Source organism: Aulonocara stuartgranti, assembly GCF_965226115.1.
Source record: "Aulonocara stuartgranti genome assembly, chromosome: 11".
NCBI lineage: Eukaryota > Metazoa > Chordata > Actinopteri > Cichliformes > Cichlidae > Aulonocara > Aulonocara stuartgranti.
This window is the reverse complement of record NC_138947.1, coordinates 31338909-31475927: the sequence shown is the minus strand read 5'-3', so window position 1 is coordinate 31475927 and position 137019 is coordinate 31338909. Positions and strand designations below refer to the sequence as shown.

Below are 137019 nucleotides of genomic sequence, written 5' to 3'. Positions count from 1 at the left end.
GATATCCTGTTCTCACAAACTACATCAGGTAAAACGATAATTCTTTGTTTTTAAATTTATCAGGTCCCAATCAGCCCAAATAGCAAAGAAAAAATAAAAATGCATGCCATGAAAGAGTTCAGGTCTTAGGAGGTTAAAGTGTTATTGAACTGTGCACACTATTTATTTATTTGTTCGTCTCCTATATTTCTCCAGAATTTTAGATTCAGTTGGATGATAGATGACACGCTCTCTTTCCGTGGTCTTCCAAATCCCTGTGAATATGTTTTTGGTCTTCTCCAGCTGGGTAGTCATAAGAGCATGGGATGACCACACATGAGCCACGGAGACCTTTAACTGAGGATGGCACATCAGCGGTCCTAGATGAGGCTTTTGTTTGAGTAACTGTAACAAATTATGCAACAAACAATGATTAAATGAAGTACAGAAACAGGACAATCAAGCAGAGAAGGAAAGTGTAAATGCATAAAACAAAATACAAATTCCTCACAAAAATTGCTTGAAAAATAAACAACATCGTAAGATTTAAAAAAGTAGACTTTTAGATTGAAGAGTTTTTGTGTTGTACAGCTTATCACTAAATATATACATTGTACAAACAGCATCATACCTTTGAAGCAAACGCATATGAAAAACAAAATCTACTCTAAAGGATTAATCTCTTCTTCTCTTTGCCGCATCTAAAAGAAAGTGACACAGATATGTTAGGGTGCTATTATTTCTTTGGGATGAGAAGTGACTTGTTAGTTTGCATTCAGCTTTATTATGTCTCAATATTGTTTCATATATGGTACAATGGGGAAGTCAATATGTATCAAAATGCATATATTTTCACCCATACCATTGTTTTATAAAAGGGGAGTTATCAGATTAACAGAAGAACAGATTAGAGGTCTGAAACAAGATAAAAATATAAATAAATACATAATTATTTTTGGTTCAATTCCACCATCAGGCCGGGGTCTTTCTGTGTGGAGTTTGCATGTTCTCCCTGTGTTTGCGTGGGTTCCCTCCAGGTACTCTGGCTTCATCCCACCATCCAAAGACATGCAACCTGTGGGGATAGGTTAATTTGATAATCCAAATTGCCACTAAGTGTGAATGTGCGAATGGTTGTCTGTACCTGTGTGTTGGCCATGCGACAGAAGGGCGACCTGTCCAGTGGGTACCCCGCCTCTCGCCCTATGACAGCTGGGATAGGCTCAGTGCTTTAAGTGGCCCAAAAGAGGTGCCGGTACTCTATTTTTTTTCTGCCTCCCCTGAGGTAACAACAACTATATTGAATGGGTTTTATATACAACAGTCAACAGACAACTTTATACAAAATAATAAATCATTTTATTAGTTTGTGGATTTGCTTGAGCTAGAAAGAGCTACTGAACATAAATAAAATGTGCAAAAAGGTATTGAAATTTTTTTTTAACAAAATGTACATAAAATAAATTATAAACTAATTTGTATTTTGCTCTCTCTTGAGTCCCTGCTGGTATCAGCAGCAGCACTTGTAAAGTGTACCTGCAGAGCTTGGTAGTTCTCCCATACATGCTTTCACTGTTCTCTCACTTGAAGCAACCCAACGCACTGATAAAACACGGCCTATCACAAGGAGACGTTGTCCAACATTGTGAGCACTCTCTGTTAACTCCCTTTGGTTTTTTGGTGATGCATGGTAGAGGGAGTAAAGCTGATCTAAGAATATTTTAAAGTGGTTGATTCCTCCTACCTCCTTCAAAACATCACAAACTGCCAGTTCCAGTCTGTGATTGGAACAATGCCAGACAAACAGGTAAGGGAATTTGGAACAAAGCTGCACAGCAACTCCTGTCTGTGAAGGTTCTCACAAACTTAACAATGTGGTGTATGCTGTACAGTGCAGCGAGGAATGCTCAGACCTCTACATTGGAGAGACCAAACAGCCACTTCACAAGCGCATGGCACAACACAGAAGAGCCACCTCCACAGGACAAGACTCAGCAGTCCATCTGCATCTTAAGGATAAAGGACACTCTTTCGAGGATGCCAATGTTCACATTTTGGACAGAGAGGACAGATGGTTTGAAAGAGGAGTGAAAGAAGCCATCTATGTCCACTGTGAGCGACCATCTTTGAACAGAGGCGGGGGTTTACGACACCAACTCTCTGCCATCTATAATCCAGTTTTGAGATCCCTTCCCAGACGCCTTAACGTCCACTCACATCCTGGGCCATCTGACCTCAGGAATTCGCATGATAAGGTGGGGCCAGGTTTCACAATGAACACACCCGAAACTCTGGCTGATTGGGACCCACACCCAGTCTCACACCTTGGCTCAGGCGATTAGAGGATCATCAGGGGGTCCTTTTGTCCCTCTGTGGGGGGTTTCTCCCACTAGGTTTATATCTGGGACTCTCCACCATTTGACCTTAGAACTGAAGAAGCTTCTCGGATGAGAGGTGAAACGTCTTCAAGCAACTTAAAGAAGTCCAGACGCTTTTCTTTGCAACCTCCTTTGGCAGCAACTCCTGCTTTCCTCCCAAGCATCACTGAGGCTCCATCACAAGCAAATGCCAACAAATGTTCCTGTAGGTAGTGAGGGTCAAAGCCATTATTATGAAGACATCCTAACAGTGCTTCAGTGATGTCCTTTGCTGTGGTCCCCTGCAGCTCAATCAGTTCAAAAAATATTGTGTCTGGATTTTCACTGGAAATAGCTGACCGCAGGCACACGACAAGCACAGACTTTCCACTTATTGTAGTGGATTCATCAATGAGCACACACAATTTTCTTTCATTCATCACTATGTCATTGACTACCTTCTTTTTCATTTCAGCTGCAATGTGATCCAGTATATTTGCACATGAGTTATTAGAGTGCAAAACTCTGCCCATCTTGACACCATTTAAGACTTGCAACTGGACATCTATTGGCATGTCTGTAAAGGGACGCCCATGCTTGCCAATCTTATAAGCTGTTCTAAACACATTGCAAGTTGAAGCGTAGTCAGCCTTTCTCATATCTTCAATGTATTTTTGCATTGTATTTTGTGTTGCCTTCTCTTTTATTTCAACTGCTTTCTTGTGATAAATTGAGTCTCTGTGCTCTTTTATTTTCTTTCGTAGTGAGTTTTGTTGTGCAGCCTTGTCCCTTCCAAAAGACGAGATTAAGCACCCACTCCACTCCTGCGACACTCTCTGCCCTTGCTGCATGTCCACGCGAGCACAAACTTGACTACACACACTACAACCCAACTTTTGATTTCTGCTGATCAGCCACTTGTAATTTGTGGAGAAATACCGGACTTGTGCTTGGGACCAACATTCTGGCCACTCATGCTCGCAACGCGGCTGTTGTCATCGGTAGAAATGGTGTCATTCTCGTCCTCGTCGTCGCAAAAAGTGCCGTCGTCCGCGGCTGCGGCACTAGTGCAGCTTTCATTAGCTTGCGTGTGACCTGCAGCGATATCATTCTGGCTTGGTGGGGGGTCAGCCAGCGAGTCCTCTGATTCTGACCATGTTCTTTTACTACTCAGAGTCTGAAGCCAGGAGAGCATATTAAGTGTTCATTGTTTTTGTATTTTAGCCGAGCAGCTGTTTGCGCGTTTTACACACCCTCTCCGGACCACGTTGAGTTGTTGACATGACAACGGCAAAAGCGACGCATGCGCTTTTCACTTGTAAAACACATTGGTGTATGGGTAATGTAGGCTCTGCTCTCGGTGGGACGAATTAGGAAGCGTGCTTGTGAAGGGCGCTCTGAAAAGCGGCAGCGCAGCCAAACGATTATAACAGATGTGCAAATGAGAGTACCGGTACGCTAAAAGCACGTTCTGGGCGCATGGAGAGGTGGCGGTACTCTCAAGAGCTATATTTAGAAGTGGCGGTACTGAGTACCGGCGCGTACCGGCCCACTTAAAGCACTGATCCGAGGTGTTCCCTAACATCAGCTGTTAGGGAGCATTTTGACACAGTATCTCACAATGACAACATACATCTTTAATCAATCACAGATAGGCTTATTCAGGACATCATATGGGTATTCTGCAATTTGGTACATCTTTATGTTTATATATCGACTGGCATGTAGCCCATATGTAATATCACAGCAGGGCTGCTGTACATTGAATAACCAGCAGGTGTCAGTACTTCCAAATGAGCTGTTGAATGGGTCTTCATGTGATCTGGATTTTGGCAAAGCACAAAGGCAGATAACACGGCAAAAAAGGCAAAATGTCATGAGAATTGGACATATTCTTGGAAATGCTAACTAAAGAAATACACAGGAAACCACCAAACAGACAGGACAGACACCTATAGGGAGGTTGCAAAAAAGAAAGAAGGAAACTAAGGACTTAAATAATCATTAGTTAATCGGGAAGATAGAACACACCAGGCAACACAGTTGAATTAGATCATAATAACAAGACTAGGGCAACAGAATTGAAACACAATGCACGCAGGACAAGAGACTACCGAAAGAAGACAGGACACAAACAGAGATAGACCCAGATTCCAGATACATAAACTTAAACACAGAGGGAAGGAGTAAACACAGACATGTGAATAACAGGAAGACCAGACAACCATAGAGACAGGGCACAGAGTAGATACGGAGACATGACCAGGGCCAATGATGAAGATAACTAAATATTGCAAACTAAGGAGAGATCAGGATATAAAAAGATTATAGTTTCATGTTTAGTTTGTAGTCTGTAAACTAGACACAAACCAAAGGTAAGTCAACACCGAAACAAAGACTGACACTTCACAGACCCAGAGAAACCATACAGGGGATATGACAGACTGGAGAAACTGAAGGTAAACAAGCACAAAGATGCTGAAAACAGGACATGGAGAGAAGGACAGACTGGTCACAAAAAGAAGAACCAACATATAACAAGAAATCAAGAGCTATAACTATCAAACTCAGAGGCACTCAAACATAATATACTCATGAACAAGAACATAAATACTTTCTGAATTTCAAGACAATTTATGATAAGTCCATAAAACACTCAAAATATTGAGTCAAAGGCAGCAGCTGAGTATAAACAATGAAATACAATCAATTACAAAGAAGGGACAATGGCAGCAAATAAACTGAGGGGAATAAGATATGACCAGAGATTACAGAATAAATCAAGAATTGAAGTTAACCTTTACCTGGATTACTTAAGAACTTTATAAGTCACAGAATCAACAGTTTCCAAGAAGTTTGGTTTCTTAATTGCAGTTTGAGTGTGATTTAGAGAGTGGCTAGTAAAGATAAAAAAAACAAACAGAATGCAAAAAGTCATAGTTTGCTCATAATAATCATTAATAAATAGAACGCATCAAAAAACAGGCGCAGATTTTTACAGTCTTAGTTTCTGTTCTGGCAGGGGCTGTCTCTGGTGGTGCCCACATGGATGGCAACAACAGCATCTGATACATGTTGGTGAAACATCACAATACACTGGTGTAGCCATATCAGCTATTTGACACACTGGATGGGAAAACCTGTTACACCACGCTGCTATGACACCCAGCCTAACGGAGGGTGGAGGCTGCTGGATATCATTGGAGCATTTTGTGGAGGGGCTTCCGGGAGGATTGGCAGACTGGGTCAGATGTCACTGGCCAGCGAATCCAAGGGCCAGATAGAATTGTAATCAGCCAGTGGGCACTATGTCTGCCACCCCTGCTCTACGCCTTTGACCAGTTGATAAAAAATGATGGTCAAGCGGCCTGCCCTTCTGTATTTTGTAAAGATTATAAGTAAGTTGATACATTTTTATAAGTTAACAGTTATATTGTAACTGATTATTGTCACCGTCCCTCTGTCCTTGCTGGCTGAACCTGCCATTTCTGTTTGTTTCCCTACATCCTAGAGCTCCCTGTCTCTCTCTCCCTTTTATGTGTGTTTCTGTGTTTGCCTGTGTCCTAGGTTTTGTACAGCGCTGGGGTCTGAGAGGTTCCCTCTCTGGAGACAGCCACACCTGCTGATGATCATACTCACCTGTTGCTGATGAACCGATCACAAGCGGTTGTTGATCAATGGTCATGACAATTTGCATATTAATGTTTGTGTTATTGAGTTATTGTGCAAACGTACTATTTATAACAGGAGTCTCAAACTGCAGTCCTCGAGGGCCGGTAGGGCTGCTCAATTAATCGAATTTTAATCACGATTACGATCTGGGCTTTCAACGATCATTAAAAATGACTGAGCCGATTATTAGCACCTCCCTCATGCTTTACTCTCGCGCTGCTCCGTGTGGCAAATCGAGCGCACCTCTCTGCATTTCGAACACGCTTCACAACAATTAAGAGAACCCGAGGGAAGCTCGGAAAGCTAAGCAGAAGTTATTTGGAGAGGAGAGTGCCGTTGATTGAAAAGAGAGGTAAAAAAAAAAAAAACTTCGGTGGTGTGGAAACATTATGGGTTCGCGGAGTCAGACGTGGATCAAGTAGACACAGTGTGTAAACTTTGCTACAGTGTCGTAGCTGCACCACAGAGTAACACTGCAAAGTTCACTAAACATAGATGTTTACATTTTTCATTTATTTCTTATATTCCAAACATTTGCACTGTTATCAGTATTTGCACACTATTTTATATTATTTTTTATCAATCAATCAAAGCTTTATTCGTCACATGCAGGTTGCCCTGCAGTGAAATGGGACTCCCCCCCCCCCCCCCGACCTTACACATATGTGCTATATGTGTAAGGTCGGGGGGGGGGGGGAGTCCCATTTCACATTACATGGGGATACAGGTCGGAGATCGGTAGAATCAGAGAAAAAAAACATTGAAATGTACACTACAGTGGGGAAAGTGCAAGAGGAAAAAAGAGACCCCTACTCATGCTGTGCTTCCATGGTAGGACAGCATGAGAACAGGAAACAAAAAAACTCCTTTGCACAAAAAGCACATAAATGTCCACAGCATCACATTGTGAAGACATGACAAGCCACAGGGGTGGGTGGGGGGTGAGGAGTAATCCGAAGTGAACGCAGCAGCCACCCTGCACAGCGCTACCATTCCAGCGCGGCACACAGCCCGCCGCGTTCCCTCGCAGGAAACAAGCATCGAAGGCGTTGGAAGGGGAGGGGGGATGAGTGAGTGCCTATCAGTGTAAGTGTGTGTGTGTGCGTGTCCATAGTTCAGCTGAGACAGTGTCCTTCGGCCTATCAGGCTAAGTAAACAGTCCTCCAGCCAATCCAGGTGTAAAGTCATTATTCAATACATTGTTATTGTTAACCCTTTAAAGCTGGTCAGAGCACACTGTAAAAAAAAAAATTGTTGCGAAAACTTAAAAACTCAAGGCAACCCACTGCATTTACATTTTTAGGTTCTGATGGATAACATATAATTTCAAGTTTAGGAGAAAAGTTGCTTCAACTAATGTTTTTGTGTTTACAAGATTAATAACTGTGCTTTTTCTTAACTCATATTTTATTGTTTTTTATTGTGTATTTCCTTAAGTTTACACAAGGTATTAGTTTTAATTTTGGCAACATATTTCCTAAAGTTTACAAAATATATTTTTTATTGTTTTAACAATGTAATTCCTAAAGTTTACACAACATACTTTTTTTGTTTTGCCAATCAATTTCCTAAAGTCTAGAAAAAGTATCCTTTATAGTTTTCATAAGGTGCTCCCTGTTGTATTAATGAATGAATGTTGATTTTCAAATAACTTTATTGTGTTCAAACACAACTGCACCACTGACAATGTTTTGAGATGAGCCATTTGTAACATACCGACAACATTCAGCCACAAATAAAGTCCTTTTCCAAAAACAAAAAAAAAAAGGCAAATTTTTGTAATAAATGTTACTCATCCCATTTTAAAGGTGTGGTATAGTCAGTCAGAATATCAAACCTATCTTGATTGATAGTCACTAACAAACAGATCAAAACATAAGATGGCAGGATGTGAACTCTTCTATCTGGTTTCCATACAGCAAACAAATGTGTACTTGAGTTCTTTTGGAAACTCCATGTTGAGCCCATAAAGTAGGCCAAACAGGTAGGCAAAGGCAGTGGGAAGGTCTGTCAGATCATCAAGAATAATGTCCTCTTCCAAAACAATGGCAGTGTTGACCCCTGTGGACTGCGAGTTGGGTCCCACGCAGTCCTCCAGAACAGTGAGGATGCCCACCGTAACACCGCGGGTTGCCCTCTCAACTGGATCTGTATCCTATGCAAAATTAACAACAGTACATATAAGTGCCTTGTAACACAGTAAGGGGAATTGTTGAAAAGAATATATCAATGGACCAATAGGCTCGACTATAGGAGCACAGGGGTGTGTTCAAATGAGACACAGAGACAAGAATGTAACTCAAAAGAACCGGCCAACTTTAGTGACATAAACCATAAGGTTGACAAGCACAGGTTAAAGACACTTTACAATGGTAGAAAGGAAACTTACAAAAATTAAAAGAAAAGTAAAACACAAACTACTAAAGCAATGACTTGGCCAAGTGTTATTTTTGGTTTTCAATGTTCGGGTTTCAATGCTCGGGTGCACCCTAGTAACCTGACTCCTTAACTCTTATAGAACAGATTACACAAATCCAATGTACATTCAAATGAAAATCTCACACTCTTTTCACATGTGGAGAATGTTCTACACAACAGCTCATTATTTAAAGTCCCAAATAAAAAATGTCCAAGGGGTAAAGTCCAAAAAAATTCCCAGGGTGTGAAAGAAAATAGGGATGAGAGAATGTCAGTCAGTGGTCTTATGTATAACCAGCTGTGCGTGAAAGTGTGAGTGATACAGTCCTACCACACCGCAACGTGCAGCAGATCATCAAGTGGAAAAGAAGCGAATCTCAGTCTCTCTAAGTCCAGGTGGGAAGGCTCGCCATCTATTTCACCGGAGGAATCCACCTCAGGAACAATTCAGCATACAAAAAAAACCTGACCTGTCAACAGACAGGGTCAGAAGAGCAATTCAAATATTAATTATGCTGTTCTAGCTATAATTCACAACTTAGGATTTTGTTTAAATCACATTCAACATAAATTTGCAATTAAAATACTCAATTTTGCAAAAATAAAACATCTCTCTTACACAAACTATGCATTAAACCAAGTAAAGTCAGTGCATATGCATATATGTCGCATATGCGACAATTATTAATCAAACAATTGAGATTAATTCAGTTTCTCAACAATAAAATGTGAAACAGACGTGAACTAACTGAGACATACAACATGTGCTCACCGATCTCAGCGCATCACGGCTGAAGACAATGGCATAGTGTCTCTCGGTCGGAAAATGCAGGGCTCTAAATAACGTAACAGGACATGTTTTCTCTTTAATAACCGTAATACGACATGAAGGAAAAATAAACATAAGTTGCGCTTCAAGTGTTACCTTACTTCTGGAAGCAGATTGAGATGAACTTCCAGGCAGTTGATAGCAACCAGAGCTAACAAAGGCTAACAGTTTAGCTCCACGCGGTACTTTTTAAAGTCACCAGAAAAATGCAGCATTTGCCTGCTTACTCACTGTGGCTACTTTTAACATGAAAGGTAGCTGATAACCAGTGAACTTATGTGCAACACAGTTGGTTGCAACTTATATCTAATACTTTTTTCCAGCTCAAAAGCTTCAGTCTCTCTTTTCTCCTGCCAGCGCGCGACTACCTCCACACATAGCAGCAAACACAGAGCACGTAGGTGGGACATACAGCGGCAGACTGCTCTCCCATTGGTCAAAACATACTGGGACCTGTGCATTTCGATTGTTTGGGCAGGCTGTCCATCTCTCCTCATATCAGTCCTTAAAGTGGTACCCTCATTGTATGTGGGTTACACCGTAAACCAAAACTGAAGATTGAGAAGATTTGCATACTCACCAGACATGTTAAGAAGAGTTTGGTCTCGTCGTCGCGAACAAATATCGGTAACCCTTCCAAACTGATGGTTCGTCAATGCTGGACTATGTTTGAGACCTAAAACACAGAAATCAAATAAGACTCAGTCTCATTTATAAACCTACCATTTTGTTTTAAAAACACATTAAGTGTTGTTGCTAAAAATACAGCCTTAAGAAATAAGATGTTAAAATTAGTTATTCCAGATAATTGCTCATGGTTTTGTCAGGGTTTTTTTTTAAGTAATTTTGATGCAAAACCAATGTAAATCAAATCAAATCAAATCACTTTTTATTGTCACATCACATGTGCAGGCACACTGGCACAGCACATGCAAGTGAAATTCTTGTGTGCGAGCCCCACAAGCAACAGAGATGTGCAAACACAACAACACAAACGAGCAAAATACAAGAATGGCCAACCTGAAACTAATAAATATATGTACAATATATAATAGTATATGCATTTCTGGATGTGTATACTAAATATTTTCCTACGTGTGTGTGTGTGTGTGTGTGTGTGTGTGTGTGTGTGTGTGTGTGTGTATACACATTTTTACAAATTAAATAGTAAAAAAATAAAATAAAATAATAATAATAATAATAATAAAATATATAAAATATACAGAGTTGAATATGTGCAAAACAAGTGGCATTTATATACAGTGTGGAGTGCATAATGTTGAAGTTCCAGTAGTGAAGCTGAGGTGTCTATGACGTGTTCAGCAGTCTGATGGCCTGATGGAAAAAGCTGTCTCTCAGTCTGCTGGTACGGGACCGGATGCTGCAGAACCTCCTTCCTGATGGAAGCAGTCTGAACAGTTTATGGCTGGGGTGACTGGAGTCCTTGATGATCCTCCCCGCTTTCCTCAGGCAGCGCTTCCTGTAGATGTCTTGGAGGGAGGGAAGCTCACCTCCAATTATCCGTTCAGAGCACCGCACTACTCGCTGGAGAGCTTTGCAGTTGTAGGCGGTGCTGTTGCCATACCAGGTGGTGATGCATCCAGTGAGGATGCTCTCAATGGCACAGTGATAGAAGGTCCTGAGGATGCGGGGGCTCATGCCGAATCTTTTCAGTCTCCTGAGAAAGAAGAGGCGCTGCTGGGCCTTCTTCACTGTTTTGTTTGTGTGTACTGACCACGTAAGATCCTCAGCCAGGTGTACGCCAAGGAACCGGAAGCTGCTCACTCTCTCCACAGCAGCGCCGTTGATGGTGATGGGGGTGTGTACTTCTCTGCACCTCCGGAAGTCCACTATCAACTCCTTTGTCTTTGCGACGTTGAGGGTGAGATGGTTGTCTTGACACCAGTGGGTCAGGGCGCTGACCTCCTCCCTGTAAGCCGTCTCATCACCGTTGGTGATAAGACCCACCACTGTAGTGTCGTCCGCAAACTTCACAATGATGTTGGAGCTGTTAGTGGCTGTGCAGTCGTAGGTGTAGAGTGAGTATAGGAGAGGGCTCAGTACACACCCCTGTGGAGCACCAGTGTTCAGTGTGATGGGGGATGAGGTGATGCTGCCCAGTCTGACCACCTGGCGTCTGTCAGACAGGAAGCTAAGGATCCAGCTGCAGAGGGAGCTGCTCAGTCCTAGATCCTGCAGTTTCCTGTCCAGCTTCGAGGGAACGATGGTATTGAATGCTGAGCTGTAATCTACAAACAGCATCCTCACATACGTGTCTCTCTTCTCCAGGTGTGACAGGGCAGTGTGTAGTGTCAGGGCTATGGCATCATCAGTGGACCTGTTGTGGCGGTATGCAAACTGTAGAGGGTCCAGTGAGTCGGGTAGTGCAGAGCAGATGAAGTCCCTGACCAGCTTCTCGAAGCATTTGCTTACGATGGGGGTCAGGGCTACAGGTCGCCAGTCGTTCAATGAGGAGATGGTGGAGGATTTGGGTACAGGGACGATGGTGGCCATTTTGAAGCAGGCTGGGACTACAGACAGAGAGAGGGAAAGGTTGAAGATGTGCGTGAACACTCCAGCCAGCTGAGCCGCGCATGACCTGAGGACGCGGCCGGGAATCCCGTCCGGACCAGTAGCTTTGCGTGCGTTCACCTTCCTGAAGCACTTCCGTACATCCTCCTCAGACACAGTGTGCGCACTGACGTCATCCGCGGTGCGCACACTGTCCGGTCTCATGGTGTTCGCTGTGTCGAATCTAGCGTAGAATACGTTTAGATCCTCACACAGAGAGGCCGTGGTCTGCGGTGTGCTGGTTTTCCCTCTAAAGTCTGTGATCGTGTTTAGTCCCTGCCACATACTCCGAGGGTTGTCAAACTGTTGTTCCACCCTGTCCCTGTACTCACGTTTGGCTGCTTTGATCGTCTTCCGGAGTTGGTAATGTGCGTGTTTGTAGTCCGATGTGTTCGCGGAGGCAAAGGCGGTGTTCCGTGCCACGCGAACATCTCCGTTAATCCAGGGTTTTTGATTTGGGAAGGATTTGACTGTTCTGGATGGGACGACATCTTCCACGCATTTCCTGATAAATCCACAGACTGAGTCTATGTATTCATCAATGTCTCTGGCGGCCACGTGAAACATTTCCCAGTCCGCGTGATCAAAACAGTCCCGCAGCGCAGACTCCGATTGGTCCGTCCAACAGTGCACCGCCCTCCGGGTTGGAGCTTCCTGTTTCAGCTTCTGCCTGTAGGCGGGCAGGAGCAGGATGGAGCAGTGATCTGATTGGCCGAATGGGGCGCGGGGGAGGGCTTTGTACGCATCCCGGAAAGAGGTGTAACAGTGGTCAAGTTGCCGGTTTCCACGTGTGTTGAAAAGGATGTGTTGATGGAGTTTTGGTGAGACTTTCTTCAGGTTTCCCTTATTAAAGTCTCCGGCTGTGATAAACGCTGCCTCTGGGTGTGCGGTTTCCTCGCTGCTGATCGCGCTGTACAGTTCCCTGAGTGCACGGTCAGTGTCGGCTTGTGGGGGAATGTAAACAGCCGTAATAATCACTGCTGTAAATTCCCTCGGTAGCCAGAATGGCCGGCACTTAATCATCAGGTACTCCAGGTCCGGTGAGCAGAAGGATTTGACCGGGTGCACGTTCGCATAATCACACCAGCTGTTGTTGATCATGAAACACACACCACCGCCTCTGCTTTTCCCAGTAAGATCCTGTGACCTGTCCGCGCGGTGCACAGAGAACCCCGGCAGTTGTATTGCGGAGTCCGGTACTTTGTCCGATAGCCAGGTTTCTGTGAGGCAGATCACGCAGCAGTCCCGCATCTCTCGCTGGAATGAGATCCGTGCCCGAAGCTCGCACAGCTTGTTCTCCAGAGACTGCATATTAGCCAGTAATAAACTGGGTAACGGTGGTCTGTAAGTGCGCTGTCTCAGTCGAACCAGAACGTCAGATCTTCTCCCTCTGCGTCGGCGTTTGCGGCCTCCAGGGCCAGAGAACAAAGGCGTCTCAGGTGAGATGAATGGGGGGTCTGCAAACGGAGCGTCCGTGTTGCAAAACTTGAACTCCGGAAAGTTATAAGAAAGACCGTCTTTTATGTCCAGTAAGGTTTGTCGGTCGTACACAAGGAGACAAGTGCTGCTCGTGAAAAAATAAAGGAAAAGTAAAATTAAACACAGAAGAAAGCCGTTGCTTGGAGGAGCTCGCGACGAGGCTGCCATACTCGGCGCCATCATGTGTAGTAATGTAGCACACTTATGAATACATTTATAACAAAAAGTGGCACGAGAGTTGAACTGTCCGTCATGACCTGCCATCTGCCAAACACACAGCACTGCTTGTTATCTTATAATCCCATTCAGGAGGACACTTTTTTTGAAAACTAACAATTTTTATATCAATTTGGGAACTTCGGGTTCATGCACAAGTTTTGCAAACAAAGTTATATGGTACTATTTACCTAAAAATGCAGGCAAGGCCTCAGGCGTTTTTTATATAACCATTTAAATCTATTTACAGAACAATCAGGTGTTCTGCATCAAATAAGAAGGCACACAAATTATTTGTGCCAGTCCAAAAAAATAGTTTGTGTTCGGTATAAGACAGAAGAGAACAGCACAGGCCTAAACCCTGCAGGTCTGACAACAGGAGGTGTATCAGTCCGGTTTTCCATGTGGGAACAGCGTTTACACTGGAATCTGCTTTTGATGGCTTTTTTGGAGCAAATGTGACATTCAGCAGTATAACTGACACACAATACAAAACAATAACTACACTACACATTAACTCTAGCCTCTAAACACGCTAAACGTCACTAATGTCTCACATATGAAAACGCACGCTCTCTTTCTTTTGCTCGCCCACTTTCCGTCGCAGGTGTCACTCCTAAAACTACCCCTTCTCCCTAAACAACCAAGTGCCGCATGTTGCCATATCATTTTTTTTTGATTGGCTGACATGGTAAATTCTAACACCAATAGGGAAGGGGTGTTTTTTTGTTTTGTTTTTTTTTTACTCACAAGTGAAGAGTGTTTGGTAGCGCGGGCCGCAGAAAACGTCGTTTTTGCCGTTCTTCCCGCTATAAACACCACTGTTTTGTTCAAAAAACCCAAAAAAAACCAAAAAAAAAACCATTGTGTGTATTTTTTATCATAACTCTGGTTTTACGTGGCCTATCGACACAATTCAAAAACTGGTGTATAGTCTTTCAGGATCTTACAAAGCTTCAAACGACACATCGACTTTTAAATTAGTCGTCGATGATTTTGATAGTCGATGTAATCGTGACTAGTCGACTAATCGTGGCAGTCCTACCTGTTTATCCTGCATTACCTGTAGAGTAAATTCAGTATTTTGCAGCAAATTTTACAAGATAAAAAACATAATGTCAATTAATCAATTTATTGATAAGCACATTTAAAACAACACAGGTTGACCAAAGTGCTAGTTAAATTTTTTTTTTAAAAATTACAGGCCCGATATCTGATTTAAAAACATGAGGATTTACATGCAACCTTTAAATTTCCAGTTTATCAAATCCCACGGAGCAGTTCTTACCTTCAGGGAAACAAAGGCTACATTCACACTGCTGGTCTCAATGCTGAATTCCGATTTTTTGATCAAATCCGATTTTTTTTGTCTGCTTGTGACAGCAAACGCGCTCTTGTGTGAACCCTCAAAGCGGCCCACCTTCGCAAAAGAAGACGTCACACACAACGCGTTCTGTTTAGACCCAGTCCAAACAGTATTGTTTGACTGATGGCCCTTAATATAAAGACTTGTTTCGGACTTTACGTTTCCTAATTTAGCTTTAAGTTGTAAAGTAATTTTGTTATTTACATATGGCCTAATAATTATCCTTATTGCTGTTTTAGAGAGGTGCAGTGCTTCAAAGGATAGATTTCTGTCAGAATCTGCAGATTATACAGTAGGGCCTGCAAATAAAATGTTCACGTTTCTCCAATACTGTCTTCCCAAAAGTTTCACTAACATCCACAATGAATGGCCAGGAAGCGGTCACGGTGTCTTCAGCCGGCGCTGATAATTGGTGTCTGTCTTGTGTCAGTGACGTAAAAGACGGATTTAATGCGACATGACCATTCAAACAGCAGTCGCTTTCTAAAACATCAGATTGGACCTCATATAAGATGGCGCCGAGTATGGCAGCCTCGTCGCGAGCTCCCCCAAGCAACGGCTGTTTTCTGTGCTTAATTTTACTTTTCCTTTATTTTTTCACGACTAGCACATGTCTCCTTGTGTACGACCGACAAACCTTACTGGACATAAAAGACGGACTTTCTTATAACTTTCCGGAGTTCAAGTTTTGCAACACGGACCCTCCGTTCGCAGACCCCCCATTCATCTCACCTGAGACGCCTTTGTTCTCTGGCCCTGGAGGCCGCAAACGCCGACGCAGAGGGAGAAGATCTGGCGTTCTGGTTCGACTGAGACGGCGCACTAACAGACCACCGTTACCCAGTTTATTACTGGCTAATGTGCAGTCTCTGGAGAACAAGCTGTGCGAGTTTCGGGCACGGATCTCATTCCAGCGAGAGATGCGGGACTGCTGCGTGATCTGCCTCACAGAAACTTGGCTATCGGACAAGGTACCGGACTCCGCAATACAACTACCGGGGTTCTCTGTGCACCACACGGACAGGTCACAGGATCTTACTGGGAAAAGCAGAGGCGGTGGTGTATGTTTCATGATCAACAACAGCTGGTGTGATTATGCGAACGTGCACCCGGTAAAATCCTTCTGCTCACCGGACCTGGAGTACCTGATGATTAAGTGCCGGCCATTCTGGCTACCGAGGGAATTTACAGCAGTGATTATTACGGCTGTTTACATTCCCCCACAAGCCGACACTGACCGAGCACTCAGGGAACTGTACAGCGCGATCAGCAGTGAGGAAACTGTACACCCAGAGGCAGCGTTTATCACAGCCGGAGACTTTAATAAGGGAAACCTGAAGAAAGTCTCACCCAAACTCCACCAACACATCCATTTTAACACTCGTGGAGACCGGCTACTCGACCACTGCTACACCTCTTTCCGGGATGCGAACAAAGCCCTCCCCCGCGCCCCATTCGGCCAATCAGATCACCGCTCCATCCTGCTCCTGCCCGCCTACAGGCAGAAGATGAAACAGGAAGCTCCAACCCGGAGGGCGGTGCACTGTTGGACGGACCAATCGGAGTCTACGCTGCAGGACTGTTTTGATCACGCGGACTGGGAAATGTTTCACGTGGCTGCTAGGGACATTGATGAGTACACAGACTCAGTCTGCGGATTCATCAGGAAATGCGTGGAAGATGTCGTCCCATCCAGAACAGTTAAATCCTTCCCAAATCAAAAACCCTGGATTAACGGAGATGTTCGCGCGGCACGGAACACCGCCTTTGCCTCCGCGAACACATCGGACTACAAACACGCACATTACCAACTCCGGAAGACGATCAAAGCAGCCAAACGTGAGTACAGGGACAGGGTGGAGCAACAGTTTGACAACCCTCAGAGTACAGTGGGGCAAAAAAGTATTTAGTCAGCCACCGATTGTGCAAGTTCCCCCACTTAAAATGATGACAGAGGTCAGTAATTTGCACCAGAGGTACACTTCAACTGTGAGAGACAGAATGTGAAAAAAAAATCCATGAATTCACATGGTAGGATTTGTAAAGAATTTATTCGTAAATTAGGGTGGAAAATAAGTATTTGGTCACCTCAAACAAGGAAAATCTCTGGCTCTCACAGACCTGTAACGTCTTCTGTAAGAAGCTTTTCTGTCCCCCACTCGTTACCTGTATGAATGGCACTTGTTTGAACTCATCATCTGTATAAAAGACACCTGTCCACAGCCTCAAACAGTCAGACTCCAAACTCCGCCATGGCCAAGACCAAAGAGCTTTTCGAAGGACACCAGGAAAAGTATTGTAGACCTGCACCAGACTGGGAAGAGTGAATCTACAATAGGCAAGCAGCTTGGTGTGAAAAAAATCAACTGTGGGAGCAATCATCAGAAAATGGAAGACATACAAGACCACTGATAATCTCCCTCGATCTGGGGCTCCACGCAAGATCTCATCCCGTGGGGTCAAAATGATCATGAGAACGGTGAGCAAAGATCCCAGAACCACACGGGGGGACCTGGTGAATGACCTGCAGAGAGCTGGGACCAAAGTAACAAAGGTCACCATCAGTAACACACTACAACGGCAGGGAATCAAATCCCGCAGTGCCAGACGTGTTCCGCTGCTGAAGCCAGTGCATGTCCAGGCCCGTCTGAAGTTTGCCAGAGAGCACATGGATGATACAGCAGAGGATTGGGAGAATGTCATGTGGTCAGATGAAACCAAAGTAGAACTTTTTGGTATAAACTCAACTCGTCGTGTTTGGAGGAAGACGAATACTGAGTTGCATCCCAAGAACACCATACCTACTGTGAAGCATGGGGGTGGAAACATCATGCTATGGGGCTGTTTTTCTGCCAAGGGGACAGGACGACTGATCCGTGTTAAGGACAGAATGAATGGGGCCATGTATCGTGAGATTTTGAGCCAAAACCTCCTTCCATCAGTGAGAACTTTGAAGATGAAACGAGGCTGGGTCTTCCAACATGACAATGATCCAAAACACACCGCCCGGGCAACAAAGGAGTGGCTCCGTAAGAAGCATTTGAAAGTCCTGGAGTGGCCTAGCCAGTCTCCAGACCTCAACCCCATAGAAAATCTGTGGCGGGAGTTGAAAGTCCGTGTTGCTCGGTGACAGCCCCAAAACATCACTGCTCTCGAGAAGATCTGCATGGAGGAATGGGCCAAAATACCAGCTACTGTGTGTGCAAACCTGGTAAAGACCTATAGTAAACGTTTGACCTCTGTTATTGCCAACAAAGGTTATGTTACAAAGTATTGAGTTGTATTTTTGTTATTGACCAAATACTTATTTTCCACCCTGATTTATGAATAAATTCTTTACAAATCCTACCATGTGGATTCATGGATTTTTTTTTTCACATTCTGTCTCTCACAGTTGAAGTGTACCTCTGGTGCAAATTACTGACCTCTGTCATCATTTTAGGTGGGGGAACTTGCACAATCGGTGGCTGACTAAATACTTTTTTGCCCCACTGTATGTGGCAGGGACTAAACACGATCGCAGACTTTAGAGGGAAAACCAGCACACCGCAGACCACGGCCTCTCTGTGTGAGGATCTAAACATATCCTACGCTAGATTCGACACAGCGAACACCATGAGACCGGACAGTGTGCGCACCACGGATGACATCAGTGCGCACACTGTGTCTGAGGAGGATGTGCGGAAGTGCTTCAGGAAGGTGAACGCACGCAAAGCTACAGGTCTGGACGGGATTCCCGGCCGCGTCCTCAAGTCATGCGCGGCTCAGCTGGCTGGAGTGTTCACGCACATCTTCAACCTTTCCCTCTCTCTGTCTGTAGTCCCAGCCTGCTTCAAAATGGCCACCATCGTCCCTGTACCCAAATCCTCCACCATCTCCTCATTGAACGACTGGCGACCTGTAGCCCTGACCCCCATCATGAGCAAATGCTTCGAGAAGCTGGTCAGGGACTTCATCTGCTCTGCACTACCCGACTCACTGGACCCTCTACAGTTCGCATACCGCCACAACAGGTCCACTGATGATGCCATAGCCCTGACACTACACACTGCCCTGTCACACCTGGAGAAGAGAGACACGTATGTGAGAATGCTGTTTGTAGATTACAGCTCAGCATTCAATACCATCGTTCCCTCGAAGCTGGACAGGAAACTGCAGGATCTAGGACTGAGCAGCTCCCTCTGCAGCTGGATCCTTAGCTTCCTGTCTGACAGACGCCAAGTGGTCAGAATGGGCAGCATCACCTCATCCCCCATCACACTGAACACTGGTGCTCCACAGGGGTGTGTACTGAGCCCTCTCCTATACTCACTCTACACCAGGGGTGCCCAATCCCGGTCCTCGAGAGCTACCGTCCTGCAGCTTTTAGATGCATCCCTACTCCAACACAGCTGAATCAAATGAATGGCTTGTTATCAGGCCTTTGCCAAACACGATGGCATGCTGAAGAGGTAATCAAACCATTTGATTCAGCTGTGTTGGAGTAGGGATGCATCTAAAAGCTGCAGGACGGTAGCTCTCGAGGACCGGGATTGGGCAGCCCTGCTCTACACCTACGACTGCACAGCCACTAACAACTCCAACATCATTGTGAAGTTTGCGGACGACACTACAGTGGTGGGTCTTATCACCAACGGTGATGAGACGGCTTACAGGGAGGAGGTCAGCGCCCTGACCCACTGGTGTCAAGACAACCATCTCACCCTCAACGTCGCAAAGACAAAGGAGTTGATAGTGGACTTCTGGAGGTGCAGAGAAGTACACACCCCCATCACCATCAACGGCGCTGCTGTGGAGAGAGTGAGCAGCTTCCAGTTCCTTGGGGTACATCTGGCTGAGGATCTTACGTGGTCAGTACACACAAACAAAACAGTGAAGAAGGCCCAGCAGCGCCTCTTCTTTCTCAGGAGACTGAAAAGATTTGGCATGAGCCTTCGCATCCTCAGGACCTTCTATCACTGTGCCATTGAGAGCATCCTCACTGGATGCATCACCACCTGGTATGGCAACAGCACCGCCTACAACCGCAAAGCTCTCCAGAGAGTAGTGCGGTGCTCTGAACGGATAATTGGAGGTGAGCTTCCCTCCCTCCAAGACATCTACAGGAAGCGCTGCCTGAGGAAAGCGGGGAGGATCATCAAGGACTCCAGTCACCCCAGCCATAAACTGTTCAGACTACTTCCATCAGGAAGGAGGTTCTGCAGCATCCGGTCCCGTACCAGCAGACTGAGAGACAGCTTTTTCCATCAGGCCATCAGACTGCTGAACATGTCATAGACACCTCACCTCCACTACTGGAACTTCAACATTATGCACTACATACTGTACAGTAACGCCACTGTTTTGCACATGTCTCACTCTGTATATTTTTATATATTTTATTTATTGTTTACTCTATTTAATTTGTAAAATATGTGTATACACACACACACACGTAGAAAAACATTTAATAGACACATCCAGAATTTTTTTTTTTTTTTTTTTTTTTTTTTTACATATACTATTATATATTGTACATATATTTATTAGTTTCAGATTTAGCCATTCGTATATTTTGACTGTTTATGTTATTGTATTTTGCACAACTCTGTTGCTTGTGAAGCTCGCACACAAGAATTTCACTCGCATGTACTATACCAGTGTACCTGCACATGTGATGTGACAATAAAAAAATAAAAAAATAAAAAAAGTGAAAGTGAAGATATGCATCGGATTCAGTACCACATACGAAGGTACCGGGTCGGATTTGAAAATATCGCATTTGTGCTGTTCACACTGTCATACCATGGTCGGATATCAGTTGCATAGGGTCAAAAAAGTCATATTTGATGTGCTTTCACCGGCAGTGTGATCGTAGCCAGAGACAAAACAAAAAAAAAAAAAAATGAATGGGACCAATTAACCACCAAGACAACTGTTAGAGTTTGTATTGTTGATTGTCATTTATGCTTAGAAATATTTAACCATAGATGCTTAGAAGTATATAATCATTTGTAGATTGAAAGAATGTCTCATCCTACACTCAGAAAAATAAAAGGTGCCAACTGCAACCAAAAGTGGTTCTTTAGACTGATGCCATAGAAGAACCTTTTTTGGTGCCACAAAGAACCTTTCAAACAATGGTTCTTTGAAGAACCATTTCTTTCAGTGGTTCATTGAAGAACCTTTAAAGGTGCCCCAAAGAACCATCAAGAAATGGTTCTTTGGGGCACCTTTAATGGTTTTTCAATGAACCTTTTTAAAAATGGTTCTTTAAAGAACCATTTTTAAAAAGGTCCTTCAAATGGTTCTTTAAAAGAACCATTTTAAAGAACCTTTTTTGAGTGGTTCTTTAAAAAACCATTTTAAATCTTTCAAAATAAAATGCATCATAAATTGAATTTGAGTAGGGTAAAAGTAAATACGAGCACAGCATAGACATATATTAATGGTTTATTGTCATTTTGTAGTTACCAAAAGACAAAAAGGCATTTTAACCCTCAGCACAACATCACTACTAATACATGTCACATATTAGTGTTTTAAACAGTAATAATTTAATATATTTGCTATACTATAAATAAATATATATAAATACTATAGCTACAGATAACACAACAATACATTTATTGTTTAATTAATAAAACATCAGAAAGTGATAAAACACATTAGAAATAGCAATAGCTTCATAACAGACCAATAAATCAACACATTTTCATCAGCAGATGTTTGCATGTTCAGTAAAAATATTTCAACAACAAGTTTATGATTAAAATGATCAATGAACTTTAGCATTACGCTATGTAATGTACGTTTCATGTTGTACTCATGGTCTTTTGTTAGTCCAGTTTAGGATAATGTCTCTGACGTATGTTTCATATCAAATACAGGGAGTGCAGAATTATTAGGCAAATGAGTATTTTGTCCACATCATCCTCTTCATGCATGTTGTCTTACTCCAAGCTGTATAGGCTCGAAAGCCTACCACCAATTAAGCATATTAGGTGATGTGCATCTCTGTAATGAGAAGGGGTGTGGTCTAATGACATCAACACCCTATATCAGGTGTGCATAATTATTAGGCAACGTCCTTTCCTTTGGCAAAATGGGTCAAAAGAAGGACTTGACAGGCTCAGAAAAGTCAAAAATAGTGAGATATCTTGCAGAGGGATGCAGCAGTCTCAAAATTGCAAAGCTTCTGAAGCGTGATCATCGAACAATCAAGCGTTTCATTCAAAATAGTCAACAGGGTCGCAAGAAGTGTGTGGAAAAACCAAGGCGCAAAATAGCTGCCCATGAACTGAGAAAAGTCAAGCGTGCAGCTGCCAAGATGCCACTTGCCACCAGTTTGGCCATATTTCAGAGCTGCAACATCACTGGAATGCCCAAAAGCACAAGGTGTGCAATACTCAGAGACATGGCCAAGGTAAGAAAGGCTGAAAGACGACCACCACTGAACAAGACACACAAGCTGAAACGTCAAGACTGGGCCAAGAAATATCTCAAGACTGATTTTTCTAAGGTTTTATGGACTGATGAAATGAGAGTGAGTCTTGATGGGCCAGATGGATGGGCCCGTGGCTGGATTGGTAAAGGGCAGAGAGCTCCAGTCCGACTCAGACGCCAGCAAGGTGGAGGTGGAGTACTGGTTTGGGCTGGTATCATCAAAGATGAGCTTGTGGGGCCTTTTCGGGTTGAGGATGGAGTCAAGCTCAACTCCCAGTCCTACTGCCAGTTTCTGGAAGACACCTTCTTCAAGCAGTGATACAGGAAGAAGTCTGCATCCTTCAAGAAAAACATGATTTCCATGCAGGACAATGCTCCATCACACGCGTCCAAGTACTCCACAGCGTGGCTGGCAAGAAAGGGTATAAAAGAAGAAAAACTAATGACATGGCCTCCTTGTTCACCTGATCTGAACCCCATTGAGAACCTGTGGTCCATCATCAAATGTGAGATTTACAAGGAGGGAAAACAGTACACCTCTCTGAACAGTGTCTGGGAGGCTGTGGTTGCTGCTGCACGCAATGTTGATGGTGAACAGATCAAAACACTGACAGAATCCATGGATGGCAGGCTTTTGAGTGTCCTTGCAAAGAAAGGTGGCTATATTGGTCGCTGATTTGTTTTTGTTTTGTTTTTGAATGTCAGAAATGTATATTTGTGAATGTGGAGATGTTATATTGGTTTCACTGGTAAAAATAAATAATTGAAATGGGTGTATATTTGTTTTTTGTTAAGTTGCCTAATAATTATGCACAGTAATAGTCACCTGCACACACAGATATCCCCCTAAAATAGCTAAAACTAAAATCAAACTAAAAACTACTTCCAAAAACATTCAGCTTTGATATTAATGAGTTTTTTGGGTTCATTGAGAACATGGTTGTTGTTCAATAATAAAATTATTCCTCAAAAATACAACTTGCCTAATAATTCTGCACTCCCTGTATATGTCATATCAAAACAAGCCCACACCTGCAGTTGTTTCAGTTTTTCACTGGTGTTTCCTGTCAGCTGGTCAACCTCACATCCATATCAGCCAACCAAATGACAAGTTCCTCCCTTTGTGCTTCAAATCCCTCCCACTCTGAGACAAGGAGCTGAAAGAGAGAGAAAAGAGTAAATTATAAAGAAGAGAAAAGTGAAACCCTCCTCAGAAGGTCTGACTCGCATACCTGCAGTTGACCTGTGATGGACTCCAGTTTGGCGTTCACGTCATCCCTCGCCGATGCCAACAGCCGAGTCTGCAGGGTGCCCTGGAAGAGCTCAGTTAATGTTCGACTCCTCCTGGTCAGGCTCTCCAGCTGGATGAGCCGAGGTCTCCCCTCTCGCCGCTGCCTCTGAACACAGAAACACAAATTGCATCTGAAGCAGGAGGTGCAGATTTTTTTTGCTATTCTTTTCTAAATCCAGGCTAGATCACGTGGAGGTATTTGGAAAACTTTTTTGGCCAGCGGACAACTGTTGTCTTGCAGAAAGTCAAATCAAACATATGCGATACACAATCAATTCACAAGAACACATAAAAAAATAAGTCCAGTTCTTGCCTGATTTCAAGTGAAATCTGCATCAAAACAGGGTGACAGAAGTAAAACGAGTGCACAAAGCCTCACTTTTTACAAGCCTGCTATTACAGTTCTCCTCTATGCAGACGACTTTCCTGTTTTCAAGGCACAACTTGGATCTGCTGTACGAATCTTATGGATACACACTAAATGAAACAATAGTGTGCATGACTCCAGATTCTGATCCCTCATCCTAATATGGTCCCAACATAGCAACAGCAAGAAAGCAAATGTTGAGGCTTCAAAATACAAAGTCCATAAACCAATGGCTGACATGGGTTTTATCATAAGGGTGATAAATATACAGATTTCAGTCTGTCTTAGAGATTTGATGTTCATTTACCTGCAGATGCACTATACGTACCTGCTCCATGGTTTTTCACAACATTTTGCACATCACTATTTAATACAGGAAGTAGGTGAACTAAAACAAGTCATCGTTCTTTGTGAGAGGACCATATTAATGAAACCAACCTCAATGACATCATAGGGATCCCTAAAGATGCTCCTGCTGCTTTTCTTCCTCCTCATCCTAAGCTTCCTTCTCTTTGTCCTCGCCTTCCATCCAATTGTAATTCAACCTAATTGTGTTTCTCCCCCTCCTCTTCCTCATTTTGTTGGAGCTGTGAACACAATTAATGTGAATCTGGATTAATTTGTGCAAACAAGAAAAATCTACAGCTTTTTGGTCAGAGGTGCTCTTGTGATTTAAGCCGGGTAGAGTAGATTTATGTGTTGATGCTACCTGCTTCAGCTCTGGCTGCTGAGTGATATTTACACCCTGGCTGGATTACAAACTTTAACCATGTGCTGAACTTTGGCCCGGCGTTGATACCTCTTGTTAGTATAACGACCTCTTCTTAGCTTGTATGTATGATGTATGATGGTGGATAAATGAAATATACAAAAAAATTAACTATATTACAAAAGAACATCTACCTTGGAAACATCAAATGACCGGAGCATAACTTGTCAACTAGTCCGAAACTAAGTTATGCAGGAACAGTCAAAGACACACCTTCTCATGTCACATTTCTATTCATTTCTATATAATTCGATTAGACAATAAAGAGTTATCTAATCTAATTATTCATTCAAAACACTTATGCATAGCTGTATTTTATACAGCTCATACAGAATTCAAAGTACAGGTTCATGTGAGTATTTAATGTACGGCTCAGATCTACAGAATTTCAAGAGTTTCTAGAGCAGACACAGAGCTCACGTCATAACAGGCTTCAGGCGCCATTTTAGTGACTTTAACAATATATTACATTTTAATTTCGGTCTAGCTGACATTAGGTTATGTACGCAGCACGCAATTGAACCACATATTTTAGAAGCCAAAGGTTCAAATTAGCTGGGAGCAGCTTCACTTAATTATAACAGTGGTTTTGTTAGGAAAACCGTTGGATACTAAATTGCGTTGACCTCAACGGCTAACGTATCTAGCTAATCGCTACTGTTAGCACAACATTAACAGCAAGCTACAATGACGAGTAACAAAAACAAAACAGTAATAAGGTTTTAATGAAAATGTTTTACCTTTTCTAACAGTCCCAGAATCCACAGCTTCAAAGTCCAGCAGGTACTGAAGACTGTTATCCGTTTCGCTGTCACCGTCCGTGAGTTTTTTTTCCCGAAGGTCAAGGCCCGCCGCTCGCACACTCTGTCTGCGCATGCGCATGCGCATCCCAACGACTGACCCCCTCCGTCCGCTCCCGGGAGGTTATAGTATGACGTGTTCTGACGTCTCTCTCTCTCTCCCTGTCATTTATTTGTCTCGAAACACATATTAACAAATTGATCAGTGATGAACAACTACTCAGATCATTTACCTAAGCAGTGTGCTTTGTCAAAACGAAGTCTGTGTCCATTACACTGACATTCTGTTCTGCAGTTGTTATTTACTTGTATTTTATAATTTGACTTTACATACTGCTGGGTGGTTTGTAAAGTTTATTATTATCATTATGCTATATTTTCAAAAATATATAATAATCTCAAAAGTAATGCCTTGGAGTAGAAAATAGTAATGCTTTATTAAAATTTAAAACTAAAGTACAATATTTGAATGTGTGTATTGTGTCTATTGTTTGCAATTATTTCTAACTTTTATTTGAATATTCAGTTTCCTACCATCTTCTCTTAAAGGGTAATTGCCAGGTATCCCGCCCTTCCCCTTCGCACACACATGCACACAAAGAAAACACACAGTATAATTCACAGCCTCATTATAGTGAATAAATATTTATGACATTTACACCATCAAACTTAGATTTGATAAAGAACCTTTTGTTCTTTAAAGAACTATTTGTAATAGCTGAAGAACCATCCACAAAATAAAAAGGTTCTTTGACGTATGATGGTTCTTTAAAGAACCATGAAGACATCTGAAGAACCATTTAAGAACCATAATTTTTCTGAGTGTAAGAGGTCTGTAACAACTCTGTGTGGCATGAAGAGGGGGTGAGTTCACTCCCCTACAGAGGAGAGATCGTATCTTCCTTTGCTGATTTATGGTATAGTAAACACACGTATATCTGTTTAAGTATAAGAGCCTTTTGTTTAGATAAATGAACTGCTGGACTTCCTTACTGTGTTATCTAGGATGAGGGGGGTCTACCCTCTTCCTGACCAAGGATGTTTGCTTGTGTGCTTTTATGACCCTTCAGCAGTACCCCCCCCCCCCCCCCCCCCACACACACACACACACACAGGCAAGGTACTCTTTGTGTGAATGTAGACGTCATATGTTAATGAACCTATGCATATTCATGTAACCTCAATAAAAGGACAGTGGTACGGGAGAACGGACGAGAGCAACTGGGGTCAAGCGAAGGAACGGTGCCTGTCCGGTTCTCTCCCGTGCACGAGAAACATGAAGAAGCTTGCCTACTTGTGTCTTGCTTTGCAGTGTAATTATATTGTCTTCAACGTTCCAGCGGATAGATTCAAGCTACAAACCTATCATTAATTGGTCCTTCGAGAGCCGGAGCCCTGGAGTCGACATTCACCGAGGGGAGAAGAGGCACGCTGAAAGACTGACGTCAGCCAGGAAGTTCCTGTGGATTCGCTGTCTGTCTTTTCTCCTCGATGAATGGCGATCGGCGGGATTCGAGGCTATACTACACGCTAAGCAACACCAAGTAAGTTTAAGTCTTTGCCGCTGTGTGCAGCAAAGCACGCATCCACTGTGTGAGGTTGCGTTGAAAGTCTTTATCACTGTGTGCGATAAAGCACGTGCGTCCGGTGAGTGTCCGGTTTTGAAATCGCCCTGGGTGTGTGTCCCGAGCGTCCCTTCATTGGGTTTTGTCGCGCGACTGGGTGAGCGTCCCACAACTGGGTCAGGGTCCCGAGCGGTCCGGTGTGAGTCCGGAGTAGGCCTATTTTGTGTTATTGTCATCTTCGTCCTCGTCTCGTTGTTGTTGTTGTTGTGTGAGTGTGTGCGGAGCAGAACACGTGGTCTGTGACACCGACTGTTGTTGTTATCATGGGTTTCTAAGCAACCAAGAGTGAGTTGGAGGGAGACAGACGTTTGTGCTGGACTTTGCTCCTGGCAGCTGACACAAAATGTTAACTCTTTAGCTTGCCCTGATCGACAACAGCCTGTGTGCCAGACCATAGACGTAATTGAGGTGGATAGTTGTTAAAAGTAATCTACATTAAGCTTGTGGTTGCTTAAATTCAGTACAATGACATATGAGGAGAAGTGATATAGGTAAATATTTAAACTAATGAAGTGCATAGAGGCACTTGACCTGTGAGGAAGACTGTCGTCTTATTATGAGCCATTGTTGAAATATACAGCACGCCTGTGAAAACAACTAATATGCTGCAACTACTGTGTGATGTTGCATTGCAGTTTTCTTTTCCTGAGCTGATGAGCAGGCTACACATTATCAGATCGAGAGCTGTCTGAGAACTACTCAAAGAGAGGAAAACAGAGCTATGACTCGTGTGTGTGTGTGTGTGTAGCATCAGCATCATGTTTTTGTTTATTTGTTTTGTTGGGTTGAAAATAATTAAATAAACGTGTGATCATGCCTATGGATCACCATGGCACATATCTCCAGCCATATGGTTTATTTATGCAGATGAAAAAGTGAGTGTGAATGTGTCTGACATCACAGTGTTTTTGTGGACTGTGCAAAAGTAATTGCCTTTGATTGTGAGTGAGAGCGGTGATTTTGCGGATCACAAGCTATTATAAAGAAAAAAAAAGAGTGAAAAAGAGACAAATTACATTGTAGACGAAGAAAAATAATCACAGGAAAAAGGTTTTTGTGTTGATCAGCCGAAAAACAACTACAATGTCATTTTCTGCTTTTAAGAAAGGATTGTTCACAAAAACACAGAGAGAGAGAGAGAGAGAGAGATGTGTGTTGATTAAGCAGTGATGATGATAATGAACATGTCTTAGTTTGTCACTTTCAGGTCAAAAGCCGACCTGTATCAATTTTCCACAAGCAGCGGTCGGACGAAAATTTAAACAATAGTTGTTAAACAATAGTTTAATAATTGGAAACGTTCAAGCCAAGTTTCTGGCTGACTTATTTATAGCACGATCTGTCTCAAAACTCTCACTCTTACCTGAAGAAAAACCTGATCAGCAGCGGCAGTATCGGAGCAGAGGCTGCAGAAGCAACCTAACAAAGCACAAGAGAAGAAGAAAAGCAAACCCATCTTCCTATCTGATTGGATGAATTCCACGGAGGGGCGAGCAAGATGGCGGCGTGAAGAGGAGTTTTTGTTTGAACTCTTAGAACGAGACATTTATTTGACGTCTTTCTGGCTTTCGGGACCTTTTGGAGATCAGCGCGCTAAGCTTGCTGGATCTGAGGCCAGGTTCGGCGGCGGCAGCATGTCAACATGTTCAGAAAGGACTGAGTGACTCGGCAAGCCACATGCGGCTAGCATGCTGGCTAGCGACCATAGCTACATGAAAGAAATGGACCCTGAATGATGCGCTCAACGTGCCGGCTGTGTCGGAAAAGCTCCATCATAAACACGCCCTGTGCAGAGGTCCAAGCCGAAGAAGGTCGGCCCCAGCGTGAGCGAGCTGATCGTGAAAGCCATGGCCGCTTTCAAGGAGCGCAACGGCGTGTCCGCGGCCGGTCTCAAGCAGGCTCTGGCTGCCGCAGGCTACGATGTGGACAAGAACAAAGCCCGTGTCAAGACCGCCTTCAAGAGCCTGGTGGCGAAGGGCACTCTGGTGCAGACCAAGGGCACCGGGGCCTCCGGATCTTTCAAGATGAACAAGGCTACTGAGACCAAAGCCAAGAAACCGGCAGGACCTGCTAGAAGTCGCCCAAGAAGGCAGCAGCAGCAGAACTTCAGCAACCGCATCAGAGGACAATAGAATGAGAGTGGTGAGAACACAAATTTTGTTATTAAATGTGGGAAATCAAAATTTGGGTTAGCAAACCTGGGGAAAAGAAAACTGACTGCTTAAGTTGGAAAATTGTGAAGGAGTCTGAAACATATACAAACATATACAGAATCACACAGAACAGGCATTAACCCTACTAACACAAACACAAGAGAGCTTATGAAGATTAGACAACATCTTCAGCATGTGAGTCTGTTTATCATCTTGTCCAAGTCACTTAGTGTGATGCAAAGACCAGTGGACTCATAGCACATTGGTTAAGAAATGATCAAATAATAGTAGAGAAATGTGTAGGAAAGGCAGAGAACATGCTCTGCTGGATATGCAGCACCACAGACATGCATTAAACCTGCCTAAAAACACAAACACACATGCAATGAAAATTAGCTTGTTATCTTTCATCAGTGTTAAAATAGTGTCAATTTAGCAGACATCCATCCATCCATCCATCTTCATCCGCTTTGTCCGGGGCCGGGTCGCGGGGGCAGCAGCCTAAGCAAAGAGGCCCAGACCTCCCTCTCCCCAGCCACCTCCTCCAGCTTGTCCGGGGGAATACCAAGGCGTTCCCAGGCCAGCCAAGAGATATAATCTCTCCAGCGTGTCCTGGGTCTGCCCCGGGGCCTCCTCCCGGTGGGACATGCCTGGAACACCTCACCCAGGAGGCGCCCGGGGGGCATCCTTGTCAGATGCCCGAACCACCTCAGCTGGCTCCTTTCGATGTGGAGCAGCAGCTGCTCTACTCTGAGCCCCTCCCGGATGGCCGAACTTCTCACCCTATCTCTAAGGGAGAGGCCAGCCACCCTTCGGAGGAAGCTCATTTCCGCCGCTTGTATCCGCGATCTCGTTCTTTCGGTCACTACCCACAGCTCGTGGCCATAGGTGAGGGTAGGGACGTAGATCGACCGGTAAATTGAGAGCTTCGCTTTTACACTCAGCTCCCTCTTCACCACGACGGACCGGTGCAGCGTCCGCATTACTGCAGCTGCAGCCCCAATCCGTCTGTCGATCTCCGGCTCCCTTCTCCCATCACTCGCGAACAAGACCCCGAGATACTTGAACTCCTCCACTTGTGGCAGGAACTCATCCCCGACCCGGAGTGGGCACTCCACCCTTTTCCGGCTGAGAACCATGGCCTCAGATTTGGAGGTGCTGATCCTCATTCCCGCTGCTTCACACTCGGCTGCGAACCGTTCCAGTGTGAGCTGGAGGCCTTCACCCGATGAAGCCAACAGAACCACATCATCTGCAAAAATCAGAGATGAGATGCTGAGGCCACCAAAGCGAAAGCCCTCCGCCACTTGGCTACGCCTAGAAATCCTGTCCATAAAAATTATGAACAGAACCGGAGACAAAGGGCAGCCCTGGCGAAGCCCATCACCCACCGGGAACGAGTCCGACTTATTGCCGGCAATGCGAACCAAGCTCTTGCAACGGTTGTATAGGGATCGAATGGCCCGTAGCAATGGGCCAGACACCCCATATTCCCGCAACACCTCCCACAGGACACCCCGAGGGACACGGTCGAATGCCTTCTCCAAGTCCACAAAACACATGTAGACTGGTTGGGCAAACTCCCATGCACCCTCAAGTATCCTGGAGAGGATAAAGAGCTGGTCCAGTGTTCCGCGACCAGGACGAAAACCGCATTGTTCCTCCTGTATCCGAGGTTCGACTAACGGACGAACTCTCCTTTCCAGCACCCTGGCATAGACTTTCCCAGGGAGGCTGAGGAGTGTGATCCCCCTGTAGTTGGAACACACCCTCCGGTCCCCTTTCTTAAAGATGGGGACCACCACCCCGGTCTACCAGTCCACAGGTACTGCCCCTGATCTCCACGCAACATTGCAGAGGCGTGTCAACCAGGAGAGCCCTACAACGTCCAGAGCCTTCAGGAACTCGGGGCGGACCTCATCAACACCAGGGGCTCTGCCACCAAGGAGTTGTTTAACTGCCTCAGTGACCTCGCCCCCGGAAATTGGCGGGCCATTCCCCTCATCCCCAGACTCTGCTTCCTCCTCGGAAGACGTATCAGTGGGATTAAGGAGGTCCTCGAAGTATTCCTTCCACCGCCTGACAATTTTCTCAGTCGACGTCAGCAGCGCTCCGCCAGCACTATACACAGAATTTAGCAGACACTTGTTATCAAATACTGAATTTATCCAAGAAAAAAAAATTGACTCTCTAGGTTGCAGGACAACAATTTAAACTTATGTGGAAAAAAGAAAAAAGATCCTGGTTTGACCAACCAGAGATCAGACAATAAATTTAGTTGTTGATATAGTAAATTGGGAGAAGCTTCCTGCTTGATTGAGCAGCATAAGTAATTTACTGTATGAGGGAAATTGTCTTTTGTGATACTATTTTGAACATGCATTTCTGTTGTCCTGTCAACTTAGTGGGTTAATAGCCGATATGCAAATTATTTGATTGGTTTTTAGATTAATGAAAGGTGACTGAATTCTTGCACAGGTGACTGAATTCTAGCACGAGTGAATGGGATGTGTTGGAGTTTGTTAGAGTGGAGACTCTAAAACACTGAGTTTCCTGTTTTGATGTGCGAGTGAATCCTGTATTTAGATACACAACTCTGAATACGTCAGAACAAACGTCTTTTGTGAAGTGCATGACAGCATGTCACATGTTTTATGATGAAGGGAAAAGGAAAATTGAATAAAATAGATCTGTGGCCTAAATGAGTGAAGAGCACAGACCTGGTGATTAAACTCATAGTTATGTGGTGTGGTGTGTTGTGCAGCTGATGGTTGGTTTGGAGTGAATCTAGCTGATGATTCTTCTCCTGTTGTGAAGTTGATGAGGAGTTTGTGTCATGACTTAACAAGGCCTTTTTATTTTGATACTTTCACAGTGCACTGAGAGTTTGGTTTGATAATCTTTGTTATTTTTCATTTTTATCTTTTGAACAGGCACTGATTTTGTTTGTCTATTTCTTTTCTTTAAGCAGATCTGCACGTCAGAAATTAAAAGTGCTATTTTCTCCACATTAAAATGGGTTCTGGAGAAAGCTACTTATTTGGGACAATTATTAAATGAGTGTCCCAGCCTAAAAAAGGATTCAGCTATGTAATCCGACCTAAAGTTCCTCTTTTTCTTTTTGAGATGACGTCATTTTGCTGGAAGTGGAAACTAAATGCGACGACAGGTTCCACTATCAGCAAAGAAAGAAAGAATGAATGCATGAATGAATGGAAATAAAAAAGAAAGCTGACTGACTGGTAAAAGAAGCTGTGAGAAATTGTATACATCTGCGCAGTGCTAACATTTGCATTTTCTTTTCTACAGCATTACAGTTCTTCATGTGGTTTGATCACATGATTTATACCAGGACAACTGGTTGATGTTTTTCCTATTACAGGATTTTTGGGTTTATGTGTGAGGAAAACTGTGTTTACCGGTTATGAGTGGTGATGCTGTTACATTGTGTTTTTGGGAAAATGTGACGGTTACTTTGATGATATGAATAACATATTTTCCACAGCAATGGATGGTTGATTTTATGGTGTTTTTATGGCACCTCTGGAACCCGTTGACCTGTGTCTGACCTCCGTCTGACCACAGTCAATGTGTATTGCTAATGTTTGTTTCTTTGGGAATGCTGTGGAGGATTCAGCTGAAACGGACAAGTGACATGAGTAAAACAAATGAGAGATTACGGTATTTATGGAATAGTTTATTATGGGCTCATTTGCTGGCCACTTTTGGACCCATAATAATATATGAGTGGAGTGACTTTGCTTAAGAGAAGTCTCTGATTACATTAATGTTAACTGAGCACATGGGATGATCCATGTTTGAGGCGAATTATGGTAATGATAGTGATTTAATGATTTGAGAAAACCTGCACATGACACTTGTCTTGCCCGTGCTGAATGCTTATTACTCTTTTGATATAATTGTTTATAAGTGTGAAGGTTGATTTTATTTCCAGATCTTGTGTATGCAGGCTCCTGGTGGAGCCAGTTTTTAAGACGGGGATCCAGGTTTGGTGAGTTGACGCATGATTGTCCATGCGTCAAGAGGTGGGGTCCAGAATTAATATTAAACAATGTTTACTATTATTGTTGCAGTGATTTGTGTGATTAGCTGTTTATTTACAAGTATTAAATCTATGCAAGTGGTGCATCCATGTTCAGATGAGGCTTTGATGGCCTATAAGTGGAGTTCACTGAACTAAAGAATGTGGTTTGATGATTGTTGACATGCTCTCCAAATAGAAGTCTTTCTGAAATACAGGTGCAGCAGTGAGAAGCAGAAACATTCCAGGCATAGCCCAGGCAGTGGTTGAGGTCAAAGGTCAAGCTGGTTGGGGCCCATCATGAAATCAGCTGAACTAGGAGGAAGGCAGAGAAGCTGAGTGTTTTGAGACAGATCAAGCAGGCCCAAAATCAGGACTATGCATGACGAGAAGGAGTGCCTGAGAGGATCGTCCACAAGATGGGAGCTGAGGCCCGGAGAGAGACTTCAGGAGGATCAGAAATCATCTTTAGCACAGCAGACATGACACAGAGAGCTGTGCTACTGAGCTCCAGGAGATTTTAAATAAAATGAAAGATTCAATATTGACGCTGAGGAAGACAACTAAGGTGTACGACGTGCTCTGCCTTAAACCTTCAGCAGCATTGGAACATGAAAACTCGAAGGATGAGGGAGCGTGCCAAGCTCCATCGACAGCGCAGAAGGAGTTCGAGGATGACATCATGATTCTGTGAAAAGCACAGGAACCAGAAGCTATGGTGGTGATGACAGCAGTTTCCTATGAACATCACCTAATGCTGTACCACTGTACTGTGAATACGATGATACCCCGAAGACTGCTGGGATCATAACAGCAGTAAGACAACCCTGCACCCTTTCCACAGAGGGGTTTTTCTGCAGAGCGTGGACAATTAAGGAGTCATAAATATCCCCCTCACAGAACGAAGGCTTGAATGAGGTGATGGGGGTTGGTGGAGGCCATAAAACTAGAGTGCTGAGAGGTCTGCAACTTTGGAAATAGCTGAGACCCATGTTGACAAACAACAAAACTAACTGGTATGTTTGAATGTTTATTCTACATACATTTGGACTCTGGTCCTATGGACAATGAAACAACTGGAAGAGACATGTATGACGCCCTGCAGAACTCAAACCACTCTGCAGAGACATGTGATTTGCACACCTGAAGGAAGCGTCACCAAGCTGAGATGTTTTTGAAAATGTTACTTTCTTGTTTTCACTATTAAATCAACAATTTCTTTGGTTGCTCGTAAGATGCAGTTTGCCATGAGATGAGCTCAATGAATGGGATAACCGCTAATACATTTGTTAAACTGTACTTTTACAGTAATTTAGGGTGATTTGACATATGCTGAGTATAAAAATGTTTGCATTGAAACTAGAGCTGGGCGATAGAACGATAACGATATGTATCGCGATATAACTTTTACTCGATAGAGAAATTAAGCTATCGCGATAGACCTCGCCGCTCTTGTCCTCTTAAAAAAAAAAAAAAAAAAAAAAAGATCAGCCAATCCAAATTAAGTAGCGCAGAGCCGAACCAATCACAGCCGCAGCGTCACGTCGCGTGACTTGTAACGTACAGCACAAGTGCCAAGCCGCATGTGTGTTTGTTTGGGAAGAAGCCAGCGGGTAATGGAGGAAATGAGTGTGCCGACTAGAAAAATCAACCGAGCGTGACCGAAGAGAAAACAGATAATGGTTCCAACGCCGGAGAGATTGTCGAACGGAAGAGCCATAGAAGTTCCGTAGTGTGAAGGTATTTCGGCTATTTCAAGTCTGACAAAAAACAGAGTAGCGTGCACTGTAAATTGTGCCGAAAGCAAGTCTGGAAATACAATGAACTGGTGCATGCGTCACACTGTGCGCCACGTTATTGTTTCGGTGAAATGAATTTCTACAATACTGTTAATTCTACTCTCTGCAGTGTTTAAATGCTTACATATACACACAGTTACTGTCCCTCCACACATACGACTCGGTTCTGCTTCTATGCCCCAGCTTTGTTTACTTTTTCCCACCGAGGCTTCTAGACTTCTGATTGGCCAACATTTCTGCACGGTTAGGAATCTAGCGCCACCTGCTGCTTTGGCATGTTCATAGCAGCGTTTTCCTTCATTTCTGCCTTTATGTGTGGACGGGATTATTTTTTAAAACGGAAACGGAAAATCTCCGTTTTCAAAAATACCCGTGTACGTGTGGACGTAGCCTCAGTCTCTGACTGGAAGCGCTAATTCGTCATTCGGCTTTTGTCAGACTAAAGTAACCGTTAAAACTGTTTGAAAAGCTAAGCTATACAACAAGGAGAGATTGAGAATTTCCTTTTAGTTCTCAGTTTATTTGATATTGACAAAAGTTAGTCAGTTTTGTCTGTTCTTCTGAATAAAAAAGACTCAAAACTATTAACAAAAAACACTGTGTAAACCACCCAGGGACCATAGCGCACACATAGTTTGTGTGCTTTCGGATGTTTGTTGCATTTGAAATTACCTGCAACTTAAACATCCTTTAACTTTAACGTCCCTTTATGCTTGCTACTCTTTTGTAGCTCAAATTCAAATTTTATTTGTGACATTCACAATAATACACACAGTCCGACATGCAGTGAAATGCTTATTGCTGTGCAAGTCCCGAGAAGAAATAACTTCAATGATACTGAAAACAAACAAACAAAAAGCGACTTTAACCCCTGACTATGGTGCACGGTTTTGCCTTTTTGATCTCTTTTTATGCGACATCTCTGGTAATTAATAAACGAACAGGACTGTGTATCATGTGTTATTGTTTAGGCTTAAATCGGCTCACAGGCACGTGAATAATTCCCTAAACCTTTCTCTCCACCTTCTTCCTGTTGAGAATAGATTCTTAATGTACATCAAAGGTAAAGAGAATATAGTTTGTGATTGCTTGCAACATTATAATATTGCGGTTAATGAGTGTAAGAATACAAAATAGCAAAAAAGGCCTGGGATGGGAACAAAGAACTGAGGTACAGGGCAGAAGGACAATCAACCCCCACCCCCAGGACAGTAGCAAGAGTTACTGAGGGTGAGGAGCAGACAAAGGGCAAACGGGCACTACCTTAAAAGGAGATGGGGGTCAGGGTGTCAGCACCCTTGGCCACTGTACTAGTGTATTTCCATTGTGGGGGTGTTTACTGTAGGGGGGAGGAGACCAGAGGTTATAACTGTACTGTTGTGTGGAGTTCTTTAGATCAGCCTTTAGCATAGGACTGCATAGGAATGCAGTGTGCTGATCTCCAGATGCATCTGTAAGAATAATGGGTAATAAAAGGATTGTGTAAAACATGGAAACATCTCAGGGTGATCTCTACCAGGACCAAAAGAATCGCATAGACCGGCGTTGTCTCGACATTCCAAATGAATCTTTTTATCTACAAGCTGTGTGAGAAATTTGATTTGTTCATCATCTCCGACTCTTTCAGGAGGATTTTCAATCCTTCCAGCTGGAACCACCCACTTCACTGGAATACTAGAAAGAAGCACAGCTGTCTTACTAACATACAAAAACATGATCAGGATAAGATGGTGGATGAAAAAAAATCCTTCACTGGAAATGGGACAGGGCCGTTTCTAACTTTTTTGAGGCCCTGTGCAAGATTTTGTTTGGCCGCCCCTATTTTATAACATTATACAGGGAGGTTACAACTCTTAAAGATGATCTGTGGTGATGCATCAGCGAGGTACACTTTAAAAAGAAAAAGAGCTGGATATGTGAATCTAAAATTCAAATAAACATTTTTCATGTTCATCCAGCTATTCAGTCAATTCAGTGTCCTGCTATTTGTAGTTTAATTTTTTAAATGAGATGTTTGTTATCGTATTGCATAAGTATTCCTCACACATCAATCAGATGCTACACAGTATAATTCTACTGACGACAGGACATGGAGACGACAGACTGGAGACAAAAAGAAGAACTAACATATAAAAAGAAATCAAGAGCTATAACTAACAAACTCATGGGTACTTAACCATAATATACTCAGGAACGAGAACATAAATAATTTCTGAATTTAAAGACTATTTATGATAAGTACATAACAAATTCAAAATACTGAGTCAAAGGCAGCAGCCGAGTATAAACAATGAGTTAAAATCAATTAGAAAGGACAATGGGAGCAAATGAATGGACGGAAGTACAGAAAGACCAAAGATTACAGAATAAATCAGGAAATTAAGTCACCCTCTACCTAGAGGATTTAATAAAGTCACAGAATCAAAAATGTCCAAGAAGTTTGGTTTCTTAATTGCAGTTAGAGTGTGAATAAGAGTCTTTGAGTTTCAAGTATAGTTTTCCATTACTCACGACTCTGTTAAGACTACAGATAATCTCTAAATACATCAGATTTTTATAGTAATCTCACTTCCTCTGCACAAGTTGACACACACAGACTTATAGCGAGACAAACAATTGTCTCTGTCTTGTGCTGTAGTGGCATCACAGGGCTTGTTTTCAGTAACCCTTCCCTGTCTTCTATAGAAGAGCCAGTCCAATTGCCATTTACAAATCACAAAATATAAGAGAGATGCATAACAAACAAGTCATTCAAACATTTCATGGTTATTAGTATATTGTGTTTTAAATATCTTTAATGCATTAACCAATGATAAATGAACCTTTGTGACATGTGAAGATGAAATCTTAAAATAAATGGAAACTTTCTTTAAATCATGGTTAAGAGTTACGTTGGGTGAGTGCTGAGTATTTGTATATGTGTGCATGAGGGTGGGAATGCATGTTTGTGTCTGTGTGTGCCTGTTTGTCTGTGTCTATATGTCAGGTCGGGTCTTAGATTCCACCTTTCTGGGAACTCCCAGGCCCTCCAAAGTATGGAGGCCTATCTCCCCTCACCACACTACCTGCCGGTGACTGATGCCCTCGGGGGTCGGTGCGTTGGTGGTTCTTGGTGTCCAGGGCTGGGTGCTCAGGTATGTACCAGCTCACTCCCGGTGGCTACTTCAGCCAAGTAGCCACCGAGAGGGCCTCTTCCAGGGCGTAGAGGCCCCTTGGGCCTCTGGGCCTGCGGCTCGGTTCACTCTAGCACGCCAGTGCAGCCCCCTCTGGCTTCTGCTCTGTGACTACTGGGTGACCACTCGTCTGAGGTTCTCCTCAGCTCTTCCCAGGAGGGTGGCACGGATGCCCCTCTGGTGGTCCTCCTTGGGCTCTCGCACTCTGGGGCCTCTGGATATCTGGAACCTGGATCTCCTCCATACCTGCTTCATGCCCTGGGGGACGGGGCTATGGCCCTCTACACCCTCTAGCAGACCGTTACATGGGGAAACCTTTTGAATACAAGCGCGCTGATCCACACAGGTGTGCACACAGGTGTTCACTGTTCATAGACATAAACTACACCTTTCTTGGCTGCTACTTCAAAGCACATTGTGCACTGTCTGTCCTGCGTGCTGCACAACAACATTCAATATTTAGTATTTACTGCTGTTTACACTTAGCTAGATTAATGCGATGGTGTTGTGTTTAGTATGTTGCTTTGTTTTGGTTTTTTTTGCTTGTTTTCTCTTCTTTTTCTCTCAACAGTTGATCCAGGAGATTGTTTTTTCTTTCTCTTTTTAAGTTTCTCACTGTCCCTCTTCCCTTCTGTTTTTCTTTTCCTTCATCTTTCTTTCTCCTTTTCCTATCCCCCAGTCATATCTGTCCTGTCTGTAACAACTGAAAATAAAATAAAATAAATAATAACAACAAAGGTCGATCAAATGGACCAATACGGCAAGGCCGTGATGATCCATTTGGCAAAGTAAATCCCTTGGGTATCCTTGTTGATCTTCAGACAACAATTCTGACGGCTAAAGAACCAAATGGGACAGGCAAAAAAAAAACAAAAAACAAGAGTTACACACATGCCTATGAGAAGACCAGGGCCCGTATCCCTAAAGCTTCTGAGAATCCTCTCAGAGAGCTCCTAACTTAACCTAAAAATTCCTTGCCAGGAGTTTTAGCTTAGAAGTGATTCCAGAACATTTTCAGTGAACTCTGAGCAAGGAATGGATGGAAAATCCTATCTCAGTGAGGAGGTGTGGTTGACCCCGTTGCTAGGTATGAGTCATCATTTCAAAAGCCGTGATTGGTTGATCCTACAAGTTTGATGGAAATGAGCTTTTGGTGATAACGAGCAAAGGATGTACCCTCAAATCAATAAACATAATTATACACTCTAATCTTATGCTGACTGTAATTGTAAATAATATTTCACATTCAAGAAAATATCTGGAAAATGAATAGTAAGCTGTAGGGGTTATAGCCTAACATTAGAATCTAAAATATGTGAAAACTTAAACTCATTACACCCTGTTCAAATAATGATTCGTGTCTTATTTGCTCATATTAATATCCTAGCTGGCATATTTTGTACTTTCACTCCCATATGGACCCTGTTGAAAACAAGATGGCCTATCTCAAGGGGCTGTCCTTAATGAAGTAGAAATCACAACGTTACAAGTCCAGTGTGGTCTTAACGAGGGTAACACGGCTCAGCTTTTAGCAATGTCTGTGATTGCAGACCCAAGTCATCACTGCTGCATTGTTGCATTTTCCCGGTTGCCAAATACCTCAGGGTTGTGATTACTTTCGTCTCCGGTGTAATAGCGTTGTGGCGTCGAGTTGGTGAAGTAATTGCATCTCTAAGGAGATCCACCACAAACATGATTCCTGCACGATCCAATCTGTAGCGTCTCAATAATTCCCTGTCATCCAGTGTTTGCAGGACATCTCTCCTGCCTCTTCTGTTGGCCATTTTGTGCAGCTGCTTAGGGGAACTCCTAAGCCACTAAAAGTCCTCTTCCCTGCTCTTAGCAGATCTTGCCTTAGGAGCCCTTTTAAGCGTTAGGAATCTTGAGGAATAGCTTTTATATTAACTGGGATTGTTGTGTCACTTTTAGGGGAAATTCTAAGAAAACGTCATGACTCTGAGAATTTTCTTAGAATTTGGCCGCTAGGAGCCACTTTTTGCACAAAGATTCTTTAAGGATACGGGCCCAGGTTTCTTGTTATTCGAGGTCTTCCTCAATTTAACAGTAACATGCAACACACACTGTATTCATATTGTATTTGATCTGAATGAAAAAGGTACTTTACTCACTGTTGAATATTATGTAATTGTAAATTAAATGTAAATTGTACTGAAGGTCTTTATTGTTTAAGCAATAAATTCAGTCTCTGGATAAATGAAGATTTATTGTTCAAAAAGAGTCTTACAGTACTGATACATCTGTTTAGAAAACAGGAAGTGGTGGGCTTACATTACTTAACATTTCTGGCATAAAGCAAAAATGATAGCACATCCTTTCAAGCATGAAAACAAAGAGAAAGCATCACACTAGTTAATGAAAAAGGGTAGAAGCTAATTGTTGAAGAAAAAGCTGTTCCTGTCTTCCTTTTTTCTTATAGCTTTTTATATTATATTTTTGTTTTGTTTTTTAAACATTTTTCTTATTATTCATTTATTTTTACTGAAGCTGATATGCAAATGGGAAGAAGAATGTAACCATTTGACTTTGGTCCCCTTCTTGATTTCATGTCATTGCCTGAAAAGTAAGAAAATACATGTTTGAAGTATATATGTGCGATTTTAAGCAAAGAACAAAATACAGAAACAGAAGGGAACAGGGCTGTTTTGTTTCTGTCCTTTGATCCAGTCGGAGCCTTCAAAGATGTGTGGGAAAACAAACATGAAACACAAGGAACTTTCAAAAAGTGAAAAACAACTAAAAAGAAAAACAAAATGCATAATGTGTCTCTAACTCTACATCAGTTTCTAAGACTTTTCGAAAATATTAAATTTTAAATTTAATATCAAAACAACCAACAAAAATCTGCCCTGTTGCTTGAAATGACTGTGAGACCATTGAGGCATTTGTGCACGGAAAGTTAGCGGTGAAGTCAGTGGAGAGCCAAAAACTCAAAAGCCTTTAATCAGAAGGACTTAGAGTAATTTAATTAGAAATGTAATCTTGAAGATGTGTGTGGATGTAAAATTCCAAATATTTTGCATTTAAAAAATCAAAACATGCATGCGCATTTAATGCTCCAAACTGTAAAAACAAAAGAAAAGAAACATTTTTTTTCTCACCTCCGAGATAACCTGGAAAGCCTGTTCCACATGCTGTGATAAATGAAAACAATCATTATATTGTTATCATATATGATGACAGACTCAGAAACCAACTGCATCTGATCCAAAATATTTTTCTACTTACGTTCCGTATATATATATATTAAAGAGAGTACTGTAGAACTGATGAGAGGAAAAATGTCTCCTCCTTGTTAACAGAAAGCTTGATTCTCTATAAAAAAGACTCACTTGTATTTTTTTTCCATGAAAATCCAGAAGATGCCAAAGAGCAGAGCTGTACCAATCCCCACTACAGCAGGAATGATGATGTGATTACAGTTCTCAATACCTGGAAATAGACAGAGTTGGTATTTGCTTGGGTTTTTGTTTTTGTTTTTTTGCTATTGCTTCTTTAGAATACAGACAACATTCATCTAAACATACTTTTAATAGTGATATTAACATTTTCTTAATCATGCAAAGTTAAGGGTTAAAAAATATATTGGAAGTAAACTACTGAAAGGATCTCACGTTTTACATGGAGTGTGAAAGTTTCAGATGATTTCAGCCCTCCATTAAATTCAGCAGTGCAGGTTATCTCTCTGTTGTCATCCTTCTCCTCAGGAATAACTGTCAGGATGGACTGTGTCTCCCAGTTTCCATGTTTAATATCTTTATGATGCACAATGACCTTTGTACTATCCATATTCCATGTGAGTTTAGGAACATGAGTGGGGCAGGTGTGGATGACTGAACAGGTGACAATGTAGGGCTCTCCTTGAGTGGCTGTCTTTGGTTTGATCAATGTAGGCTTTGGAGGCTCAGCTGAAAATGAAAAAGTCAGACATAAAGTAAGAGGCAAAATGATTTAACAGAAAACTGGTATAGATGTTTGAAGTCATGGAAAGTTGGTGACATACTGATCATGTCCAACTCAACGCAGTCTTCAACAAAGGAGAACTTGTCTTTGGTGGGGTCATTGTTTTCTGTTCGCACTAGTTCAACCCGGAAACAGAAAGGGCCATTGTCATGAATTCTAATTTGAGTTATTTCTAAGGTGCAGTTGTTCTGGCCCAGCTCTCCCAACATCTTTGTTCGGTCCCTAAAGCTGTCCTTAATCAGTGTAGGATCCTCATGATAGATGTTGCTTTTTTTGTCATTTTTTTCATGCCAGATTCCTCTGAGTCTGGAGGAGGGCAGGTTTCCTCCAGTATGGGAGAATGAACATGGTACCACAACACAGGATCCAACCTGTGTATAAATGCTTTTTACAACCGTGGCCTTCCATTCATCACTGGACACGAAGCTACAGATGACTGAAAGATAATTTTTAAAATAACAAGGAAATTATTTAATTATACACATTAAGCATAAAGAGACTGGAAATAAATAGCTGACCAGTGATGTTACCTGCAAAAAGCAGAAAGAATTCCTTCATAATTTTCTGCTTGGCCATTCTTCTCTGATGTTGGGATGTTTGATTGACACTAAAGAAATCAAAACACTACATTTTACTATGATAACCAAAGCAAACCACAGCTGTCGAAGTGGACTTTATTCAAACAGCATTAATGCCAATAGACATTTATTTAGAATTATTCATACAATTTATATCTGACAAATACGAGCCATCATTGTAAAAAGTGATTTTCCTTGTGTGTAATGTCAATAAAGTGCTAAGTATATCTTACAAATAAATAATGGCATTATTTCAGTAAAAGTATCATACATGCTTATATGTATATGTGTCATTTATACAAATGGGTGAGACAGACAATACCAAAAATACAGCCACATAACAAAACCTTCAAGCAACACTAGAGGGCGCACCCTTCATCATCTAGACTCCAATGTTAAATTTTTATTTTATTTTTTGATATACTTTCTGAATGGAAGAAGAGAATATCAGTCTTGTGTAGATTTGAAAATTTGCAGTCTTCAACAAAGGAGAACTTGTCCTTGGTGGGGTCATTGCTTTCTGTTTGCACTAGTTCAACAGAAAGGGCCATTGTCATGATCTTTAACATCGGTTATTTCTAAGGTGCAGTTGTTCTGGCCCAGAAGTCCCACCAGCTTTGTTCGGTCCTTAAAGCTGTCCTTAATCAGTGTAGGATCCTCATGATAGATGTTTTTTTTTTGTGCCATCTTTTTCATGCCAGATTCCTCTGAGTCTGGATGTAGGCAGGTTTCCTTCAGTATGGGAGAATGAGTGTTGTGGTACCACAACATAGGATGTAACCAGAGCGTCAATGCTTTTTACAACATTAGTCTTCCATTCAGCACCTGACACGGAGCTACAGATGACTGAAAGAGAATTAAGGGAATGGCACCGTAATAATGACTTCTCTGCAATTTCTTATAAAGGTATACATTATTTGTAAAGCAATTGTTAACCAAGAGGTGACTCATTATGTTACTTGTAAAAAGCATACAAGTTATCATAAACTTTGTTTTGCATTCCATGTTTCTTGAGGGTCTCGCAAAACACTGCAGGATTTTTCCATGAAAAAACATACAAATAAATAAATGCATCAAAATCACTTCAATACATGGAAATTACAACACAGTTTTAGAAGTTAGACAACTTTAAAATATATTTATAATAAACAGACATAATTAATATTCTCATATGGACTATGATATTGCCATTTATATTTTGTCTGCACTATTTGTCTCTGAAAGCAGCAAATCTCTCACTTGTCAGTAGGGATGGGTATCGTTTAGGTTTTATTTGATACCGGTGCCAAACCGGTACTTTTGAAACGGTGCCGGTGCTTAAACGGTGCTTAAACCGGTGCTTAAACCGGTGCTTAAAGAATGGAGAACACAAAATTGGTCCAAAAACCTCTCATGTTCGGCTGGTTTTTTGTAAAAAGATAACAATGTTAGCCTTTTCTGCAGCTATAGGGGATTTATGGTATCACTCTTGGCTGGAAGCAGTGCTTAAACAATGGAAAAAACACAAACTTTGTCCAAAAACCTCTCATGTTTAACTGTTTTCCACTTTTTCTTTGGTCATTTTAGCCTTTTTGGCCAGGGTGAAGGGAGTATCTGCCATCAAACAAGAAGACAGCCGCATGTAGCTATGATGATGTTTGCTAGTTCACCTTACATGCATTAATTTAATAACGTGGTTAGCCTACTCAACGTAAATTACACACAAACAACATTAAGCTACTCACGCAAAGAAGAACGGCTGCTGCCGTCATCATTTCTGCTACACTTGCAGGGCTAGGGGCCAGGACTCTCCTCTTCGTGTTTTTGGGAGATGTTGCTAACTCCGGGTCCCTACTTGTCAGGTTCCCTGTATATCTACCTTTAATGTCTTTGCCATCATACTGCAAGAAAAGTATCAGGGGTTCCTAAAGTCCCCGATCAATATCTCAGGCTTCATCACAGTGACTTAAAAAAATAGAGAGAAGGTCATGCCAGAGCCAGTGAATTTTCTGGCAAATAGGCTACATGACCATCTTTATTCTCCAACACAGCCTGAACTCTCTTAGGCAAACTTTCTTAAAATCTCTTTAAGTAGTTCTCAGCAATAGTTCTTCAGCATAACTTACAATAATTTATTTTGAGTGCTCCAGTAGATTTTCATAACGTACAGGCTGTGATCAGCTGACCTGCTGCTCTTTGTGGATGTATACACCTGAATTGAACCAGATGTAAGCCAATGTTTCTTTAGTTATCCTGCGTGATTTACATTTTCCACACCAACAGTATACTTTTTATACTAGACTGGCACTGTGCACCAGTCACAGACTGGTTTTTTTTCTTTTTTTTTTCCCCTTTAAATCCATCACAGTGCAGCATACTAACCTGTTTGTCCTGCATTACCTGTAGATCATTTTCATGGAATCTTTAATTGACATAGTTAGTCTAGCTTAGTTTGTTTTGCAGCAGGTTTCACAATATGAAAAACATAATGTCACATGTATACATTTGATTTAAAAACATGAGGACTTACATGTAAGCTTGAAATTTCCAGTTTATCAAATCCCACCGAGGAGTCCTTACCTTTAAGGAAACAGTCAAAACAAAGGCATGAACAGGACCATTTAACAACCAAGACAACCTAAAATACAAACACTGATACATGATATATACAAATAAACTAAAAGCACAAGCAAGCAGAACTAGTAAACATAACACAAACAACATAATAATGAGTAAACAAGACTCAAAACTCTATTAACAACAAACACTGTGGAAACGACCCTGGGACCATAGCACACACTGTCATGGTCCGCGGCCCGGCGTCCGGGGTGCTGCTGGGATGTCCACGCCCACGAGCGTGGCTGCTAACCCCACACCTGCATCCCATCCCAGGCGATCACCAGGTGGACTATTTAATCCTGCCCTACCTGCTGCTCCACGCCAGTCCGTAGTCGCCTCTCAGCGATCACAACTCGGCGTGTTTTTTTTCGAGCCACCTGCCTGTCCACCTGAGATTTGGTTCACATTCAGCTTCGCCGTCTCGACCCCTTTTGGAGCTCCACCCCCTCTGGTTCACTCGGCCCGGCTATCACCGTGAGACGCACACTCCACCTTCCCTCGTATGCTGCCTTTTTTTCCGCACCCCAGTAATCTGTCTCTCTTTTTGTTTTACAGCCTCTCACAGCCCCGCTCTCGGCGTTCCCTGTGCGGTCCCTCGGTTTCGTCTGGTTTCATCCGTTGTTTTTCTGGCTACCCTCACGGGACACCTTTAGTTGCAATAAAAATTACTTTCTTTATTCGCTCCTACCCTAGTGTGTGTGTTCTGCTACTGGGTCCTGCCTGCGCTCGGAACTTCGGTTCATGACACACACACACAGTTTGTGTGTTTGCTAATGTTTGTTGGGTTGATAGAAACGTTGCATTTTAAGTTGCCTGCATTTTTAACATCCTTTAACTTTAACATCCCTTTATGTTCGCTACTCTTTTTTTTTAGCTCAAATACAAATTTTATTTGTCACATACACAATCATACACAGTATGACATGCAGTGAAATGCGTATTGCTGTGCAATTTCCGAAAAGACACGAGAATGAAACTAAAATTAAATATCAAGTATAAATTTAAGTTAAAAACCACAAGTGTGCAAATCAGCAGTGTGCAAACCGAAACCGCAACGAACAAGTTTAACCCCTATTGGACACGATTGTGCCTCTTTAATCTCGTTTTATGCGACATCCCCTGGTGATTAATAAACGAACAGGACTGCGTATCATGTGTTACTGTTTAGGCTTAAATCGGCTCGCAGTGACGTGAAATATTCCCAAATACGCACTAAACCTTTCTCTCCATCGTTTCGCCACTTCTTCCAAACTAAACTTTTTCCTACTTTTTTTTACGTAAGAAATTTGATTGGGCAATCCAGTGTCAGTAATGAAAATGAAGAAACGGGCTGCTGCCTTTGCTTCCTGGTCGGTCCATAAGCCCGAAAGTGTGCCTGTCCACCAGGAAAATGCCCGGTTAACCAGATTACCAGTCCAGCCCTGCCTCGGGCCGAGCATGGTTAAAATGTAGACTGAGAGTGTCGCCTTTCGGCTCAACTCTCGCTCCATCACGACAGACCGCTACTGATCGAGGTGGTTACTTTCAACCTAAGCACAAAACTTAAACACAGTTCATACTGTTATCTATTGTGTTGTCATTACAGTACTGTTTTACCTGCTTCTACTCAGTTGTTTGTCTCTGCAAATTTCTGACACCATCTCCGACTCTTTCGGGAGGATTTTCAAATCTTTCCAGCTGGAACCACCCACTTCACTGGAATCCTAGAAAGAAGTACAGCAGTCTTACTAACATACAAAAACATGATCAGGATAAGATGGCGGATACAAAAAATCCTTCACTGGAAATGGGACAGGGCCGTTTCTAACTTTTTTGAGGCCCTATACAAGATTCTGTTTGGCAGACTCTATAACATTAAACAGGGGGGGGGGGGGGGGGGTTACAACTCTTAAAGACATTGCTGTGGTGGTTGCTGTGGATGTTTTGGGTGAACTTGGCGTGTACATTTCCTGTTTTAAGCTGTCTGCCAAAGGGGGGCTGCATTTCATTTCAGAGTGCCAACAGTCTGCTATAACTTGAATTCAAACCCTATTTTATACTTTCAGAAAAGGCCTGTTATTGACGTTTATAACACACACACACACACACACACACACACACACACACACACACACACACACACACACACACACATATAATTACACCCTGTTGAAACTTTATCTCACCATGACAATGTAACTTCACTAAAACCTTTAAAAGAGGTATAAAAGAGAAAAATGGTGAAACTAATATGTGATATAGACTCATTACATGCAAAGCGAGGTATTTCACGTCTTTATTTGTTACAATTTCGATGATTACAGCTTACAGCTTATAAAAACCCCAAATTCAAAATCGCAGAAAATTAGAATATTACATGAAATCAACACTTCAAAGACCAAGGAACTGGTTGTGAACTTCGGGAGGTCCAGACCATGTCCACTGCCGGTTCAGATAGAGGGAGAGGAGGTGGAGGTGGTCAGCACATACAAGTACCTTGGGCTGTCGGTGGACAACAAATTGGACTGGTCATGCAACACGCAGCACCTGTATAAAAAGGCCAAAGCAAACTGTATTTCCTCAGGAGGCTGGCTCTGCGGTTGGCATGAAGCTGGACACTCTGGTGACAGTGACAGAGAAGAGGACATTAAAGAAGCTGTTGGACATTATGGACAATGCTGGGCATCATCTGCACACGGTCATAAACAACCAGAGGAGTCTGTTTAGTGACAGGTTACTTCTCCCAAAGTCAAGGACCAACAGACTTAAAAACTCCTTTGTCCCACACGCCATTAAACTGTTTAACTCCTCGCTGGAGGGGAGAGGGAGGAGAAACAGGGGGACAGTTGAAGGCGAGAACATCTAATCTGCAGTGCCCTTTTCACTGTGCAGTATTTTTCCATATTAAACGGTGCAATAGACTTAAAATAGTTGAAATGTGCAATTCCCTGTTTATTCCTATTATCCTATTTATCACTATTATATTTATATATGTCTCTGTGTTTATATATGTGTATATCTGTATATATGATATATTTCTATTTCTGCTTACATTCTTTTGCAACTTCTGTCAGTGCTGTGCTACTGGAAACAGAGGAACCCACCCAAGGGATTAATAAAGTTTTATCTAATCTAATCTAATCTAATCTAATCTAATCTCTAAATCAATAAAACAAGGATTTTAAATAGAAAAATGTCAGACCTCTGAAAAGTATAATCATACATATGTACTCAGTACTTAGTTTGGGTCCTCTTTTTAAAAAAAAAAAAGGTAAATGGCCTGTATTTGTATAGCGCTTTACTAGTCCAAGGACCCCAAAGCGCTTTACACATCCAGTCATCCACCCATTGGTGATGGCAAGCTACATTGTAGCCACAGCTGCCCTGGGGCGCACTGACAGAGGCAAGGCTGCCGGACACTGGCGCCACCGGGCCCTCTGACCACCACCAGGTAATGGGTCAAGTGTCTTGCCCAAGGATACAACAACTGAGACTGTCCAAGCCGGGGCTCGAACCGGCAACCTTCCGATTACAAGGCGAACTCCCAACTCTTGAGCCACGATCGTCCACAATTATTGCCTCAGTGCGGCGTGGTATGTATGCTATCAGCCTGTGGCATGGCTGAGGTGTTATGGAAGAAAAGGATGCATCAATAGCAGCCTTCAGCTCTTCTGCATTGTTCCGTCTCATGTCTCATCTTTCTCTTGGCAATGCCCCATAAATTCTATATGGGGTTCAGGTCAGGCAAGTTTGTTGGCCAATTGAGCACACTAATCCCTGTGTGATATCGCCGTATAACTACCTATATGATGACTTAGACTAATAATGCATGTTAGATAATAAAAGTTATGCATGAATTCAGCTAACACAATTATTTATTGCATATTTTCTTTGGATTTTCTACAATAACTTTATAAATAAATGCAAATCTCATATTGTTACAGCTTTGAAATACAGAACTTTAAAACTTTCCCTCATGAAAGGTAATAAATCAGTCATCAAGACATATTTTATATGCAGTAAAAGACTGTCAAGATAATTCTGACTATAAAGTCAATGTATTAACATTAATTTCCTTTGTCAAAACATGCTGCTGACAAAAGCTGAAAACATGACAACTCAATATAGTAAAGCTATGTGAACCCCCCCCCCAAACTTAAAGCAATGTGGTGAGTGACAAAAGGAATGTCATGTGACGCTATGCATGGAAGGCAGAGTTGTGGAGCCAATATTGCAGGACTCAGGTGAGTAACTAGAGTTAAACCACAGCTTTGTTGCTGGAAATCAAAGGAAAGGAAATTCAAGGAACTAGTGATGCTACGTCTGATACTGAAACCCCAAGACCTGTGTTGAGCATAGGGGGCATGTCCAAATGAAGTCCATGTCAAGGCCCTTATCAGGTTACAGAATATGGCATGACCAAACATAAATGAGGCCCCGTTTCACTGAAATGAGGGAACTCTTTATGTGATTCGATCTGTTGAAAATGCAGGAATCGATTTCTTGCTTAAACTGGATCCGAGGTGTTCCCTAACATCAGCTGTTAGGGAGCATTTTGACACAGTATCTCACAATGACAACATACATCTTTAATCAATCACAGATAGGCTTATTCAGGACATCATATGGGTATTCTGCAATTTGGTACATCTTTATGTTTATATATCGACTGGCATGTAGCCCATATGTAATATCACAGCAGGGCTGCTGTACATTGAATAACCAGCAGGTGTCAGTACTTCCAAATGAGCTGTTGAATGGGTCTTCATGTGATCTGGATTTTGGCAAAGCAAAAAGGCAGATAACACGGCAAAAAAGGCAAACTGTCATGAGAATTGGACATATTCTTGGAAATGCTAACTAAAGAAATACACAGGAAACCACCAAACAGACAGGACAGACACCTATAGGGAGGTTGCAAAAAAGAAAGAAGGAAACTAAGGACTTAAATAATCATTAGTTAATCGGGAAGATAGAACACACCAGGCAACAAGACTAGGGCAACAGAATTGAAACACAATGCACGCAGGACAAGAGACTACCAAAAGAAGACAGGACACAAACAGAGATAGACCCAGATTCCAGACACATAAACTTAAACACAGAGGGAAGGAGTAAACACAGACATGTGAATAACAGGAAGACCAGACAACCATAGAGACAGGGCACAGAGTAGATACGGAGACATGACCAGGGCCAATGATGAAGATAACTAAATATTGCAAACTAAGGAGAGATCAGGATATAAAAAGATTATAGTTTCATGTTTAGTTTGTAGTCTGTAAACTAGACACAAACCAAAGGTAAGTCAACACCGAAACAAAGACTGACACTTCACAGACCCAGAGAAACCATACAGGGGATATGACAGACTGGAGAAACTGAAGGTAAACAAGCACAAAGATGCTGAAGACAGGACATGGATAGAAGGACAGACTGGTCACAAAAAGAAGAACCAACATATAACAAGAAATCAAGAGCTATAACTATCAAACTCAGAGGCACTCAAACATAATATACTCAGGAACGAGAACATAAATAATTTCTGAATTTCAAGACAATTTATGATAAGTCCATAAAAAACTCAAAATACTGAGTGAAAGGCAGCAGCTGAGTATAAACAATGAAATACAATCAATTACAAAGAAGGGACAATGGCAGCAAATAAACTGAGGGGAATAAGATATGACCAGAGATTACAGAATAAATCAAGAATTGAAGTTAACCTTTACCTGGATTACTTAAGAACTTTATAAGTCACAGAATCAACAGTTTCCAAGAAGTTTGGTTTCTTAATTGCAGTTTGAGTGTGATTTAGAGAGTGGCTAGTAAAGATAAAAAAAAACAAACAGAATGCAAAAAGTCATAGTTTGCTCATAATAATCATTAATAAATAGAACGCATCAAAAAAACAAGCGCAGATTTCTGCTCTGGCAGGGGCTGTCTCTGGTGGTGCCCACATGGATGGCAACAACAGCATCTGATACATGTTGGTGAAACATCACAATACACTGGTGTAGCCATGTCAGCTATTTGACACACTGGATGGAAAAACCTGTTACACCACGCTGCTATGACATCCACCCTAACGGAGGGTGGAGGCTGCTGGATATCATTGGAGCATTTTGTGGAGGGGCTTCTAGGAGGATTGGCAGACTGGGTCAGACGTCACTGGCCAGCGAATCCAAGGGCCAGATATAATTGTAATCAGCCAGTGGGCACTATGTCTGCCACCCCTGCTCTACGCCTTTGACCAGTTGATAAAAAATCATGGTCAAGCGGCCTGCCCTTCCGTATTTTGTAAAGATTATAAGTAAGTTGATACATTTTTATAAGTTAACAGTTATATTGTGACTGATTATTGTCACCGTCCCTCTGTCCTTGCTGGCTGAACCTGCCATTTCTGTTTGTTTCCCTACATCCTAGAGCTCCCTGTCTCTCTCTCCCTTTTATGTGTGTTTCTGTGTTTGCCTGTGTCCTAGGTTTTGTACAGCGCTGGGGTCTGAGAGGTTCCCTCTCTGGAGACAGCCACACCTGCTGATGATCATACTCACCTGTTGCTGATGAACCGATCACAAGCGGTTGTTGATCAATGGTCATGACAATTTGCATAATTAATGATTGTGTTATTGAGTTATTGTGCAAACGTACTATTTATAACAGGAGTCTCAAACTGCAGTCCTCGAGGGCCGGTGTCCTGAAACCTTTCCATGTGTCCCTGTTGCAACACACCTGAATACAATTAGTAGGTCATTAGCAAGAGTATAGAACTTGACTGCATGGTGAGGTGGCAATTCAGCCATTTGATTCATGTTGAAGCAGCTCATGAATGAATGAACATGGTGCAATAAAAGTACTTTCAGAAGTACTTTTTTCTAAACACCTACATTTACTTAAATTTACTTGAGTAGGGTTAGGGGTTGCCACTTCAGCATGCAGTCAAGTTCTATACTCTTGCTAATGACCTACTAATTGTATTCAGGTCTGTTGCAACAAGGACACATGGAAAAATGTTTCAAGACACCGTCCCTCGAGGATTACAGTTTGAGACATCTGGTTTATAAGGTTGGGGAAACCTGCAGTCCACTGAGACTGAAGAAGTCACTTGGATGAGTGATGAAAAGTTTCTCACACGGAAAACGCTGCATTCAGATGAACAGAATCAACTTTTCATCAAAGTAAATTCAAATTTTTATAAACATAAGTGTTTATAAACTACCATGAGTATCAATTTTTCAGAAAAGTTTTAACAAAACTCAAGTAATGTCATCACTCAGAATATAAAGCATGAGCAGGTTTTATCATGAGCATTCTGCAGAGGGTCTGTATACAGGTAACACCGATCAACCAATAATGAAGTAACTACAGTCTAAACAGTTTAAGGTTTGAGTTTCAAGTAGTTAGTTTTCCATTACTCACGACTCTGTTAAGACCACAGATAATCTTTAAATACATCAGCTTTTTATAGTAATCCCACTTCCTCCACACAAGTTGACACACTCAGACTTATAGACTTATAGTGATTGGCTGCAGACTCCCATCTCTGCAGGACCTGTACACCTCCAGGACACTGGGGCGTGCAGCTCGGATCTCAGCTGACCCTTCTCACCCTGGACACAGTCTGTTTGACCTGCTCCCCTCAGGCAGGAGGCTCCGGTCCATTCGCACCAGAACCTCTCGCCATAAGAACAGTTTCTTCCCCTCTGCTGTCGGACACATGAACAATAAACGTACGACTGTCCCCACCACTAACTCATGACCCTACGCTGTGTTCACTGCATGATTCCATGTTTTGGCACTGATCACCACCTGCACTCATGTATATATCTTTCTACGTAGCACTTTTAATTCTTCTTATTCTCATGTATATATCTCATGTATATCTCATGCATATATCTTTCTACGTAGCACTTTTAATTCTTATTCTTACTTTTATTTTTTCATGTCTATTTAAGCGCAATTTATGACAGCATGTTTGCACTGAAGCACCGCAGCAATTTCCTAATGTTGTAAACCTGCTCAACATTTGGCAAAAAAACCCATTCTGATTCTGATTCTGATTCTGAGACAAACAATTGTCTCTGTCTTGTGCTGTAGTGGCATCACAGGGCCTGTTTTCAGTAACCCTTCCCTCTTCACAACTGAGTATCTTCTTTTCAATCTCATGTGCTGATCAAAATCTCCACATTAAAATTAGTTATTACTGTTCGTCTTAAAATATGACAGATCGCATTTTGATTCTCTTTAAAAGCTTTAAATAGCTCTACAATTAGAATTAAAATCCATCTTTAACTTTAGAGCGTCTTTGTTTCCCAACATTTTCCATAATTTTCCCCTTAATTATATTCAATAACGAAATGGAGTGTGAATGTGTGTGAATGCTAGACAGAAAGCACTTAGAAGAAGGTGCTTGCGCGAATGGGTGTGAATGGGTGTGCAAGTCATGTTGTATAAAGTACTTTGAGTGATCCGGGAGAGTAAATTAAATTAAAATTTTACTGAATCCTGAAGGTCTTTATGGTTCAAACAATGAATTCAGTCTCAAGACAAATGAAGATTTATTCTTGAAAAATAGGCTTACAGTATTGATACATCTGTTTAGAAAACAGGAAGTGGTGGGCTTACATTGCTACATGCTCAGTTAACATTTCTGGCATAAATCATCTATCATATGATAGTGCATCCTTTCAAGCATGAATACAAAGAGAAAGGATCATACTAGTTAATAAAAAAGGGTAGAAGCTATCTGTTGAAGAAAAAGCTTTTTTATATTACATTTTTGTGGGTTTTTTTAAACACTTTTCTAACATATTTTCCTGAAGCTGATATGCAAATATAAAGCAGAATGTAACCATTTGAATTTGGTCCCCTTCTTGATTTCATTTCATTGTCTGAAAAATAAGAAAATACAGGTTTGAAGTATATACGTACGATTTTAAGTTCAAGCAAAGGAACAAGATACAGACACAGAAGGGAACAGGACTATTCTGTTTCTGTCCTTTGATCCAGTAGGCTGGAAGCCTTCAAAGATGTGAGGAATAACAAAGCACGAGACACAAGGAACTTTCAAAAGTGAAAAACAACTAAGAAGAAAAACAAAATGCATAATGTGTCTCTAACTCTACATCAACTTCTTAGACTTTGTAAAATGAAGGGGGAAGTGAAATCAACCAGTGCGAAGAGGACTCCTGCAAACCTAATTCGACTCTTATGATCAGACTATTTTACTTGTATTTAATTTTTATAATTTTAAAAAATATGATGAAATCAGGACTGTAAATAATGCTGAAAGGAGCTTTAAGTTCAAGAGAAATGAAATTCAAGAGTAATAACATAAGTAATTAAGCAATAACATAATAAATCTGTCTTAAAGAAGCATTCATTTTTCATATCTCACCTTCAGCGTCTTCCCCTGATGAAACCACAGACAAACAAGAACAGAAAATGAGATATCATTTTAAATTTAGTATCAAAAAAAACAAAGAAAAACAAATCTGCCCTGTTGCTTGAAATGACTGTGAGACCATTGAGGCATATGTGCACGGAAAGTTAGTGGTGAAATAAGTGGAGAACCAAAAATCCCTTTGGCCTTTAATCAGAATGGCTTGAATGGTTTAATTTAATTAGAAACGTAATCTTGAAGATGTGTGTGGATGTACAATTCCAAAGATTTTGCAATTAAAAAAAACCCATACATGCGTATTTAATGCTCCAAACTGTAAAAACAAAAGAAAAGAAACATTGTTTTCTCACCTACGAGATAACCTGGAAAGCCTGTTCCACATGCTGTGATAAATAAAAACAATCATTATATTGTTATCATATATGATGACAGGCTCAGAAACCAACTGCATCTGATCCAAAATATTTTTCTACTTACGTTCCTTCTTGATTTTGAAGCTCTGCAATGCGGTTCCTTAAACAGAACAAAAAAACGTATATTAAAGAGCGAACTGTAGAACTGATGAGAGGAAAAATGTCTCCTCCTTGTTAACAGAAAGCTTGATTCTCTATAAAATGACTCACTTGTATTTTTTTGCCATGAAAATGCAGAAGATGCCAAAGAGCAGAGCTGTACCAATCCCCACTACAGCAGGAATGATGATGTGATTATAGCTCTCAATACCTGGAAATACACAGAATTTATGACATCATTAAGAATGCATACAGTCATTGAAAGATACTTTTAACAGTGATGTTAACATTTTCTTATTTATTCAAAGTTAAGGTGAACCAACATATTGGAAGTGAAGAACTGAAAGGATCTCACGTTTTACATTCAGTGTGAATTTTGAGGAGGATGTTTGCCCTCCATTAAATCCAGCTGTGCATGTCAGCTCTCTGTTGTCATCCTTCTCCTCAGGAATAAATGTCAGGATGGACTGTGTCTCCCAGTTGCCAGAACGAATTAGTCTATGGTACACAATGAGCCTTTCTGTCTTCCAGTTCCATGTAAGTGTAGGTACATGGGTTGGACAGGTGTGCATGACTGAACAGATGACAGTGTAGGGCTCTCCTTGAGTGGCTGCCATTGGCTGAGTCAATGTAGGCTCTGCAGGGTCAGCTGAAGATGAAAAAGGAAGACATAAAGTAAGAGGCAAAGTGATTTAACAGAAAACTGGTATAGATATTTGGAATTGGAAGGTGGAAAGTTGGTGACATACTGATCATGTTCAACTCGACGCAGTCTTCAACAAAGGAGAACATGTCCTTTGTGGGTTCATTACCTTCTTTTTTTACTAGTTCAACTCTGAAACAGAAAGGGCCATTGTCATGATTTCTAATTTGAGTTATTTCTAAGGTGCAGTTGTTCTGGCCCAGCTCTCCCAACATCTTTGTTCGGCCCTTAAAGTTGTCCTTAATCAGTGTAGGATCACTATGAAAGATGTTGTTTCCTTTAGTATCTGGTGTTTTGCCTTTATAGTGCCACATTGCTCTGAGTCTGGAGGAGGGCAGGTTTCCTCCAGTATGGGAGAATGAACATGGTACCACAACACAGGATCCAACCAGAGCGTCAATGCTTTTTACAACCGTGGCCTTCCATTCATCACTGGACACGGAATTACAGATGACTGAAAGATAATTAAGCGAATGTCACTTATAAAGGTATAGAGCACTTATAAAACAATTGTAAATAAAAAGCTGGCTCATTACCTGCAAAAATCAGACAAGTTATCATAAACTTTGCCTCTTTGTCCATGCTTCTCCTTTGTGTAACACACTGGAAAAATAAATAAACTGAACAAATTAGCAGTCAAAAATGAAGCAACTTGAAAAATATATTCATATGAAATTCAAATAATTAAGATTTTCATATGTATTACTATATATACTCTCTGTATTTTGTCACTGCCTTGCCTCTGTCATTTATATTTTGCCTGTTTTATTTTTACTTGTATGCAGCAAATCGCTCACTACCCTCAGTAGTTCCTTATCTTTGTATATTTAAAGTCTTTGCCATTTGACATCAAACTGTAAGAGGGTATCAGGGGTTCTTAGAACCTTCAGTGACTATAAAATATAAAAAAATAGACATGACCAGGTCAGAGCTTCAAATCTGGCAGTATCTCTATGCTTTGACATCATTCATTACCTTGAAATTCTTAGTAAGTTGCATAAGCTACAGTATTGCACAACAGTCTTGAGCCACTGTTCATTTCTCTATATTTTGCAAGGAAAATGAGAAATAAGTGCAGATATTTACTAAAATATTTACCAACACATGGAAATACAGCACATAAAGAAAAAACAAGTTTTTGCAATTCTAACAAACTTAAAGTTGATATTTGGTTTGAACACCCTTATTCTCCAAGACAGCCTTTACTCTTTTATGCACGCTTTCTTGTTATTTCACTAAGAAGTCTTAAGCAATAGTTCTCAAGGCTTCTTGAAGGACACTGAATGCTTTCTTTTGTTCCTTCCTCTTTCAATGCCCATTTAGCCAATGTCCAAAGAAAAACTTTGCAAGACCTTCAGAGAACTATTTTTCAAGACTTGTTATCTAATAATCATATAATCATGTAAATATCTTACCTGCTGTCTGGCTGATTTATATAAGGCTGATTTATATAAGGCTACAAAACACTTTAGCAATGTGTCTGAGTCTTTCAGATCTTTACTTTCAAATCCCCCTCAAAGGGACCACCCACTTACCTCTGACTGCAGACAGAAGCACAGCCTTCTAATTGGTTTTTTTTTAAATAAAATATGCTTTTCTTTGTGACATGTTAGTTAGTTTCAGTTCTCCATGAACACTTTATCTCACTACAATAATCTGTACCCTTTTTTCTTCCCAGTTGAACTAACAACACGTAAGATAGTGATATCTTAATATGATTCCATATTTTTTTCAAAATATTGTTTATTTGTAAAACACCAAAACATCTGTGGAGAATAGATCAGTGTGCCATGGAGCAAAGGCTCATTTCTGAGAAGTATTACCGGAAATTAATAAGGATACCAACATATTGCACATTACATTTAATATGTAACACATGGATTTTATTTTATATTTACCTTATCTAGGTTTTACTAAACTCTAAATTAATAAATAATAATGGGTGGGACAGTTATTGGTATGCACTATACTACCACACTAGTTTCAAATCCAGTGGCTGGCCAGGGCCTTTGTGTGTACAGTGACATGCGCTCCGTGTTTCCTGTGTGACTTCTGCGCCTTTCTTCCACAATCTAAAGACCTGCATGTTAAGTTAATTGGTGATTTTAAAATTGACTTTAGGCGTGAATGTGAATGTGAGCTCAAATGGCTGTTTGTCTCTCTATGTTAGCCCTTTGATAGATGGGTGAACTGTGCAGTTTTCAGCCCACCTCTATCCCCCAATGGATGGAACAACAACAATAACAATAACAACAACAACAACAACAACAATAATAATAATAATAATAATAATAATAATAATATAGTTAAAACGTTTCCGATAATTCCAACTCTATCCATTTTGAAGAACCTAAACTTAATTGTCAGAGTGCAATTTTTGCTAATTAAATGCAATTAAGCAACTCATCATCATTTTACTTCCAGAAACAATAAACTTGTCAAACAGACACAAACACAATTTACCTTTTCACTTGTTTAGATTCAATTCAATGTCTACTTTAAAGATATATGTTGTATTTAACTTGTCTTTGTGCCATTTTGAAATGGCACATTTGAACCAGTGAGCTACTTTTGATTTTAGCAGCTCATTGTCTTTGCACAGGAAGTGACTGGTTCACTGTGCAAGATCTAATCGTGGAATAAATGCACATGTTCTGTGTGGGTAAATTTGTAAAATCTGACAAAAGCAGGGCAGCCTCTTCCTGTGTTAAAGGAACAGAGTGCATTCAGGTACGTTTGAGGGTGCAATGATATTTTGAAAATATGCATGATGAAAATAAAATAACCTGGAATTAACTCAAAGGCAAAGGAGAAACTTGCCTGTTATCAGCAGATATCCACCACTAAACATATCTAAATACAGTTTGTTGAGTTTCTTCCGCTGATACAAGGCCAACAGTAATTTTTCTATCTGATTTTAAAATAACTTTGACAACATCTGAACTAATAGTAAAACATGTATTAATAACTTACTATGCATTTTTTCTCATTTATTGTGTTAAATGCTTGCTTCTGATAAGGCCATAGAAAAAGCAGAACAGAAAATTAGAAAGCGTGTTATCACAAATAAACACTCTATTTCTGGAAGCATGGGGGGAAATTACTGTGAGCCCAGTGATGCACTGGGGTGTGAAAGCTGAAGTTTAAAGTCTATCAGTTATCAAAAACGGCTGCAGCACCCTAACCAAAAAGAGAATGACGTCAAGGTTGTTATTTTTAGTAAAGACAGATCTGTACGTCCTCACATCAACCCAAAGAAACAGTGGTATTCATCTATGAAAAAGTCCCATATGCTAAATGTAATCTATATATTACTGCATAAGTCACATACTCACAACACTGAAGCAACTGAGTGCACACTCAGAGAAAGACTATAAACTGACACTAAAAAAAATATTTTGTAGCTGGGCCTCTAGAAGAAATCTTCTTTCATTCTTTTAATTTATTTCAGTATTGCCATAGAGTATTTATATTACATAAAAAGAAAAGGAACACATAGAACTAATTCGTCTTGATGCATGCTCAGTCATCCAGGTAAGTAAATCCAAAGGTTGATTCTGTTTATCTGAACGTAACGTTTTCAGTGGGAGAAACGTTTAATCACTCATCCAAGTGACTTCTTCAGTCTCAGCTGACTGCAGGTTTCCCCATTCTTATAAACAGTACATTGCATAATGACTGAAACCAGCCCACTGAAGGAACAATGGGCTGGGAGGTCAGTTCCTTAACCTTAATTACGCACATTCTTATAACCATTGATCAACAACCACTGACCAAAACCCACTGATCAAAGACCACTTATCAAAGACCACTGATCAATGGCCATGAGTACCATTCACAGAGAGTTGGGGAATGGCTGCAATCACAGCATTGTAAGATGGTGAAAGATGTACCCTTAGGCCCCTCCTCGATTCAGAGATGGTCTTTCCCTTTTCACGTAAATGGCCTCATTGACTCTGCTCTCAAACCAGCGTTCCTCCCTGTCCAGGATGTGTACATCCTCATCCTTGAAAGAGTGTCCACTGGCCTGTAGGTGTAAATAGACTGCAGAGTCCTGGCCTGACGAGGTAGCTCTTCTGTGTTGTGCAATCCGCTTCACCAGAGGTTGTTTGGTTTCCCCGATGTATAAATCCTGGCAATCCTCCTGGCACTTAACAGCGTACACTATGTTACTCTGTTTGTGTCGGGGGACCCGATCCTTGGGGTGGACCAATTTTTGGCGCAGCGTGTTTTGGGGTTTAAAAGCCACAGAGACCCGGTGTTTAGAAAAAATGCGTCTCAACTGTTCCGATACTCCTGACACATTGACACATATGGGATCACTACAGGTTTTCGCTTGGGCAGCGGTTGTCCTTCTCTCCTGGATCAGCTTTCTTTAGGTGCCTTTCCAGCTTTGACAAAAGTCCAGCTGGGATAACCACATTTACTCAGGGCCTTCCTGATGTGCTGTTCTTCTGCCTCCCTGGGTGCTGTGTCAGTGGGGATGGTGTTCGCTCTGTGTTGTAGCGTCCTAATGACACCCAGTTTGTGCTCCAGTGGATGATGAGAATCAAACCTTAAATACTGATCCGTATGTGTAGGTTTACTGTACACGTCAGCTTTTAGATGTCCCCCATTACTGATGGAAATCTCAGTCTAAGAAGGCTAACCTACCACTTTCATATCCTCCCTGGTGAATTTGATGTGTCGGTCCACCGAGTTAATGTGATCCTGGTTTGAGCGCGAAGTCAAGGAGGCCATTTACGTGAAAAGGGAAAGACCATCTCTGAATCGAGGAGGGGGCCTAAGGGTACATCTTTCACCATCTTACAATGCTGTGATTGCAGCCATTCCCCAACTCTCTGTGAATGGTACTCATGGCCATTGATCAGTGGTTGTTGATCAATGGTCATGAGAATGTGCATAATTAAGATTAAGGAACTGACCTCCCAGCCCATTGTTCCTTCAGTGGGCTGGTTTCAGTCATTATGCAAATGTACTGTTTATAAGATTGGGGAACCCTGCAGTCAGCTGAGACTGAAGAAGTCACTTGGATGGATTTCTCCCACAAAACGCCACGTCCAGATGAACAGAAACAACTTTTGGAGATAGAACTAATTCATGAGATTAAAATCAATCATTGACTAACAACTTAAAACAAGTAGCTCCTTATATTTGATTTGGCATACTTTTACAGGAATGCCCTTTCTGACACAAACAGAGAGTGGTGTTTGTCCCCTTCGTGATTCCCTATTTTATTGTATGTTTGTCACACAAATATTCCAGATGAACTAATTTAAATATTAGACAAAAATACTACAAAATGCTCTTTCTAAATGACAGCGCTTGTTATTAAGTGAAAAGAAAATTCAAAGCTACATGGCCCTGTGTGAAAAGGGATTGTCAACTAAACCTGATAACTTGTTGGGCCACACATAGCAGGAAGAACTGCAATAAAGTGTTTGTGATAACTGGCATCTGAAATATAAATCTAATACAAAATGTTTCTTGCTGAATTAAAAACACAGTGTGTGTTCTTTAATATTGTAATAATAAAACTACATAATTATAATGATATGTGTATCAGGTAGCTTTTTAAAAAAAATATATATATAAGCCTTTCAGAAAGGCAGAGAAAAGCCCTGTAACTTACTTTAAAACTAAATATGTTTCCCAAAACCGTGAACAGAGCTACAGACCCATGATACCCTTAACCAGGTTGCTAAACCATTCACAAACTTACACCTATGGGCAATTTAGAGTTACCAAATTACATAACCCCTCTAACTGCATGTCTTCAGAATGTGGGAAGGTCAGAGCACCTGAAGAGAACCCATGCAAACACAAAGGGAACATGCAAACTCCACACACTCCACACCCCGTCCCCCAGGGCATGAAGCAGGTATGGAGGAGATCCAGGCCCCAGACAGAGGCCCCAGAGTACAAGGACCCAAGGAGGACCACCAAAGGGGCAACCGTGCCACCCTCCTGGGAGAGGGGGTTGCAGTGACGTGCCCGCGGGCTCTGCCGGCAGCCAGCTGTGCCAGAAAGGACCGAGCCCCAGGCCCAGAGGCCTGAGGGCGCCCCACCCCCCAGAAGGGGCCCAGCTGGGCCACAGACGCCAGGCCCCACCAAGCGGCCACCAGGAGTGAGCAGATACATACATGAGCTCCCAGCCCCAGACACCAAGAACCACCAATGCACCGACGTCTGAGGGCATCAGCCACCGGCAGGGAGTGTGGTGAGGGGAGATAGGTCGCCATACCTTGGAGAGCCGGAGATGTTCCCAGAGAGGTGGAGTCCAAGACCCAACCTGACATATAGACACAGACGAACAGGCGCACACAGACACAAACATGCATTCCCACCCCCATATACACATAAGCAAATATTCGGCACTCACCCGACGTGGAGACAGACAAATAGACATTGTACCCAACAATCACACTTCCAAAAAACTCAGGTCCAGGTACCCCTGCCCCCAGAGGGGCAAACCGTACCTAGACCCAGGAGATGTAACTAGGGCTGGGTATCGGCACTGATTTCTAGAATCGATTGGATTCCGATTCACAAGGTCCTGAATCGATTTGATCCACGATTCAATTCGATTCAATTCTATTTGTATCTGGGAATTTTTTCCTCAGACAGTGAGAAATATTATAATTCAGATCAGTACATTTACATATTTTTGTATCTATAAAAAGGAAGCTGACACTTTCCAGACTTTATCAAAGGTGTAAGCATCACAGCAGATGCCTTTGTGCAGCTGAAGATAAAACACAGAAAAACATGAAGGTGATTTTCCTGGCCTGGGATTTTATAAAAATATTCTGCAGTACATCATAAACGAAAGAAAATCATTAATCAACTTATGAACATTACCTCTGAAGTTACAGCAGTTTTATTAGAGACACGGCTAAGCATTTTGCCTTTTGTATAATTTTAAAAAGTTTAAATTTGTTCAGAAGCCTGTTGAACAGCAGAAATTAGGTTTTCTTTTCAGAAGTAAGTAAAAGGAAAAAAAAACCATCGGCCGACAGCGCTGTAAATAACTGTAGTCTTGTGCGTAACAAGCAAGCGAATAATGCAGAAAACAGATTTCGGGGATAGACGGGAAACTGTTCTTGAAGTACACTGAGAAAGAGAGAGAGAGCTGTGCATGAAGTGTGATTTTATTGTGGTGGAAGCAAAACAGCAAAAGTAAGAGGGAATTCATGACGATGTTTATGTGAAGCTTAGTTTGGATCTTCTTTTGCTGCTGGTTCAGTCCATATTGTTTGGAGAGAGATAAAACTAACAGCTTTAGAATCAGCGCAAAAAGGGCGTAAACACAAAGCGCGGACCCGCCGAAACATCAGAATCAGCGAGCTGTCGGCTTTCAGGCCTGAATTTGTCCGTGCCGTCGGGTGAGAAAGGCGACATCTCACTGATTCTGATCCGCGGGTCCGCGCTTTGTGTTTACGTCTTTGTGCAGAAGCCGTGTACCTGCTCTTATTTACTGTTTTAAATGTTTGGAGGTTGTCAAAATTTTGTGACGTTTCACCTGAGATTCTGGAATTTTGGGCAAAATACATTTATATTAAAAAATCGATCCAGGATTTTAATGAATCGATATCACGTTATCCAAGCCAGAATCGATTTTAATCGATGAATCGATTATTAAAACCCACCCCTAGATGTAACCCTTTTCCCTGGGGTGGAGGCAAGCAAACCGCCACCTTATCTTCAGTAACAGGAAGGCCCCGCATCCCAGACCCCAATCTGACCGCCAACACCTCCTCCCAGCCCCTCAGCCCCGACGGTTAACAGAGAACGGGGCTGAGAGAAGACCCCAAACTTCCCTCCGACCGCTAATATGTAGTGTTCCTGCGTGCTGTTCTAAAGTGCATTTAAAACACAGGAGGGCATGGTGCTTCCTGCCAGAGAGCAGCACGGCTCCTCCCGAAAACCCTCAGTGTCTATATGCATTTAAGATTGAGGGTTGGTCACCAGCCCCAGAGGTGGGTTTGAATACACAGACCATCCTCTGGATGCTGTATAACTTGTCCAACCCCAAGGCCCTGTATGTATGTGTTATGAGAGTATGAATATGAGTATGATAAGACGATTTTTAAAATTTCCCCTTTTGGAGAACAGTTATTAATGTCTGGCATATTTAGGTATATAGAACCAGATATTTTTTGATAAACAAGATAACAACATAGACCACAAGTTCCCAAAAAGATAGCCATCAAAGGTAATGAAAATAGAGGGTCTACATGATTTTGAGCATCCAACAGCTCTCCAAATTGAAAAAATATTAACTTCAATTTTAAAAGCCTGCTGCAAGTGCAAAAAAAAGTGACATATGCTGGAGACATAAGAACTAAAGATGGCTCCAGTCCAGTTCATGCAGTTTATGTAACATCATCCGGGAAATGTCTGTTTTTAATAATTCATTTCTTAATTTAGGTTATAGCAGCTTCATCAGTTTTTAGTTCCCGATTCTGTCTTCTCAGAAATTTAGCACAATACAAGTTAAAGTTTAATTCGATGACTTTTTTTCTGCTTGCCTGTGAAGCCTCCAGAACAGAATTGGGTTGGTAGCAGAATCAGAATCAGAATCAGAATCAGAATCAGAATGGGTTTATTGCCAGATGTTGAGGTTTACAACATTAGGAAATTGCTGCGGTGCTTCAGTGCAGACAATAAGAATTAAAGTGCTATGTAGAAAGAAAGATATGTGCATGAGATATACATGAGATATATACATGAGAATAAGAATTATGAGTGCTACATAGAAAGATATATACATGAGTGCAGGTGGTGATCAGTGCCAAACATATATACATGAGAGTAAGAATTATGAGTGCTACGTAGAAAGATATATACATGAGTGCAGGTGGTGATCAGTGCCAAACATGAAATGATGCAGTGACACAGCGTAGGGTCATGTGTTAGTGGCGGGGACAATCATGTGGTTATTGTTCATGTGTCCAACAGCAGAGGGGAAGAAACTGTTCTTGTGGCGAGAGGTTCTGGTGCGAATAGACCGGAGCCTCCTGCCTGAGGGGAGCAGGTCAAACAGACTGTGTCCAGGGTGAGAAGGGTCAGCTGAGATCCGGGCTGCACGCCGCAGTGTCCTGGAGGTGTACAGGTCCTGCAGAGATGGGAGTCTGCAGCCAATCACCTTCTCAGCAGAGCGCACAACACGCTGCAGTCTCTGTTTGTCCCTGATAGTGGCTCCAGCGTACCACACGGTGATGGAGGAGGTGAGGATGGACTCGATGGTTGCAGTGTAGAATTGCATCATCGTCCGTGTTGGCAGGTTGAATTTCTTCAGCTGCCTCAGGAAGTACATCCTCTGCTGGGCTTTCTTGATGACGGAGGTGATGGTGGGCTCCCACTTCAGGTCCTGGGTGATGGTGGTACCCAGGAAGCGGAATGAGTCCACAGAGGTGATGGGGGTGTCAGTCAGGATGATGGGGGGGAGTGGGGCTGTGTGCTTCCTGAAGTCCACAATAATCTCCACTGTCTTCTGGGCATTCAGCACCAGGTTGTTGTGGCTGCACCAAGACACCAGACGTTCAACCTCCCTCCTGTAGGCAGACTCATCCCCATCAGAGATGAGCCCAATGACGGTGGTGTCATCTGCGAACTTGATTAGCTTGACAGACTGGTGGGTGGAGGTGCAGCAGTTGGTGTACAGGGAGAAGAGCAGAGGAGAAAGAACACAGCCCTGAGGGGAGCCGGTGCTGATGGTCCGGGAGTCCGAGACATTCTTTCCCAGCCTCACGTGCTGCTTCCTGTCCGTCAGGAAGTCAGTGATCCACCGGCAGATGGGATCAGGCACATTCATCTGGGAAAGCTTGCCTCGGAGATGGTCTGGAAGGATGGTGTTGAAGGCAGAGCTGAAGTCCACAAACAGGATCCTGGCGTAGGTTCCTGGGGAGTCCAGATGCTGCAGGATGAAGTGTAGGGCCATGTTGATGGCGTCGTCTACAGACCTGTTGGCTCTATATGCAAACTGCAGGGGGTCCAGGAGGGGGGCCGTGAGGGTCTTGAGATGGGAGAGAACTAGGCGCTCAAATGACTTCATGACCACAGATGTCAGAGCCACGGGTCTGTAGTCATTTAGTCCAGTGATCCTAGGTTTCTTGGGGACAGGGATTATGGTGGAGGACTTGAAGCAGGCAGGCACATGACATGCCTGCAGTGAGGAGTTGAAGATGCCAGAAAACACTGGGGCCAGCTCGTTTGCACAGTGTCTGAGGGTGGCAGGAGACACACCGTCTGGGCCGGGAGCTTTCCGAGCATTCAGACCCAGACGGTGTGTCAATCACACTTCGGAAAATTATGGGATAAGTGACAGTTGACCCTGAATCATCACGTAGTTCTGCTGAAATAAGCTTTTCACTATTTTTCTCTAATAGTGTGTCTTTCACATCCTGTTTCTCTCTGTGTTCGCTTCTATTTTCTGTCACCCCAACAATTGCAGATGACTGCCCCCTCCAAAAGCCTGGTTCTGCTGGAGGTTTCATTTGGTTAAAAGTGTTTTTTCCTTACCACTGAAACAGATCAGATTCATGATAGTCTATATACAGCGGGGAAAATAAGTATTTGACACATCAGCATTTTTATCAGTAAGGGGATTTCCAAGTGGACCATTGACACAACATTTCCACCAGATGTTGCCATCAAGCCAAATATTGACGTCATACAAACAAATCAGAACATATAAGTATACAAGTTAAACCACAATAAATAAAGTGAAATGACACAGGGAATAAGTATTGAATACATGGAGATAACAAGGGGCAAAATGACATAGAAAGCCAGGAGATCACCTGAAATCTGTCAGTATTGATAGAGAAATCCTGTCCCCTATCAGTACTAATTGATATCAGCTGCTTTAGTCCTAATTGATGGCCTATAAAGGCTCCTCATTACCCAGAAGGCACACAGGAAAGACTTCATGATGGGTAAAAGCAAAGAACTCTCTCAAGATCTTCGTAATCTTATCGTTGAAAAGCATTTTGATGGGAATGGTTATAGGTGCATTTCCAGAATGCTGAATGTTCCTGTGAGCACTGTGGGGGCCATTATCCGGAAATGGAAAGTGCATCAGTTCACCATAAACCTGCCACGATCAGGTGCTCCACGCAAGATCCCTGTCCGAGGAGTCCAAAGAATAATCAGGAGGGTTCTCCAAGAGCCAAGAACCACTCGGACAGAACTTCAGGAAGACCTTGCATCAGCAGGTACTGTTGTTTCAAAGAAAACTATAAGCAATGCACTGAACCGCCATGGCATCCATGCACGCTCACCACGCAAGACTCCATTGCTGAACAAAAAGCATGTCAAGGCTCGGTTAAAATTTGCGCAACAGCATTTGGAGAAGCCTGTGGATTATTGGACGACTATAGTATGGTCAGATGAAAGCAAAATTGAACTTTTTGGCAGTCATTCTACACACCATGTTTGGAGAAGAAATGGCACTGCTCACCACCCCAAGAACACCATACCAACAGTCAAGTTTGGGGGTGGAAGCATCATGGTTTGGGGCTGCTTTTCAGCAAGGGGTACTGGCAGACTTCATATTATTGAAGGCAGGATGAATGGAGAGATGTACCGGGACATTCTGGATAAAAATCTGCTGCCATCTACCAGGAAGCTAAAAATGAAAAGAGGGTGGACATTTCAGCAAGACAATGATCCCAAACACAAGGCCAAGGAAACAATGAAGTGGTTTCAAAGAAAGAAAATCAAGTTGCTTGAATGGCCCAGTCAATCACCTGACCTAAATCCCATAGAAAATCTATGGAGAGAACTGAAGATTAAAGTTCATAAAAGAGGCCCAAGGAACCTTCAAGATTTAAAGACCGTTTGTGTGGAAGAATGGGCCAGAATCACTCCTGAGCAATGCAGACGACTGGTCTATCCATACAAGAGGCGTCTAGAAGCTGTAATCACCAACAAAGGCTTTTCTACAAAGTATTGAATAAAGTGTGTTCAATACTTATTCCCTGTGTCATTTCACTTTATTTATTATGGTTTAACTTGTATACTTATATGTTCTGATTTGATTGTATGACTTCAATATTTGGCTTGATGGCAACATCTGGTGGAAATGTTGTGTCAATAGTCCACTTGGAAATCCCCTTACTGATAAAAATGCTGATGTGTCAAATACTTATTTTCCCCGCTGTAAATGACATTGAGAAAAAAGAAGTGAAAATGTTACAAACACAACTAATGGCTAATCACCAGGGGAATGTCCGAGGTTAAATTTACTTAATTTTGTCTGTCTCTAGTAAAACCTTGTCTTGATGCATGTTCAATCATCCAGGTAAATCCGAAAAGGTTGAGTCTGTTCATCTGGACTTAGCGTTTTCAGTGGGAGAAACGTTTTCGTCACTCATCAAAGTGACTTCTTCAGTCTCAGCTGACTGCAGGTTTCTCCAAATTTATAAACAGTACATTTGCACAATGGCTGAAACTAGACCTGAAACAATCGCACAAGTCCTGCTGATTGGCTGAGGAAGAATAAAGTAGTCATGGCCAGTGTTGGGTAAATTACTTTAAATTAGTAACTTAGTTACATTACTAGTTGCTCATATCAAAAGTAACTCAGTTACTTCAAGTTACTCGTTACTTTCAGAGTAACTAGTTACTAGGGAAAGTAACTTTGGTTTTACTCAGAATTCTCTTGTTAATGTGTTGCTTCCGTAACTGGATACCCAGCAAGATTGCCATTCTTCTAGCTAGCTTACTTGCCACAAGTGCACTGTGCCACCTACCAATAGAAAGGAATAAATAATGTGCCCATTTCCACGAGAGAAATCCCACGCCTGATTCTATCCTAGCCTGCTTTTTACATCCAACACAAAAACTGCAGTCGTGGTGCTTTCGATTGCACTCAGAACTTGGAAATTCTGCCTTCTGCACTTTGAATCACCTTGTTGTTGAATTGTGCTATACAAATAAACTTGCCTTGCCTTGCCTTGCCTTCTGAATAGGAAGATGTAGGTAACACCAGACTGCAGATGAGCTGCATACAGGGCTAGACTGGGACAAAAAAATCGTCCCGGGCATTTTGACTAGAGACCAGCCCACCATTATAAGAAAAATCATAAAACCTTTGAATGAAAATAAACACACAGTGATGTACACTGTTCTGATGGTATATATGTATCAATCTATCCATTGTTTGTTGCAAGACTCAGATAATTATTTTTTTAAAAGTGAGACATTTTAAATGAGAATAAGAAAGTATTTCCTTGTGCCCCGCTTTCCCTTTTAATGCCCTACATGGACCCCTGGCAACACTTTGCTAGACCCGCCCCTGCACAGTTACCAGCTGTCAGCTACTTAGAAAAGGATCCTGGTGTTATTTGTCTCTCAGAAACAGTTCATAACTTCCCTTCAACTCATTCATGTCACCTAAAAGGTAAACCTGTTTCTCCATCACAGCTCTGATGATCCAGTAAGGACATCTCCTGGTTTCATCTTCATGTTTCCCTCTCATCACATAACCAAACCATATCATGACCAGCAGGTTTACAGCTGTGGCTCCAGCAAACATCAGCTGATACTAGAAATTAATATTAAATAAATTCTAACAACAGCTGATCAAGCTTAAAAGTGCTGCTGTTGTTTACCGCGACATCCGCTGGTTTCCTCTTTCTGGCGCAAAGTGGGCGATAAATAAACAAGATAGAAAAGCCGATCAGCTGATCATTGATCGGTTTCATGATTGAAGTAGAAACAGGAGAGGGAGGGGGAGAGGATGAGAGAAGAAGAGGCAGCTGTGCAGCGTAAACACAGAATAACTCCAGCTTTGTGTCTTTGTCATTGTAGCTGAAGTCCGGGACAAACTGTTCCTTTTCACCTCAATACGAAACGCGTAATATTTTCTCTGAATACGAGACGATTCCATTTTTTACGGGACGGTTGGCAACTCTAATAATTAACCTTATGAACAAAATAAAGTTCAACATTAGTAACATAGCACCCACCCAGCTGTATAGAAACTCCGTCATGCTAGCTAGCACGCAGTAGGAAAAAGTCAGCATAACGAAAATAAACTCCACCTAAACTTGGTTCATATCTGACCCAGATGGACTGCAGGTTATAACTTCTTACCTGAAGTTCAGTTCACCTGACACTCTCGGACCAGCGGCCGCTTCGGGTCTCTTTTCCTTCTGCCTCCCTTTTCCTTCATCCACCTGCCGGCCTCCACCACTTGCTAATGTTATTGAATCTGTGGAAGCTCCGCGATAGCCACCACACAAAGTAACGAATAACGAGCCTATCTAAATCCCAGTAACGAGTAACGCGTTCCCGGTTTTGGCATAATAACTAGTTACCGTGCTCGTTACCACAATAATAACGTAGTTACTGTAACGCGTTACTTAATAACGCGTTAGTCCCAACACTGGTCATGGCAAACCAATCACATGACCAATTTACAGTTTTTCCCAATTGTTAAACTGCATTTCAAAATCCATTTCCCTTTCCTGTTCGCTCAGGGACGAACTTTTGGATTAGCTGTTGGATTAACAACTTCATTTTAAAAATCTTGCGGCTATTCAAATTAGCCACACCGTGGGATGTAAGGAGCTCTCTGATTGGTTGGACAGACGCAGACTGTCTGCCTGGATTTTTTAGCTCATAGCTTCGCCCTGCTAAGAAGCATGTGTGCTTGTACAAAGGCCGTTCAGCCTCGGGATTTACATTCGGCTCGATACATATATGTGAAGAATGAAGGGACCCTGCAGCGAAACGGAGAGCGCAACCTCTGAGTGCCTGTTTACGCAGTTTGACCACCTGTTGAAGGTAAGGTGCTAACATGGCTAACGCTAGCATCACCGCTTGTAGCCCCGTTATTTTAAGGTCATCTTAGCTTATGAAAATTTTACGTCGCAGCTGTACAAGCTAGCTACGTGTATTGTAAGCTGTTGTGCTCTTCACAATAGTGATGGGATTTCCGGCTCTTGTTGGAGAACCGGCTCTTTCGGCTTGGCTCACTAAAAAGAGCCGGCTCTTTCGGCTCCCAACCGGCTCTTCAGGTTGTTTTGTTGCTTTAATTAATTTATTGTTGATCGATTGATCGATATGATCGATTTTGTAATCGTATCACCAGACCTGCGACCATATGTTCTGGACACTCGGGTAAAGAGAGGGGCTGAGCTGTCAACTGATCACCACCTGGTGGTGAGTTGGATCAGGTGGCAGGGGAGGACGCTGGACAGACCCGGTGCGCCTAAACGTGTAGTGAGGGTGTGCTGGGAACGTCTAGCAGAGGCCCCAGTCCGCGAGATCTTCAACGCACACCTCCGGCAGAGCTTCAATAGCATTCCGAGTGAGACTGTGGACATTGAGTCCGAATGGACCATGTTCAGCGTCTCCATTGCCAAAGCTGCTGCATTGAGCTGCGGCCGCAAGGTGGTTGGTGCCTGCCGTGGTGGTAATCCCCGAACCAAATGGTGGACACCAGGTGAAGGGAGCCACCAGGCTTAAGAAGGAGTGCTATCGGGCTTGGTTAGCCTGTGGGACTCCGGAGGCAGCCGACAGGTATCGACAGGCCAAGCGGAATGCGGCTCGGGCAGTGGCTGAAGCAAAAACTCGGGTGTGGGAGGAGTTCGAAGAGGCCATGGAAAAAGACTTTCGGACTGCCTCGAAGAGATTCTGGCAAACTGTCATGCGTCTCAGGAGGGGAAAGCAGTGCTCTACCTGCACTTTGTATAGTGCTGGCAGAGTGCTGTTGACGTCGACTGAGAAAATTGTCAGGCGTTGGAAGGAATACTTCGAGGCCCTCCTTAATCACACTGACACGTCTTTCGAGGAGGAAACAGAGTCTGGGGATGAGGGGAATGACCCGCCAATTTCCGGGGGCGAGGTCACTGAGGCAGTTTAACAACTCCTTGGTGGCAGAGCCCCTGGTGTTGATGAGGTCCGCCCCGAGTTCCTGAAGGCTCTGGACGTTGTAGGGCTGTCCTGGTTGACACGCCTCTACAATGTTGCGTGGAGATCAGGGGCAGTACCCCTGAACTGGCAGACCGAGGTGGTGGTCCCCATCTTTAAGAAGGGAGACAGGACGGTGTGTTCCAACTACAGGGGATCACACTCCTCAGCCTCCCTGGGAAAGTCTATGCCAGGGTGCTGGAAAGGAGAGTTCGTCCGCTAGTCGAACCTCGGATACAGGAGGAACAATGCGGTTTTCGTCCTGGTCGCGGAACACTGGACCAGCTCTTTATCCTCTCAAGGATACTTGAGGGTGCATGGGAGTTTGCCCAACCAGTCTACATGTATTTTGTGGACTTGGAGAAGGCATTTGACCGTGTCCCTCGGGGTGTCCTGTGGGAGGTGTTGCAGGAGTATGGGGTGTCTGGCCCATTGCTACGGGCCATTCGATCCCTATACAACCGTTGCAGGAGCTTGGTTCGCATTGCCAGCAATAAGTCGGACTCGTTCCCGGTGGGTGATGGGCTCCGCCAGGGCTGCCCTTTGTCTCCGGTTCTGTTCATAATTTTTATGGACAGGATTTATAGGCGCAGCCAAGTGGTGGAGGGCTTTCACTTTGGTGGCCTCAGAATCTCATCTCTGCTTTTTGCGGATGATGTGGTTCTGTTGGCTTCATCGGGTGAGGGCCTCCAGCTCGCACTGGAGCGGTTCGCAGCCGAGTGTGAAGCAGCGGAAATGAGGATCAGCACCTCCAAATCTGAGGCCATGGTTCTCAGCCGGAAAAGGGTGGAGTGCCCACTCCGGGTCGGGGATGAGTTCCTGCCCCAAGTGGAGGAGTTCAAGTATCTCGGGGTCTTGTTTGCGAGTGATGGGAGAAGGGAGCTGGAGATCGACAGACAGATTGGGGCTGCAGCTGCAGTAATGCGGACGCTGCACCGGTCCGTCGTGGTGAAGAGGGAGCTGAGTGTAAAAGCGAAGCTCTCAATTCACCGGTCGATCTACGTCCCTACCCTCACCTATGGCCACGAGCTGTGGGTAGTGACCGAAAGAGCGAGATCGCGGATACAAGCGGCGGAAATGAGCTTCCTCCGAAGGGTGGCTGGCCTCTCCCTTAGAGATAGGGTGAGAAGTTTGGCCATCCGGGAGGGGCTCAGAGTAGAGCCGCTGCTGCTCCACATCGAAAGGAGCCAGCTGAGGTGTTCCAGGCATGTCCCACCAGGAGGAGGCCTCAGGGCAGACCCAGGACACGCTAGAGAGATTATATCTCTCGGCTGGCCTGGGAATGCCTTGGTGTTCCCCCGGATAAGCTGGAGGAGGTGGCTGGGGAGAGCCTCGGATAAAGCGACCCGGCCTCGGATAAAGCGGATGAAGATGGATGGATGGATGGACAACACAAAACACTGCAAACCACAACACAATTAAATATAAATTACAGTTTTTTACAGACGCTAGGACACATTTCCCAATACTTAGGTCACGTTTGCAAAACTCCTCACACAGTGAGCACAACAGAAGTCTATGTGGGCTAAACTGAGGACCAGTTATCATTGTCTTGGCTCAAAATGCATTCAATGACTACATCTCTCAAATTTCATGAATCATCTTCTCACTCAGACACAACAACTGCCAAAAAGCTTTGTACGGACAGGACATTTTGCATGTGCTTACATACTGTTTTCAAAACTGTTAAACTTATGGTCAAAACAATAACACAATGCAAAACTTGAAAAGACAGCAAAATCCAACGGCAATATTTTATTGAAACATATTTTAAATCTAACAATGCAGTTTAACCAGCCACAGCTTGTTCTCATTGTAGATGAACATCTACACAGGTGTTACTCCTTCAATTTTTCAACTCCTTCAATTCTGGCATGCCAGAAGATTCTTTCCTAGGTGTATTACCCTAGATGACATAAGATGTGATGTGGATGAGAACCTGTGGCCAAATGGAGGAGACCGAGTAGATTAGCATTACTATTGTATGTGTATCAGTGGATGGTGTGTATACAAATTCTTGTATTTTGGGATTACTTAGTGCAAAAAAATAAAAATACATAAACATAAATACATGATGTCTGATTCATTCCAGTAACATATATTGAAATTATAAACAGAGATGTGTCCTTGTTTTACACAGGAAAACACTGTGTAATGCTACATGTTGTTAGTGTTTTTTAGGTCATTGTTTTGTGGGTGACAAAGTGTGTTTGTCGGCTGTCAACCTTTGCTAGTGTTCTGGAGGAATGTGTTCATTTGAGACCTGAATGAAGTGTTTTGGTAGTTGTAGTGCATTTTGAATTTGAAATGAACTGCTTTGCCAGGCTGACGGTCAGTTAGGAGAAATGTGTGAAGAGTTTTGCAAAAGTGACTTAAGTATTGAGAAATGTGTCCTAGCGTCTGTAATATGAAAACAAAAAGAAGATGCAGATTCTCTGTTTTATGGGCCTGCTTGAATAAACTTTCTGAATTCTTTAAACTGACACATCACGACTTCACAAATAAAGCTGGAAGCAGCTCAGACTATTGGAACCAGCACTGAGGCCTGTTACATTTATACAGTGTTAGAGCAATGGCTGCAACCTACAGCCTTTAAACTAGCGATTACAATGCTGACAGCAAACTCATCAGTCCAGATGTTACCACATAACTTTGTGATACTTAGAGTTAAAACAACTGAGACAGGCTGATTAAAATAACAGCTGTCAGTTCTCTCATTCCTTATATCAAGACTGGAGATCGCACTACTGATTTCAGTTCATTTAATATGTGAGTGAACAGATTCATTCTCAATTGGACATAAATGATGATCAAAGGTTGTATATATGAATTCATCAAATCCCAGCCTCTAACACAGTGCGCTGCATCTTAGCTTTGAATGTCCAGTATATTCTAATCAGTGCGATTTAAGCATTCACTGAACCTACAGTATCTACACCTGTGTGGCAAATGTGTGGTAAAGATACAGTTAATGTAATGCAATTATTACAGTTTTTTTCAATCGCTAACAAGCGCCTACCCATACTTCAGATACTTTTTCTAAACTCTTAACACAGACTCACACCTACAAAACACAATTGGCCAAATGGATAATTTTCTTCTCAAAAATACATTTTGTTAAATATATACTAACTCTTCATTTCAAAATAGAACACATCTTTCTCTGCACACACTAACTGTACAAAAACACTATAAATCTGACTCAAAATGAAATTAGTCTGTCAAAGAATAACACTTGTTTTCACTTCACAAGGTACATGCAGTCAATCAAAGTACACCAGGTTTCAAAATACTGGCTATTATTGACATTACAAAAACTGCATAGACTTTTATGTTTCAGTTTTACAGGTATTTGCATGCGAAACATGCAATCCACCATTTTGACACCAGAAATGTCTTGGTTGGTAACTGTATGTCCACATGTACAGTAATGTTCACATTCAAAAGCATTCCAGTAAAAAGCAAACAAGTTTATGTTTCTTTACTGTTTACTACAGGAGGTACAGTAGAAACACAGTATGATAGGACAGAGAAAGTTTTACAGTATTGCTTACAGTGAACAAAATATCCATGAAACACACAAGAGCATTCTGAACAAAAAAACAACAGCAAAAAGCCAAGATCAAAAGGGGGGGAGGGGGAGGGGGGCTAAAAAAAAGGCAAAAACTTTGCATCTAATCTCTGCGATCTTCAGGGTTAGGCCACATTTTTTCATCAACATCACATCTGATGTGATCCAAGTCGATGCACCTGGGATAGAACCGCCTGGTATGTCGGATCCACCCTTGGCAATCGTCAACTGTGATGTCCCTGGAGCCAGCATCCATGGCTTCGAGGAGGGACATCTGGTCATGTGGCTGATGGTCATAAACCTTCCACCTCCATGCAGAAAAGAACTCCTCTATGGGGTTGAGGAAAGGTGAATAGGGTGGAAGGAAGAGACTTACCAGTCTTGGGTGGACTTCAAACCATGTTGTTATTGCTTGCGAGTGATGGAAAGCCACATTGTCCCAGGTAATTACAAAGGTCCTCATGTTTTCACCCTCCTGACCTTGCTCTGGAACCAGGCGCTGGTGGAAATCATTGAGAAAGGCAAGCAAGCGCTCTGTATTATAGGGTCCAACCTGACATCTGTGAAGGAGTAATCCTGCATTTGCAATTGCTGCACACATGGTAATGTTTGCCCCTCTCTGTCCTGGCACATCAACTGTGGCCCTTTTTCCAATTACATTTCGTCCACGTCGACGCCTTTTGGCCAGATTGAATCCTGCCTCATCGATGTATATGAATTTATGAGGGGCCTGGTTGGCCTCCAATTCCATAACTCTCTGAAACAAAGTTTATGTAAGTCATGTTATTACTGTATACCATACTGTACTGTAACCTAGTATTGTGTAGGTTACCTACTTGCAAAGTGCAAAGCTTATAGAACTGGACATTGGATTGAATATACACTATACCTGGACATATTGTCGTCGTAGCTCCTTGACCCTCTCACTGTTCCTCTCAAAGGGAACAGCGTAGAGCTGCTTCATCCGCACTCTGTGTTTGGACAATGTCCGCGTAATGGTTGTGAGGCTGATTCTATCGATATTGTCAAATATCTCATGGTCCGCCACAATTCTAGTTTGAATTTCACGCAGTTTTATTGCATTATTTGCAGTAACCATTTCTACAATGGCAAGCTCCTGATCATTACTGAGGAGCTTTCCTCTTCCCCCAGAGGGTGGAAGACATTGCATTCTTTAGAAAGACAAAAAATTCAACATATGCATTACTGTATGACCATATTGACATGTCAAGTGAGAATAGAAACAATCCATGTAAAATGCAATACTTACCTGTTGGTTTGTTGAAAGATGCGTATAATGGAGGCAACCGTTGACCGCCTCAAATTGGGCTGCACTCTTTCACCAGCCTCTCTTAGTGAAAGACCATGGTTGATTACATGGTCAATGATAGTGGCACGAATTTCATCACTGACTACTGTTCTTGCAGCCCTTGGAATGCCACCACCACGCATTCTTACACCTCTACCTTGCCCTCTCCTTGGGCCTGCTCTTCTCCCTGGGCCCCTTGCTCTTACTCTTCCTCGACCAGACATTACAGTGTTTGTCTTTTTTTTGTTTCCAAAAACATCACTCCTCAAGGTCTTGCCTTATAAACCCCACTGAGTCTAAGCCAGAATGGAAGAAGCTGTCGTTGGCCCAATTTACCCAACATAAATCAGCTGTGTGTCAATTATTCAATTGTTTGTTTATTATCAGCTGATATATATTTTTGATATTGATATTGTTTTTGTACTGATATCATTGCAGAAGCAGAGGTTTTTATACTGTATCTACGGTTTGGAATATTGTTTTTGCTATTGTGGGATGTTGTGTGTTAACATTCGTAAATACTACAAAAACAGTCCATAATTTTGTTGGGAGGTATAGCTTGTCTGTTAAGAAAATGTAAGCATTGTGGAAATGTGTTCACTGACTGCATATTGGGTGAACACGACATGAAATGTAAGAATGGTATGGCCACAACAGACCGATGCTGTGCTAATTGTGTTTAGAGTTTTGCAAATGTGACAACTGTTTGGACAAACGCTTGTTAGCGACTGGAAAACACTGTAATACAATATACATCATAAAAAACAAAAGCTGAAATTGATTCAGTTTAGTACTTTTCTCTGTATGCTCTGTGATTTTAAAGGCCTTAAATTCTGTGATATATACTGTAAATGATATTCACAGAGGTCCTAAAGTAGTTAAATCACTGCCGATTGTCTGTTTGTTTATATTTTCACATGTTTTTGTGTCTGTAGGGCTGTTTGATGACGATTTAGACTCCTCTGGGAGATGAGGACACGTCAACATTTACATACTATGATGTCAAAAAACTACCTGTTCTCTTCTCTAAATCTTCAGATTATGGTGGACACGGTGAATCTACTGATGTTTGGTTGTACCCTTAGTCCGGCCTCCTTCATTGTCATACCATGGACAACAACACGGTCAATCCCAGTAGCTCTGATTTCATCTGACATTACTGTTCTTTGTCCTGGCTGACCACCTTGACCTACTTGACCTCCTCTCACGCGAACTCCTCTTCTTGGATTTTTATCCATTGTAGTGCCTCACATACCAGTGCTCTGACTTATATGTACCTTCACATCATTAGCCGCAAGTGTGATAAATTTTGAGTTGTTGTGTTCAACTGGTGACACCTGAGCTTTAATTGTGTTTGACTTTTGCCACCTGTGCTCACCATTATGCAACACAGGTGCATCACAATGACAATGTGTTGACAAGATGTGTCTAAACAGGTGAAAAGTGCTTATGGTTTTTCCAAAAGAGTGACTGATTCAATAAGTGGGTTCAGGCAACTGAGACTACTGACTAAGAAATCCGAGCTTTATAAAAGGGCAACAGGTGAGTTCTTCTGTTTTTGGCGCAATGGATGCCAACATAGAAACAGAGGCAGAGCCAGAGGAGTGAGAGTAAGAGGAGGAGGACGAGGACGACGAAGACCAAGTAATGATGAGATTGCTCTGATGAGATCAAGGCCACTTTGGTTGACTGTGTGGTCAACCATAGTCTAACAATGAGGGAGGCTGGGCAAAGAGTACAGCCAAATTTGAGCAGGCACACGGTAGCATCCATCATCCGAAATGAGAATAGGTAAGAAATCTCACTGTACTCAAGAAGTACATTACTATAGCACAATATTGCCTGTGGACTGTTCTGTACACTTTGAAAATGCTGTCAAGTATGTTTCACGTATTTGGAAAATGTATTCCTACTTTGGATTCCTACATAGTAGGTCCATTCACAGTTTTTTACAGTACTATTTGTATTGCAGAGCTGAAAGCTTACCAACACAAGGTGGTCGGGAACGTCTGTCTGCTGAACAGGAGACTGAAATCATAAAAATGATTCATTATAAATGGTTCTAGAAAATAATGACAAAAACAGTACAGCAAATACAAAGAAAAATAACAGAAGACAACATATTTCAAAATATTGATAGGGTCAGTTTATCAACATTGGACCATTCCTTGAACAGAAATAATCTGAGGATGAACCAGCTCTACGGGGTGCCATTTGAATACAATTCAGAAAGAGTCAAAGAATTGCAATACAACTATGTGCAAGTAAGTCCCATACAATCCCACAATTGATGCATACTCTCAAGACTATAAATTACAGTACTGTACAGTAATCATACTCTGATTATGCTTCACAATAGTGACCACTCCAAGTCTATATTATGTATCATGTGTGTTTCAGAGTCGGTAAATGGTTCATTGTCCACCCACGCTTTTTAGTTGTTTATCTCCCTCCATATTCTACATTCTTCTGTTGTTTGTACATAGTATACCAGGGGTGTCAAACTCAAATACACAGTGGGCCAAAATTCAAAACTGGAACAAAGTCGCGGGCTAACATTAATATTTATTGAAAAAAAATCTTCCTCTAGATATAAGAATGAATCTTTTCTTATGGACTCAAACAAGTTTTGATGAAAAACTGAATATGGAACAAGCAAAGCTTAATACTAAACAATATGTATATTAGCTATATAATACCAGCAGGCCAGCTCTAATAGTAATTTGGTATGGCTTCGCGGGCCAAATTTGGCCCACGGGCCAGAGTTTGACACCTATGTAGTATGCCATAGTACACCATAGTATATGCAACTTTGTGTTGGTTGGGATGAACACTGTGTACATTGCATTTTTGGGAAAAATACAGTGTATACAGTGGGGCAAAAAAAGTATTTAGTCAGCCACCGATTGTGCAAGTTCCCCCACTTAAAATGATGACAGAGGTCAGTAATTTGCACCAGAGGTACACTTCAACTGTGAGAGACAGAATGTGAAAAAAAAATCCATGAATTCATATGGTAGGATTTGTAAAGAATTTATTTGTAAATTAGGGTGGAAAATAAGTATTTGGTCACCTCAAACAAGGAAAATCTCTGGCTCTCACAGACCTGTAACGTCTTCTGTAAGAAGCTTTTCTGTCCCCCACTCGTTACCTGTATGAATGGCACCTGTTTGAACTCATCATCTGTATAAAAGACACCTGTCCACAGCCTCAAACAGTCAGACTCCAAACTCCGCCATGGCCAAGACCAAAGAGCTTTCGAAGGACACCAGGAAAAGTATTGTAGACCTGCACCAGACTGGGAAGAGTGAATCTACAATAGGCAAGCAGCTTGGTGTGAAAAAATCAACTGTGGGAGCAATCATCAGAAAATGGAAGACATACAAGACCACTGATAATCTCCCTCGATCTGGGGCTCCACGCAAGATCTCATCCCGTGGGGTCAAAATGATCATGAGAACGGTGAGCAAAGATCCCAGGACCACACGGGGACCTGGTGAATGACCTGCAGAGAGCTGGGACCAAAGTAACAAAGGTCACCATCAGTAACACACTACAACGGCAGGGAATCAAATCCCGCAGTGCCAGACGTGTTCCGCTGCTGAAGCCAGTGCATGTCCAGGCCCGTCTGAAGTTTGCCAGAGAGCACATGGATGATACAGCAGAGGATTGGGAGAATGTCATGTGGTCAGATGAAACCAAAGTAGAACTTTTTGGTATAAACTCAACTCGTCGTGTTTGGAGGAACAAGAATACTGAGTTGCATCCCAAGAACACCATACCTACTGTGAAGCATGGGGGTGGAAACATCATGCTATGGGGCTGTTTTTCTGCCAAGGAGACAGGACGACTGATCCGTGTTAAGGACAGAATGAATGGGCCCATGTATCGTGAGATTTTGAGCCAAAACCTCCTTCCATCAGTGAGAACTTTGAAGATGAAACGAGGCTGGGTCTTGCAACATGACAATGATCCAAAACACACCGCCCGGGCAACAAAGGAGTGGCTCCGTAAGAAGCATTTGAAAGTCCTGGAGTGGCCTAGCCAGTCTCCAGACCTCAACCCTATAGAAAATCTGTGGCGGGAGTTGAAAGTCCGTGTTGCTCGGCGACAGCCCCAAAACATCACTGCTCTCGAGAAGATCTGCATGGAGGAATGGGCCAAAATACCAGCTACTGTGTGTGCAAACCTGGTAAAGACCTATAGTAAACGTTTGACCTCTGTTATTGCCAACAAAGGTTATGTTACAAAGTATTGAGTTGTATTTTTGTTATTGACCAAATACTTATTTTCCACCCTGATTTACGAATAAATTCTTTACAAATCCTACCATGTGGATTCATGGATTTTTTTTTTCACATTCTGTCTCTCACAGTTGAAGTGTACCTCTGGTGCAAATTACTGACCTCTGTCATCATTTTAGGTGGGGGAACTTGCACAATCGGTGTCTGACTAATTACTTTTTTGCCCCACTGTATATATTTGGTACCATGTATGTGTGTTTTGTATACACATGCACTTATGTAGACCTATGTACTGTCTGTAATAAGTGTAACACTAAAAAAAAAAAAAGGCTTACAGTAAGTTATTTTGATGACTGGAGAAGAAGTGGTCATAGTGTTTTACATTAAGCACATCAGTGTTCAACTATTTCTTATACAGTTTTTTCTGATTGCTTAAGCACATTTTTTTGTAACTTTTGGCTAATTTTGCAAAACTCTTCACACAAATAAGAAAACCTGTCACCCAATAATCAAAACATTGTAGTTCTCTTGCAAAAGCAAACACAGCTAGATTAACTCTTCACACCTTCGTAAAAATGGTGTTTCCGTATCAAACAGTACACACAAGCCATCATCTACTAAGCACACAATGCGCCAACTGCACACTGATGGTATGAATACAAAACACATCTGGCTTTTGCTTTCTCTGTGCACAAGGTAGGCTATGTCAGTTTGAGCTCATACTTCTGTCATAGATCCATAAGCATAGAGGGATCCAAACTTCAAGTACTGGTGTTTATTCAAACACATCAAAACAAACACAAGTGGTTATTTCCAAGTATAGGATTATTTGCAATCGCCATAATGACTATATGGGTTACTTGGTCTGCAGTGAACATGCTTCCTCTGCCCCCAGCATCTGGTCATCTAGCAATTCTGTAAAGTAGCAATTTCAGTATTTTTACATCAATGGTATTGGTGTGTTTCTCATTGGCATATGGCAGTGCTACAAATCTTTGTGCGAAGTGACTGTACTAACCGATTCTCATTTCAAGATGTCCTTATGGTGCTTGCTACAGTGTAGCGGCTCGAGTTAGGCTGGACCCGTTGGCCAGCTACCCTCAGGGTCATTCCACGGTTGATTACATGGTCCACTATTGTAGCTCTGATGTCATCAGCAATTCTATTTCTTACTCTTCCTACCCTTCCTCTCCCCCCTCCTCATCTTCCTCTCCCTCCTCCTCGTCTTCCTCTTGCTCCTCCTTGTCCTTGTCGTCCTCTTCATCCTACTTCTTCACCTCCACGTCCTCTTCCTCGGCCTCCTCTACTTCTCACTCTTTCTGCTCCCTCCATTGTACTCCGCACACACAGCTTACCTGTATTATAGTGCTTAGGCTGATTGCAAAGTGAACTAATTATCTAAAAAAGTTTTCACATGTGAAAGTGTGCCAGACAGTTGGCAAGTTAGTGTTAATGATAGCCATACATGTGTATACTTTTGTTAGGAGTGTGTTGGAAATTTGGTAATTGAGTGTTGTGCAGTGAATTGTGCCTACAGTTTTGCAAAGTGTGTGTTACAAAATTGCAAACTGAGTGCAAAGCAGTTTTTGTGCTTTTAGTTTTGCAAACTCAGTGAGTGGTTTTGCCATAAGTCTGAATAGTTTTTAGAGATTGTGCTACAGGAATCACAGTTAGGGTTTAAGCATTCAGAAAAAACTGTAAATGTCTATTCATGTGATGGTTTGTGTGTCTCATTTGAAAACAAAATGCCATTTTGACAAGAAATTACATTGTTTTGAATGTAGAGTTTCATCTTGCAGAAGAATTGAAGGGTTTTATCCATTGTGTGTGTGTGGTTTTTTTTTATTTGTGTGTAGAGTTCTGAAATATGAGGCATGCTTTCAGAAAATGTGTGTAAACAATTGGGAAAAACTGCAAGATAAAATAGAAACAAGATGCTGTCAACCCAAGACAACCATGATTCTCCATTTTCGTGTTAAAAGTGTGGCCTTCAAATATATATATACCAGTTTTAAATTGTGGTGATAGGCCATGTAAAACCAGAGTCATGATAAAAAAAATATACTCAATGCTTTTTCCTGAATACTATCGTTCACAGTCTAACGACAGTGCTTGCAAACACTCTGCTTGTGAACAAAAGGAAAAGAGAAGAAAAGAAAAAAAAACACCCCTTTCCTATTGGTGGAAAAATGTACCATGTCGACCAATCAACAAATTATGTGGCAACATGGAATTTGGTTGTTTAGGAAGAGGGGGAGGTTTTAGGAGTGATGGCAGTGAGAGAATGAAAGAGACGTCCTTTGAGATGTGAGAGATTTGTGATGTTTAGTGTGTTTGCAGTGTGTATCTACTGTGTAGTGTAGTCAATAGTTTTGTTTTGTGTGTCAGAACAATGAGGTGACTGGTCAATGTCACAGTTCCTGCCAAAAAGCTACTACAGGCAGACTGTAGTGTAAACGCTGTCTCCCGGTGAAAAAAAACAGGAGGAGTGATACACCTCCTGCTGTCAGGCGTGCAGGTATCAGGCTTGTGATGTTCTCCTCTGTCTTATAGTGGACAGAAATTGTTTTTTGGAGTTGCACACATAATTTGTGTGGCTAAGTACTTTTTCAAAGTAACTTGCCCAACACTGATGGTGACAGGAAGTGTGCTTAAATAGTGGAATTTATGATTTATGAGGAGCAGGTGAGTTAACCAGCTGATCATTGAATATGTGAATGGGAATATCAGGCAAACATATGGAGACGCTGGGGAGGAGCACCTGTATGAAGAAACGTTTACCACTGACAGGGAAGAGAAAGAGAGAAAAATAAGACCCAGACTGGGCTAAAGAGTTATTAATGATCACAATCTGTTTATTTTCTCCGTTTTTTTCATTCATTCATCATGTAGTGTGCGTTTCATTCATCTTTTGAAAAAAATTTGTTTGCACAGTGGCTTTTTCTTTTCACAAGGATATTAACAGAAGTAGAGAGACAACGGCATCAATGTTTTTGTTCTTTACAACAAGAGTGAGTGTTGCTGATGTTTGACAATCAGTTGCCAAGCCCTTGGGATTTGTGATCATCGCCTTCTAAACAACATAATGCACAAATGGAGAAAAAACTGTGAGAAATTCTAAGCCTTAAGTCACCAACAGGCAGATCCATAAACTGACTTATTATGAGATTTTGATCCAGTTTTACTCTGCACATCTGTTTTTATTATTACGGTAAGGTTATTTCATTCTGCACAGCTTTGCTGTCTTTACGGTAGTCAATGCAAACACACATCCACATTAAAGCCACAGAACAGTCACGTTTTGTACTTATCACACATGACACTACCCAGCGAATCAAGTCATTCCTTCAGAGTCGAAGTGCCATCGAGGAGACGAGACAAGGAATTCTGAAGTAGTAAGTGATATAGGAGGTTAAATGTTTTTGTGAGATTGTCACATTTGAAGTTTAGTTGAGGAAAAAGAAGTAAAGAGGGAAACTGAAACTACAACTTTTCCTTATGTTTTGTTTATTAAGTGATTTATTTGAAGACAACTTTCTCAAAAGTTCTATATTTTACTTTTGAATGCAAAAGGTACATTATTATTATTATTATTATTATTTTTATTATTATTATTATCATTTTATCAAAGAACCCTCCAGTTCAAATAAATTAAATGATAAATGTTATTTAAATTGTTATTGAATTGTAGTTTCTTTCTTTGACTTGGCAGCCAGATGTTGAATAAATAAAGACATGGATTCCACGATTACTACTATTACTAACACCATTACTACCTCAAAATATATTGCATTGAATCACAATTCACGTGAAACAGTAGAATATTCTGGACCTTTTTTGGGCACATTTTCTCTGACTGGACAACTTTAAATCTTTATTGAATACACCTGTTAGGCACCCTTTCTGAACTCTGTCTGAATTGGTTATTTTCTATAGTGACTGTATGAGTGCATTTTGACCGTGTTTCAATTAGCCTGCAGTTTTTTGTGTTGCCCCCAGAGGTCAGAGTGGGTATCTAGGTCAGAGTATCTAATAGTAAAACAAAATGCACCCAAATATGGAAGACACAGAACAACAGAGACCCCTCCCAGCAATCTGCACAGACAAATCAGTTACTACTACCTCGATATCAGCTTTCATGGTTTTTTTTTCTACATAGAGAAATAAACTGACTTTGTTTTCTATTCTGGTCGTTTGGTTTCTTCTTCTTTTCTTTTCCCCTTTTTTCCATTTGACAGGGAATCCAGTGCTAATCATCATCAGACCAGATTAGCTCACATTATTCTCAAGAAAGAGTACTGAGTGAATGTTGCGTCTCAGATCAGCCAGGCAGCAGCTTTATCAGGTAAGTGAAAAAAAAGTCATCCTTTACAATGTTATACACCTGTATGTGGTGACACTAGTACATAGATCTGATAAAGATTCAGTAGATTTTTGTGTTCATTTTATAGGTTTTATCATACCTTTGAAATCAAAATAATGCACCTTAGCTGTTATGGGGTTTGTTTTTGTTTTGGGGGGTTTTCTTAAAGATTTGGGGTAATTGTAGTGATAACATATACAGTAAAGCAGAGTGTATAAACATTATACAATAAATATGACTACACTACTGTGTCACAAAAATGTTAAAAATTATTTTGAAAGTTAAATATTAGTGTATATTGTGTGTAATCAAAATTGATTAACCTTAACACTATTAAGACCAAAAAAGAAAAACTAATTTAAAATGAACATAAAAAGAAGCCTAATGAACAGCAGAAAATTGCTTGGCTAGAAAGTGAAATATCCACTATGTTTGCTAACACGTTTGTCAGTCACTGCTTGGGGTTTTCAACCTCAGGTGAAAACTCGATAGGAGAGGCATTGTGCGAAGACATGGCATTCATAGTTGTCAGTACTATTGAAATGTTGTATTCCCAAATGCTGAGTGGAACATTAATGTCAGTCTCAAGACGCTTCAGAAAAAAATGTCTAACATGATAGTGATCCAAAAGAAACCGCAGCCATCCTGCAAAAGTTTTTAAGAGAGTTTTAAAAAAAAACTCTGACTTGGATGAGTATGTGCACAAAATTAAAACAGCTAACTGGCACAAAGAGTGATACACAATATCTTTTATTTTTCATATCTACACAAGACTGACATTCTATTCTTCCATTCAGAAATGTATTTAAAAAATGAAATAAAATTTTAACATTGGATTCTAAATAATGAAGGGTACGCCCTCTAGTGGTACTTGAAGGTTTTGTTCCATGGCTGTATTTTTGGTATTGTCCGTTTTACCCATTTGTTTAAATTACACACATACATATAAGCAATATATGATACTTTTACTAAAATAATGCCATTATTTACTTGTGAAATATACTTTATTTACATTACACAGAGGGGAAATCCCTTTTCTACTGTGATGGCTTGTATTTGTCAGATACAAATTGGTATAAATAATTATATATAAATGTCTATTTGCATTAATGCTGTTTGAACATTCACTTTGACAGCTGTGGTTTATTTTGGTTATGATGGTAAAATGTAGTGTTTTGATTTCTTTAGTGTCAATCAAACATCCCAACATCAGAAAAGAATGGCCAAGCAGAAAATTATGATGGGATTCTGTCTGCTTTTTGCAGGTAACATCACTGGTGAGCTATTTATTTCCAGTCTCTTTATGCTTAATATGTATAATTAAATAATTTCCTTGTTATTTTCAAAATTCTCTGTCAGCCATCTGTAGCTCCGTGTCCAGTGATGAATGGAAGGCCACTGTTGTAAAAAGCATTGACGCTCTGGTTGGATCCTGTGTTGTGGTACCATGTTCATTCTCCCATACTGGAGGAAACCTGCCCTCCTCCAGACTCAGAGGAATCTGGCATGAAAAAAATGACAAAAAAAGCAACATCTATCATGAGGATCCTACACTGATTAAGGACAGCTTTAGGGACCAAACAAAGATGTTGGGAGAGCTGGGCCAGAACAACTGCACCTTAGAAATAACTCAAATTAGAAATCATCACAATGGCCCTTTCTGTTTCCGGGTTGAACTAGTGCGAACAGAAAACAATGACCCCACCAAGGACAAGTTCTCCTTTGTTGAAGACTGCGTTGAGTTGAACATGATCAGTATGTCACCAACTTTCCATGACTTCAAACATCTATACCAGTTTTCTGTTAAATCATTTTGCCTCTTACTTTATGTCTGCCTTTTTCATTTTCAGCTGAGCCTCCAAAGCCTACATTGATCCAACCAAAGACAGCCACTCAAGGAGAGCCCTACACTGTCACCTGTTCAGTCATCCACACCTGCCCCACTCATGTTCCTAAACTCACATGGAATATGGATAGTACAAAGGTCATTGTGCATCATAAAGATATTAAACATGGAAACTGGGAGACACAGTCCATCCTGACAGTTATTCCTGAGGAGAAGGATGACAACAGAGAGATAACCTGCACTGCTGAATTTAATGGAGGGCTGAAATCACCTGAAACTTTCACACTCCATGTAAAACGTGAGATATTTTTAATTAGTTGTTGAATTTTGTAATGTTGAATAGAAGTTTTACTCTGCTTTAAAAATAAAACTAGGTTTAGTCTCATTTCTACTGTTGCAGCAAAAAAGAAGGGCACTAACACGACTTCTATTTTTTTCAGGTGTAGAGAACTATAATCACATCATCATTCCCTCTGTAGTGGGGATTGGTACCACTGTGGCCTTTGTACTCGTCTGCATTTTCATGACTAAAAAATACAAGTGAGTAATACAATGTCACCGATCTTAACTGACAGCAAATATCTGATAGGCAAAACACCTTGAGGAAAAATAAGTATTTTATATTTATAAGGCGTGTCTTCAGTTTTAATTTAAAACAATTATGGAATTTAACTTTTTGTGTACAGCATCTTAATTTGCATGCTTCTTAATAAACAACTTTTTTTGTTAAAGGAAACGCATTGAAGAGCTTCAAAGTCGAGATGGCAGGTAAAAAAACAACACAGTGATTTTAAATTATTTCAAATGTATTCTTTCATTATCATAATGTAGTTTTCCCCAATTTTTAGCATGTGGAATCGGCTGTCGAGGATGTCTCGCAGGTGAGAAAATAGTATTTGTTGGAGAGGAAATAGAGGAAAAAACCAGCTGCCCTTACCCTCCAGTGTTGTTGTTTTTTTAAAGGCTTAATGCGTCTTGCATTTTTGTCATATAAAATCACATTTGCTTAGCCCATTAGTACGTTACAAAGAGAAACAAACGCATGCCACATTCTTGAGTAAGTCATCCTCCTAAGACCCAAAGATCCACTTTTGTCATATGTGGAGGACATGAGCCTGAGACCTCTATGTAAAGGACCATTTTTGCAGATATTATGATTCTGTTGCTAAAACAAAGTCAACAAAGTCAAAAGGATTTTACTCAAAATTGTGGAAGGGGAGTCAAACTTGGAGCTTTAATGAAATGAGGCAGAGAAAGGCCAAACATTATAGCAGGAAGGTGAAACCTCAGAGCAAGACATATTAGCTTTTGTTTAGGAACAATATAATTGCACCCAGCATCTATAGTAAAACATGGTTTAATGTAGACCTCTGAATGCAAATTCACACATTACACCCCCGCTAAGGCCACAGATGGTTGATTCCCTTCATAGAGGCAACCTCTGTGGTAGCTGAGAAACAAAATCCCACCACTTCAGAGTAATAATACTTCTTATCAATAATGGACATCAGGTGTCATCATTTTGTCCCTCCTTAGAAGCTGTATGTCGCTATCTGAGCTTTTATCTTTTTGCTCTGTTATTTGTCCTTCCACTACTTCATCTGGATGACTAGGATGACTCTTCTTCTGCCTCACTCAGCCCTCTGTCATACCATCCATGGTCATTGTTAGTGCCATGGGTGACATGACTTAACAACCCAGGTTGAGGTGAGTGTTTGGCATGCAGAATGAACTTTTGTTCTAGTACAGGGGACAAAATAAAAATAAAAATCATAATTTTGAAGAAAGAAAATATGTAAAAATATGTAGCAATATATAACATGTTCCTTTCAACCACAATATTTAAATTATCTAAAAATAATGTAAATATCAAAGATTTTTTCTTCTGGGTGTCAACAGGATAAACACTTAACCATATTTCTTTTTCATGTGGTATTGTAACTGTTAACTGAATTAACGAATAATTTAATTCGTGGAATCTCCAGGATTCGTTCTGGAGCAGGACCATCTCGTTCGGATCAAAGGCAAGAGTAATTCTAATGAACTTTAGTTCTCTGACTGCAGTAGATATTCTTAGTGTGTAGTTCTGTACAACCCCTTCCACAGTTCTGTAAAATGCTGCAGATGTTTGGCCTCACTGTAATTTGCATTTCTGTGCAGAAGTCCGAAGCCTTTTCTCATTTTTGATCAAATCTACACTTCTATTTATGTTTCTTAAAACATATGCCTGTTTCTCTTCCTCTTTTTTGCGTACAAGGTCTATTTGGAGCAGATTTTCAAGGTAGGGTGTAAAAAAAACATTTATAGTGGCCAGCCTTGTCAGCTTCTTTTATAAGCGGTATTTATATATATATATATATATATATATATATATATATATATATATATATATATATATATATATATATATATATATAATTTATTTGTATTTTTCAACAGAAGGCCTAAAGGGGACATAGTAGATTTTGGTCATAGGTAAATATGCTCTAAGTTCTTAAAGAAGAATTTGTCTATTGTATTTGTTTTTCTGACTGTCTAATTGTTGTGCAGTCCAAACAATGTGAATTCGAAATCCTGTGATAACCAGAAAGTCACAAAACCTCGTTTCCCATCTCCCAAAAGGTACTCATCTTCCTCCCCCTGAATTAACCATGTGTTAAACTGCAGGCGTTCATTTGCATTGTTCTAATGTTATTTTCCCTATGTCTCCTTTGTATTGCTGCTGTTGCTAATGGCTCTTAGCCAGCCCAAATCTTACAATTACAAAGAGGTATTGTTAATTTGCCATCCATATGTTCCTTATAATTAAGTTCACTGATGCTATTACTATCTGTGACACTAACAAACTTCATCTCTCACAGGACCCTGATGAAGGTGATGACTACATTAATACCGCAGACCTCAACATCTATGGAAACATCTGAAAAACAAACAAAAAAAGAGGAAGAAAAAAAGCCAGCAATTAATGTTCTAATAAATTTAAATAAGTATAAAACAAATCTATGTGCACTCTTTATGATCACTTGTCCTTGGGATTTCTCATGCATGTTTCTTGTGATGATGTCTTCTGTCCATTAATTACTATAATCCTGTAATTTATGTTGTTTGGTGTAACAAATGCTTGTATCCATAATTCTGAAAATAATATTTGTAAAAATGCTACTCATGTTTTGGCTGAATAAATCAACATGAACCTTTTTTTAACTGACTTGAATGCTGTTTTGTTTGGCCCCAGGGTTTGGCTGAGGGAGTCCCTTTTCAAATCATCACTGCTTTTGTATATATGATGTAATTTCACCATGATTTCATATTAAATTACCTAGATTTTATAATTCTTTTAATGTGCACATAGAAGGGAGCATAGAGAAAATTAATAAACAACAGTTGGCTGAAACAAGAGACACTGAATGCCTTGGTGAAAATGTCAAAGAATGAATCAAACAGTCTAAGAGAGGAGTGAATGTTAAAATTAGAATCAAATCTTAGAGATTAAAATGCAGATTGTATCAACTATCCCCCCCCCAACAATTTCCAAACTAAGTTAAGCTAAACTAAACAGCTGCTGGCTCCAGTACTATATTTGTCTAACAGTTAGGATAGTATTTAATTTTTTTTTTTGTCTTACTCTGGGCAGTGTTATGACAAGATAACTAACAAATGTAAGGTTCACCCCCACCCCACCACACCCCACCCCACCACAACCACAAACACCAGCACCACCATGCATCTGCACAAAGAAAACAAAACTGACTTCTAAAAATTTATGATCTCTCTCAGTTCCTTCAGTGCAAGCATAAAATTAGCCACTTCCTCCAACAATTATGAGAAGTTCCTCAAGTTACTCAAGAAGTTGGACTGACAAGTTTCACAAAGACAAGTCATACTTATCACCCTGAAGAGTTTAAAAGTGTAACTTATAAATTACTTATAAGTTACACTTATCGCATAAATCACACTTATCACACAAAGGGACATTTTGGGTTCTGGTCATATGTATTTATGAGCAAGAAAATTAAAAGACTTAATGTTTTTCTAACTGCACATTTGCACAATTGATTTTAAAAACCTTTTATCACAAGAAGGTCAGTGAGAAAGAGAACAAAGTGATAGTAACTGTAATTATTCAGTTATGCTTTTTTAAATTAAAATTAAACGCTTTTTAAATTATGTTGTTTTGTTAAGAAAATAACTACAACTTTAATAGTTTATTCAACCTGACACACACCATTAGGTTTTAGAGCTTTTCCCCACTTGTGGGTGGAAAATCATAACCTCCGCCCACACTGGGTGCTTAAAAAGCTGCATTTTTAGTGTTACTTGTATCTTCATGACTATTCATCTGTGTTGGTAAGTAAATCACTATTTTTTTTTCTTTTTGCTGAAGTAATATCAACAGATGTTTTTTTATTAGACAAAATTTGTTCAGAAAAAGAATTGTAGTTTTAAAATGTAGCATTCTCCACTTCTCCATTTTACAAATGGGGGGGGCGGGGGGGGGGGGGGGGATTAATGTTATTTAAAGAAAAATTTTTTCCCGTAGGATTGTTTATATATATAATAATTACCTTTTTTCTGGCATGAAAACCTGTTCTGGTTTAATAGTCTTTCAGTCAGTAAGAAAGTGGGTTGGGTGCTGACTATATCCATAATGCTTTCCAAGTATTACCCTCTTAAAACCTATTAAAACTCTTTTTTGTTTAAGTGACCCTAGAAAACAATGCTGTACCTACTACAGTCTGGAAAACCTCTGTAACAGTACCGTTTATATATTACTCGAAGACACCACTGTACCCCGATGCATACAGTAGTAGGGATGGGACCATAATATAATAGAGATCAATCCCTTAATATTATATTATACTTAATTTTGGTGAAAATCAAGTGATGGTCAAGATCAAGGTAACACCAAACGTAAAAACTAGTAAAGACTTTATAATACATGTAATATCTTATGGATTGTCTTCAAATATAACAAGAAATACTAAGCCTAAGGGGTCATGAGTACGTGTATTGGCTAAGCATTTGATCTTGATCTTCATTGTTAGTGCCCAAGGTCAAAGTTGACCTTGAAAGTTTTTTTTTTCAAGAAACCACATTAAGTAATATATCACATGACAGAACGTGGAGAGAGTAGCACAACACACATTTTATTTTTTCAATATGATACCCTATGACTTCACAAAGACAACGTAACTGACTGATGTCATCATATTGTAATAAAAACATCATAAAATGTCAAGGTTTTAGTAAGTTTTAATTTCATATATTTGTTTCAGGAATGCTATACCATTAATAAGATGTCTGGGTCTGGACCATTTTTCCTGTGCATCTATAGCCTAGGTATGGTCATTTCAATATATATATATATATATATATATATATATATATATATATATATATATATATATATATATATATATATATATATATATATATATATATATATATATATATATATACTCGTGTGTTTTTGTGTGTTTTATATTTCAGTTTCTCTCATTGCGTCATGATTCTCTTGCAGGATATATTTTGTGCAGCTCCAGTGCTTGGCAGGTGAAAATGCCAAGAAATATCAAAGGATTGTTGGGTTCCTGTCTTGTTATCCCTTGCAGTTATGATTACTATCAGTATCCACCTAGAAGACCAGATCGTGTAGTGTGGTATCAGTATGTGAAGAGAGGATATCCAATAGTATATGACAACTGGAACTGGAATGATGTGTTGGACATATTTAAAGGAAGAACACGTGTATATACTTCTTCACACCATCGGACATGTAGTCTGTTGATTGACCCAGTGACCTTGGCTGATCACAGTCAGAAGCTTTATCCCTGGGTGGATCCTGAAAATGTTGGATGGAGAACCTACCCTTTCTATGACACAACTGTAACTGTTGAAGTAGTGGGTAGGTAAATAATTTAAGATTTCACTATAAATTGATCACTATGTTGTTATATGATTATGTAAATCTTCACATTTTATGATTTAAGGCACATCTGATCCACCGGTTATCGAGATCTTTGGGAACACAGTGGTTGGGCAGTCTGTAACAGTGCAATGCAGTGTTTACCACACTTGTCCCACTTATCCCCCAAGTCTGAGGCTCAACATCCCCCTGCGAAACGAACGTCTAACTCATAGCCGTCTATCTAATGGAAGATCCAAAACTATGGTGACAACCACTCTGTTCATAGAGAAAGAATATCAAATTGTGGAGTGCTATGTGGAACACCGTGGTGGTCGCTCTGCATCAGCATCTAAAACCTTAACCTCATATTGTAAGTGGTGAAAGTAAATTGCATTTTATCCTACACCATCTTTGATATTTAACCATTTTTAATTGTATCCCAGGCTCCATTTCAGGGCTGACTGTCAGCTCTGCATCATATGAATTTCTGGAGAGAGATCAAAGTACAGTAACTTGCACTGTTTCATACACATGCTATCGAAATATTCCAACTGTGACATGGAATTATGGTAATATGCCAGCCTCCTCTGATACTAGCAAGTTATCAGGGGGGGCTCAGTGGAGGACTGTCTCCACACTGACATTTACTGCATCAGCTAATGACAATGGAAGATCGCTGATATGTTATGCACGTTTCGCTGGAGGTCAGACACGACGAGCAACCATCATTCTGCGGGTAAAGAGTAAGTACAAATATTTATTAAATTAAATTTATTAAATGTAACAGCTAACCATACACCCAAAACTCTTACAGCATTTATAGGATTGTCCTGCATTTGTTTTCTCTCACAAACTACATCTGCAATAAAAGTGATATTACCTAATCATAGTTTACATATGCTTTTGAAATGTATTTCATAATAATGACAATAATAATAGGCAGATGACCAAGTTTTCTAGTGGTGCGTGCAGTCATTATCAGCAATTAAGCATTTTTTAACCATTCATGAATACTCGAATGCATATCTCAGAAACCCCCAAAAGTTGATTCTGTTCATCTGGACGTAGCCTCTTCAGTGGGAGGAAGGCTTTGTGACTTCTTCAGTGGCTCGTCACACAGAAGAGCTACCTCAAGGACTCCACGGTCTGTCATTTTGTAACGTATTCTTTTACGTTACTCAATGAGAGTAGAATATTCTGAATAGTCTAAGGAGCTTGGAAAGAAAAGCATCTGGACTTCTTTGAGTTGCTTGAAGATGTTTCACCTCTCATCCGAGATGCTTCTTCAGTTCTAAGGTCAAATGGTGGAGAGTCCCAGATTTAAACCCAGTGGGAGTTTCCCCCCAAAGAGGGACAAAGGATTAATTAATTAATTGATTAATTAATTGATTATAAAAATCAGTTGGAAACCCGTCTGGACCAGGGGCTTTTCCACTCTGAAGGGACGTTATTGCATTTTTAATTTCTTCCAGCGTCAGACTTTGTTCCAATTGTTCTTTCCAGTCAGAGTCAATTATAGGAATATTGAGATTGGAAAAAAAAGCGATGAACTTATTTTGAGCTGGTGCTGAATCTCAGGAATATAATTTAGCATAAAACTCTCTAAAATAGTTGTTAATAGCTTGATGATCCTCAGTTGATGAGCCATCTGATAAGATGAGTTGTGAAATAACACGAGATTTCAAAATGAGCTTCTCTGCTTGGGTAGTAGTTAATAGATCAATTTCAGTTTGTAAGGCCACTCTCCTCTTAATCAAATCAGGGGTCGGAGAGCCATATATGAGTCCGTCCAGGGTCTTGATTTCTAAGGATAACTCCTCAATATGCAGAATGAGAGATAAATTGTCCCCGGAGATACGCTTTAAGCGTCTCCCAGAGGGTCGAAGCTGAGATGCCATCCGTCCTATTTACCTGTAGAAAAAAATCTATTTGTTCTGTAATGAACTTCACAAAGTCTGAATCAGCCAGTAAGAGTGGATCCAGCTGCCATCAACAGGGATATTATTATTAATGTAGGCCAGCGCCACTGCAGGTTTCGGGAAACCTCAGGCGTTTCCGGTTGTGTGTGAACTGCAGAGTGGCTGGGTAGAAGAGACCTAACTTGACCTTTGCAGTGTGGACCTTCCTTTTGGACTCTGAGAAGGCTGCACGTCGTTTGTTGAGCTGTTCTGAGCTGTAGTCAGGAAATATGTGGAATCTCGATCCGTTGAATAGGAGCGGGCCCTTCTGTCTGGCGAGGCGTAGGATCAGCTCTCTGGTTTGGAAATGGTGGAGTCTGACAATGAACGGACGTGATCTGTTGTCACCATCTGCTGGTTTAGGAGCCAAACTTCTGTGGGCTCTATCCACCGATGGCGGCCTCTCGAAGTTGTTCTCCCCAAGCACATCAAAGAGTAGTTTGGCGATGAATTCCGTTGGTAGTGGACCCTCTGTATTCTCTGGTATCCCCACAATGCATATATACTGCCGTCTGGTTTAGTTTTCCAAGTACGCCACCTTCTCTCTTAAAGCCTCTTTCTCTTTAACTAGCGAGGATTGGCAGGTCTCCATGCTGCTCAGTCTCTTGTCAACCTCATTCGTTCCTTCTTCCATGTCGGTAATTCGTTGGCCGTACCCACTCAGGATTGAATGCAGAGAAGCAATAGATGCCCGGTTCTCCTCCCGAAATGAGTCGATAGAAGGGACTGCTCTCACAGCTAGAGATTGACGAGGTACAACACAAATGCTACGGCAAGGAGGAGTCAGGACGCCAGGTCAGGGGGGAGATATCATCACCCCCACCCGAGATTGGGTACATAGCCCCAAGTGCGATAGGAGAAGGATCGTTGAGTGCGAGAGGAACTGACCTGAAAGATAGGATCATGGCCAAGCTTGAAACCTGGATCCCCCGTAGCCGGTTACCAAGATTACGTGAAGTACCCTCAGAAGGTCTGCTAGATTATGTTAATGCAGCACTGCGGACAATACCTACAACCACGATTACCGACACTAACAAGCTGATCTACAATATGGCAGCAGTGATCAGTGAGATGCTTGGCTACAAGTTGAACAGCCACAAGGGGCAGTACCCTCCATGGAGAAGGAGGCTAGAGGGCAAGATCAAAGTAGCGACAAAGAAGGTGCATAAGAAATACAGCAAGCTGTCCATACCTGAGGCCTTGGAAACTGCCACCAGAGAGATAGAAGGCAGGAGAATAAACCAGCTGTTCTCCACAGAACCAGCAAAGGTGTACTCTCAGTGGCAAGGGAACAATAATAATAATAAGAGAACAGCACCACCCAGGCTGGAGACCGAGCAACACTGGAAGAGCATATGGGAGAAGGACACAACCCATAACGGCAATGCTCAGTGGCTAGTGGATCTGAGGGCAGACCACAGCGACCTCCCCGAACAGTAACCATCACAGTGGCAGATATCCAAGAAAGGGTCTCCAGTATGAAGAATTGGACAGCACCAGGGCCCGACATGGTTCACGCCTACTGGCTAAAGAAGCTGACTGCACTCCACGAGCGTCTGGCAGCACAAATGAACCAGCTGCTAGTTAACGAGAGACACCCGGAATGGCTAACCGAAGGTCGGACGGTCCTGATCCCCAAGGACCCCAAGAAGGGACCGGTCCCCTCCAACTACCGACCAATAACCTGCCTCAGTACTACATGGAAGCTCCTGTCAGGCATCATATCGGCTAAGATGAACAGGCACATGGGTCAATACATGAGCGGGACACAGAAAGGAATTGGCAAGAATACCAGAGGCGCAAAACACCAGCTACTGGTAGACAGAACAGTCAGCCGAGACTGCAAGACCAGACTGACCAACCTGTGCACTGCCTGGATTGATTACAAGAAGGCCTATGACTCAATGCCCCACAGCTGGATACTGGAATGCCTAGAATTGTACAAGATCAATGGGACCCTAAGAGCCTTCATCAGGAACTCAATGGGGATGTGGCGCACAACACTTGAGGCCAACTCCAAGCCCATAGCACAAGTCACCATCAAGTGCGGGATCTACCAAGGAGATGCTCTGTCCCCACTGCTGTTCTGCATAGGCCTGAACCCCCTCAGTGAGATCATTAACAAGGCTGGCTACGGATACCGACTACGGAACGGAGTAGTTGTCAGCCACCTCCTGTACATGGATGACATCAAGCTGTATGCCAAGAGTGAACGAGACATCGATTCACTGATCCACACTACCAGGCTATACAGCAATGACATTGGAATGTCGTTCGGACTGGAGAAGTGTAGTCAGATGGTAACAAAGAGAGGGAAGGTAGTCAGAACTGAGGGGATTGAACTACCAGAAGGCAACATTGCAGACATAGAGGACAGTTACAAGTACCTGGGGATCCCACAGGCGAATGGGAACCATGAAGAGGCCGCTAGAAAAGCTGCAACCACCAAGTACCTGCAGAGGGTCAGGCAAGTCCTGAGGAGTCAGCTGAATGGTAAGAACAAGATCCGGGCCATCAACACGTATGCCCTGCCCGTGATCAGGTACCCTGCTGGGGTAATAGGCTGGCCAAAGGAGGAGATAGAAGCCACTGACATAAAGACAAGAAAGCTCCTTACCATGCATGGAGGGTTTCATCCCAAGTCCAGCACCCTGAGGCTGTACGCTAAGCGGAAGGAAGGGGGCCGGGGACTGGTGAGTGTCAGCACCACAGTCCAGGATGAGACAACGAACATCCAAGAATACATTGGGAAGATGGCCCCAACTGACCGAGTGCTCAGTGAATACCTCAGGCAGCAGAAACCCAAGAAAGAGGAGGGAGACGAGGAACCATCATGGAAGGACAGGCCCCTGCACGGTATGTACCACCGGCAGATAGAGGAGGTGGCTGATATCCAGAAATCCTACCAGTGGTTGGACAAAGCTGGACTGAAAGACAGCACAGAGGCACTAATCATGGCAGCACAAGAACAAGCTCTGAGCACAAGATCCATAGAGGCTGGGGTCTATCACACCAGGCAAGACCCCAGGTGCAGGCTGTGTAAAGATGCCCCAGAGACAATCCCGCACATAACAGCAGGGTGCAAGATGCTAGCAGGCAAGGCATACATGGAACGCCATAACCAAGTGTACATAGTGTACAGGAACATCTGTGCCGAGTATAACCTGGAAGTCCCGAGGTCAAAATGGGAGATGCCCCCAAGGGTGGTGGAGAATGACCGAGCTAAGATCCTGTGGGACTTCCAGATACAGACGGACAAAATGGTGGTGGCTAACCAACTTGACATAGTGGTGGTAGACAAACAGAAGAAGACGGCCGTAGTGATCGATGTAGCGGTTCCGAATGACAGCAATATCAGGAAGAAGGAACACGAGAAGCTGGAGAAATACCAAGGGCTCAGAGAAGAGCTCGAGAGGATGTGGAGGGTGAAGGTAACGGTGGTCCCCGTGGTAATCGGAGCACTAGGTGCGGTGACTCCCAAGCTAGGCGAGTGGCTCCAGCAGATCCCGGGAACAACATCGGAAATCTCTGTCCAGAAGAGCGCAGTCCTGGGAACAGCTAAGATACTGCGCAGGACCCTCAAGCTCCCAGGCCTCTGGTAGAGGACCCGAGCTTGAAGGATAAACCGCCCGCAGGGGCGTGCTGGGTGTTATATGTATATTACTTCACGTCATTATGCGGGCCGCAAGTAGAGATGACATGGGCCACGAGATTGAGACACAGGCATTAGAGCCTCTAAATGCTTGCTTTGTTTTGGTTTCCTCTGGTGTTGAATTACCAAAAATAGAGAGGGTGCAGGCTAATATATGAAACAGGAAAAGACCTCCGTGTAATCCATTTATTTCAACAAAGTAACTGTATTCTGATTACCACCTTTGTAAACGGTAACTGTAACGGAATACAGTTACTCATATTTTGTATTTTAACCCTTTAAAGTGGAGCGGGCACGCTCTGTTTTGCGTAACTATTTTTAAATCCCTGTAGAACCGGAACCACGTAAGCTAGCGCAATAATTTTTTTTTGCATAGGAAACCGGAGGAGTTGTACTTACATCTTATGCCCTCAGCTTGTCCTAGGTCACAGTTTCTTTCCACATAGCTTTGCAAAAATTGCATAAAAAGCACTTGCTGCAACAAAAACATGATATTCCAGAAACACGCTTTGCCGATCCGATCAGCTGTTCGTAACACTTCCTACATTGAAATAGACGTCAACGCGAACTATCGCATGTCCGCCATTACCTGCCCGAAACCGGAAGTGATGATTTTTGCGGGAAATGTAGTTTTTTACTTGCAGGCCTTTTAAAAGTCATGTTTGACTTTATGCTTTTCTGGTCTTAAAGGGTTAAATATATAACGCTGGTACATGTATTCCGTTACTCCCCAACACTGCTCATGGTCATTGATTAATGGTCTTTGACCAATGAGCTTTGATCAGTGGTTGTGGATCAATGGTCAGGGGAATTTACATATTAATGATCAAGGAACTGACCTCCCAGCAGATTGTTCATGCAGTGGTGCTAGTTTCAGTCATTATGCAAATGTTATGTTTATAAGATTGGGGAAACCTGCAGTCATCTGAGACTGAAGAAGTCACTTGGATGAGTGACAAAACGTTTCTCCCACTAAAGATGCTATGTCCAGGTAAACAGAATCAACTTTAGGGGATTTACTTACCTGGATGATTGAGCATGCATCAAGACATATTACAGAAATACAATGACTGACAGAGGACTTGGATCTATTATGATACTAGACCTGATGCAGAGACTGAATTGTAAGATTTTCAGGGTTAGAGGGAGTAATGTGCAAGTCCTGGCAATGTCAGCAGAAGTCCACTGTCATCTCTACAGTCTTAAGAGTGTTCAGCTCCAGATTGAGCTGACTGCACCAGAGTACCAGCCGCTCAACTTCTTGCCGGTATGCAGACTCATCACCATCTTGAATGAGGCCAATGACAGTGGTGTCATCTGCAAACTTTAGGAGTTTGACAGCCGAGTTCTTGGAGGTGCAGTCGTTAGTGTTGAGGGAGAACAGTAGTGGTGAGAGGACACATCCTTGAGTGGCACCAATACTGAGGGACCGGGTTTCAGAGGTGATCTCCCCCAGCCTCACTTGTTGCTTTCTGTCTGTCAGGAAGCTGGTGATCCACTGACAGGTAGCTGGTGACACGCTGAGCTGGGAGAGTTTGGAGGAAAGAAGTTCAGGCACAATGGTGTTAAAAGCCGAACTAAAGTCCACAAACAGGACCCTGGCATAAGTTCCCGGGCGGTCAAGGTGTTGCAGGATGTAATGCAGCCCCATGTTCACTGCATCATCCACCGACCTGTTTGCCCGGTAGGCAAACTGCAGAGGGTCCAGCTGGTGGCCTGTAATGTCTTTCAGATGGGCTAACACCAGTCGTTCGAAGGATTTCATGACCACAGACGTCAAGGCGACAGGTCTGTAGTCATTCAGTCCTGTGATGGTGGGTTTCTTGGGAACAGGGATGATGGTGGAGCGTTTGAAGCAGGAGGGAACTTCACACAGCTCCAGAGATCTGTTGAAGATGCGAGTAAAGATGGGAGCCAGCTGTTCAGCACAGGTTTTGAGGCAGGAGGGTGAGACGCCGTCTGGTCCGGGGGCTTTCCTGGGCTTCTGTTTCTGGAATAGTCGGCTCACATCCTGAGTGTGTATTCTGAGTTTCAGGGAGGAGGAAAGGGGGGTGAGAGGTGTGGTGGAGGTCGTTGAGTCTGGATTGGAGAGGGTGGTGGTGGTCGTTGAGTCTGGATTGGGGAGGGTGGGGGTGGTCGTTGAGTCTTGATTGGGGAGGGGCAGGGTGAAGGGGGGAGAGGTGGAAGGTGTGTTGGGGGTCAATGTCTGAAGCAATGTCCCTGGGGAGGGGAGGGTGGGGCGTGGGAGTCTGTCCGTCACAAACCTGCAATAGAAAGTGTTTAACTCGTTGGCCAGGTCTTTGTTTGCTTCAATAGTGGGTGGGGGGCGTCTGTAGCTGGTGATTTCCTGCAGGCCCCTCCACACTGACGCAGGGTCGTTGGCTGAGAGCCGTTCTTCCAGCTTCTGGGAGTAGATGCTTTTAGCTGCTTTGATCTCCTTGGTCAGTGTGTTCCTGGCTTGCTTGTACAGGACCCTGTCACCACTTCTGTAGGCATCCTCCTTGGCCTTACGAAGATGTTGGAGTTTAGGAGTGAACCATGCTTTATTGTTGTTGTATGTGCAAAAGGTCTTTGTTGGCACACACACGTCTTCACAGAAACTGATGTATGATGTCACAGTGTCCGTGAGCTCATCTAGGTTCTCAGATGCAGCTTCAAAAACAGTCCAATCAGTGGAGTCAAAACAGTCCTGCAGTTCCTGCTTTGCTGCGTTAGTCCACTTCTTCACAGTTTTGACTACAGGCTTGGCACGTTTGAGTTTTTGCCTATAAACTGGAATAAGATGGACCATGCAGTGATCAGAATGTCCCAAAGCTGCCCGGGGCACAGAGCGATAGGCATCTTTTAGAGTGGTGTAGCAGTGATCCAGTATGATGTTGTCCCTGGTGGGGCAGTCTATATGCTGTCTGTTATTATTCCTCAAAGTTGCAAAGAGATGTTTTGTCTCAAGTTCATTTCATTTCAAACAGAGTGTGAGCCCTTTTTAAGTGTTAGGCAGAAAAGGCTGAGGGTATTGTTGTTGCTCCACCATTGAGGGCACTTGAGTTTGAGAATGCAATAACTCAAGAATTAAGTCATCTGGTTTAAGTTCACAGGACAACTTTTGGAAAATCATCTGGGGTTTTCAAATTTATACCATACCTGCAACATCTAGGAGGCAGGGGGTAGCACTGGTGGCTGCCAATATTTATTTATTTTTTGTTAAGATCAAAAGTGCTTCAAAAGCTTCTTCTCTTTTGCAGGAAACATACTGAATCTGGGTTGGTCCTTCACTGCTCCAGCCACCATAACTGGGTTAAAAGGGTCATGTCTCACCATTCCATGCAAATTCTCCTACAAAAACTCTCAGCCTAAAGACCTTCAAGTTATATGGTACTTGTATCAGAGGAACGAATACCCAGCTGTATACAACCAAGAAGGGACAGTTATTAGAAAGTTTAATGGTCGAACAAGCTTGACTGGATCAGTAACTGAGAAGAACTGCAGTCTTAAGATTGAAAGGTTGGAGATGTCAGACAACCATAACCAACTTTATCCATGGATAGATAAGAACACAATTACTTCCTACCACACCAAAGGTCACTCATTTTATGATGGATCTACTGAACTTATTGTTTCAGGTAAGCATTCATTAATTTCTTCAATTCAACTTTAATTCCATTGCTATACATCCAAGTTACTACAGAAAGAAACCCTTACCACGACAAACTGAGTCCTCTCTGATTTATTTTTTATTTATTATTTATCTGTATTTTAGTTTTGTGCATGTATAATTTGCAATGATTTGCCTCAGCATATAAATTGTAGTTAGAATCTTTAGCTTTTTCCTGGCACAGTGTTGTCTAAACCCAATAAATGTATTTCAATAACACTTAAAACTACAATACTTATATCAAACCATTAAGAGAGACACATAAACTAATGTGAAGAAATATTTATTTTCAGCTATCTGTATTTTTTTCTTCCCTATCACTTTTAACTAAGTTTGTTTAATTGCAGTTATTACTTCCTGCAAATGACTCAAAAGTTGCTGTGTTGCTGTAGCTCTCAATTTTTGCTTTGAATTAACAGAACATGCACCAGAACCACAGTTGAGCATTATTGGTATCCTCAGAGTGGGAGAGCAGGGCACTGTGTCCTGCAGTGTGCAGCATACATGTTTCTCTGCTCCCCCAACCTTAACCCTAAAGGGTTTACCTGGAATTGATCAGAACATGGACACTCTGGTATCTGAAGGGATTTGGGAAAGTAAAATAGTTCAAACTTGGACAGTAGAAGAAGAGCACCAGAGTGTAAGTTGTGCTGTTAACTACCCTGCGGGTCAGAGTGCCGAAAGGTCGATTCCACTGAATGCTGAATGTGAGTACCATGTAATATATTCAATGTGCAATATATTTCATGTACTGAATTTAATGTGACATGAAAATGTAACATTTTCCATTTATATCTCAGGCTCCATTTCGCCATTGAATATAAGCTCTACATCAGATGAATTTCTTGAAGGGTATGATAGCAAAGTAACATGCACTGCCTTATACACATGTCACAAGAATACACCAACTCTCACATGGAACTATGGCAGTGTGGCAGCATCCACTAATACAGAAAAGGTACCGGGGGAGACTCAGTGGAAGACCATCTCCATACTGTCATTTAAATCTTCACCCAGCGACAACGGGAGATCTGTTACCTGCTTTGCAAAATTCAAGGGGGGGCAAACACAAGAAGTGAGCATCAGGCTGCGGGTAAAGAGTAAGTGCAAATAGTAATTATCTTCATTTAAAAGCTCAGACAGACAGACAAAAAGTTATTAGAGTAGATATATACCAGAAAAAAATGAATGTTGTTAGTGTGGTAGGAATGACCGTCATTCGGCAATGTGATTGCAAAGTCTTTATTTACAATGTGCTTTTAAGCAGCTTTTCAGTTCCCCATAACTTTACAGCTTATTCATCTTGCTGCTTCTGCTACCTCTTCTCTTTCTTCTCTGGCCATGGCAGCTACGTCCATGTCTGTTTTGTCTGTTAAGATTTATTTTTAAGATTAAATAGTTCTTCAAAAGTTTTTTTTTTCTAATTTTTTTGCAGGAAACATACTCAATCGGGGTTGGTCCTTCACTGCTCCAAGCACCATAACTGGGTTGAAGGGATCGTGTCTCATCATTCCATGTAAATTCTCCTACAAAAACTCACAGCCTAATGACCTTCAAGTGATGTGGTACTTGTACCAAATCAATGGATTTCCAGCTGTATTCAACCAAGGAGGGAATGTTATTAGTAAGTTTGATGGTCGAACTAGTTTAATTGGATCAGTGGTGGAGCAGAACTGTAGTCTTAAGATTGAAAGGCTGGAGATGTCCCACAACCATGACCGACTTTATCCATGGATAGATAAGAACGCAATTACTTCCTACCACACCGTAGGTCACTCATTTTATGATGGATCTACTGAACTTATTGTTTCAGGTAAGTGTCATTGAACTCCCATTTACAGTCACTTCAACTTAAATCCAAAAAATGATTACAGAAAGCTTGAGTCAGGACTTCACTTGTCACTACATTCAGTCATTTAAAATTTACTTTGTTGGTTTGTTGCTTTTCTATAAAAAACAAACAAACTAACAAATGCGCAGTAAAATATTCAGTATAACAGAGTAACCAATGCATTTAATTCCCACAAACTGGCTGTTAAACAAATACTACAATTATGTAAACATTCATATTTCTGGAACATAGAACTCAGAAGTTACTGTATCACTATAGCTCTTGAATATTTCTTATTCACAGAACATGCACCAGAACCAGAGCTAAATATTATTGGTACTCCCAGAGTGGGAGAGCAGGGCACTGTGTCCTGCAGTGTGCGCCACGCATGTATTTTTGCTCCCCCAACCGTAACCCTAAATGGTATACCTGGAAAAGACCGGATCACGGACACACTGGTATCTGATGGGATTTGGGAAAGGAGAGTAGAACAAGTTTGGGAAGTAAAGGAAGAGCACCAGAGTGTGGCTTGTACTGTTAGCTACTCTGGGGGTCAGAAAGCCACCAAGGAAATTCCACTCAATGTTGAATGTAAGTTTAATGGGAGGGTTTACTTGAATTAAACAACAATTGCTATCATTAAGCTTCACTCTAACTTTCTTGCTCAGGTCCATTTCAGGAAATCACTATGAATGAACCACCAGGGGAGTTAACAGAGGGCATGGCGAAGAATGTCACTTGTTCTGTGATCTTTAAGTGCAGGAAAAACACACCAAGTGTCATCTGGAACTACAACAACATGCAAAGTTCATTAAACACCAAACAGACTCCCAACAATACATACACTATAGTGTCAAATCTAACTTTTATTCCCTCCCTAAGTGATGATGGTAAACTTTTGACTTGCACTGCTCAGTTTATTAGTGGGGAGTTCTCAACATCTGCAACTCTTACTGTAAAACGTGAGTTCCTACATGTCGCCCTCCTGATTGTTTGATACTTTACAAAATATACCTATTAGCTTTCTGTTGGAAAACTGATTTTGTTAGATTGGTAAAAAAATAAATAAATAAATAAATAAAGCCAGCCGCCAATTAGCTCAGGTTAGCACATACACAAGCAGAAGAGGAAGCCATTAGCTTGACTAGAATTAAAGCTAGCGTGTTTGATTTGGGCATTATATATGAACATATAGCTGAGTCATAAGCTGGAAGTCACTGAGAAGGGAAAAGAGGGAGAAATACAAAACTTTTAGATAATGTATCCAGAAAGACATTTTACATGTGCATTAAAGTGCCAGACCTGTAATAGATGGGCAACTTGTCCAGGGTGTACCCCACTTTTCACCCTATGAGCGTAAATTGGATCAGCAGAAGAAAATTGAAGGATTGCTAGATGGATGAAAAGTGCCACAAAACATTTGTAAAGAGAAAACTAGAAAGAAAAGTATAAAACCTGCCTCCATCTAGATTTAAAAGATTGTCTCCATTATTGCCCAGGGACCAACAATTTTTATAACACTTTATAAGTCTTATAACTGTTTCTATAAATCTGAACCAATAGGCTTATGGCTTACACCTTACATATGAGACCTACTTTCATCTAACTTTCCAAAAACACAAAAATACTCCTCTAGATGTTGAATTGTTATTAATTGGTTGTTATCATTTTCCCAGAATATGAGAGAGATCCATTTGAAAATTACAGTAAGTGCACTTGTCAGCACTCTCAAACTCTTTTTGTTTTCATCATGTCACATCTCAAGAGGATTAATTTAAACCAGCATCTAACATTTTTCCCATTACAGCAACCTCTGCTTTGCCTGCCGACGTCCCTTTAAGATTTAGTGCCTTGACGCGCTCCTGTGTGGTGATTCCCTGCAGTTTCCAGTACAAAGAGGATGAACCGATGACCCGTGGCATCTGGTCCAAAAAAAGCGGAGACATTGTATTCCATAATGGCCAAAGCTATGTAATTGACCATTTTAAGGGCCGAACCAAAATGTTAGGAAATCTAAATGAGGGAAACTGCTCACTGGAGATTGATGACATCAAGCCCTTTGACAACGGACCCTTCTGTTTCTATGCAGAGAAAGGACATGAGACACATACATTCAACAACAGCTGTGTATTTATTATCATGAAAGGTTTGGAGTCCCACTGTAGATCACTGAAATGTGACAAACACATTGCTTTCTAAGTATCAAGTATAATCTTCTTTGTGTTTGTCATGCTCAGCTTCTCCAGAAAAACCAGTGATGACCCCCGTTCCAAAAGAAGTTGATGCTGGTTCAACTATAACTGTTTCGTGTTCTGTTACACACACATGTTCATCACATCCTCCGGTGTTCTCATGGAGTGTCTCTCACCTCACCATTGAGGTCTCAGAGATCATGATGTCACGAGGCACCTGGCAGACAACTTCCACAATCACTTTTATTGTTACTGAAGGAGATGGAGTCAGAAACCTCACCTGTAACGCTATCTTTTGGCGTAACAGGGAACAAGCCCACACAGTCAGCTTAAATGTGAAGGGTTAGCAGACACACTTTATCTCTACTCTATATGTTATCGAAGTATTTCTTCTGTTGAATTGTGTTTATTAACCTCAAATGTATCTACATCACCAGGATCACTGATGTACCAGTTTAAATGTTCTGCTCCAATGGCCTTTCCAGTCTCATTTGTGGCTCTCATCATAATCACCTTAGCTGCAGTGTTTGCAGTGTTCATCTGGAGGAAAAGGTTGAGGAAATATAACATTAATTTATATCATATCATATTTCTGATAGTGATTGCAGCTGTCTGTGTAACGATGTTACAATGTGTTGACTCTGAAGCTGAAAATGTTTTTTTTCTCCTCCAACCAAATATAGGAAACACACAGATGAATCACTGAAACCACCACCTCGACCAGAAAAAAGGCAAGTTATTTTAACATAAAAAGTGAATAATAATGACATAATTCAGTCATGAGTCAAGACCTCTCATCACAACTGAATACAGGAGTTCGTACTTTAAAGATGTTCTAAAATGATTCAAAAGAATCTAAAAGCATCCAGAGCCTGCTTCAACAACATATCCATATTAATTAAATATAAATAAGTTTTATCAGTCATATCATATCTGACACAGAAAAATGAAGTTGAGATGGTCAAATGAGCTTTATGAGCAACATGATAAAAAAAAAAGTTGATGGTTGCAATGGTTGTTTTATACACCTGATGTCTATAAATGTGATGTTTGAGCTAATATTTGTAAAAGCATGTGTGAAAAATGTCGCTAATTTGTTAATAACTGTTAATTTTTTTCTTTTTTAACGTCTCCACCAAAACAACCCTGTAAATATTTCTCCCTGTAATTTCACAGAAGATCACTTTGGGATAGATTATCCAGGTAACCATTTTGAAGGATTCCTTCTTGACTGTTCTCTTCATTGTATCATGTAATGAAATAAAGTGACTCATGTGATTTATTGTGTATAGACTGTGCCTTGCATTTTAAAAAAACTGACTCCTAATTGTCTCACAAAATATTTAGGAGATACACAGATGACAGAGACAGACCACCAAGGCCAGAAAAAAGGTATATCACCAGTGTTCTGCAAACTGAAGAAATACAGTAAAACAAACCAACTAACAATGCTTTGCTTTCAAAATAGGAGGTCCATTTGGAGTCGATTTTCACGGTAAGGAAAACAAAAAAAGAAAGCCACCATTTGTAACCCTGATATGAATGCTTAACTGGAAATATCCTGTTGATTGTACTCTTAATAGAAAAGAAGAGGATCGCATGGCATGGCAACATGAGAGGAAGCCCAGGTACTGTTGGATTTTGATTGTACAATTTTTTACTGTTAAAGTTGTTTCTCCTTCTTTTTCTTAAGTAAAACTGCAGAAATGTCTTAAAGACCTATATGGCCTCTAGCCACCTGCATTGAAATTCATATAAAACTGAGGTTATTGAACACGGCCCTAAACTATTTAGAAATATTGTATCTAATCATTGTGGGGAAACTTGTGGGGATAGGTTAATTGGATAATCCAAATTGTCACTAGGTGTGAATGTGCGAGTGAATGTGAGTATGAATGGTTGTCTGTCCCTATGTGTTAGCCCTGCGACAGACTGGCGACCTGTCCAGGGTGTACCCTGCCTCTCGCCCTATGACAGCTGGGATAGGCTCCAGCGCCCCCCGCGACCCTGAAAAGGATAAGCGGAAGCGAATGGATGGATGGATGGATGGATGGATGGATGTATCTAATCAGATGCTTAATCTGGATGGCACTACGTTGACATTCAGTAACACTGTGAGGAATCTTGGAGTTGTTTTGACCAGGTTTGACCTTTGACCTTTCAATGTGCATATTAAAAAATTTGTAGGATTGCTTTATTGTATTTACCTAATATCTCTTAAATTAGAAACATTCTGTCTCAGATGCTGAAAAACTAGTTCATACATATTTTACTTTTAGGATGGACTACTGTAATTCATTGCAATTGGGCTCCCTGAAAAGCCTTCACTTGATCCAAAATGTTGCAGCAAGAGTACTGACAGAGACTAGAAAGAGAGGGCATATTTCTCCCCTTTTGGCCTCTCTTCATCACCTCCCTGTTAATTCCAGAATTAAACTTAAACTCCTTCTCATGACATACACGGTCTTGAAGAATTAGGCCCCATCTTATCTGAAAAACTCATAGTACCGTATAAGCTCTCAGACTGTGGGCTTACTTGTGGTACCTAGTATATTTTAAAGTAGAATGAGAGGCAGAGTCTTCAGCTTTCAGGCTCCTCTTATGTGGAATCAGCTCCCAGTTTGGATTAAGAAGACACTCTTCCTACTTTTAAGATTAGTCTTAAAAGTTTCCATTTTAATAAAGCATATTGTTAGAGTGGGATTAGATGACCCTGAATCCTTCCCTAATTAAGCTGCAATAGACCAATAGGACTTCTTTTTCGTTGACCTTTTTTCACTCACTTTATGTTTATATGCCACACTATATTTAATTATTAGCTATTATTAATATCTGGCTCTCTTCCACAATGTGTCTTTTATCCTGTTTTCCTCCCCGCACCCCCAACCTGTTGCAGCAGATGGCTTCCCCTCCCTGAGCCTAGTTCGGCCAGCTGTTTCTTCCTGTTAAAAGAGAGTTTTTCTTTTTCCTGTTGCCAAGTGCTTGCTCTATTGCACAGGAACAGTGCCTAGAAGCAACTGTTCCTGTGATTTTGCACTGTTTAAATAATAACTGAATTGAAGTGACTTGAACTGAATTGAAATCTTTCCTTTGTCTTGTCTTCTTCTTCTTATTATTATTATTATTATTATTGTTTTCATTCTATAGGCAGTCATTTTGGAGCCGATTTTCAAGGTAGTATTTGTAGTCTTCTTGTTTGTTTTTATATAATTTTTAAATTTCCCTATATAAAAGAAATATACATACACACATTAAGTAATATTTAAAAAAATGTTTATACATTCTGCAGACGCCAAGACTGCACTGCGAACATCAGTGTTGCCTATACGTAAGTATTCATAGCAGTACGACAACTGCCATAATGTCATAGTAAAAACAGTCATAAACTAACATGTTATTTTCTTTAACCCCCATAGTAAACACAGCAGCAATGTAACCTGTGGAGCTGTGTCCAAACCACGCTGTCCATCCCCAAAGGAGTGAGTTTTATTCATGCAATTTTTTCTTTAAATGACATACCAATGTGTTTTATTTCTTTATGTTTGAACAACCTGCTTCCATTTCTATGTTGTTTGATACAGTAACAGGAGACGACCATCCCCTTTCAACCCTGAGGTTAGTGGTGTCGCAGTGAATGACAAAATCCAAATCAACCAAACTTAAGACTTTTTTCATTAAATAACATTACAACATCCAAACTGATCGCAGATTATTACTTAATCTATTAAAAATGTTATACTTTCTCTAAAGTAATTTATTTTGTTATGCTTGATAACAATGCCAAGGTTAGTGTAAGGAACTTGAATTATTTATATGGATGAACTTTTTTTGAAACAAATCCCTGCTACGTAGACTTTGATTTATTTAAAGTTAATTTAGTTTGTTTTGTTGTGTTTGGAAAAAAACAAAAAAGCTAATTATTTAAGAATCATTTTAGATTAAAACTGAATAAATTTTTACTCAAAATTCTTGCAGAATCAACTGTACGGCAACCTTTGACTTCTTCAAAGACATCCCACAGACATCTTAATCTTTCAGGCTCATGTCTCCCAAGTCTCCTGTTTCAAAGGTTATCATCTAGCTGAACAGCCATTATCAACTGCAAAGACGCCTGTGGTGGCTTCTGTTATGAATGCATGCTAATGCAAACTGTACTGTTGATGTCGATGCATGATATGTGGGGGAAAGTTCTTAATGATACTGCAAGATCTAATGTTGTTATAGTTTAACTTTCACTTGGCTTTCTTTAAATTTCATTTAACTTGGTCAATTACAAAATGATCTAGTAACTTGCTTTGCTTAATCTTCTCACATGATAAACAGCAATAAACATGTTTTTTCTGACGTTGCCTCAGTTATTTGTACTGTTTAGTATTTTATTTTCAAAATTGCTCAGTTTCCAACTACTGTCTCACAGTCGCTGTGAAAAAGAAAAACCGAGAGTTCACATTTTAAGGCAGGCAAGAATAACAAACGCATTTTCATTCATTGTACGTCGCTCTGTTTGATCCCAAATAGTCTAGGCTACTAAAAGTATTGCATAGTAATCTATCTTTGGGTAAAAATACATTCTGAAAAAAATACATTTAATAAAACATATATTTACAAAGCATGATTCACAATTAGACATAAATGTTTTATGAGAGGTGTGTTATAATTCAAAGATGCTCTACAAAAGCACAAATACATGTGTATTTGTTGGAGGGAAACTTTCCTTTTTATGATATACTGTATGATCTTTGGTACTTTAAAAACTTATGACAACTACTACTAGACCTGGGTATTTTGAAATAAGCTTTGACGTGAAAGAATTCTGAATAGAAGTACCAGTACCAAATCATTTTTAGCAACAAACTAAATCAGTCTGACAAAAAGCTCATCTGTCAGCGTTTCACTAAAGAAACTGACAAGTAACTATTCATACAGTTATATTTAACATTCTTGAAGCAAATGATTTATCAGTACTAAGTTATTCTGTGCAGGGTTGTGACAAAAAACAGACTCGTCTTCTGGGATCAGATTTCATCATTCGTGAAAGTGCCTACAAAATTAGAACATATCAAATCTTCAGAAAATTGTACATCACGGAAAGTGGCCCATTTTTTTTATATAAAATCCATCTGGATGAAGATTGGTGACATCCATCTGGATGTAAATCCATTTGTTAGAACAGCCTTATAATTTTGTTCATGGGTGAATCAAGATGGCGCCGGTGTGTGTGGCTGCTCGTCTGTCACTGCCAAGTTTGTTCCTGTTTATATTATTTCTAACTTTTGTCATCCACGAAACAAAGTCTCTGCTAAAGTATGATCGCCAGACACTACTGGACCTCCAACCTGTGGTCCAAAATATTGTGTCGTTTAGAGCTGGTGGCAGCAACCCCTGCCCCCAGTTGTATCGGCAATCCCGGGTTACCTGTACCGGGTTCCTAGGCTACCTTCTCGGCGAAGGCGTTATCGTTGCCGGGGTAAATGAAGCGGTCGGCTGGTGAAGCTAAAGGTTTAACTAAGGAATTGTTCTGCTGTTTTCCGACCAGCACATGGATTATTTCCAAGATTGTTTGTATCTCGGGATTTCCTAGATCCTGTTGATGCCTGTTTGGTGCCAGTGGTCGGCTTTGATGATGCTCCTTGGCCTCGCTGCCCATGCCCTCCCAGGCTAAACCTCCGCCGTCAACATCATCGAAACCTGAGATTGCTGCGTCGGGTTTCTCGAGTTACTGAAACCGGTGCTCCAGCTCCAGCTCCTGCCAGGATTGCCCTGGTGAACGCCAGATCACTTTTAAACAAAACTTTTATTCTTTGGGACTTCGTCAGTTCCCGTGATCTGATTTTCTGTGACGTGGCTGAGTTTGGTGAGTCCAGTGCTCTATCTGAACTTTTACCAATGGATTGTGCTATTTTAATTCGCCACGGACGTCAGGCAGAGGTGCAGGCACAGCGACTGTTTACAAAAAGGATCACAAATGTAAGCAGTGTTTTCTACAGCCTTCGTTCTCCAGCTTCGAACTTACCTTGTTTTAGGTGAGTCGCTCAAACACGGTTTTCTGCACTGTCATCTATCGTCCCCCGAAATACAATAACAACTTCATAAATGAGATTATGCCCAACTTTAATAGTGTTCTTATTGTTGGAGATTTTAATATGCATGTATGTTGTCCTGATAAGCCACTGGTAAATGACTTTTTTAAGCCTTATTGACTCTTTTAGCCTGGTACAGTCCGTGCCTGGCCCTACACATGAGCATGGACACACACTGGATCTTGTTCTGTCATATGGTCTGCCTGTCACTAACTAGATTTGTGACTGTGCACTCTCAGATCATATGCCTGTGTTATTCAACATTGGTTTTACACATACTGCAGTTAAATCTCGCGCTGCTGCTCGGCGCTGTCGGGTTGTTAACCCCTCCACTGCCGCGCCTTTTTCTGCTGCTTTTAATCAGCTCTGTGGCCCTTCTGACTTTGTTTCCTCTGACACAGAAGAGCTTAATTCCTGGATTTATCTCTCTGCACTGGCTGCCTGTGTCTTTTAAAGATAATTCTCATGTTTGTTTTTAAATGCTTTCACAATCTTGCCCGCCTTACCTCTCTGAACTTCTTCATCTCCGCACACCCTGTCGGTCTCTAAGGTCAGCTGACCAGCTGCTCCTGGAGGTACCGAGATCCAGGAGGAAGCTCAGAGGGGACAGGGCCTTTTCTATCGTGTGTCCTAAATTATGGAATAATTTGCCCTTGCACATTAGAGAGGCCCCTTCACTGTCCACCTTTAAATCGCGTCTTAAAACCCACTTTTATTCTTTGGCTTTAAACCTCAGTGAAACTTAGTTTCTCTTGTAATGAAATTATTAATTTAATTAATTATTTTACTTTTTCTTTTATTTATATCTTATGTACTTTTATTATATAGTTCCTATGTACAGCACTTTGTGTCAGCTGTGGTTGTTTTTAAGGGCTTTATAAATAAAGGATGATGATGATGATGACTACTTTTCTAACAATAAAAAGGCCACTACACTAGCCATTAAAATTGTACTTTGTATACAATATCTACACGCATTTGAATACAATATTTTATGTCATCTATTTTAGACACTAAGAATCTTTAAATCTGAACCTTTGTTTTAAAAGCTTTTGTTTTTTATGAATTCTAATCAGTTGTGAATTAAACAAATATCGATTGTCGATTTTCTTAGTTTCTTATGCGCATGATGCATTTATGCTGCCCCCGCTCAAACACTAACTGTTGTACAACTGGGTACAAATGTATTTGCATCAAAAGCAGGGCTGAACTGGTAATTTGACATTATGGTCATTTTCCCTGTGGGCTGGTGCAATTTTGGGCTGATGGGCCAGCTTGAAGGGATGCTGTGCAACAGACAGACCAGCATTGACAGCACCCCATTTGTTCAATCAAATCTCTTAATGTGATATATATATATATACACATATATATATATATATATATATATATATATATATATATATATATATATATATATATATATACATATACATATACACACACACACACACACACACACACACACACACACACACACACACACATATATATATATATATATATATATATATATATATGTATGTGTGTGTGTGTGTGTGTGTGTGTATATATATATATATGTGTATATATATATGTGTGTGTGTGTGTGTGTATGTGTATAACTCTCTTCACATTAACTCTGTAATTGCCTTCACATTTGCTCATGGCTTATTCCTACTATTTGTTGCCATTTTCAGGTTGTAACTCTGTAAATAAAAGAAAACAAAAAAATACATATTTTAGCGTTTCATCTGAAAGAGAGCTTGTTACAAGCATTATGCTATAATGAGTTTATCAAACATTATTCAGGCCAAATGTATTTCTGTTACATATTTTGAATGTACAATTACTTTCATATGTACATTTTCTAGTCTGCAGCTCTGTATTTTGTATGTTCCATCTTATTTTGTTGTTTCCCTCGTCTCGTCTCGTCTTGTCTTTTATTTAGTTTCTGTCGCCCCGTATTCCCATCCTATTGTCTTAGTTCCCTAATAACCTCCTGAGAACAGAGAGAACGTTTTATGATTTCCTACCTCTTTGAAGCTAAAAGAGCCCATACAAAAACATAAGATATCAATTGAAAGCCCAGAACGTCCTTTATTTGCCACATTAGGACTTAGTAAGGTACCTCAAATAAGTCCAAATATTATAGACAAAAAAACAAATGTCCATTACAGAGAACAAACGTACAGGGTGGTTCTCAGGAGGATACATCATCTTTTCATTTGTATGCTGTCTTTTTACTTAATTGTTTCCTGTCTTATTTCCACTGTCTCTTTCTCATGTTTCACTTTTTGTGTCTCCTTGTGAAGTCAGTCTTGTCTGTTTACTCAGTTGTCTGTCTTAAGTTAGCGTGTTTGGTCTTTGTGTCCTGCTACTTCCTGTTTTTTTGGGGGGGGGTTTTGTTTTTTTTCTTGGTGAGCTCATGCCCCTTGTGTGTTGTCAAACTTTCCAGTGTTTTCTTCAACGTAGGTTTCAGTTCCCATTTTGTGTTTTTTTCCCCCCTTTATTATACTATCTTTGCAATCAGTCTCAATAAAAAGGCCTGTTTGCCGTTAAGCTCAATTCTTGTTTGTCGTGTTTTCCTGGATCTTCACTCACTGAATCTGCACATCTTGCAGACTTTTGACAGAAGTGGATAATTAAATTTTCATATTTCACACATACTGCAACTTGTGGGGACCAAATGAAAGTCCAGAGTTTGTGGATGTTGCAGATTCACCACCACATTTGAACCTGTGCAACTAACCAAAGGAAAGGAAGATTGCCACAGGTCACCTGATAGGATGCAGGCTTTCTGCAAACAGTCACAGTCTGACTTGAACAGCAGTTGCTTTTAGAGAGATTGTCAAACATTTCTAAAGTAATTGCTGTCAACTGATAAAGAAAGACAGATTGCTAATATCTTGCCATCAGTCTGAATGAGTGTTTGAGCACCACTCAACCCAAGTTGCTGCCATTTGGTTGTATTGTGGTTTTATTCCTATAGTAGTGATCACCTAATGAAGCTTTCTGAAGCACTTAAGGGTTTGTTACTCAAAGATTTTCAATACAGTGATCTTTGGTGCCATCTGCTTGCCAAAAGTATGAAGATCAGATTGAGCCTACAAGTTGAAATGAACTACTTCATTATGATTAACCACTCTACAGAGCTGAGTTGAGTGACTTCTTTACACTTGTAAACATAGATTTAAAAAAAAAACCCATATGAAATAATGTAAAAAACACAATCTTATATTAGGTTGGGCATATGCTTGTACTGTGAGCTCCTGCCTCTACAAGCTTTTGTAATTAACCAATGGACAGATACATTCATATATAATATACTATAGCTTATATGTATACTGGATTTCTTATGGTGGCAGCACGGTGGCACGGTGGTTAGCACTGTTGCCGCACAGCAAAAAGGTCCTGAGTTCAATTCCACCATCAGGCCGGGGTCTTTCTGTGTGGAGTTTGCATGTTTTCCCCGTGTTTGCGTGGGTTCCTTCCAGGTACTCTGGCTTCCTCCCACCGTCCAAAGACATGCAGCTTGTGGGGATAGGTTAATTGGCTAATCCAAATTGCCACTGAGTGTGAATGGTTGTCTGTCCCTGTCTGTTAGCCCTGCGACAGACTGGCGACCTGTCCAGGGTGTACCCCGCCTCTCGCCCTATGACAGCTGGGATAGGCTCCAGCGCCCCCCGCAAAAAGGATAAGCGGATGGATGGATTTCTTATGTATGTTGTTCACCTGGGAGAATAATTGCTTGTGAACGAGTAAAAGAAAAATACAACACATATAAAATTCAAATTCAAAATTTTATTTGTCAGCTACACAATCATACACGGAACAACTTGCAGTTAAATGCTTATTGCTGTGCAATTCCCGGCCACTGAAAGTAAAAGAATAAATAAAAAAATAAAAAATCAAGTATAAATGCTCTGGATGGTGCATGAATAGAGGTTCTTAAGCACCTTCAGAAGTAAATGGAAGTCTCTAAGTCTTTTGAGGAAGAAGAGACACCAGAGTGTTTATGTCACGGGACCATGACAGATCCTGTGTGATATGAAGACCCAGGTATCTGAAATTGTCTACTCACTCCATTAGCACACCACTGACGATGCGCTATTTTATTTTATTAAATGCATTTCATTAAAATGCATATTACACACTGTTATGTGGGCCACATTGGTGCACTATTGCTCGTAATTTCGCACCTGCTGTGTGATAAAGTCCACAATCAGCTCCTTGGTTTAGGAGGAGGTTATTCTCCTGGCACCAGTTCTGCAGGTTCCTGATCTCCTCCAGGTAGGCCTTTTCAATGTTATCAGAGATCAGGCCCACCCTCACAGTGTCATCAGCAAACTTGAAATGGAGGCATGACATGGCTAACCAGTCGTAGGTGTACAATGAGTACAGCAAGGGCCTTAAAACACAGTACCGTGCCACTCCAGTGCTGAGTGAGATAGCAGGAGAGACATGATTTCACACCCTCACTGATTGAGGTCTGTCTTTGAGAAAGTTGAGGATCCACTGACACAGTGATGAGCTGAGTCCTAGATCCTTCCACTTGGTGAAACGATTTAAGGGGATTACTGTGTTGAATGCAGAACTGTAGTCCACAAATAGCATCCTAACATAGTTTCCCCTGCCAGAGACCAAATGGCTCAGCGTCATGTGTAGCAGGTGTGTTATGGCATCGTCTGTAGAGTGATTAAGCTGGTATGCGAACTGTAGTGGATCAATGGCGTCAGTGCTACTGGGCACTACTCATTGAGACTGAGTAGACTGGGGTCACCCAGCACTTGAACTCTTCACCCTCCTGCCCTTTGAGAGGCGCTACAGGAGCCTCCTGATTAAGAACAACAGGTACAGCTTCTTCCCTACAGCTGTCAGACTCCTGAACTCTGCCTTCTGACATCTGACCCACATTAAACTCATGGACTGAACATACACACACCCACAACCAACTGAACTGAACACACACAATGGACAAAAACAAACAAATGGATAACTGTACCCTCATACACACAATAACAACATGGACTGAACCACCACTCACAACCACTAGTACTTTATATAGCCTCTGTAGGAGTTATCCACATATTCCACTTATCTTAACTGCACTACTGTAAATGCTGCATATCTAACATTTCTGGAGTCGTCACAGTACACTAGGGCCAGTTGGGTTCGACCACTAGAGTAGTAATGAGTGTAGCATGTAATCAAGGCTGGACTGGGACAAAAAATCGGCCCGGGCATTTTGACTAGAGACCGGCCCACCAGGATAAAGATTGAAAATGTGACGTCATTCAGGGGTAAAACCGTAAAGGATTCTGGGAACTTGTGGCAAGAGGTACTAGCACACGCAGGCTTTCAATTGAACTCAGTTACACAGCGATAAAAAGAAACCCACAAAATGGCAAGAAGCTGTTGTATTATTAACTGCAATAGCCGGTCGCATGACAGCCACGGGAAGCCGACGGGTAAAGAGATCGTTTTTTTTTTTATCGGATTACGTCGTTGAAGAGAAATTTTTTAAGCCATGTTTCCGAAGTAAGAGCCGACAGATGGTCTGGATATACCAAATATAATGTCTCAGAACACTCCAGCTCACATGTTAGTCTGCTCCAAGCATTCCCACAAAGGTCAGTCTGTTGTAGTTAATGCGTCATTTTTCTTAACATAATTGGTGATATGGGTTACAAGCAAGTCTGGCGCTGAACAGAAATTGTCGCTCCTTTGTTTATTGTGCATAAATAGTAAATTGTCCTGACACAATATTGCGTTTCGCTTCTGTTATTATGGTACATTGACAAAAACATATACTTTTATTCACAGGATAAAACAGTTGTTTTGTATCACTAATTGTCCAGTGCGATTACAGCATACAGTATTATTGTCACTGCTACATTTCTGTGATGCTACCAGAAATTATTTCCACTACTAATTAATTACCGTTGAGCTCAAAGGTCCTATTAATAAACGGTTAACGAATGTGTATTTATGACGACGATTTGTGAGACTGGTAAACTTACCTTTGTTCGTACGATGGTCTTTACTTTCTACACGGTCATTTCAAGGTCCTGCACCCATCCGTCGGTAAACTGTACCTGGGCTTGTTGCAGTGATCTGAAGTTACTAAACTTCATGAGTGCATGCACTCACTCCAAGAACCGTATAATTATAAATCTGAGCGTGGTGAAAGTTGGGCAGCACGCTAACGTCTTTTGTCCACTCTGTGTGCTCGTAAGGGTCTGACACTTTCACTCCTTTGATTTTTCCTCGCATCTTTTCTTTGTCTTTTCGTCGAGTCTGTCTTTGTACGGACCGGCATTGTTCTCCTTTTGTTTTGTACATTCCTTTTTTGTGCGTCAAAGAAAAAACAAGAAGGTATTGGAACCGGAGAATGAACGTTTTGCGGTGCTGCAAATGCTTGCATTTGATGCGGTGCTTGGATTGTTTTGCCACGAGTTCCCGGCATGCAATGCGCGAAAATCACGTGATTGCTAAACAAGGGGGAGGGTGCATCCGGCCTCCTCGGCTGTAATTGGTCCAGCCCAGAGTTGATCATGACCAATTGGCCAATCCAACACCTTTCATTATATATACCCTTCCTAAAAAAAATAAAAAATAAAAAATCCATCGGCCCATAAAAACAAAAAATCGCCAGCGGCCCACCGGGCAAATGCCCGGTATGCCCAATGGCCAGTCCAGCTATGCATGTAATAAAGACCCCAGACCAGAAAATACGTTTAAATTGCCGGCTTATTATTCTGTAAAAACAGAGAATAGACAGTTGACACACATTACATAAAACATTCAACAACACATTTAAGGAAGAAAAAGAAGATATTTCCTTTCCCTTTTTAGTTCAGTCATTTTGGTTAATTTATCCTATTTATCTGAAAACCTTTTATTTGGCTTTAAAAGGATGTTATTTTCAACCTAGGTTATTGTTTTATTTATTTCAAGTTCTACGTTTGAGTTCTTTAATCTATTTGAATTAACACTGTGTTATTTTAAATCAAGTTTAGTTCTTTAGGCGCAAGATTTAATTTAATTTTCGTCTATTTCACTTTTGGATTTCAACCATTTCTTATTTTGTTTTAACCCAACAAAATTATTTACATTTCCGTTAACACCATTACAGCCTTAGAATGTAAGGTTGACCACAAATAAATTACAAAAAACAAAAAAAATGTAAAAAACTGAAAACAATTCAGCAAAAGGCTGAATAACCCCTTAAACAAACAAACAAAAGAAAAAGAAAAGCTGTCTCTGTGTCCTTTAACTATTAATCCCGGAATTATTCTGAATGGTTATCCGGTGCTTTGAGAGTCCACTGTTCTTTTGCAGAGGTGTATGGATTAATCCTACCAGCTTTTTTTTCAGCGAAAGAGCACAACGTGCAGCAGGGGGCGTTTTTCCTGCTTGGCACAGTTCAATGGGTCCGTTGGTGGCTCACCATCTTGTTTCTTGCTCAGCGAATCAAACTCCGATTCTAATTCGGCATTTCCCGATCCAAACTTTAATGGCCTACCATAACAACAAAACAATGTGCATAAACATTTGAAAATAACACACGGGTAGCCCTTAAAAAACAGTGGCTTTTTTCTGCATTTTGTGCAGCATGAGCTGTTGGAAATGTGCTATATCAATAAACTTGACCTTGACCTTGATAGAACCCCAGCCAACTCCTCATGAAATCTAACTGTCAAATAAGTAGAGGTTCTTTTGACATTTTTACATTTTCAAAAGCAATTTAATTTACAGCTCAATAATAATGTAGTAAATATTGGGATAATAAAGTGGAAAAAAGAAGGTAATGGTGTATAACTAGCAAGTTATTACCACTTAATCAGCAAAAAAAGTAATTAAGTAATAGGTAATTATATCAACAATAGCTACAACTGAGCAATATTAAATTGAAATTTATGGATCTTATTCCCATAGTGCTTGAAACTAACAGTGTAAATTTAATGTAATGGGGAAGGCTTTAGGACCTGGAAGATTTAGGGGAGAGTTTAAATCGGAAGTGGTAGTGAGCTCACTTTTTCTCTCTCCCACAAAACACGTAAGCACGATAGTGGCTAGATTTGTGGTGTGCAGAGACGCTAAGAAATTGTTGGAGTGCTAAAATAAAGCAGTAAAGATTCCTTTCATGTCAGGGTCAAGCTCCCATTCAACAGAGAGGTGAGGTATCAAAAATGTTTAAGGTCATGCATCTTTTACTAAAAGAGTATATTAAATTCTAATTGTGTGATGTTCATGATATCCTGTTCTCTTTCAGTATTGTGTAACATCACACTAGCCAAGCTGCATAACAGGTACATAATTCAACCTAAGTTATGACATCATAGTACAAGCTCCTGTAAAGCATTACTGTAAATCCATGCTGGGATGTAGCCTAAATTGTATGCATTCCTATGCAGGGCGGTCTGCATGTGTGACAAATAGAATTCTATTCTATTCTATAATTTTACTTAGTCCAAGATAATCAGGACATAATCAGATGCGAGATGTAATTTTAATTTATTGAATTTATGTTTGAACTTACAGATGGTTAATTTCCTGGAAATAAATAAATAAATACTTTAACAATACTAAGTTTCTTCTAGCCTACAAGATTAACTCAACCACAGAATGCTAATGACTTCTCAGGCTACACAGGCATGCAGCAGTTTTGCTACACAATGTCACCTCAACACAGAAAATCTATGAGAAACATTTGGAACTTTTACTGATTATAGTTTACAACATCATAACATTATTTTGAAAGGGGAAGTAGAAATCAGAGCCTCACAGCATAAAGTTGGATATGGTTTTCATGCCGTGAAACATGTATATATACGCTTTTCTATGCATCGGGGCACTCAAAGCATTTTATACAATTTGCCTCATTCACCCATTCTTACAAGGTCATTTTATATATTTCAGGAGTCCGATACCATGTACAAAATGTCTGGATTTGGACATGTTATCCTGTGCTACTATATTCTAGGTATGGCAATTTCTAAGAACAGATTAATGGAACACTTTTTAATCACAGTATAGCATTGTTGGGGGAAAACTCTGTAAAAGACCCAGGAGAAATAAAGACACAATGAGACAAGATCACTTTTTATGCTTTAACGTGCACACGGGTAAGCTGTTCAGAACAACTCACAACGTGTACAGAGGCTGGGCACTTTTTATAGGAAAGACAGTGAGAACAGGATAAGAAAATACAAAACAGATAAAATAAACAACTCCATATGTGGCGCTAGTCTCGTCAGCAGAGAGCTGGGAGAAAGCTGTGAGAGATAAAACAATCTAAAACAATATGTCCCAAAACAGTATGTCTTTGCTGAGAAAGTCTAAAAAGATAATTCTAAACTAATCTAACCATAGACAAAAGGGCATCTTTGTACATTTAAAAGAAGGTAAAGAAACATAGAATCATTTTTCCTGTAACATTCCCTCCTGTTTTAACTTATTTTAAATGTATACAACAATTGTCTGTGAAGGTTATTTATTAAGTATCTTAAGCAATTTTTTAATTTTCAAAATGTCAGCATAGCAGAAATGGAAATCATTTGGTCTAAAGAATAAAACAAAATAAAATAATAAAAAGAACAAAGAAAATCATAGTAAATGAAATAACAAGTGGAATAAACAAGAAAAAATAATAAAACTAAACTACAAAAAATAAAGGATAAAAACCTTATATTTAAAACGAAAACTACAAAAAATAAAAGGATGAAAACCTTATGTTTAAAAGGATGAAAACCTTATATTTAAAATGAAAACTACAACAAATAAAAGGATGAAAACCTTATATGTAAAATGAAAACTTCAAAAAATAAAAGGATGAAAACCTTATATTTAAAATGAAAACTACAACAAATAAAAGGATGAAAACCTTATATGTAAAATGAAAACTTCAAAAAATAAAAGGATGAAAACCTTATATTTAAAATGAAAACTACAACAAATAAAAGGATGAAAACCTTATGTTTAAAATGATGAAAACCTTATATTTAAAATGAAAACTTCAAAAAATAAAAGGATGAAAACCTTATATTGTACCTGCATAAACTACTAATGTGTTAATCAGTGCATGATCACTTGACAAGTCATTTTTAATCACCACGTCATTCATTAGCAGTTATTACAAGTTCTCCTCTAACAGAATTGCAACGGGATGCTGTTCTTCTTGAGGCACGGCAACATAAGCAGTCATTGTAGTTGTTATCATCTTTGAAATCATTACTCTTAGACATGGCGGTGTAGCTGCTCCAGATGTGTGGTCAGTGACATATTTCTGCAGAATGGTCAAATTCTGCAAAGCTTCATAAATGTCTCCGCTTACAAACTCCTCCTTGTGATGCTGTTAGCAGGTCTAGAGTCAGTCTGTTCTGCAGCACCATCGTTCTGATGGCCTTCTGTTCTCCTGCTAAAGCCGGTCCCAGGGTCTTTGTCAAAGTTGATGCGTCGTAGCAGAGCATATCGGTTGATCTCCACATGATCCCGCACCTCGGCAGCTCCAATGCCGGGGATCAAGCTCTGTAAGAATTTCACTCCTCCTCAGATGCGAAACTCTGGTTCCTTTACTGCTTGGTGCCGTCCGTGCACATCCTGTCTGGTACTGAGTCTTTGTTTGTAGTGGCATCCGGTAGATAGGTGAGTAGGCAGCTCCCCCACTGCCCGCGATCCATTGTTCATCACACATACTGGCAGTTGCGCTGCGTTCAGTTTGTTTAGTAGAATTACATCAGGCAGTGGGTCTGAGACTTGGGGCCAGGTCAGTAGGTAGGTCTGTCCGGAACAGTTCACATTTGTGGGTGATGATGACCTCCAGGTTGCTTTTGCTGGGATGCTGTAGTTGGCCTTGGACCAAAGAGTACCGTAGCCTGGATGTGTTGCCAGGCCCAACAGACACCAACTGCGATCTTCAGGTATGCTGTACGGCCACAGGCCAGACGTCTGCGAGGATAGGGGCATATGGGTACATGCATAGCAGTCAGTTTTATTATTCCAGTGAGCTGTAGTGTTCATAAACTGCCACCAAAAGTTAGTGGCGTAGCCATGGGGAAACTTGGTGTACTGTCCTTTGTCATACAGTGTCTGCCTTTTCTTCATATTGCGTGACTTGTTGTCCCTCACGGAAGCAAAGATGAGGAGCCCGGCCATGGTCAGGGCCACTGCAGTTATTAAGAGCCACCACCTCATGACGACGGGACACACCCTCCTGTCGCGAGTAGACCCCCCGGCCAGGAAAGCTGACCCCTCCACCGGGCGAGATCACAACAAGTGGGCAAGCCTGCTGTCAGCTGTGTTTAGATGGCTTCACTTACTCGCCTGCAGTGACTCTGATGGATCCAGGATGGTCGTTCCGCAATTTTGCAAGCGGTCGGTGTAGTGAGGAGGACTTGGTATGGCCCCTCCCACCTGGGTGTGCTCCAGTTTTTCCTTTGGAGCACCTTGATCAGAACCCAGTCACCGGGCTTTAGTCTGCAAGACACTGGAGAAACATCATCAGGTTGTTGATTATGTACAATGATCTCTTTGTTTTCCAATAGCTTAGACATCCATTCTGCTAATGTGTTTTCTCTGATTGCTTTGTCTATTGGTTGACTGGTGATCGGCAGTGGGAACGGCCTGCCATGAATGATTTCAAATGGAGTTAGTTTATGGGAGCCTTGCGTTAAGCGCATCCACATTTTCACTAAACCCAAACATTCAGGCCACGGCCTTCCTGTTTCTGCCATGCATTTCCTGAGCCTTTGTTTTATAGTGCCGTTAGTTCTCTCTACAAGGCCTGCGCTCTGAGGGTGATAAGCACAGTGGTGTTTTATTCTGAAACCGAGTGCTTCAGAGACCTTAGTGATGACATCATTTACAAAATGAGTGCCGTTGTCTGATCGTATCAAAGCTGGGATGCCATATGTGGGTATGAAGTGATTGCACAGGCACTTTGCTACTGAAATTGCATCTGCCTTTTTCACTGGTTAGATTTCCGGCCATTTTGAGAACACGTCTATAACCACTAGGGCGTATTTTGACCCTTGACATTCGCTTAGTTCAATAAAATCCATATGAATTGTGTGAAAAGGATAAGGTGGAGTGGGAAAACGGCCTCTTTTTGGTCGCAGATTTCCCTGAGCATTATATTTTTGACACGTCATGCACGTTCTGACAAATTGTTTTGCTGAAGTTTCAAAATTTACAGTGTAGAAATGAGAGTTGACAATACAGGTCATTCCCCCCGATGACAAATGCGTATAGCCATGAGTCACTAATGCCGCCATCTTGTGGAGAGATTTTGGCAGCACTGGCTTGCCATAACACATCATTAAGTCGTTTGTCAGAACTGCACCGTGTTTTAGCCATTTTGCCTGCTCTGCTGTGCTTGCTGCTTTATGTTCATTTTTCAACACATCCAGTGGAATCTGATGTGTGTTTACTGCCATCAATGTGATGTTTGTCTTTTGTGCCGCCTGTTTTGCTGCTCTGTCAGCAAAGTTATTGCCTGTAGCAATGAAAGAGGCGTTGTAAGAGGTTGGCATGCTGAACTGGTTTTCCGGTTGGTGTAATCATTCCTCTGGTTTTCCAGATTTTTTGCAAAATGATGCACAGCAGAGAAAACATACTGGCTGTCTATATAAATGGTTATTTGTTTATCTTTGTGTATTTCACATGCGCAAATCACAGCTGACAGCTCAGCGCTCTGTGCAGAATATGAAGAAGAAAGTGGTTTTGCTTCTATTATTTTACTATCTGTGGTTACTGCGTAACCTACACAATTTCGGCCTGTGCTGTAAGGTCAAATGCTGTTCTCCTAGCTTCCACACTTGCTGATCATAAGGTGGATCTGGGCCTGGAGTTTGTTTAAATCTCAGAATGTTGTGATACTCGGTCGGTTTCTGGAAAGTGGATGTGGCGGGTGTCATTTAGCATGCACTCAGGTGTAATACCAGAAAAGAATGGCATGACTGCTATCTTAAGTTTTGTCAGAGCGTCTCTACCTAGCAAATTTACTGGACACGACGGGTCATATATGCATTTAATAAAGCACCTGCGGCCACTTGCTGTATGTACTAGTTCTAAAGGGGCAGTTAATTGTTGTACAGTTGTGTGGCCTGAAGCTGACTTTACAACTAATTTGTCCTTTGAAAACTGTAAGTTTAAGTGGCTGCCTCAAAACTGTTTTGCATTATTTCTCTGTGGCTTACTCCTACAATCTCGTGTGAAGTGACCTTCCTCTCCACGGTTGTAGCAGGCGTTGTCTCTATGTTATCTGCTGTTTCTGCGTGGCTGTCTGCAGCCTTGGTGTTTGTGACTTTGCTCGCCTCTCTGTTCCTGATAGCCACCTGCGAATTAGTGTTTTAGTCTGTTGTCAACACGTCAGCCTTATTTCTAAGTTACAGAATGCTTCTTCTCCTTTTTTTTTTTTTTTGGTTTGGGAGAATAGATGCAACTCTACATTTTCACTTAAGGCATTTTTAGATAATTTCTAGTTCTTCAAACAATTCATGGATCTCACACATTTCAAACTTTCAAGTTAGGGTTGTTTCCCATCTATACAAATATATATATATTTAACTTTGCATTGCTCACAGCTCATAGCTCACAGCTCTAAACCTAGGCATTTTTCAATCATATGCCTAATCACTATGTGTCACTGTGATTCTCAAGTATTGTCACAAGTTCGTTTAAATTCGTTTCCAAAACCAACAAAATAATCAAACAAAAACAAAAAACATAAACGTGTCAGGACACAAAAGAAAAAAGAAAAATGCTGCCACCCGAACAAGGCAGAAGTCTGCATATGTTGGCTTGTAATAGCATGCAGCTTGTAACATGGTAGACTAATGTGCCTGTGTTAATTCAGCTCCATATTATTGTGTGAAGTTGCACTGGGTTGGGAGTGGTTTTGTGTGTGTCACATTTTTGGTGAGCCAATGGCTGGAATGGGGTTGGACTAATTAGAGGCAGGTGTACTTGATTGCACTGACACACTGGTCTACTTATAGCCCACACTACAAACACTGCTGTGTTGTTTTGTCTCTCTGTGCAGGTATGTAATGTGATGAAATCAGATATGTTTGGGATGGATGGGTTTTGCCCTATGAATTTTATATTAAGTGTGTCGTTTTGTCTCTCTGTGCAGGCCAGGGCCTATTATATGCCACAGCCTAAAGGCAGCTGGGTTGCAGAGGCTTGAGTGACCACTGACTATATGCTTGCAGGGTGGTGGGTCTCCAAGGACAACTTCTAACCCTGTTAAAGGCAACATGTGGAGTGCAACTTGGCTGTGTGGCATAGCTGGCTCTGGCCTTGGGACTGTGTGTTTTTATACAATTCTTAAGTGGGACACTGGACTGTTTTATCTTTTATCTCTTGATATATTTTTTGTCAATAAATTATCTTTTAGAATTTTATTGACTGACATCTTTTTGCCCATGACTGAAACGGTTGGTCAGACCTAGAGTCTTTCTTTGGGTGTGTTACAGCAGCTTCTGCTCTAAAAGAAACAAATAAATAAAAAGAAAAGAAAATGTGTAACATGCTCATCAGCTTAGCAGTGTCTACATATTTAATTCAGCTTCTCAATCCTGTAGTTGTAACTGTTGTCTACAGGGTTTTGCTTATTGGTTGTTATTATAGGTGTGCTCTATCTCAGCAATGTGTCATTCTAGGATGATAGGTTTCAAGCTGGTCAAGTGCCTCTATGCACTTCATTAGTTTAGTTATTCTCTGTATTGTCTTCATCTCACATGTCGTTACACTGAGTTTCAGCAAACCTTAAGCTTGATGCAGACTACTGCTTAACAATTATCCACCTTACATCATAACCGATTAAGGTGCCTCTTCATATTAATATTATGTCATTGTTAATATTATCCTCTTTGTCTTATATAACAGCAATAGCATATTATAATATTCTATTAGTGTGTACCATTATACTACTCCTGAGCCAATTTGTTAGTTAGGATCATCTTATTCAGCAAACAGATAATTTTGAATTCATCCAATCTGCGGTCACATTTGTTCTCTCTGTTGCATGGCGGACCAGGCAGTTCTATTATAATATATTATTTATATTTTATTTTGTATCCATCAAGGGCTTCAGATGACCTGCAGAATCATCCTTTTCCCAGGGTGGAGACAGTTACCTTTTCACACACTGTCCTTGGCTGTCCACAGCCTTAATATACCTTATTTATTTTATTAAAATATTTTCGTGTGAATTATTTGCTTTATATTCATTTTATACATGCTGGGCATGGTCATCATGCCAACTGTGTTTCATTGTTAATATCACTTTACAGGTTGTTATCCTTGCTATTATTAATTTCAAATACTCTAAAGATAATTTCTACTGTAACTTTCCCTTTGTTCATCTTTATTTCGTACTTTTTATATTTATATCTACTCAGTGGGGTCTGTTTTCAACCCTTTTAAACTACTACAAAACTACTGTGATCTCTAGTTTTCACTTAATAAGGGATTATTATGTTCTTCCTGATATGGGTGTTGCTGCACATGCGGCTGCAGGAGTGAGTGATGGTTTACTAAAAGGATTGTGGGGACTGCACAGTGTCTCGTCTTCTGGTTTTACTAAACTGGCAGTTGAGTTCTGTTCTTCTGACTGTTTATATTTTGTTTTCTTAAATCTCTCAGTTTACAGACACTGTTTTTGTCCGGCGTCTGGACTTTTCTTTTCTCACCACTGCTCGTCAGCAGGAGTGAGTTTTAATTTCACTTGCTTGATTACCCATCTTATTTATGTATTTACTTATTTTTGTTTAAGTAATATATACACAATACAGCTGCTATCACCTTCGCTGGTATTAGAGACGAGAGTGGTTGCTCACACGCCCTTCTACTTTCGGACTATTTCCAAAAGCGGTGTGAACTTTACGAGACGGAACTCGACCGTTCTCTCAACTCACCAGCACGTCAGTGAATAGCAGTAAAAGAAAAACACAGTAGGAGCAGCTCAGTCTCTTATTGGACCGTGAAAATTCAGCTTGCTCCATTAATTAAAACAATACACACATTCACATTCACAGCTTCGACGCGCGCGCGACCAGAACCCTTATGATAAGGGGAGCTCCCAGAGCTACTTACTCCCTAGACCCAGTCTAGACCCAGCTGGGGGAGCTACCCAGAGCTCCAAAGCTACCAGTCGACGAGCTCCCAGAGCTACCAGTCGACGAGCTACGCTACCAGTCGACGAGCTACTTCCGCTATTTTAAATTCCCTGAATTCAAAATGCGCTTTTACGCAAGATTGTGTCAGTGTGTCTGTATCTACCTGGTCAGTGTCGCCGGGTCTGGTCCACCTCGATCGGGTCCCACCACCGTGGGTCGCTTTCTAAGACGTTGGCCAAGACCCGAATTTAAACGCTCTTGGACTTTTATCACACACCTGGTGTGTGAGCTGTCGACAGACGAACAACGTGGACTGGTCACGGAGATGGGACACGATGGAGGCGCTCCGGCTGTCGAAGGACCAAGAAATGTTGGGGGAAAACTCTGTAAAAGACCCAGGAGAAATAAAGACACAATGAGACAAGATCACTTTTTATGCTTTAACGTGCACACGGGTAAGCTGTTCAGAACAACTCACAACGTGTACAGAGGCTGGGCACTTTTTATAGGAAAGACAGTGAGAACAGGATAAGAAAATACAAAACAGATAAAATAAACAACTCCATATGTGGCGCTAGTCTCGTCAGCAGAGAGCTGGGAGAAAGCTGTGAGAGATAAAACAATCTAAAACAATATGTCCCAAAACAGTATGTCTTTGCTGAGAAAGTCTAAAAAGATAATTCTAAACTAATCTAACCATAGACAAAAGGGCATCTTTGTACATTTAAAAGAAGGTAAAGAAACATAGAATCATTTTTCCTGTAACAAGCATCAAATCTATCTATCTATCTGTCTGTCTGTCTGTAAATATTTTGATTTTATCTTGTATATTGGAAATAGTTTGCATTTAAAATTATAATTTATTTTAAAATTATTATAAATTATTTTAAAATTATAATTTATTTTCATTTTTCTCACAACCCTCTTGCAGGATATATTTGGTGCAGCTCCAGTGCTTGGCAGGTAACAATGCCGAGTAAAATCAAAGGATTGTTGGGTTCCTGTCTTGTTATCCCTTGCAGTTATGATTACGATCAGTATCCACCGAAAAGACCAGATCGTGTAGTGTGGTATCAGGATGTGAGCAGAGGATATCCAATAGTATATGACAACTGGAACAGGAATGATGTGTTGGACATATTTAAAGGAAGAACACGTGTATATACTTCTTCACACCATCGGACATGTAGTCTGTTGATTGACCCAGTGACCTTGGCTGATCACAGTCAGAAGCTTTATCCCTGGGTGGATCCTGAAAATGTTGGATGGAGAACCTACCCTTTCTATGACACAACTGTAACTGTTGAAGTAGTGGGTAGGTAAATAATTTAAGATTTCACTATAAATTGATCACTATGTTGTTATATGATTATGTAAATCTTCACATTTTATGATTTAAGGCACAGCAGATCCACCGGTTATCGAGATCTTTGGGAACACAGTGGTTGGGCAGTCTGTAACAGTGCAATGCAGTGTTTACCACACTTGTCCCACTTATCCCCCAAGTCTGAGGCTCAACATCCCCCTGCGAAACGAACGTCTAACTCATAGCCGTCTATCTGATGGAAGATCCAAAACTATGGTGACAACCACTCTGTTCATAGAGAAAGAATATCAAACTGTGGAGTGCTATGTGGAACACCGTGGTGGTCGCTCTGCATCAGCATCCAGAACCTTAACCTCACAATGTATGTAGTGAAAGTAAATTGCATTTTATCCTACGCCATCTTTGATATTTAACCATTTTTAATTGTATCCCAGGCTCCATTTCAGGGCTGACTGTCAGCTCTGCATCATATGAATTTCTGGAGGGAGATCCAAATAAAGTAACCTGCACTGTTTCATACACATGCTATCGAAATATTCCAACTGTGACATGGAATTATGGTAATATGCCAGCCTCCTCTGATACTAGCAAATTATCAGGGGGGGCTCAGTGGAGGACTGTCTCCACACTGACATTTACAGCATCAGCTAATGATGATGGAAGATCGCTGATATGCTATGCACGTTTCCCTGGAGGTGAGACAAAAGAAGCAAGCATCACTCTACGGGTAAAGAGTAAGTACAAATATGTATCTAAATTTAACAGCTAACAATACACCTAAAGCTCTTACAGCATTTATAGGATTGTCCTGCATTTGTTTTCTCTCACAAACTACATCTGCAATAAAAATTATTTTACCTAAGTTTACTACATGCTTTTGAAATGTACTTTAATACTACTACTACTACTACTACTAATAATAATAATAATAATAATAATAGTAATAATAATATTTCCAGTGGTACCAGCAGCCATTATCAGCAATTAATCGTTTTTTTAAACCATTTATGAATATCTGAATACATATTTCAGAAATACAATGACTGACAGAGGGCTTAGACCTGATGACGGATTTGTTAGATTTCCAGTGTTAGAGGGAGTAATGTGAAAATCCTGGCATTGTCAGTAGTAGCAAATAAGCCTGTGTATGCAATGTGCCTGTCACACACGCAGAAAGGACTAGCGCAGACTGAAATCACAAGAGTTGGTTGTTTATTTCTTCCACAGTCACCAAGTGCAATATCTACAAGTGCGGGGAACGGGTCCAGGGGTTCCAAGGGTCATGAGGGCAGTTTTAGGAAAACACTCCAACACAAATACTCCTCCTCTCAGCTCGCACCAGGCCGACTCACCCACTCACGACTAACCAGGGGTAGGAAGTCCTCAGGCAGGCAGGTAGAATCTAACACAGAGACAAGTGAGTGACATGAGACTAGTTCGCGAAAATTACTCGAAGAGGTAAATGGCCTGTATTTGTATAGCGCTTTTCTAGTCCCTAAGGACCCCAAAGCGCTTTACACAACCTGTCATCCACCCATTCACGCACACATTCACACACTGGTGATGGCGAGCTACATTGTAGCCACAGCCACCCTGGGGCGCACTGACAGAGGCGAGGCTGCCGAACACTGGCGCCACCGGGCCCTCTGACCACCACCAGTAGGCAACGGGTGAAGTGTCTTTCCCAAGAACACAACGACCGAGACTGTCCGAGCCGGGGCTCGAACCAGCAACCTTCCGATTACAAGGCGAACTCCCAACTCTTGAGCCACGATCGCTAGAGAATCGGCAGTACACTAACAAGAGTTACACAATAATCCAGCGACGAGGCACCTCCAGCCAGCTCCTTGAGTGAGCGCTGATCACAGGAGATTGTTTGCAGGTGTGGGAGCCAGGGACGGGAGCCCACAGAGAAATCCGCCCCGGTGGTGCGCTGAGTGCGAGAGGGAAGAGAGAAGGGACAATAGACGCAAAAACACTTGTAGCCAGACTGGGCTAGCCGGGGAGGCACAGGGCCATGACACTGCCATTCAACACATAAGTTATTAAAGAGTTTCCTCAGTGTGGTGGAAACCAAAACAGAAGTAAAATGACATGGAACATTTAGGGATACAAATACAAATAATGGAGGTTAATATTGTTATCTGACTTTGGGATGTGTGCACTCAAGTTGTAGTAATAAGATCACAAATGTTTTTCTGTCATCATTCTTCAAATTTGAAAATAGATGTTTTGTTTCAAGTTCATTTAATTTTAAATAGAGTGTGAGCCCTTTTTTAGTGTCAGGCATAAAAGGCTGAGGGTATTGTTGTTGCTCCACAATTGTGGGCACTCAAGTTTGAGAATGCAATAAGTCAAGACTGAAGTCATCTGTTTCAAGTTCACAGGTCAACTTTTGGAAAATCACCTGGGGTTTTCAAATTTATACCATACCTGCAACATCTAGGAGGCCGGGGGTAGCACTGGTGGCTGCCAATATTTATTTATTTTTTGTTAAGATCCAAAGTGCTTCAAAAGTATTTTCTCTTTTGCAGGAAACATACTCAATCAGGGTTGGTCCTTCACTGCTCCAAGCACCATAACTGGGTTGAAGGGATCGTGTCTCATCATTCCATGCAAATTCTCCTACAAAAACTCACAGCCTAATGACCTTCAAGTGATGTGGTACTTGTACCAAGGCAATGGATTTCCAGCTGTATTTAAGCAAGGAGGGAATGTTATTAGTAAGTTTGATGGTCGAACTAGTTTAATTGGATCAGTGGTGGAGCAGAACTGTAGTCTTAAGATTGAAAGGTTGGAGATGTCACACAACCGTGACCGACTTTATCCATGGATAGATAAGAACGCAATTACTTCCTACCACACCAAAGGTCACTCATTTTATGATGGATCTACTGAACTTATTGTTTCAGGTAAGCATTCATTAATTTCTTCAATTCAACTTTAATTCCATTGATATACATCCAAGTTACTAGAGAAAGTAACCCTTACCATGACAAACTGAGTCCTCTCTGATTTAAAAAAAAAAAAATGTATAATGCCACAATCATAAGGCCTTGTGGCAAAAGCTTCTGTGGTTTGAAAAGAATCTTCATTTTATATTTTCATTATTTATCATTATTTTAGTTTTGCGCATGTATAACTTGAAATGATTTGCCTCTGCATCTAAGTTGTACTAAGAACAAGTTGTACTAAGAGAGTTTTTTCCAGCACAGTGTTGTCTAAACCCAATAAATGTATTTCAATAACACTTAAAACAACAAAACATTAAGAGAGGCACAAAAAATAATTTGGAGAATTATTTACTTTCAGCTATCTGTATTTTTTTCTTTCCTATCTCTTTTAACTAAGTTTGTTTTATTACAGTTAATAACTTCTGCAAAGTTGCTGTGTTGCTGTAGCTCTCAATTTTTGCTTTGAATTAACAGAACATGCACCAGAACCACAGTTGAGCATTATTGGTATCCTCAGAGTGGGAGAGCAGGGCACTGTGTCCTGCAGTGTGCAGCATACATGTTTCTCTGCTCCCACAACCTTAACCCTAGAGGGTTTACCTGGAACAAACCAGAACATGGACACTCTGGTATCTGAAGGGATTTGGGAAAGGAAAATAGTTCAAACTTGGACAGTAGAAGAAGAGCACCAGAGTGTAAGTTGTGCTGTTAACTACCTGTTGGGTCTGTGTTTCCACAAACCCCGCTAATTCTAGAGACTTATTCATCATGAAGAAAACAAGACAGTCGATCGATCGATTACTTGCGCAAGGGAGGCCTCGTCTGTGTCCAGCACGACAATGACCCCCGATGATGGCCTCCTCTCGCTGCCTTTTATTAACAAACTTCAAACAATAGTTTACAAAACACCTCCCCTTGCAACCCCCTTTGGTTACAAAGACAAGGCACTGTATGTAAATGTATATGTGTGAACTTCTGTAAGAATGTGTGTGTGTGTGTGTGTGTGTGTGTGTTAGACCTCCTGCTGACCAAAGGGTCGTAAACGCAGGAAGCCTACATCAAAAGAAGCAGATCTTCCAGATAGGATGTATCTGCAATAAAACATTACAGCCCCCCACCAGAACCTCGAGAATCTGGGGGGAAGGACAGTGGAGTTTCATCAGTTAAAACAATGTACAAATGGTAAACATAAAAATGACAAACATCTAACAGTTCAACTCTAACACTACCCTGCGGGTCAGAGTGCCAAAAAGTCGATTCCACTGAATGCTGAATGTGAGTACCATGTGATATATTCAATGTGCAATATATTTCATGTACTGAACTTAATGTGAAATGAAAACTCTTTATATCTCAGGCTCCATTTTGCCATTGAATATTAGCTCTACATCAGATCAAACACAGGAAGTGAACATCAGCATGAGGGCAAAGAGTAAGTATAAATAGTAATTATCTTTATTTAACCGCTCACTTTAAGGGCCGAACCAAAATGTTAGGAAATCTAAATGAGGGAAACTGCTCACTGGAGATTGATGACATCAAGCCCTTTGACAACGGACCCTTCTGTATCTATGCAGAGAAAGGACATGAGACAGGGAGTCCCACTGTAGATCACTGAAATGTGACAAACACATTGCTTTCTAAGTATCAAGTATAATCTTCTTTGTGTTTGTCATGCTCAGCTTCTCCAGAAAAACCAGTGATGACCCCCGTTCCAAAAGAAGTTGATGCTGGTTCAACTATAACTGTTTCGTGTTCTGTTACACACACATGTTCATCACATCCTCCGGTGTTCTCATGGAGTGTCTCTCACCTCACCATTGAGGTCTCAGAGATCATGATGTCACGAGGCACCTGGCAGACAACTTCCACAATCACTTTTATTGTTACTGAAGGAGATGGAGTCAGAAACCTCACCTGTAACGCTATCTTTTGGCGTAACAGGGAACAAGCCCACACAGTCAGCTTAAATGTGAAGGGTTAGCAGACACACTTTATCTCTACTCTATATGTTATCGAAGTATTTCTTCTGTTGAATTGTGTTTATTAACCTCAAATGTATCTACATCACCAGGATCACTGATGTACCAGTTTAAATGTTCTGCTCCAATGGCCTTTCCAGTCTCATTTGTGGCTCTCATCATAATCACCTTAGCTGCAGTGTTTGCAGTGTTCATCTGGAGGAAAAGGTTGAGGAAATATTACATAAATTTATGCCATATCATATTTCTGATAGTGATTATAACTGTCTGTGTAATGATGTTACCATCTGTTGACTCTGAAGCTGAAAATGTTTTTTTTCTCCTCCAACCAAATATAGGAAACACACAAATGAATCACTGAAACCACCACCTCGACCAGAAAAAAGGTACGTCCTTTGAAAAAAAAAAAAAAAAAAGGAAAAAATAATGACATAATTTAGTCATGAGCACTTGATACTGAGCAAAGACCTCTCATCACAACTGAATACAGGATTTGGCAGAAAAGTGTCTACACTTTAAAGGTGTTCTGAAATTATTCAAAAGAATCTAAAAGCATCCAGAGCCTGCTTCAACAGCATATCCATATTAATTAAATATAAATAAGTTTTATCAGTCATATCATATCTGACACAGAAGAATGGAGCTATGATGGCCGAAATGAGCTCCATGAGCAACATGATAAAAAAAGTTGATGGTTGCAATGGTTGTTTTATACACCTGATGTCTATAAATTTGATGTTTGAGCTAATATTTGTAAAAGCATGGCAGAAAAATTGTGTTTCTGATTTCTTGATAATTCTTGTTATTTCTTTCTTTTTTTTAATGTCTCCACCAAAACAACCCTGTAAATATTTCTCCCTGTAATTTCACAGAAGATCACTTTGGGATAGATTATCCAGGTAACCATTTTGAAGGATTCCTTCTTGACTGTTCTCTTCATGGTATCATGTCATATGAAATAAATTGACTCATGTGATTTATTGAGCATAGACGGTGCCTTGCATTAAAAAAAAAAATCAGACTCTTAATTATCTCACAAAACATTTAGGAGATACCCAGATGACAGAGACAGACCATCAAGGCCAGAAAAAAGGTATATCAACAGTGTTTGTTTTGCAAACTGAACAAACACAGTAGAAACAAACCAACAAACAATGCTTTGCTGTCAAAATAGGAGGTCCATTTGGAGACAATATTCCCGTTAAAGAAAACAAAGTAAGCCTTAATTTCTAAACCTGATATAAATCTTTAATTGGAAATATCCTGTTGATTGTACTCTTAATAGAAAAGAAGAGGATCACATGGCATGGCAACATGAGAGGAAGCCCAGGTGCTGTTGGATTTAGATTGTACAATTTTTTACTCTTAAAGTTGTTTCTCCTTCTTTTTCTTAAGTAAAACTGCAGAAATGTCCTAAAGACTTATATGGCCTCTAACCACCTGCATTGAAATTCAGATAAAACTGAGGCTATTGAACACAGCCCTAAAAATCATCGAAATATTGTATCTAATCAGATGCTTAATCTGGATGGCATTACGTTGACGTTCAGTAACACTGTGAGGAACCTTGGAGTTGTTTTTGAAGCAGATATTTCCTTCAATGTAGAAATTTTAAAAAATTTGTAGGACAGCTTTATTGTATTTATCTAATATCTCTTAAATTAGAAACACTCTGTCTCAGATAATGAAAAACTAGTTCATGCATATTTTACTGTTAGACTGAAGTACTGTAATTCATTGCAAACAGGCTCCCTCAAAAGCCTCCCTGTTAATTCCAGAATTAAACTTAAACTCCTTTGTATGCCATACACGGTCTTGAAGAATTAGGCCCCATCTTATCTGAAAAACCTCATAGTACCGTATAACCCCAATAGAGCACTTTGCTTTTAGACTGCGGGCATACTTGTGAGAGCCAGAGTCTTAGCTTTTAGGCCCCTCTTTTGTGGAATCAGCTCCCAGTCTGGATTCAGGAGACACCTTCTCCCTTCTTTTAAGATTAGTCTTAAAAGTTTACATTTTAATAAAGCATATTGTT

At 41.2% G+C, this 137019-nt stretch overlaps 6 protein-coding genes and 2 long non-coding RNA genes across 13 annotated transcripts; 3 read left to right on the top strand and 5 right to left on the bottom strand.

The window, feature by feature from the left end:
- Positions 1-7265: 7265 nt before the first annotated feature.
- Positions 7266-9724, bottom strand: LOC309716552. The gene is made up of 3 exons (XR_014279462.1): positions 9352-9724; positions 9199-9262; positions 7266-8896 (listed from the first exon to the last, which is right to left on the bottom strand). It is a non-coding gene; the product is annotated as an uncharacterized lncRNA (long non-coding RNA).
- Positions 9725-21305: 11581 nt separating this feature from the next.
- Positions 21306-25633, bottom strand: LOC309716892 (uncharacterized protein). Its single transcript, XM_082550988.1, has 4 exons — positions 25480-25633; positions 24409-24557; positions 23545-23709; positions 21306-23469 (listed from the first exon to the last, which is right to left on the bottom strand). Exons 2-4 carry the CDS (start codon positions 24463-24465, stop codon positions 23380-23382), a joined length of 312 nt encoding a protein of 103 aa, XP_082407114.1. The 5' UTR covers positions 24466-24557; positions 25480-25633; the 3' UTR covers positions 21306-23379.
- A 14903-nt stretch (positions 25634-40536) lies between these two features.
- Positions 40537-52137, bottom strand: LOC309717802 (myelin-associated glycoprotein-like). Of its 2 annotated transcripts, XM_082552659.1 has the most exons (9): positions 52119-52137; positions 47085-47191; positions 45400-45449; positions 42843-42919; positions 42353-42748; positions 41964-42257; positions 41682-41781; positions 41451-41483; positions 40537-40905 (listed from the first exon to the last, which is right to left on the bottom strand). In XM_082552659.1, exons 4-9 carry the CDS (start codon positions 42886-42888, stop codon positions 40899-40901), a joined length of 876 nt encoding a protein of 291 aa, XP_082408785.1. In that variant the 5' UTR covers positions 42889-42919; positions 45400-45449; positions 47085-47191; positions 52119-52137; the 3' UTR covers positions 40537-40898. The 2 variants fall into 2 exon arrangements, with proteins under 2 accessions (XP_082408785.1, XP_082408784.1); XM_082552658.1 differs by lacking the exon at positions 52119-52137 and having other exon boundaries at positions 47085-47248.
- A 1864-nt stretch (positions 52138-54001) lies between these two features.
- Positions 54002-70489, bottom strand: LOC309717801 (myelin-associated glycoprotein-like). Of its 3 annotated transcripts, none has more exons than XM_082552656.1 (9): positions 70189-70489; positions 56622-56688; positions 56132-56539; positions 55738-56031; positions 55494-55593; positions 55348-55383; positions 55221-55253; positions 54865-54879; positions 54002-54358 (listed from the first exon to the last, which is right to left on the bottom strand). In XM_082552656.1, exons 2-8 carry the CDS (start codon positions 56665-56667, stop codon positions 54867-54869), a joined length of 930 nt encoding a protein of 309 aa, XP_082408782.1. In that variant the 5' UTR covers positions 56668-56688; positions 70189-70489; the 3' UTR covers positions 54002-54358; positions 54865-54866. The 3 variants fall into 3 exon arrangements, with proteins under 3 accessions (XP_082408782.1, XP_082408781.1, XP_082408783.1); XM_082552655.1 differs by lacking the exon at positions 70189-70489 and adding an exon at positions 57501-57572; XM_082552657.1 differs by lacking the exons at positions 55348-55383; positions 70189-70489 and adding an exon at positions 57501-57572.
- Positions 70490-84426: 13937 nt separating this feature from the next.
- Positions 84427-90540, top strand: LOC309716891 (myelin-associated glycoprotein-like). Of its 2 annotated transcripts, XM_082550987.1 has the most exons (14): positions 84427-84528; positions 85372-85478; positions 86685-86761; positions 86856-87251; positions 87347-87640; positions 87783-87882; positions 88075-88110; positions 88191-88223; positions 89328-89366; positions 89600-89623; positions 89782-89817; positions 89893-89964; positions 90085-90112; positions 90204-90375. In XM_082550987.1, exons 3-14 carry the CDS (start codon positions 86716-86718, stop codon positions 90264-90266), a joined length of 1167 nt encoding a protein of 388 aa, XP_082407113.1. In that variant the 5' UTR covers positions 84427-84528; positions 85372-85478; positions 86685-86715; the 3' UTR covers positions 90267-90375. The 2 variants fall into 2 exon arrangements, with proteins under 2 accessions (XP_082407113.1, XP_082407112.1); XM_082550986.1 differs by lacking the exons at positions 89893-89964; positions 90085-90112 and having other exon boundaries at positions 90204-90540.
- A 1084-nt stretch (positions 90541-91624) lies between these two features.
- LOC309716801 (uncharacterized protein) lies at positions 91625-110879 on the top strand. Of its 2 annotated transcripts, XM_082550841.1 has the most exons (25): positions 91625-91689; positions 92619-92682; positions 92864-93247; positions 93333-93620; positions 93694-93993; positions 102103-102480; positions 102932-103219; positions 103313-103612; positions 103948-104325; positions 104647-104934; positions 105012-105305; positions 106020-106049; positions 106151-106489; positions 106581-106877; positions 106973-107087; positions 107219-107266; positions 107712-107738; positions 107883-107927; positions 108004-108030; positions 108119-108163; positions 109683-109709; positions 109825-109863; positions 109952-110014; positions 110117-110150; positions 110511-110879. In XM_082550841.1, the coding sequence occupies exons 2-25, from the start codon at positions 92640-92642 to the stop codon at positions 110532-110534; spliced, it is 4101 nt and encodes a 1366-aa protein (XP_082406967.1). In that variant the 5' UTR covers positions 91625-91689; positions 92619-92639; the 3' UTR covers positions 110535-110879. The 2 variants fall into 2 exon arrangements, with proteins under 2 accessions (XP_082406967.1, XP_082406968.1); XM_082550842.1 differs by lacking the exons at positions 91625-91689; positions 92619-92682; positions 92864-93247; ... (1 more) ...; positions 93694-93993; positions 102103-102480 and having other exon boundaries at positions 103188-103219; positions 103411-103612.
- Positions 110880-121696: 10817 nt separating this feature from the next.
- Positions 121697-129471, bottom strand: LOC309716800. Its single transcript, XR_014279519.1, has 3 exons — positions 128885-129471; positions 122639-124085; positions 121697-122284 (listed from the first exon to the last, which is right to left on the bottom strand). It is a non-coding gene; the product is annotated as an uncharacterized lncRNA (long non-coding RNA).
- A 4956-nt stretch (positions 129472-134427) lies between these two features.
- Positions 134428-136108, top strand: LOC309718036 (uncharacterized protein; the record flags this gene model as incomplete). The annotated part of the gene is made up of 6 exons (XM_082552981.1): positions 134428-134434; positions 134685-134981; positions 135077-135191; positions 135323-135370; positions 135857-135883; positions 136033-136108. Exons 2-6 carry the CDS (start codon positions 134705-134707, stop codon positions 136106-136108), a joined length of 543 nt encoding a protein of 180 aa, XP_082409107.1. The 5' UTR covers positions 134428-134434; positions 134685-134704.
- Positions 136109-137019: the final 911 nt, after the last annotated feature.

What these genes read in the sequence shown, in the direction of transcription:
- LOC309717802 (XM_082552659.1), bottom strand. Translation starts at nt 42,888, where the DNA reads ATGGCCAAGCAGAAAATTATGAAGGAATTCTTTCTGCTTTTTGCAG. An exon ending in TTTCACACTCCATGTAAAAC is followed by an intron (nt 41,782 to 41,963) that starts GTGAGATCCTTT and finishes GTCTATTTCCAG; the next exon opens with GTATTGAGAACTGTAATCAC. An exon ending in TTCATGGAAAAAAAATACAA is followed by an intron (nt 41,484 to 41,681) that starts GTGAGTCTTTTT and finishes CATTTATCACAG; the next exon opens with CATGTGGAACAGGCTTTCCA.
- LOC309716892 (XM_082550988.1), bottom strand. Translation starts at nt 24,465, where the DNA reads ATGAGGAGGAAGAAAAGCAGCAGGAGCATCTTTAGGGATCCCTATGAT. An exon ending in ATCCCTATGATGTCATTGAG is followed by an intron (nt 23,710 to 24,408) that starts GTTGGTTTCATT and finishes TTCTGTGTTCAG; the next exon opens with AGGCAGCGGCGAGAGGGGAG. An exon ending in CCATCACAGGTCAACTGCAG is followed by an intron (nt 23,470 to 23,544) that starts GTATGCGAGTCA and finishes TCTCTCTTTCAG; the next exon opens with CTCCTTGTCTCAGAGTGGGA.
- LOC309716891 (XM_082550986.1), top strand. Translation starts at nt 86,716, where the DNA reads ATGGCCAAGCAGAAAATTATGATGGGATTCTGTCTGCTTTTTGCAG. An exon ending in TTTCACACTCCATGTAAAAC is followed by an intron (nt 87,641 to 87,782) that starts GTGAGATATTTT and finishes TATTTTTTTCAG; the next exon opens with GTGTAGAGAACTATAATCAC. An exon ending in CCATCTCGTTCGGATCAAAG is followed by an intron (nt 89,367 to 89,599) that starts GCAAGAGTAATT and finishes TTTGCGTACAAG; the next exon opens with GTCTATTTGGAGCAGATTTT.
- LOC309716801 (XM_082550841.1), top strand. Translation starts at nt 92,640, where the DNA reads ATGTCTGGGTCTGGACCATTTTTCCTGTGCATCTATAGCCTAG. An exon ending in GATTCCACTGAATGCTGAAT is followed by an intron (nt 103,220 to 103,312) that starts GTGAGTACCATG and finishes TTTATATCTCAG; the next exon opens with GCTCCATTTCGCCATTGAAT. An exon ending in TACTGAACTTATTGTTTCAG is followed by an intron (nt 104,326 to 104,646) that starts GTAAGTGTCATT and finishes TCTTATTCACAG; the next exon opens with AACATGCACCAGAACCAGAG.
- LOC309717801 (XM_082552656.1), bottom strand. Translation starts at nt 56,667, where the DNA reads ATGGACAAAGAGGCAAAGTTTATGATAACTTGTCTGATTTTTGCAG. An exon ending in AACTTGTCTGATTTTTGCAG is followed by an intron (nt 56,540 to 56,621) that starts GTAATGAGCCAG and finishes ATTATCTTTCAG; the next exon opens with TCATCTGTAATTCCGTGTCC. An exon ending in TTCATGGCAAAAAAATACAA is followed by an intron (nt 55,384 to 55,493) that starts GTGAGTCATTTT and finishes GTTCTGTTTAAG; the next exon opens with GAACCGCATTGCAGAGCTTC.